The 143,602-nt window shown below is 50.3% G+C and overlaps 1 protein-coding gene and 2 non-coding genes across 5 annotated transcripts; all 3 read right to left on the bottom strand.

Moving 5' to 3' along the window:
- Positions 1-23,812: 23,812 nt before the first annotated feature.
- Positions 23,813-121,123, bottom strand: ACTN1 (actinin alpha 1). 3 transcript variants are annotated; one of them, XM_065941714.1, is made up of 22 exons: positions 120,717-121,123; positions 67,382-67,496; positions 62,953-63,072; positions 55,229-55,315; positions 53,315-53,402; positions 52,723-52,801; positions 49,240-49,321; positions 47,934-48,019; positions 40,547-40,639; positions 39,054-39,284; positions 37,213-37,360; positions 33,816-33,966; positions 33,220-33,328; positions 32,582-32,722; positions 31,590-31,772; positions 31,195-31,329; positions 29,969-30,148; positions 29,072-29,218; positions 28,043-28,123; positions 27,474-27,539; positions 26,135-26,293; positions 23,813-24,556 (listed from the first exon to the last, which is right to left on the bottom strand). In XM_065941714.1, the coding sequence occupies exons 1-22, from the start codon at positions 120,819-120,821 to the stop codon at positions 24,398-24,400; spliced, it is 2,745 nt and encodes a 914-aa protein (XP_065797786.1). In that variant the 5' UTR covers positions 120,822-121,123; the 3' UTR covers positions 23,813-24,397. The 3 variants fall into 3 exon arrangements, with proteins under 3 accessions (XP_065797786.1, XP_065797784.1, XP_065797785.1); XM_065941712.1 differs by lacking the exon at positions 27,474-27,539; XM_065941713.1 differs by lacking the exon at positions 28,043-28,123 and having other exon boundaries at positions 120,717-121,122.
- LOC136172745 (U6 spliceosomal RNA) lies at positions 97,857-97,963 on the bottom strand. The gene has a single exon (XR_010664093.1). It is a non-coding gene; the product is annotated as a U6 spliceosomal RNA (small nuclear RNA).
- Positions 121,124-141,424: 20,301 nt separating the features above from the next.
- On the bottom strand, positions 141,425-141,531 carry LOC136172731 (U6 spliceosomal RNA). The gene has a single exon (XR_010664081.1). It is a non-coding gene; the product is annotated as a U6 spliceosomal RNA (small nuclear RNA).
- Positions 141,532-143,602: the final 2,071 nt, after the last annotated feature.

A 143,602-nucleotide genomic window follows, 5' to 3' on the forward strand; every position in this document is an offset into this window, starting at 1 on the left:
CCCCAAAAGCTTTGCCCTCGGTCACTTAGAGCTTCCCTAATGGCTGGGTTCAGTGCCAAGACCGGTAACTGAGCTGTTCAGACACTCTCTGGATGAGAGGGTGAGTGGACAAAGGAGTGGACAAGTGGACAGTGGTCAGCATGAGTGAGGGCAGAAGTATGTCCACTTCCATCCCCACCGAGCCATTGAGCAAGTGGACAGGAAGGCAGGTGGACTAGGACACAAACAGACAGGAAGGCAGGTGGACTAGGACATAAATGATAGGAAGGCTGCAGGAGGGAAAAGTAACCACTGCTCCATCAAATGACTCCTAGAGGACAAGAAGGAACGAGGCTTCTGGGAAGCTGGGTGCCCATCTAGTGCTGGCTGACCATGAAGAATACCCTCTAGATTTCCCTCCTGAGACAGCAAGTCCCCAGAACAAGGGGCCCTGCCCGCCAGGTACACACGCTCCATGACCAAGTACCAGGCCGGCCTGGTCAGTCATCGACCGGCCATTACTTGATTGTGTAAGAGGACCCCAGGCCAGGTATTGAGCTGCCAACCCCTGCTGGGAGGAAAAGAGGAACAAGAGATCCATTGGTCCTTCCCGAGGTGGAGGTGGGGGTGGTGGCCGAGAGGGCCTTGCTGCTGCCTCCTGCAGGGAGGTAGGCCTGGCCAGGACAGCAGCTCTGCCCAGCAGCCGCCGGGCCCTGGGGTCAGTGCCCAGGCCTGTTCGCCTAAGGGATCGGGTGCAAGCTGGCATGGAAGTAGCTCACCAAGGGGTCTCTGCCAAGGGCTGGGGGGTAGGGGATGGGGGGAGACCTGAGGTCCAAGGAGGTGACAGGGCTGTGAAGGGTGGGGGTAGGGTGCGCAGAAACCCGTTCGGCAGCTTGGCTGCCTCCCCTGTGCCCACCAGCCTGCGTGAATCGCCTGAGCCAAGGAAATCTTTAAGGGGACAGAAACCAGCGCTGCCCTCCTTGGCCTTCCCATGCAGGGTTCCTCGGGCTTGTTAGCCCCTTATCCCCAAATGAGGACCTTCTAGAAACTATACTCCGTTGGAAAATGCCACCGAGGTCAGTTTGGACCCGTGAGCTGGGCAGCGGTGAGAGGCAGGGTTGGTTAGGGGCAGGGAACCCCCAGCCTCAACGCAAGCCCTGAAGAGGAGGCGTGCGCCCCCTGGTGGCTCTGTGTGGAACAGACGTGTGGAACCACACTCCCCAGACAGGACTCCTAGGAGAGCAGCCTCCACGCAGCCTCCTACAGGCTCTGCTGCTGCTAAGTCGCTTCAGTAGTGTCCGACTCTGTGCGACCCCGTAGACGGCAGCCCACCGGGCTCCCCCTGGGATTCTCCAGGCAAGAACACTGGAGTGGGTTGCCGTTTCCTTCTCCAAGGCATGAAAGTGAAAAGTGAAAGTGAAGTTGCTCAGTCGTGCCCGATTGTTAGCGACCCCATGGACTGCAGCCTACCAGGCTCCTCCGTCCATGGGATTTTCCAGGCAAGAGTACTGGAGTGGGGTGCCATTGCCTTCTCCGCCTACAGACTCTAGGAGCATCTAAATAACCCATAATTTCCTAAGTGGGGGGGGGGGGGTGGAAATTGATACAATTTACACAAAAGGTCATTGTGAGGATTGCACAATATGCTCTATCCTCTCAGCGTGACATTTTGCAAATAATAATAATGACGCAGTGACTCGGGAGGTAGGTGTTTATTGTTTCCAATTTTCATGAAATGGGGGCTTGCTCAGAAGCACGCAAATAGTAACTGGCAGAACCCAGATTTGAACCTACGTGGGATGCCAAGCTTCTGTCGTGTTTCAGGCACTATAACCACTCAGATCTTAATGAGAGACTGTTTCCAGCCAATGAGTAGCTTTTTCTCTCCTGTCTCCTGCTGCAGAGAGACTGCACTAATGGGGAGAAGAAAGAGAAATGAACCTTCCTCTTCGCATGTTCAAAGGGCCAGTGTTAAATCTTGGCATGTCCTGCACTTTACAAAGGACTTTCCCCTGTGTTATCTCACTTGCACTGCACACCAGCCCTGTGAGGGAGGGGGCTGTGGCCCCCAACAACACACAACCCTAAAGGTGATGGCTCACATAACTTCCAGCCCTGCACCCACATAAGCCCCACCTGGGGCCAAATCCAATACCCAATATTCCTGTAAAAATCCACTCACAGAAAATATTTGCAAATCATATGTGACGAGGGACCAGTATTCAGGATATAGAAAGAACTCATATAACTCAGTAGTAAAAAGACAACCCCACCTAAAGATAGAAGATTTGAACAAACACTTCTCAAAAGAAGACATGTGAATGGCCAATAAGCACATAAAAGAAGATAATCAACATCATTAGTCATCATTAGGAAGTATAAAATAACACATTATACACCCACCACCATGGCGGAAATTGAAAAGTCTGACAAAGCCACATGCTAATGAGATTGTTAACGGGAACACTCATACATTGTTGGTAAATGTATAAAATTGTACAACCACCCTGGAAAAAAGTCTAATGATTTCTTATAAAAACGAAACCTATACCTCCTTCATGACCCAGCAATTACACTTCTTAGGTATTTACCCAAGAGAAATGAGGATATATGTTCACAAAAAAGACTCACAGGGGAATGTTCCTAGTAACCTTATTCATAATAACCAAAAACCCAGAAACAGGCCAGCAGATGTACAGACCGTGGCGTACCTACATGAGAGCACACTCCTCAGCAATAAACAGGGACGAATTTCTAATACACACGACACAAAATCAAAATCATTATGTGAGTGACAAAAGTATTACATAAGATAACCTATTGTCTGATCCTATTTATATGGACTTCTAAAACTGGCAGAATAGACTATGGTGGGAAAATAATCAGAATGGCAGTTGCCTCTAGGGGCTAGGGTAGGGATTGACTGGGGAGACAACTTTCTAGTTGCCAGTAATGCTTTATATCTTGATTGGAGTCTAGTTTCATTATTAGATGCATTCATTGAAAATTCAAAGAGACAGTTGTTATGAACAATTCATGGTATATAACCCCCCCCCCCTTTTTTTTTGCTTTCCTGGTGGCTCAGCAGCAAGCAATCTGCCTGCCAGTGCAGGAGTTACAGTCTCGATCCCTGGGTCGGGAAGATTCCCTGGAGAAGGAAATGGCACCCATCTCCAGTATTTTTGCCTGAAAATCTCATGGACAGAGAAGCCTGGCAGGCTACAGTCCATGAGATCACAAAGAGTCAGACATGACTTAGTGACTAAACAACAATGACAACAACAAACCTTTATTTACCTCAAAGGGAAAAAAATTATAAACAAATACTGAATTCTAGTTAACAACTTGCACATGGAAACATTGAGGAGGAAGTGTGCCCCATCCCATCTCTCCAGTCTTCCTTCTACTTGCCCCACCAAACTGGTTACTGCTGAGAGCTGGGCTTCTCTAGCACCAGCAAGCAAGCAGATCACCAGGATAGCCTCATAAGAAACTCCTTCTGAGTGAGTGCACCTAGCCTGGGGCCCAAGCGTCTACATCTCTGACAAGTTCCAGGTGATGCTGCTGCCGGTCCTCGGACCACACCTTGAGTAGCAAAGACTTTGAATGTTACCTTCTGACAAAGATAATTCCTATATCGGGATCCACCAAATGAAGGTCGACCCAGTGGCCTGGCCCAAATCTAAACAAACCTCAGTCAGGCCTCAGTTATTGACACACCTCACTGAGGAAACCTATCATGCCCCGGTGGCAGCCCACGAAGACAGCGGGAGCTAGCTTAACTGGCCCTAGAAAACAGGATCCGCTGGCGTTATAAGGAAACCCTCACCTCATAGCCAGTCATCCTTGTTACTGCTTCTAATGCTCAATGAAACCCTTGCCCCAGAATCCTCAGTAAGGGTGCTCCACCCCTTGTGAGGCCATATACACCCCCAACCTATGGATTGTGTTCCCTTGAATAAAGGACACTAAAGCTCATTAGGAAATTGTTTTATTTTCATCACCTGACACTTCCTGCCTCTTCTCTTTTGCTCCCACTGTTCGCCTTCCTGGTTGCCTTGCCTCGACCACCCTGTGATTGGTCCTCTGAGTGCCCCTTTTCCCACCTTTCCCCACCTTCCTCTTCCAGTAGGTGACAACTACTACTAATGATGATGATGAATGATAGCGACAACAACCATTTGTGACACTTACCAGGTGCTTGGACTGTGCTGCACACTTTACAAGCATAGTTTTGTGATTAATCCTTTTAACAGCCCTACGAAGTTGATACTAATATTGTTCCCATTTTACAGATGAGGAAACTGAGGTACAGAGAGGTTACACATTTGCCCAAGGCCCCAAAGTCTTGGTCATCTGTATGGTTCCTCTGGCTCCAATTACTACCAGCCTCATGGTAACAACTGTTGTATCTGAATGTGCACACTCACACACTTGTTTTCTCTCTCCACTGACATCATGTTGTCTTTGAAAGTAAGGACAATTATGCTGTCTCTTTCCCTCCTCCCCAGCCCTTCACCCTTGTCAGCATTCAGGCATGCTAATCTGCTTCAGTCGTGCCTGACTCTTTGTGATCCCATGGACTGTAGCTCACCAGGCTCCTCTGTCCATGAGATTCTCCAGGCAGCAATACTGGAGTGGGTTGCCAAGCCCTCCTCCAGGAAATCTTCCCAACCCAGGGATCGAACCCACGTCTCTTATGTCTCCTGCGTTGGCAGGTGGGTTCTTTACCACCAGAGCCTTTGCCACATCAGGGCCTCTTGTTCAAAATGGGACATGATGCAAGTCTCAACCCCACCTGTCATGGGGGCCACGGATGCCCCACTAGCCCTCCCACAGGGTGCTGGCATGGGTGCCCCCCAGCTTGGAGCTCCCCCTGCTGAGTGAGCCCCCCAGACCACCCCTTCTGGTTCAGCCCATCTCTGCTCCCAGCTCCTTTCAGTCTTCCCTCCCATCCCAGTTGTCCAGAGCCTAAAGCAGCCAGCCTGGGCCCCCCTCCACCTGCCCCCTGAAGGAGACCCCACCAAAGTCTCCTCTGCTCCCACCCCACACACTACCCCCTGCACCACAGGCTCTGGGCGAGCAGGAGGGACCAGGACCCTCCATCACAGCTGTGTCCCCAGTGGCATTTAGTCACAGTAGGTAGAAGGGTCTCCGGAGCTGGCCCGAGGTGGGAACAGAGCTCAGGAGGGAGGTTCCCCCCCACCGAGTAACCTTGCCGGCTCGGTGTCTCCATCTCCTTCCAGCCTAGACCGGAGGCCTCTCCCACGTGGAGCCCTAACCCTGTCTGCACCCAGCCCTCCCCAGGACCCGCTCCATCCTCCCGCAAGCCCTATGCCTGGTTTCTCTCCTTCCCCCTAAGACCCAGGAGGGAGGAGACTTTACTTCCCCAGACAAGCTCCGCGATGCAGTGTCTCCTCCTAAGAGGTTAAGGCTAATTGCTCTTCCCAGAAGAAAATCCTCCGAGGTTTTCCTTGTGGTGGGGTAGGAGGTTTGAAAATTACATGTTCGGGGCAACATCGGATGACTATATTAAGTCCAGTTCGAGGTCGGACGGCTACTGGGCAGCACAAGCGCCACCTGCTGGCCCAAAGCAGAATACCGGCACGGTCCTGGGCGGGGAGGCCAGCACCGCTACTCCGCGGGGGCGGGGAGTCCTCACTAAGGCGCGACGCACACCCGGCCGGCCTTCCCTGACCTCATTTTAAAAGCCCCATCTCAACAGTGACGTCTAATTTACTGTGTCCACATGCACTAATTTTGTGATTTCCAGGGATGGAAAGACTTAAAAACTGCCAGTCTCGAGCACATCAAGTTGTATACATTAAATATCTACAGGTTTTTGTTTATCAATCAGACCTCAATAAAGCAGTTTCTTTTTTTAAAGGTACCAGACACATTGTATACATTAGGCAAGAAAAGACTGCATTTCTATACACGCACATACAAATACACTGAGACATCTAACTGATGGTGATCTCTAACACTTCCTATACCAAATTAGATTAGGCAGCCTTTATCCTATTGCGTTAGTTGCCCACTCTTTACGACCCCATGGGCTGTAGCCCACCAGGCTCCTCTGCCCATGGGATTCTCCAGACAAGAATATTGGAGTGGGTTACCATTTCCTTCTCCAGGGGATCTTCCTAATTCAGGGATCGAACCCAGGTCTCCTGCATTACAGGCAGCGTCTTTACTGTCTGAGCCACCAGAGGTGAAAAGGTGTGACCAAGACATCCAGTCCATGGTAGGTCCTGAGCTAAGACCTTGCAGACTGGATCCAGGGGATCTTCCTGACCCAGGGATCGAGCCCACATCTCTTGAGTCTCCTGCATTGGCAAGCAGATTCTTTACCACTGAGCCACCTGGGAAGCCCTTTTATGCTATTAGCTTGTCTCAAGTTCATCTTTCAACAAATGTCTCTCTCAAACATTACAGTGGAAACATAAATGAGAAATGATTTTCAGTCTATCAGATGATAAAAGTGCAAAGAGTGCAGGAGTCCCATTACTGGTAATGAACTATATGGACACATCCACATGCCCCAGACCTCCAAACATGAGCCCTGGGGGGGGGGGGGGGGGGCCAACACCTGAACTCGGAGAGCAGAGAGGCTAGAGGGTTAGAAGTGACCTCGCCAATGGAGGTGCTCAGACAGGGAGTGGTTACAGCGCCCTCCAGTACTCCAGAGACAGAAAAGTCCACAAGCATAAAACTGCAGAAGAGAAGCAAAGAAGAATCATTACATTTCATCGATGCTAAGATGTACTTTTTTTTCATATTTCATTTCCTCTGAAATCTCAGTGTGTTTCACATTCACTGGCAAGTCAATTTATCTGGCAGTGTTTTCTCCCTTCCTTCTTTTTTTTTGGCTGCACCACACAGCATGTGGGGATCTTCCAACCAGAGATGGAACCCGTGCCCCTGCAGTGGAAGCATAGAGTCCTAACCACTGGACCCCCCAGGAATTTCCTTTCTTTTTTTCTTTCTTTGAAGCCTCTTTTTTTAAAAAAAAATTTTATTGAGATGTAATTGATAAATAAAATTATAAGATATTTAAAGTATAATAAATATACATATACATTATGAAAGGATTCCCCTTGAAAGATGCTTCTTAAAACTGATGGCATGTTAGACTCAATGAAATACATTATCTATTGAGCCCTGAATATGTTGCAGGCACCATGTTAGTCAATTAGCATTCCTTATCATACAACTCATTACAGATGAGAAAAGCAACTCAGAGAAGTTAAGTAACTTTCCCAAGGTCACACAGCTAGCAAGTAGCTGAAGCAGGATTCAAACTCAGGCTTGCTGATCTCTGACGCCCCCGTGCTTCCCACCACATTGTCCTAACCTCCTTTCTTCTAGATGAAGTGATGGGGACAAAGTCAAAGCCTCAGGTCTGTAGGTCCTAGATGATTCTCCTGGGTGAGTTATTCCGGTCAGCTTTACTTGGATCCTCACTATTCCGCTCCAAGCCTAGATGCTTGGGAGGCCCTGGTTCACGGCTCACAACTCACCCCATTCTGGAGCATCTTCACAGACCTCCCTGGCCTGTCTCCACCTCCTGTCCTCCCCAACTCTAATTTTGGGTTTCCTGTTGCCTTCCCAGATTCACTGGGTGCTTTACTGGCCAAACCTACCCCCGCTCCTCCGCCCACCCCAGATTCTGGGGGGAAAGGCTAGAAGAAGTCCATGAGGTGGCAGTTTGGGGAAAGACACTAATTACAAGTTGTCTCATCAGACTGGGACTGACAGGATGACTAGACCAGGGCTCCCACTTTCAAAACAGCCCATGACAGAAGGGCCGCTGCGAAGGCCTGCCTGGGTTCCAGCCTTTGGGGAGCCAGTGGGATTGGAGCTCAAAGCAGGGTGAAGCAAGGGGACAAGCCCTAAAGAGTCTGAGGGGCCCTCCCCTTTCTCCTCCTCTATGCTGCAGCCACCCACTTGCCAAGGACCTGGCATAACCTCTCCCCACCCTTTTCCCCCCACCCCCCATCTCTGGGCTCTGACTTTGCCTGTGGGTTCTTTCCCCCCTGCCAGACCTTTAAGTTTATGTGGACTCGAAGTTGGTGCTTTGTCTCAAGGCTCAGCTGCCTCCAGGCAGCCTTCAGCCCTCCCAGACCCACTGGTCCCCCTTCCCCTCTGCCAGGACACACCTCCCTGAGGCATTCTCAATTATACTACCATGCGGCTTGGTTACTCTCCTTGGCTTGTGGGCCAGAAATGCTGCCTGCCATTTCAGTAAACATAACTGCCCACCACCAAGCCCTCAGTTCCTGCAGCTGCCCCCCAACAATGCACGCAGAGGGGAATTCAGGATGGAAACAAGATACTGGTCCTAGATGGTAAAGATGCTCATTAAAGGAATGGTTTCAATAAGCCCAGACTCTTGCATCTTCCCATACACAGAAAATCGTTAAAATAATGAAGTTGAAATGCCTGTTTTTGTGATGAGCAGTAATCTTGCGATGTTCAACTATGTGTTTGTTTATTTTCCAGCAAAAACTATACATCCTGGCTCCTCGCTTGTCTCTTCAGAACAGCCCCTCAGAGTCAGTTATCTGAGAGTCTGTCTCCCGGGCTATAGTTCTCACTAAGGTCCCCAAATAAAACATAATTCTCAAAAAAAAGGAATAGTAATAATTCTCAGCTTTTAGTTTGTGCATTTTTTCAGCTAACAAATAGTTGTACCTACAACAGATGGACTGTTCGTAGTGCTAGAGTGACAAGACCACAGACGGGACACGGAGCAGAATCAAACACGGCAGAGGGCAGCAAGTGTTATAGCAGGAGGCCCTCACGAGAGCTGGTTCCTGGGAAGGGCAGTGGGCATCTCCTCTCTATTCTGTGGTCTCAGTGACATCAACTTGGCCTTGGGAATTGGTCCTGCTGGGAAGATTTATACCACAGAAATCTGAAAAACGGGACTTTTCTTTTCCTACATAGTAAGTTGTTAAAGATGAACCAGTGGGCTTCTGTGGTGGCTCAGTGGTTAAAAAAAAAAAAAACCTGCCAAGGCAGGAGACACAGGTTCAATCTCTGGTCCGGGAAGATCCCACATGCTGCCGAACAGCTAAGGCCCCGTGCCACAACTATGGGGCCACGTGCCACAGCGACTGAAGCTGGGGTGCCCAAGAGCCCTGTGAGAACACAGGTGCAGAACACCAAGAGAAGCCGCTACAATGAGAAGCCCCCTCACTGCCAGAGAGTAGCCCCCCACCACCACTCCCTATAACTAGAGAGAAGTCCAAGCAGCAATGAAGACCCAGCACAGCCAAAACTAAATAAATAATCTTAAAAAAAGATGGACAGGCAGGCCAGTGTGGGAGGAGCATGATGAGGTCTGTGGGTCTGGGGAGAGCCGCTGGTTTGGGTTTCCCCTAAAAACAGATACTGAGACAAGGACTTAGGAACAAGTGGTTTCTTTGGAAGGTAATCTCAGAGGACAACAGCGGTGAGGCAGGGAAGGGAAGGAACTTATTTAAGGAGGTATTACATTTTCCAACATGGACAACCAGCACTCAACCCTGGAGATGGCAGTGAGGAGCAGAACTCAGTCAGCCGCTGAGTCAGGGAAGCCGGGGCATTTCTCCACCCCTGTGAGTCTTTGGAGGCCGTCACTCCCTGGCTCCTTGGACCCCACATGCTCCTGCCTCCCTGAGACTATAAATCCCCTGGGATCGAGACTCTTGCTAGTCTGTCTACTGAGGTCCTTGAGACCCTTTCAGGAAATCCATTAGATCAAAACTATTTCTACAACAGGCTTCCCTGATGGCTCAGATGGTAAAGAATCTGCCTGACAATGCAAGAGACCCAGGTTCAATCCCATTTCTTTTTCCAAGGGATCCCAGTCGGAAAGATCCCCTGGAGAAAGAAATGGCAACCCGCTCTGGAGAAAGAAATGGCAACCCGCTCCAGTATTCTCGCCTGGGAAATCTCATGGACAGAAGAACCTGGTGGATTAGAGGATCACAAAGAGCCGGACACAACTGAGCAACTAACACTTTCACTTTCATATTTCTACAACAACACTAAGACATTAGTATTTTGCCTTCTCCTTCTCTCATGAGTCTGCAGTACAATTTTCCAGAGGCTACATGGCATGTAATATTACAGTAGTTTGCATGCAGAAGCAAATACAAGAGTCCAAGCTATTCTTTTAAGCCAAACATTAAAGATTTGTAAAAATGTAGAAAAAAGTACTGATCTCACTTTTTTGTTTTGAAAGATACAAGGTTTTAAAGGTGAGGTTTTTATATTGGTATCTCACAACTGAAAGACAACATCAAATTAGACTTTAAATTTTCGAGTCGGAGTTTCTCAAACTGGGTCCTGGGAGGTTTTCTTTAAAATCTGTGAAAACGTGTTTCTTTTAAATGAAATTATTGCTCTCAGTGAGTTAGCCTGTTTTCCTGAAAACTGTCCAAACTGTAGTTTTCCCCAAATGAAAAGTGGTTTTTTTTATATATAATAATTGCAAGAGAAGCACTTGCTTCAGGTTAAAAAAAAAAATCAGATAATACAAATGGCATAAGGAGGAAGTTGTGAGGAGGGAAACACTAAGGAAAGAAGCAGAAGCACTACAGTGGGAGTGGGTGGGTGTGGGGAGCGAGGGGGGCCCCGGTGGTCCCAGGGTGGGTGAGGGTGGGATGGAAATCCTACTGGTTTATGGAAACAAAGCGGTGGGGGGTGTGGGGAGGGAACCCTCTTGCAGGCAGACCCCTACTTACAGCCCCAGAGCCTGGGCAGGAGTAGCTAGTTTGGCCACCCACACAGTCCCTTGTTCCCCCAAGGCCAGGTGGCCCCAGAATTCACCCTTGGCTCCCAGTGTTACCAAACCAAGCTCAGGTCACATGTAAATCACATACGCATTCTGGCAACTGCCGGAGGCCATTCAGGAGGTAAAGCAGAAGCTGAGACGGTCATGTTCCTGCTCTTGGCTCAGTCCTAACATAGGCCTCCCCACCCTGCACACAAGCTCGCAGAAACTCCTGGGCCCTCTCTGGCTGGAGGGCCTGAGCCCCTAGGGTGCCGGGGAAGGGTCTGTAGCACTCTGCCTTCTCAGCCCCTCAGGGCCCAGCCCCAAAGCCAACCCTTCCCCACACAGCCCTTGTCCACAGAGCCGAGTCGGAGGACTCACAGGGCCTGATTTCTGCCCAAATAACTGAAGGTCTAGGCAGAGACCCCCAGGCCCTGGAGGCCTTGAGCCTGGGAAGCCATCAGCCTCGTGGCCAGAGTACCTCAGAGGGCTGCTCTAGCCCCTGGGTTGAGGCCACCCTATGACGCCTAGGGCAGCTGCTCCACAGGCCCTCCAGACCCTTATACAAGCCTGCTCGCAACAGGTGAGGCAAGTCGGCCTAACAACACTGAAGCCCAGATTCTGTAAACCCCAGTTCCTCTGCTGAGTTTCCTATTAACCTCGCCATCCAAAACTTTATTCCCATTCTTGTCCCGCCCCTATTCCCCTCAGGAGTGAGGGGTATCAGCAAAGGGGATCGAAACTGAGCAGAACCCTGAGGGGCCCTCCCAGGTACAACAGCCCCTGTTTCTCATTTGTGGAAAAAGGCTTTCCTCTCCTAGACCTTCCCTGAGTTCCAAAGAACAGCTTCAACTAGTCACTAATTAGGGAAGTGAGGGAATGAAGAAGCCAAGGAAAAGCAGTCAAGAAACAATACTGCAGAAATAAAAGGGTCCTAGTTTCTTCTCAAGGGCTGTACATAACAATCTGATACAGATTTCTGAGCAGTACCCCAGAGGGCTGCTCCAACCCCAGGGCTGATGCCAACCTATGACTTCTAAGCTAAGAAACAAAGCTGAGCACCGAAGAATTGATGCTTTTGAACTGTGGTGTTGGAGAAGATTCTTGAGAGTCCCTTGGACTGCAAGGAGATCCAACCAGTCCATCCTAAATGAAGTCAGTTCTGAATATTCATTGGAAGGACTGATGCTGAAGCTGAAACTCCAATATTTTGGCCACCTGCTGTGAAGAACTAACTTACTGGAAAAGACCCTGATGCTGGGAAAGATTGAAGGCGGGAGGAGAAGGGGACAATGAAATGAAGGGGAGGATGAAATGGTTGAATGGCATCACCGACTATCTGGACATAAATTTAAGCAAGCTCCGGGAGTTGATGGACAGGGAAGCCTGGCGTGCTGCAGTCCATGGGGTCGCAAAGAATCAGACACGACTGAGCGACTGAACTGAACTGAACAGATTTCTGAGTTGATAGAACTACATGCTGAGGCCCTGGACTGGCTGGAACCAGAAGGCTGATGACTGAGATTTCTGGAACGCCGCCTTGTTACCTCACCACCACCCAATCAGAAGAGAGTCACACACTGCAGCCCTCACCCCAAATGTTGCCTTTAAAAACTTTACCCTGAAAATCCTCAGGGACTTTGGGTCTTTTGAACACTAGCTGCCCGTTCTCTTTACTTAGCCCTTGCACCCAAATTTTCTCTGCTCTAAATTCTGACATTTCAGTTTGTTTGGCCTTGAGGCAGGAGATAGGTAGACCCCAGGCTGAAGAGTTTTCCCCCTGTGGATAGAAAGTCGATAAAAGCAGGATGGTGGAGGAGGCTGGCTTCTGCCCAGGTAGATATGAGATAAAAGATCACACATTCTTCATTCTCGAAGTCAAGGAGACCTCATCAACTACACAGGTGCAGAAAGGTTCCTTGGAGGTCCAAAAGGGAGGGGACATCACCTCACAGTAAGTGGTGTCAACTACGCATAAGCCTCTTCACTAGGCTAAGAGATGACTAAGAGATGACTCCTGTGTACTCATGCACACAGGAGTACCCTGAGCTATGCCAAATATGGACTCAGAAGAGGCAAATCAGAATGACCTGTCAAAGGAAACCCCAAAGAAATGTCCTGTAAAGTGATTCAAACCACCACAAGGGTGCAACCCAGTCGCCCATGTGTCTATCCACGCGGCCTGTACTCTTTTTCCTCCGAACAAACATTTACTTGTTTCTCTACTTTCCATCTTTGTGGGAATTCTTTTCCATGCAAAGCCGAAGAACCAGGGTCTTGTCACTGACCACTGGTCTAGTGGCTATAGAATTTGGTGTTCTCACTGCCGCAACCCAGCCTCAGTCTCTGGCCGGGAACCAAAGCCGAGCTTCAAGCCCCTACAGGCCAAGATCAGCCTCACTGCGTGCTGGGCACATAAACTTGAGTTCGATAAGAATGCCGTGCATTCTAAGTCTCTTCAGTCATGTCTGACAAAAAGGATCTGCCTACCAATCCAGGAGACACAGGTTCAGGGGATACCTTCTCCAGGAAAATCACATAACGCGGAGCAACTAAGCCCTTGCATCATAACTACTGGGCCCATGCTCTAGAGCCCTTGAGCTGCAACTGCCGAAGCCTGTGTGCCTGGAGTCCACGCAACGAGAGAAGCCTGTGCACCTCAGTGAAGAGTCTCCCCCACTCACCACAATCAGGGAAAGCCTACATGCAACAATGAAGACCCAGCAGAGCCAATAAAAGTAAATAAACCTTTAAAAAAAAAAAAAGAGGAAAACAAACAGAAGTCTATTAACATGTGTACCCTGAATGTACATGGGAGCTCTCAGCATTAAGTAACTCTCAAGAGTGGTGAGAACTTGGGCTTGTATAGTATCTTAACAAAAGAACAATAAACTTTAGGAGATATGAAAAGACATAGGAAAAGGAACTTGGAGAATATAGGGTGGAAAATTATGGGAAGGCAAATATATGAGGAAGCCAGCGGAAGCTAAGGGCTAGTTTTAGCAAGATTTGTGTTTAGATTCCTCTGATGGTGTCTCTGGGCTGGAGAGGGTCTAGAGCTGTCGCCAGAGATTAATTTTTGGACTTCTTGGTAGAAAGCAGAATTTATAAATGATACATCAATTTATAAATTTATGTCCTGCTTTTAGGCAAATAGGAGAAAGGAAGAGAGCTTTTTTGTATCTGCTTCTCAATAGCCTTCAGTTCAAAATAATCCTTGTGCTGAAGTGGCATATTTTGGAGTGTCATCAGGGGCTACCCACCGTGATGGACTGCCAATGAAAGGAGCCTCAAGACAGAAGAAAGAAGAGGAGGAATTTCTTATCTCTTGGAGGTTCACACCCTGGCATCCTCATCTGTAAACTGGGGCCATCGGCCTCCAAGGGTCACCAAGGAGGGTAATGAGATTGTGGCACCTGCATGCTTGACGTGTAGACATTAGCCGAATCAGAATACAGGACTATTACGAAGTTCTTTCTTATGTCCCACAAACTCTTCCTCTTATTAATGATGCGGTCTTAATCTAATGCTTTCCGAAGTGTGGTCCGCCACCCTGCTTGGACTGCTTATTGGGTTCTACCCATACTGTGCTGGGGACAGATTCCCAGTTGTCTTTGGCCCTCTCAGACCCACTCAATCACAATCTTGGGGGACAGAACCCTAGACATCTTTGACAAGCTCCCTAAACAATTCTTGGGCATAACAGTTTGCCTTCCACTGGTAAAGTGAATGAAGCACTGCTTCTGGCGATTAGAGAGACCTGGGTTCAAATCTCAGCTTGGCCACTAACTTAAGGTTTCTATGCCTTGGTTTCCTGATTTTTAAAATGCAGATCATAATACTATATGTGACAGTTAAGTGCAAGGAAATTGCTTAAGACTGGGGCCAGCACAAAGTAAGTGTCAAGAGGTGTTAGCCTTTGTTTTTCTCCTGTTAAATGTTGCTTCTGCTGCCCCTCTGTGGCTCAGACCATGGCCCCCACCGTCCTGGGAGCAGCCCAGCTGGAACCTGTTGTGAGTGAGTGAAAGTTGCTCAGTCATGTCCGGCTCTTTGCGACCCTATGGACTATACAGTCCATGGAACTCTCCAGGCCTGAATACTAGAGTGGGTAGCCTTTCCCTTCTCCAGGGGATCTTCCCAACCCAGGGATCAAGCCCAGGTCTCTGGCATTGTGGGCGGATTGTTTACCAGCTGAACCACAAGGGAAGCCCGGAACCTGTTGGGAGCAGTGCAAACCAGAGCAAGGAGGATGGGGGCTTGGGTTTTCTTTGCTCCTTCTCCCTTCAAACTGGGAAACACTGTAAGGACACATCTGGCCACTGGAGGGCAGCATCCATCTAGTTAATTTAAACACTCGCCTTCTCAAAAAGCAGCTTTCTGGTGGGAGTGTGGGGAAGATGGTGGACTCTGGGTTAGATGCCTCACGGAAACTTGAATTTACCTGATCCTAGTCAGCCCGTGGATGTGTCCTAAAATAACCTACGGAGAGAAGTTTTGCGTAAAGAACGCTGCTTTCCCATTGCCTTGGATTATGAAGTGAGACTCTTGATCCTAAACCTGGGGTCGCTCACAGGCGCCCAGTGACAGTCTTCTGAGTGTCCACGTGCCTGACCGCCAGCACTCTGCACCCCACCCCCAGGCACACGAAAAGCTCCCTATTTCCCAAGCCTCAGCTGCTGCTCGTGAAGAAGCACAGAGGCGGCCCAGAGACTCTCGGTCTTCCCTTCTCACGGTGGCAGCGGGGTACCTTCTGCAATCAGCGGGTCGGAGTGTTCTAGTGTGGCGTGAGGACCGGGCATGGGGCCCCTGGGCACCCATCTCAAGGCTCTCAGAAGTCACTGTCCAAGCGTGTCCTTGAGAATGGTCTGGGTCTCACTTAGGGTTACCCCCAAAGCAAGCTCTAGATGATGGTGTGCTATGGACTTGCCAGGCTGAAGTGGGAGAGCCTGTCTGAGAATGAAGTCCATCCCGAGAAAGCAGGTCCTGATGGCAGCTTGCAAGGCCCTGCCTCAGGCATCACTTCCAGACACTTCAGTTATTCAGACCAGTTAATCACCCTCTGGCCTTACGCGCTTGAGCTGGGTTTTGTGGTTCTTGCCCTAGAAGGCTCCCAACCAAATATGCAACCTACTGAGCAGGTGGTGCTAGTGGTAAAGAACCCACCTGCCAATGCAGGAGATGTAAGGGATGCTGGTTTTATCCCTGGGTCAGGAAGATCCCCTGGAGGAGGGCACGGCAACCCACTCCAGTATTCTTGCCTGGAGAATCCCATGGACAGAGGAGCCTGGTGGGCTACAGTCCATGGGGTCTCCACGAGTCAGATACAACTCAAGCGACTTAGCACGCATGCATGAGCAACCCCCTCACATGACACGGGGTTGAGCACACACATGAGATATCACATCTAAACTTCTCAAGCTGACTGTGTGAAGCCAAAATATCCTTTCCTCTCTTTCCTTCCCACCCCCGCCCCCTTCTCCCACCCACCGGGGTTCCATGCGTGGCCGAGTTCTCACTCAAGCTCTACCTCAACTACCCCTGCGACCCTAGCGGTGCAACCAGTGCTCCCGGGCCTTGCTTCCCTCCTCTGTCAAATGAAAGGTTTTCCAACACTAACATTCTATGGATATTTTCCTCCATCCCTGTTTAGCCAGTCACTGAGGCCCATTTAAGTTCCCTCAGAAATCTCACCCACCCCTTCCGCGTTCCATTACCTTTGTAAGGAGAATGCCTTCTCCCTTTCTTCCTCAAACCGCTGCTTTCACCGTGGGGTCTAAATTTAGAACTAAAAAGAAATTTTGCAGTGAGGAGAGCCTGAGAGATACCCCTCCCTCTGAAAATTCTGGAAAGACAAGGGGACATTTCCACTAATTCTGATCCTCAGAATAAGTCCCAAATGATCCTCTGTCTGGGGGTTTCCTCAGAGACAACCTAGAGTCCTTGGTTGTGTCTTGCCCATCCCACTACCTCCAAATAAAGTGTACATCCTTTTGCATTGGTTAGGACTTTCACTGCAAATGTCCAAAGCCCATCTGAGCTAATTTGAATTAGAAAAGTAAAATGTGTCACTGCAGACAAGGATCCAGTTCATTTCACTCCCAGGCTTGGGGTTGGGTCTCTCCTCTGCAGAAGCAAGGCTTTATTTTGTCTTGTTAAAAGACCAGCTTTTCATGCTTCTCCTGCAATTGGCAGATGTGAGCATGAGCAACTTCTGAGTTTCCAAGTTATTGGTCCAACCCAAGATCAGATTAGCCCTTTGAAGCTGCTTCGCTACACTGTTCACTCATACTAAGCTGAGGACCTTCTTGGTCTCTTTTTCAGGGTATCTCCCACATCTTGTGTTTTTTTAGACCCACTTTCAGGGTTTTACATGCATTCTCATAAAACATAATCTTAGAAGATTACTCTCATTGCCTTTTGAGATCTTTTGTGATCCTAATTCTCTTGTTTACCTTATAGGTTTCATAACACCTGCGGGCTTGATGAGTCCAAGTCAGTAGGACCTGAACAAAACAGGACCAAGAACCAGTCCTTACAGCCTACGGCGGCCTCCCAGAAGTCGTCAGATTCGTAAGCCAGCACACTCTGGACACACTTTTTGTTTACACAGCCACTGAGCCCTGCAGTGGAACTCTCCCATCAGGAACAGAGGAGACGCTGCTTGTCTGAATTTTAACAAGGACTGAGACATCTCTATATTGCTCTATCCAGAGAGCCTGGTACCAACCCTGAAAGAAGATGTTAGTCAAGCAGCATCTGCTATTCATGGAACTGGGCTGTGCCCAGGGATGACTGTATCTTTTTACAAGTGTTCACAAACCGTCTTTCAAATATCTTGCTTTCAGAAGCCAGCTTCCCAGGTATTAAGTGTTTGCAAAATCTCTCCTGTACTTTCTGCTGGAAAAGTAGGACTCCTGAAGATGGCTAAGAAAAATATAATTAGAAATGGAAGATGCTAGAGAGGAGTGATAGGAAAGCAAATGTCAATCAGTGATAAGAATGGATGTTTTACATTGCCTGTGATCTCTTAGCTTGCCAAATTACAGAGAACAGGTTTAGGATGAATCTTTCTGAGACATCTCTATATATTGCTCTTTATGGAGAGCCTGGTACCAACCCCAGTTAATCTTTGAACCCCTGGTACCAATCTCCAATGAATCTTTCTTTTGTTGTCTCATCAAAAGTAGAATCCAGAAGGTTTGGGAGAGTTGACAGGTAATCGTTTTGTGGACCATATTTTATTGGATTTAAATACAATCAGATTAATAAGATGCTCCATTATTTTATAAACATCAAGAAAGAAAACATGTAACCAATTAAACTGTGACACAATGCTTTATCATTCTTTAATTATAAACTTATTTATGTTTAATATATGCAGTTACTGATGGGCTTCCTTGGTGGCTCAGTGGTACAGAATCTGCCTGCCGACTAGGTCAGATAGATATCTGAACGTGACATTGCAATGGCTGCCCAGAAAGAACCCCAAGTTCGTTCAAACTTGGTTGGTGATGGTGACACTGGGAAGACCACATCTGTGAAACGTCATCTGATTGATGAATCTGAGAAGTATGTAGCTACCTTGAGTGTTGAGTCCCATCCCTTGTGTTCCATACCAACAGAGGATCTACCTATTAAGTTCAATGTATGGGATACAGCTGGTCAGGAGAAATTTGGTTGACTAAGAGATGGCTGTGATAACCAAGATCAGTGCCTCATTAGAACAGCTGACGTAACATCAGGAGTTACTTACAAGAAGAACACGCCTAACAGGCACAGAGATCTGGTTCAAGTGTGTGAGAACAATCCCCATCATATTGTGTAGCAACAAAGTAGATAGTAAGGACAGAGAGATTTAGGCAAAGTCAATTGCCTTCCACCAAAAGGAGAATCTTAGGTACTGTGACATTTCTGCCAAAAGTAGGCAGAAAAGCTTTGAAAGGCCCTCCCTCTGGCTCGCTAGAAAGCTGATCGGAGGCCCTAACGTGGGGTTTGTCGCTGTGCCTGCTCCCAACCGCCAGAGGTGGTCATGGATCCAGCCTTGGCAGTGCAGTCTAGAAGTTGCTCAGACAACTCCTTTCCTGGATGAAAATGATGACCTGTGAGAAACCAAAGCTGAGCCCAGCGTCAGAAGTCTAGTTTTACAGGCAACGTCCTGTGATGTCAGTGGTGCGTGTTTGCCACTTTATTATATATCTAAGCAGAACATGCGCTTAATCTTTGGATGCTGAGGGAAATGAATGGGCTTTGGAGTGAATGTGGCAGTTAAAAAACACCTTCATTTTTCGGATCTGTACATTAGGTGTTTTTGGAATACAGCTGCTTCCTCCTTGAGTTTCAAATATAAGACTGCTATAGTCACAGGACAATACTGAGAGGTGGAATCTTGTGTTACTGTCACTCTCATTCCTTTTTGTTTAGAAGCAGGAAAAAGTTGTATTTCAAATATCTATTAAAAAAAAAAAAAAAAGAATTTGCCTGCCAATACAGGAGACGTGGGTTCCATCTCTGAGTCAGGAAGATCCCTGGAGAAGGAAATGACAACCCACTCCAGCCTGGGAAACCCCATGGACCGAGGAGCCTGGCGGGCTACAGTTCATGGGGTTGCAGAGTCAGACACGACTTAGAGACTAAACAACAACAATGTAGTTATCGAAAACGCTTTTAGAGACTAAACAACAACAATGTAGTTATCGAAAACGCTTTTAGTCTTTAAACGTTTTTATCATCTATCACTCTTGTGCAGAGATGAGCAAAACAAATTTGCTAAAACTTCCTCAAATGCAGAGTCCAGCTCCTCTGAATTCCTTGCCAGAGTCTTCAAGTGCATTTTCCACACACCATTTTAATCCATAGCATTTAATAGCACAGCTTTTGATGAGAGAGCTCTGCTAGAACCTCCAGATTGTCTTTCTGTATACCCATTCTGCAGGCTTTGATCCTGGTGCTTGATCTTACTAGAAGGTGTTAATGGATATCTGAGACGAAACCAGGACTCACTTTCCTACTTCTAAAGAGCAGACCGTGACCGGAGGTCATGACTGCCACCTGGCCAACAGTAGCTAGGACACCATTAATTCTGAAGTGAGATCGGTTATAAACTGCATCCCAATCTCAGAGATAAAGTTGATGATGAACTGAGGTATCCCTCACAAGGCCACTTTGGGGGTCATCTGTCCCACCCAGCCTGACCAGTGCCACAAGCCTCATCCACTGACTGGTAGGCATCACAGCGTCAGACCAGGCCAGGCTGGGCCAAGCAGGTCCTGCAAACGTGGAACAGGGACTGGCCTCTTGTTAGAGGAAAACACTGGGGCATGTGGAGCTGGCCTTTCCCACCATGGGGGTATGACCAGAGAAAGCTAGGCCCGGGAGAGGAATGAAGCCCCCATACAGAGGGGCTGAGATAGAGGGCAGGCTCTCTGCTTATCCAGGGCTTCCTGGGGCCTGTGGCCAGTCCCTACCTGAGGCTGGGCTGTCACCTGGGTCCTGGGTTCGGGAGACACACTGAAGTCTCATTTCCCTTCATCTCTAAGCTGGGAAGGTGTCCAATAACTAGCAAAAGGTCCCACAGCAGCACCTGAGCTGTGCTTGCTGACGGGGGCTCCCCCACCTCTCCTGGAGCTTCAAAAGCCTCGATGGTCGCCAAGTGGCCCCTAGAGCTTTCGTGTAGCTGAAGGACTCCATCCCACCACGTCTGAGTGTCCCGTAAACCCCGAACCATCTCGGCCTCGATGTGGGTTTCCAGCGCCAATATCCGTTTCCCTAGCATCGGGTGTGAAATCCCTCTCCAGTGCCACCCTGCAGGGCACGCATGTGGACCAGGCCCTTCAGTGGTCTTGCTGGCAGTGCTGCTGCTGTTACCTCTCTTCTGTCCCCCCAAGTTTGGCCTGGTCTGGGAGCGAGGGAACAGCCTGTGACCTTGGGGGACTCTTGTCCATGTGAGGTCACCTACCCCATTAGGGGTTATTAGGGGTTAAGCCCACAGCCTTCAGCCCCTCAGCCAGCGCCACTAACCAGCAACTCCCCCCACCCCCGAAACCACCCCCACTGGGCATAGTCATTCTGGCCCTTTGGGGGTTTCAGAGCTTTGAAGCCTCTGTCTCCCTCCGCTGCAGATCGGCAAGTTTTAGGGTTAGGGGTTCTGGTCAGCACCTGTGGCAGCCTTCCCAGGGCTGACATTTTGCAAGTTCAGGCTTCTGAAGCTGGGGTGGTTGAGCCAAAGCCTCAAGCCTACAACACAAGTCACTGACGTCGGGGTGGGGGGCTCGGGGTGGGGGCACCCAGCCTGTCCAGAGGCCTGGGTGATGAAGCAGCTTAGTTTCCTATTGCTGCAGTAACTACCACACATGTAGTGCCTTAAAATACGCATTTATTATCTTCCAGTTCAGAAACCTAAAATGGGTCAGCAGTGGGGCATTCCCACTGAGGCTCTAAGTGGGGCCTTCCATCTCCTTGCCTGTTCCAGCTTCTAGAAGACAGAGCGTTCCTTGGCTTTTGGCTTCATGTCATTCCAACTGCTACCTCCGCCGTCACATCTCTGACACTGCTGCTTCACTGTTCATCAAAGCCCACCCAGATAATCCAGAATAATGTCTCCACTAAGGACTTTAACTCAGTTACACCTGCAAAGTCCTGTTTGCCACGTAAAGTAACATAGTCACAGGATCCAAGGGATTAGGACACGGACATCTTGTGAGAACCATTATTCAGCCCATCACAGAGCTCAAAGACTGGAAGAGTGAAATCGCCCCTTTAGAAATACTTAAACAGATGATATATTCTTAAACTCTTTAGTACCAATACGTTGGCGGTGTTCAGCGGTTTTGTATGCATCATGACAACGAGTGGGTTAGGGTGACTGAACACATAGAAGAACCCAGCATATAATAGCTTTGTGATTTTTCATCTGAAATGTGTAACTGAAATGAGACGTGTAATTTCAATTTTTGAGGTCTAAGAGAATTGTTAGTAAACAGCTTTGAACTGCTCCAGGGGACCTGATTTACTGCATTTATAATATTTCAATTGCTTTGTGCTGAGTGAAACTCTGCAGCTTGGATTTGAATCTGCCTGGGTTGGGAGTCTGATGTCCTGAAAAGAGTGATTAAAACTTGCTAATATGTTTAAAATATTTAAAGGGATTTAACAAAGTTTGCAAATGGGGTTGTTCTGGAGGATTAAATCTGTTTAAATGTATGAATGATTAGGACACGGAAGAGTGTTTTTATTTTTACAGAAAAATTACATTATCAATAAAACAAGATGTCCATGATGAGCTTAAAAGCTTGAGAAATGAAATTTTAAGACTTTACCTCTTTAATGGATTGAAAATTATAGTCGTTTGCACACATATAAGCACCCTTGAATGTTGAGAAACGTTGAGAAACTCAAAACTCTTGAAGACTGTGGAATAACTCTGTAAACACACTTTGTTCAAATGACTTACACATTCTTTTAAAGATTGATCATACCTCTAGAAATTGAGGGAGCTTTTGTGGGGTTTTGTTTAATATTTTGGCCATGTTGCACAGCATGTAGAATCTTAGTTCCCTGACCAAGGGTTGAACTTACATCCCCTGCAGTGGAAGCTTGGAGTCTTAACTACCAGAGCACCAGGGAAGTCCCTGAAAATTGAGGCTTATTAATGCACTTACACCCTGAGTTTAAGAAACTCTCTGGTTGGAACAATTTCCTTCTCCTCAACTCTTAAACCACAGTCTTCCCCACCAACCTGCCGTCACAGCAGACCCACCTTGAGCAGGTACGGCTTTCTGCCAGCCAGTGGGAAAACCTGCAATTACGGTTCCCAGAGCAAAAGCCAACCTCTCCCCATGTCCATTCTCCTGAATAGCCTTGCCTCTTTCCCAGGGCAGTGGGTGTTCCAGAAACTCATGGAACTAATTCCTAAACAAATGGGGCTTACACTGAAAAACTCTTATCTCTGGCCCCAGTTCAATACGTTCCAATTTAGTCTTAGTCTTTTTATATGAGGGGACTTACATCATATCATGTTAAGGGTTCTCTTTTAAAGAGATCCTTCAAGCGAACCCCTTAAAACTTAAAGTAGGATTGACCACAACTAACATTTATATGCACTAATACTTTAGGAGTTCTATTTATTAGAGCATCAACTTTCCAGCAGCAATATTATTTCCTGTTAGTAGATGAGAGAACTGTAGTGTCCAAGTTTACCCATTTGGGAAATAAAAGTTGTAGGTTTGAACTCTGGCCATCAGACTCCACAGACTCAACTCCCTGTTATTGCCGCACCAAACTGCTTTACTCCTCAACACAGTTAGAACTGGGACACAGACCTGCAGCTTCCATTGCTAAATTATGTCTATAAATCACTGCACTGTTATGATACCGTTACTGGCAGTCCTCGCTGCCTGTAGTGTGAGTAAAAGCCTCCAGGAGGAGATAGGCAAGGAGGAACAAACATAAGAAACACAGATCCCCGGGGACCTTGCTTAAAGGCAGATTCTAATGAGAGGATCTGGGGTAGACCCGAGAGCCTGCATTTCTAACAGGCTCCTGGGTAAGGCTGGACAGCTGCTGCCTCTGGGACAGCCTGAAGAGTAGGGGATGAGATGACTTCCTGAGCGTCTCCTGCGGCAAAAATACAAGGAAATGGGGCATGTAGATGTCACAGAGCTGTTTGATGATGTGGGAAACAAAGGTGGGGTTTACTTTCAATGCACAGGAGCCTTGTGAGGAAACTATGTTTTCCTCTCGAAAACAAAACAGAAATAGAAGGTTGAACGTGCCAAGGTCAAAAGCATACTAGGGGTGGTACAGATGCCCCAACACCATCCTTGATCCCATGCGCTCTTTTGGAAAACAGTAAGCAAGAAGCAAAGAACTGCCATGGGAGTGTTGCTGCTTTAACAGTGTGTGCCAAATAGGACCAAAGTTGTCCACACTTGTCAATTTTGTCCTGACCATTTTTAATAGGCGGTATTTGGGGGGCAAAAAGTGTGTACTGATGAAGAGGGTAATTACATACACCTCTGGACTTCAAAAATGAGAAGACAAGCCACATAAATTCTCTTCCTTAAGAAAACAGCCATTTCAAAAGATTTTCTTTAATATCATAAAATATTTTCATGGACAAGTGAGCTTGCAAACACACATGCACCAATGTGCCTTTTGACAGGATTTTCCCCTACCCTCACCTCCCACTCCCACGTCAAGGTGGACAAGAGATTGGAGAAATGAATACAGCAGATGGTACAGATAGAAAGAAAAAAAAAATCGATAAAAAGGATGGATATAACATTGTGCTTGGTTATTTTCCTATGTCACAACAAAACAAAACATTTCGGTGCAAATAGTTAATTCTTCCTCTTTTCCATTTAAGTCTGGTGGAGAAAAAAATACTTTTTGTATAATAAAATATGTGGTTTTTTTGGTTGTTTTTTTTTTTTTTTACTTTTTTTTAAACGTAACTTTTTTTTCTTTTTTGCAGAAAATAATTTTGTAAACTGTCACTTCACGGGCAAGGAGGCTGGATGCCACACGGGTCCCAGCTCGCCCACTGGAGGCAGAGCGTGAAACCAAACCCGGGCGGGAGAAGAGGCAGAGCGGAGGCGCAGGGCGGGGCTCGCACAGCGGGCGGAGCGGGGCGAGGGTGCGGGCCGGCGGGGCGGGTTAGAGGTCACTCTCGCCGTACAGCGCCGTGGAGAAGGACATGTAGTCCAGAGCACCGGGCACAGCGTCGGGGCCGGTGTAGGGGGCCATTCGCGCGATGCAGTACTCGGCCTGGTCAGGCGGCAGCTCTCTGCGCAGCTCGTCCACCGTGATGTAGTTCTGCGGGAAGAGTGCGCTCAGGGCGGCCGCAAAGCCCGGAGGTGGGGACCCTCACTCGGGGAGGTGAGGTGCCCTGCCCCGCCCCCTTTCTGACGTGTACATTACACATACCTGTATCAGGCATATACGTAAATAAATTATATGATATAGACACACATATATATGCTATCTCTATATATACATATCTATTGGAGAAGGAAATGGTAACCCACTCCAGTATTCTTTCCTGGAAAATCCCAAGGTCGGAGAAGCCTGGTAGGCTACAGGCCATGGGGTCGCAAAGAGTCGGACACGACTGATTGATTTCACTTCACTTCTTCATGTACGTGTATATATATATTTAAATAACATATATTTCAATCCCCTTATGCTTTTCACTTCACTGCTTTAGCCTGTTCCCAAGTAATTCCAAGAGCTAACTGCACCTATAATCTTTTCAGGTATCTCTCTAGCCTGCACCAACCACAGGCTGGAAAAATATTAGCAACACCATAGTTGGTGAAACAGAGTAGGACTCCCACACCCACTCAGCTGGGCTCTGAGGAGGTCACACAATTCTTGCAAATTACAGGAACATCCAGTTTGGGGCATCACTGCCACAGACAGATATCTTAACCTTCCCCCAGCCCATCTGGTTCCCAGTCTGGGGTGTCTGCTTCCTCCCTGTCTTCGGCTTGATCATCAAAATCTACTTGGAACCTGCATCTTTGGGGAGTTTGAGGCTCCGCAAGCATTCAGGGACTCGCCCGACTTCTGCCAGAGTCTCCTAAGGAGCCAGTCTGAAGGAGACAGAGGTTGACCCTCAAGTCACCTCAAGAGTCAGGAGAACAGGGCCCCAGAGACCTCCTCGACTAAATGAGTCACTTCAAAGAGGTGGTTTCTGAGGGTCCTTCCAGCTCCAAAGTGCTATGACTCTAAGAAGGTGTCCTCGAATGTAAGTAAGAGCTTTAGGAACCTCTTTGTTGCTTCAGTCTTTACTTCAATGTAGACTGAGACATTTCAGAAACTATTCTCCCTACTGGCTAAGGAAGGATGCCCTAAGGATTAGCCTATGAATTTTACAGAAAGGAATCTGACCTCTAGACCCCTCTGCCCCCCAATCCCCCTGGATGCTCCTACTTTCCCACTGTCGGGCCTGGCAGTGCAGGGAACTTGGGAGATTTGGAGATCTGAAGCTGACTGCTGCTTAGGGTAGACAAATGAGAAACATGGTTCTTTCCTTCTTCCCATCTACATGCCATGGCTTGTGCCCAGAATGATGCAGGGCTGAAGTCTTAAGTTCCCAGATTGACCTTTCATCACCCACTCACATATTCCGTCTGATTGGACTGCCCTCCACCACCAGTCATTTCATCACCAGTATCTCATCATAAGTATGACATGCAGTGTCCATGGCAGGGGGCTCCCTTAAGCTAATGTTGTGTCCTAACCTCTTAGCTGATGCCCAAATGTTACAGAAATGGGTAGAGGTAGACAGCAATGAGGCTCAGGTGGGGAAGAAGGAACAGCGGAGCTGCTCACGACCTCCCCTCCAATTCAGTCCACCTGCGCATGATGCCCACATCGCAGCATACCCACCTTATCCCCGGCCAGGATCTTGAAGGAAGCCATGACTTGGTCTGCTGTATCTGTATCAGCTGTCTCACGAGACATAAAGTCGATGAAGGCCTGGAATGTCACCACCCCCAGGCGGTTGGGGTCCACGATGCTCATGATGCGGGCAAACTCTGCCTCTCCCTGGAGGGAAAAGCCAATCCCAGGCCTGTGAGCCACAGTCTCCTCTCTCTATGGACCTGAAGCCTCTGGGGCCTCCAAGTGCTTGAGGCTGTCAGAGCAGGCCCCTGACCTAACCTGAGCTGTCTCAGCTTCCCACCCTCTACGGATGCCTACACTCCTCTTGGAACAAAAATGATAATATGAACGATAACTAATGACAGCAATGGCTGTCTATATACTATACACCAGGCACCATATACTATATATCAGGTACTATTTTAGGTGCTGTATAAAATTCATTTAACCCTCCTCACAACCATGAAGTAGGTATTTATTTTATTATTTTCATCAGGTCTCCAGAGGAGAAACCTAAGGCCCAGGCAGGCTTAGTGACTCGCCAAATGTCACACAGCCAGCAGGTAGTAGAGCTGAGACATAAACTTGGGCCTCCACCACACTGTACATTCTATGTGTCAGACACAGCACAGCACTCACGTTGAGTTGCTTCGTTTAACTGTTATGATGGGTCTGGCAGTGTTCCCTCACCTTATCTGGGCCCCCAAGCAGGGGATGACAGAGCTGGGATTTATTCCCAGGTTCCTTGCTTCTAAAGCCCATGCCCTTGCTCCTCCGCTGGGTGGCCCAAGGGCTCTGGACTTTGCAAGGTAGGCCAGGAGTTGCCTGGCTGCCCAGCTGAGGCCCCTGCCCTGCTCAGAAGGCCTGCATGAGGGCAAGGCAGCTGAGAAGGTTGGGAAGGGGCTTGGGGCAATTAGCAAAGGGGCGGCAGGCCTGGCTGAAGCCATCACCAGGACAGAGGGGGAACTCTCCAGGCCTCAACGTGAGACGGAGCTGAACCAACCCCCACCCAGAGTGCCCAGCACCGTCCTGCCCAGCAGCCTCGGGGTCAGCGCCACCGTCCACGACGGGAGCAAAAAAAAAAGCCCACTTCCATTGTAAATATCAAAAGAGAAACCGGCAGAGAGAGGCGAGAAGGCCAGGTCTCCCAGACGCACACAGGCCCTGCATCTGGGGCCCAGCCCTTCCAGGACACCATCTTCCCCACGGATCAGAATCTTGAGGCCCCTCCAGGGAGGGAAGCCCCTGAGCCTGAGGGCCTGCAGCCCGCCATGGCCAGGACTCGGCCTCTCCGGTCAGCTGGCTGGCTGCCCCTCGCCAGGGCAGAGGGTGGGGTTTACATTACCATGTTGTAACCCATGGAGATAAGGCAGGCGCGGAAATCATCCGTGTCCATCATGCCTGTCTTCTTCTGTGGGGCCAGGGGCATCAAGACACAAGGAGAAGAAAGGGCCGGCCGAGGGCCAGGAAGAGGGCACAGATGGCCAGAGGGGAGGTCGAGGTATACGGTTTTGGGGGGCGGGGGGAGGGGGGCGGTCAGGAAGGGGAGAGGAACATAGGAGGAAGAGATGCAAATACACATCCGGGGAAGATTTCCACAGGAAGGAGGAAGACAGAGCAGGGAGATGCAAAAATCCGTCCACGGGATGGAGCGCGACGAGGAGAGAGGAAGGTGGGCACCGCGCAGGTTCCCACGAAAGATAACCGAGGGCAGAGGTCAGAGGTCGGAGTAGTGGGAGGAGGAGCCCGCCAGGGGCCAGGCAGGGACAGCAGAAGACGAGCCCCGCGGCCCACAGGAAAGGGGAGGCAAGGAGATCCAGACAGAGAGAAAAGAGAGAAAAGAGAAAAGGAGAAACGCGTTATTTCTCGCCCCGGACGCCACCCCTGAGCGTGCTCCATGCAGGAGGCAAGTACCTGGGGGTCGTTGCCAATATCATAACCCAAGCTGATGAGGCAGGCTTTGAACTCCTCGGGACCCAGCGTGCCGGAGTGATCCTGGGGCCGCCGTGCGCCAGCCAGCGAGCCATGCGGTGCCAGGGAGGTGGAGGCCGTGAGGGGGAAGGGGTGGGCCATGCCCCAGTGGAGGGTAGCGTGTGTGGGCAGAGACAAGGATGAAGGCATGCGGATGGGGAAGGTGGAGGGTGGAGGGGCGGGGGGAGGAGGGAAATAAAAGTGCACAAGGTTAGACACACGGACGTGGTCCAGAGGGTGACCCTCTCCCCGGTACACGCAGCTGTCCTGCCCCGGGGGAGCAGACCGGAGGGAAGCATGGTGAGCCATGGGGGTAAGAAGCTCCCCCAGAAGAGTGCCCAGCCCACCTCCAGCCCCGATGCCCTGAGCGGGGTTTCCAGGAGGACGCCACCCACCCAGGTGCCTGGAGGGCAGTGAAGCAGGCAGGGGTGGTGGGCAGCACCCAAACCCATGCTCCCACCCCCTATGGCCACCACAAAGCCCCAAGGCACCTGGAGGGGCAGCCCACGCAAAACTGGATGAGAATCCAGGAGGACTGGTAACTCTGACACCTCTATCAGGGGTCAGAAAGGCTACTCCTGGGGCTGCAGGGAGGAGGGAGGCTCTGCTCTGTCCCCAGGCGCAGGCAGGGGATGGTCCCCATAGCTAGGGACAGCAGGTCCTCCCTCGAGGCTATGGCAGCCTTGCCCCCAGGGGGTGACTCCTCATGGTAGGAGAGCAAGGATCACGGATCTGAGGGCTTCTCTTCACCTACAACACGAGCTCTCTCCAGGAAAGCAGGGATGCTCAGGGGACACCTGGACAGCTTCTAAGGCCAGCCTGGGGTGGTGGAGAGTCAGAGCAGGCTGACTGCAGTTCCTCCCTCCCCCTCCTCCTCTTCACTTGCCCAGGAAGTGGGCCCATGCCCTGGGCAGCGCCCTCCAGGGCCCTGGGGCCGGGGCTGCCCTCAGCGAGTGCAGGGGTGGAGCTCACCCGGTCAAAGTGGTTGAAGGAGGCCCGGAACTCATTCATCTGCTCCTGGCTGATGCCCTTGGCGTCCCTGGTCAGGATCTGGTTCTCCACCTCATTGATGGTCCTGGCGATGGTGGTGAGGAGCTGCTCCCAGCCCACACGGATGTGCTGCAGGCAGGCAAGGCGCGTCAGCAAAGGGGTCCCAGGGCTGGCCCGGGCCGCCCCTCCCTGGCCCTCCCCTGACCATCAAAATGACCAGTGCAATCAAACCAGGCCTGCTGCCCAGATTAACAGAGTCACCAGGCACAGGGAAACCAAGACAAGGACAGCAAACCAGGACAGAGGACCCAAATGATGAAGAGGGAAGCACAGAAGGGTGATGGTTTCTGCCTGGAACAGCAGAGACCAGAATGACCAGCACGGTCAGGTCAGGAAAAAGAGCAAAGTTGACAGTGGGGAAGAGCAAAGGACACAAAAGTGGGTAATTCCCTGAACATCCAACTCTATAACCTCACGCCCATGCCTTCATGGTCCAAATAAGTAGGTCACTTAAAAAGCAGAGGCTAAACCAGTGTCTGGTGACCAGCAGTCTCAGAATCACCAGGTACTTGTTAAAAAATTTAGATACCCGAGTCCCATCCTAGACCTAGTGAATCAAATTCTGGGACAGCGTCTGGAAATCTGCGTTCTCAGCAAGCTCCCTGGGAAATTCACAAGGCCCTGAGGACCAAAGACCCAGAGCCCCAGGAGGGAGGAGAAGTGAGTATCCTCTCACTTAAAAGCTAGGGTTTATCCTACTACACGACCAGTCTTCTTGGAATGATGGGTGACCCCCCACCACTTTCCCAGCCCAGGATGGGGAAGTAGAAGGGGGACCCGGGGCTCCCTTTCCAGGGGAGCAAGGCTGGTGGCGCCCACCTCCATGGTGTAGTTGGTGTGCTTGTTGTCGAAGATGAGCGCCTCCTGGATGAGCTGGTGGTCGCCCTCCAGCTGGTCGATCTTGGGCTTGTAGTTGACGATGCTCTTCTCATATTGCCGCAGGTGGTTGAGCTGGTCCTCCAGGGTCCCGTGCATCTCAATGGAGATCCTTCCTATCTCCTGCTCACCCAGAAAGGAGGCCCTTGTGAGACCTATGCACTCTGGGCCCCCAGGGTGGAGACTGGGGCCCCCAGGTCACTGGAAAACCCCTCTGATGGTTCTTGGCATGGAAATAGCATCATAAAGGAATCTGACCAGCACTGACTGATATCACCAGATGAATACCTCCCATCTCCTGGGTACCCCTCAGCCTCAGGAAGGGGATGCAAAGTCAGTTGCTAACTTAAAGGTTCACTCCTCTGCCTGCCATTCAAACTCCCATCCCAAGCCTGTTCTCAACTACCATCCATCTCAGGGAAGTTCTCCCACCGAGCTGGGTTCCTCACAGCCTCAGGGCACCTGGCTCACCTTCTCAATGAACATGCTCCTGCTGTTCTGTTCCTTGGAGGCCTGCCTTGCCCACCTCAATCCCACCTGTCTCCATGGTCCAAGCCTAATCCCCATCTCTGTCTTTCATCCATGTAAACACACCTAGCTTGTGAAAGCACTTTCTGGGAACTCAGTCCAACGTAGCAAGTATTTCTGGAGCACCTACTACTATGCATAATGTGCTAAGCAGGTGGAGATGGGGTCCAGAGAAGCACACAGGAACTTGACATGGTCTCTGCCCTCAAGGAATTTAGAGAGACACCACGCTTTAACCCAAGCAGTGTTCCTTCCTTATCTACATCACCCTGATACCTGGTCCAACAATACAGCAAAGAATTTCACGCTTGCCCAAAGCACAGTTCTCTATCTGGGGAGATCACCTCCTTCTGGCCAAGCTCATGACTCAGGAGGAAGGGAGACCAGCTCAACCACATATGCCACTGATTCGGGCAAGCCGAATCAGTCACCTAGGCACTGATCCTTCCATGGGACTGTCTCATGGGTGTCCCTGAGTGGGCACAGATTCCACACCCTCCATGGGGCAGCAGACCAGCTGTGGGTTCAGGACCCACAGTGCCCACAGGTCCCGTCCAGGAGGAGACAGGGCAAGCTTGACTGTCTGGGACGGTGTGGGGAAGGGTGGAAGTCCCTGCCCTGCCTCCCATGCTGGGACCCACCTCCATCTTGGTCTGAATCCAGGGCCCGATGACGTTGGCCTGGGCCCCAAACTGTTTGCGTAGCCTTTCGTTGTGCTGTTGGCGGGCGTGCTCCTCCGTCAGGGCCTGGTCCCTCCGTGGCACCAGCTGCCGCACCTGGGGCAGGAACAATCAGGGGACATTGGGATGAGCCGGCCATCTGCCTCCATGTCACGAGAAATGGAGGAGCCATGAAGGGAAGGGGCCAGGCAGTAACAGGAGTGAACACGGTGACCCGTTCTAGAAATTCATTCATTTACTTGACGGACAATGAGTACTTACTGAAATCAATGAAAATCAACAATACAGACAAAAATCCCTGCCCTTCTGAAACTTACAATGGCTCCGCCAGCACCCCACCCAGCCCTTGGACTCACATGGTCCCATTTGCCATTGATCTCCTGAGGCGTGATGGTTGTGTAGGGGTTGGTGCCTGCCATGTTGACGTGGTAGGTCTGGACAATCTTGGACACCTCGTTGTGGATGCCCAGGATGGCCAGGCGCTCCTTGTCGGCATCGGGGAGGGTGGCCTTGAACTGCTCATGGGCTGTGGTCAGTCCCTGGAGAGAGACGGGCATGCAGAAGCAGCACAATGACTGGGAGGAACTGGTGCCTCCCATGGGCAAGATAAGCCAAGGGAGACCTGCAGGTCCCAGAGCAGAAGTGGGTGAAGGGGCCACCGGAGGCCGGCCCCACAACAGCTGGGCGGCCTGGAGGCATCAACCCAGGATGCTTTCGGCTGAGAACCAGGATGGCTGGGCTGGCCACAGGAAGGTGTCACAGCTTCATGCTCAGGGCTGGTGAATTCTACAGCAATCTCCCTGGGGTGCTCACCACCCCATAGTTAGTTGGGGACAAGGGGTACCCTGGGTCTGCTCAAGTGACCTCTCCCAACACACATTTCTCATTATTCTGCAAAACCTTTTTCATCTAACACTTTGCAGCTGTACAAAAGAATGGCTTATTGCAGTGAAATGAGCTCCAAGATAATTATGAGGTTAGAAATAAAGGTTCGGGATACAGTATATAATAGAAGCTACTTTTTACGTGAAATGGGGGGGAAGAACATATTAATAAACAAATGTGCTCGCCTATGCAGAGACTGTGTCCCGCTCCCCTCTGGGGACAAAGGCTAGGAGGGAAACTCATTGCATAGTCTCTTTAGCTTGTAGATTTGATACCATTTGATAATATATATGCACATATTACAGAGTCAAAATAAATAAAATACAAAGCTTTCAAATCTAGAACATCCTTGGGGAGGCTACCCTCAGCCTTCTCCCTACAAGGGCAGTCCTGCAGGAAGGTGACTGGCGGAATGTGGGCTGTATGGAGCCAGCCTCTGGGGACAGGGGGGTCGGCAGCATACCTGGATCTCCTCGATGGTGTGCACGATGAAGGTGTCCTGCAGGTCCTCCATGGCCCCCTCCATCCAGTTGTTGAAGGGTGCGGCCCGCTTGGCGTACTCCAGGTATAGTTGGTCAATGGTCTCCAGCAGTTTCTCCGTGCGCTGGGAGTGCCAAATGGCATGGGATGGGAAGGTGCTTAGTAAAGTCATGTCCAGAATCACTAACCCCCAACCCAACCCAGTAGACTTCAAGATCCTCCTGACCAGCCCAGAGAGTTTCAGGTCTGGAAGGAGCAGACTAACTCAGAACAGATTCTCTAGAGTGCTGGTTCTTAATATGGGGTGTATGGACCACCCCACACTGGAGTTACTCGCCTAGCCCCCAGAGAGTCTGGTTTGGAGAACAGGAAGGTTCTCAAACAGCTGGGGCTTGGTCCAAATACACTAAATCAGGAGGAAGAGAAGATATGATCAGGGCATCTCCATCAGGGCAAAGGTCAAGTCTAGTGCCAATGTGAGCCTTCCATGGTTAGACCAGGCCTGGGGAAGGTCTGAGGAACCCAGTGGAGCCTCTTAGCCCAAAGCAAAGGGAGTCAGGGAGCAGGAAGGAGCACACAGGGCTGCCGGAGGCAGGTCTCCGTCTCCTCGGGGGCCCTCACCTCCAGAGCTTCCCTCCGCTTCTGGGTTAGGGCCCCTAGATTGTCCCACTGGTCACAGATCTTTTGGCACCGGGCGTTGACACTGGGTGAGTCGTAATAGTCCAGCTCACTGCGGGGGAGGAGAGAGGAAGAGTCGGGTGACCCAGGTTACCTCTGTGGCCTGCTCTCCTTTCCCTGGGGCTGGCCGCTCACGACACAGGAAGGCCAGGTGTGCGCGTTTCATCAAGACTTTCCAGGACCCCTACTCCCATCCTCAACCTCTGGGTTTTCAGGAGACTGCTGGGAGGGGACCAGCTCTCCTCTGCCCGGGCCCCCGCCCCAACCTGACCTGGAGGCCACGCCAGCCTTGACTGCAATGGCCAGTGACAGGAAGCCACTAAGATCAGGCAAGATCTCAGAGCCATACTCGGTCACCCTCTGGTCCCACACTGGTGTAGGTAAGGACCAAAGGCCTGTGACAGAACGGTCGCAGGCTATTCCCCACCTGTGAGGACACCCTTAGTCTTCTGTATCGATGACCTTCCTGCCCCAGGACCCGGCTCACTTTTCAGGCCACAGCCCACCTCCCACAGCGCTGCAGTGCCCGCTGAGCTTACTTGAGCTCCTGGGCAATGGCGGCAATCTGCTCCACGCGGTCCTGGTGGGCGGCCAGGTCACTCTCGAAGGCCTCGTGCTTCTTGAGCAGGGCCTTGATCTCCGAGAGGGTAGCCGTCTCGTAATCCTTCTGCCGCAGCATGGCCTCTTTGCCTGGGGGTCAGAGGTCAGGCACAAGGCTGAGCAGGAGCCAGGAGACCCACCTTCTTGATCTCAACCACCCCACCTCAGGGCCCGGGAGTTCTACTTCCAGTATATCCCAAGGAGATAGATGTGCCCCATATGATGATCAATTATCTGCAGTTCAAGAAAACAGATATATATGCAACCGGAACATGGGCGATGGGGCAGAGGTGGGAAAGTCACTCCTTTTCATGGAGCATGCCAGGGCCACCAGGAGTGGTGATGTACAGACCATGCAGGCTAAGTGGACAGTCAGGGTATACACGAACTTTATAAACAGCAGGAACAACGATCAACGCCTGTGGTATAACCTGGGGAAAAGAAGTTCCTCAGGGTACCCCATCTTTAGAGTTTTCTCCACTTACAGTTGCTGGCCCCCAGCAGCCCTGCAGGGACCCCACCCCTCAATTACACCCAGTGTGGGCAGCCTGTCCAGTGCACTCTGCACATTAGCTGTCAGTAGCCAGCACCTTCTCCAAGCATCAGGTGCCCTGTCCTCTCTTTTAAGGGTGAGGCAAGGCTTGCATTTCTTGGATTTTTGTTTCCAAAGGGAAGAGGATGAGAATCGACCTCTCAGATTGCTGTTAGATGACAGTCCCCAGCTGCCCTGTGAAGTGGCTGCTGCAGGACAGAGACTGACCTGGCCTTGCCTGCGTGCCCACCTCCGGTGTTTGCCCCATTGGGAGGCTCAGCAACTCTCAGGAAATGAGGGCTGGGCCAAAGAGGTGATGGCTTCTTTCCTTCTCTCTACTTCTTTTTGTCAGAATATTAATATGACAAGTTTAGCGGGGGGAAAAAAATCACAGATGAGCCTACTTATCTACTTCTTCCCAGTCTCGCCTTCTATGGATGTTGCGTTAAAACCACTGGGTGTATATAAATTATATATCCTGCTTTTAAAATACTCAGCAGCACATCACCAGTTTCTACACTGGCACCACGGCCATCACATGAGTCACTCCGATGGCCCCGTAACATTCTGTCGAGGGGCTGAACCCCCACTGGCGAAACCACACACTGCACTACCGTGGAGCATGCAGGCCCCTCAGCTGGCAGTACTGAAGATGAACTCATCGCAAACATCCCAGACATGTGATTTCAGCCATGTTTAGGGGTTTTAGACAACCTCAATAAATGCAATTCTTACGTAAGTGGGAAACAGCATTGTCAGCTGTGAGTACGTATAGCCAGACTGCTATGTCGGCGTCTATTGCAGGCACGCCGGCACTTCTCATGCCTTTGCTGGTGGCTGGCGGGGCCAGTCTCTGCTCTGTACCTTTTTGTGAGCTGTTCCTTGGCCCCAGAGAGAACATAATAGAAGCGTGTGGGTGAATCGGTGCAAACTCCACCATCCCCCTTCTCCTCCATCCACCCGTGCCTGGATAGATAGCTCACATAAGCACTGTGGAAGGCGCAGCAGCAACCGCGTATCATCATACATGCAGCCCAGCAAACCCCTCTGCTGAGTCATGAACACACCTATGCCCTCCTGCTCCAAGCCACTTGCAAAGGGCCCCAGGGTGCGGCCATCCCTACTCATCTCTAGCCTAATGTCTGAGGACCACTGCAGAGCTGAATGGGCCATCTCAGGGTACTGAGCTCTACCGGCCAATGGGTCTGCTCCGGGGGCTCCAGCTGAAATGACCGCAGGGCTCTAGGAGATGGGTAGCATGGCTCTCTCCAGCCCCGGCCCAGGTTCTGAGGAAAAGACCATTTTAGGTGTGATCTTCTCTCTTTGGAGAAGATCATCTGCCAATAAGCAGACACCAGACATGGCCAAGTGCCTCCAGGTCAGAGTGATGGAGACACACACACAGGTGCTAAGGCCAGAGCTCCAGGTTACCACAGTGGGAGAGAAGGCAGAGGAGGGAAGATATCAAGGGCTCCCATTTACCGCGTGTGTTCCATGTGCCAGGCACTTGGCTACACATAAAATGCACAACAAGTGCATGAGGAGGTATGCTGAGTTAATAGTGTCCCTCTAAAACTCATGGCAACCCAGAACCTCAGAGTCTGACCTTATTTGGAAATAGGGTCTTTGCCAATATAATTAGCTAAGATGAGGTCATACTGGATTAGTTGTTGTTTAGTCACTAAGATGTGTCTGACTCTTTGCAACCCCACGGACTCTAGTCCCCCAGGCTTCTCTGTCCATGGGATTTCCCAGGCAAGAATCCTGGAGCAGGTTGTCATTTCCTGCTCCAGGGGATAGTCCAGACTCAGGGATTGAACCTGTATCTCTTGCATCTCCTGCATTGGCAGGCAGATTCTTTACCACTCTCCCACCTGGGAAACCCTACTGGATTAGAGTGGGCCCTAAATCCAATGACTGGTGTCTTTAGTAAAAAAAAAAAATAACAGAGGCAGATTTGGTCACTGAGACCCAGAGAGAAGCAGCTGGTGATGATGGAGGCACAGATTAGAGTGATGCTGCTACAAGCCAAGGAATACCAAGAAGTGCCAGTAAAACTACCTGACACTACGAAGAAGCAGGGGATGCCTTCCCTCAGAGGCTCTAGAAGGAGCCAGTGCTGACGGCACTTTAATTCAGGACTTCTAGTCTCCTGAACTGTGACAGAATGCACTTATATCATGTAAAACCACCCAGTTTATGGTAATTTGAAGCCCTAAAAAACTAACACAGGAGGGCATATCATCACCTGCATATAACAGACAAGGACACAAGACCAGTGGTCCAAGATACATTGCTTCTAGGCTGTAGAATCAGCACGTGAACCCCAACCTGACTCAGGGGAGAGAAATCACTACAGTCACAAGAATAATTAACACATATATAGCACTGTACTAATGCCAGGAACTCTTCTCATTGCTTCTGATGTATTAGGCCATTTAATTCTCATAAACATATTAAGTCGGTACTATTATTGCCCCCACTTAGCAGAGGAGAAAACTGAAGCAACCAAAAGACTAATGAGGGACTTCTTTGACAATCCAGTGGTTAAGACTCTGCACATCCAGTGCAGAGGTGGCAGGTTCGATCCTTGGTCAGGGAACCAAGATCCCACGTGCCATGGGGAGGGGCCAATAAAAAAAGGGGGTAGGGTGGGTCATGAACTAGCCTAATGTTAAGGAACAAGTAAGAGACAAAACAGATAAAACCTAAGAGAAAAGGAGTTGTGGCTGGTGGTTTGGGTTGGGGAGCATGAAAGCTAGACCCAGGCTTGGGGTGGGGGGCAGGGGCTAAGCTGGTCTTACCGTCCGTCCAGGCCTCGTGGATGGAGGCCTTCTGCCGGAACTTTTCTGCCAGGTGGTCGAGCCGCTCCAGCCTCCGGATCTCGTTCAGCAGCCACTCCTCATAGCCCTTCTCCGCCTGCTCCAGGCAGCCCCAGGCGTTGTTGATGTCCTGCAGGGATGTATCAGGCACAGGGTCAGCCCGCCTGGCCCCCTAGACCCCAGGGCTCCTCCATGCCTTCCAGGAGGAGCCTCCTCCCCACCCAGCCCCCCACGGTATGACCTAGGGTTCCTGGGGAACCAGGCCTCCTGGGCAGGGAAGTGGGGCCATACTGCTAGGAGGCGTTAGCAGGGCATCCCAGTGGGCAGAGAGCCCAAGGCCCTCTGGGCTCCAAGGCTGGCTTCTGACAGGACTCTGAGGAACCACAGAGGTCACAGGGCCAGCCAGGGAGACAGGGCCACAGACCCAACGAGGCAGGCAGGGGTGGAAGCCTCCCAGCCTCCTCACGTGTCTGGGTTTACTCTTGGGCTCTGGACAATAGCCTGGAGCCTCCAAGGACCCTGGCCTGGCTGAGCCATCCCAGAGTCACCCAGAGATGGTGACAGGTAATGAGCACAAACCCACATGCGTTCAGACAGGGAGCTGCCCCCTACAGTTAGCACAAGGACACCCCCCAGGCAGTGATAGGCTGTCCGGCTCGCATGCCACCCAGGTCCTCGCCATGTGCCAGGGACCACATTGTCTCTGCCACAGGAGGACACGTTAAAGCACAGAGCACCCCCCGTTGAGCAGCAGCTCCAGCCATATAAAATCTGCTGACTCGGCCTGGAATCTGTAAAAGGACCAGTTTTCCAAACCACACGCACATCAGGCCTTTCTCTACTCCCCCAGGGTCCGCCCTTCTTCCAGTGTAGTTTACAAGTTTCTCCCAGCCCCTTCCACGCCTGCCTTATGTGCCCATGACTCCTTGTCAACTCTCCTCTGCAAAGTGCAAAAGCTCTATCCTGATCAATTTTTATTTATCTTTTTTTTTATTTTAAAATTTTTGTTTGCATGTTTCTCTGGCTCATATCTCAAGTCCTGGGAAAAGAGTAAACAGGGAGGAATAACAAAAAATGACAAAAATGAAAAAAAGTTATGACATGGAAAGCTGGTCACGATATAATTAGTTCTTGTTTTTTTTTGGTCACACCATGTAGCATGGGGGATTTTAGTTCTCCCACCAGAAACTGAACCTGTGCCCCCTGCAGTGGAAGCACGTAATCTTAACCACCAGAAAAATCCCTGAAAGTTCTTTTTTCTAAGCAGCTTATTAAATAAAAGATGCTTTCGGATTCCCTTTAAAATCACATTTACAGCGACTAAAAGAGTCTCTTCTCTCCAAAATCTTTTAAGTTGATCCTGGGTAGGAAGATTATGAAGAATTTCTATTTTTTATATTTTACTTATTTACATATTTGAAAATGTCCTACCAAAAAAAAAATCTATTATTTAAGATTAAAAAAAAAAAAAAGTTTTTAAGTGCTGAAACAAGATTCCATGGAAGTGAAAATTATCCTTCTAGCTCCTGAATTATGCCCTGTTTGGGTCAACATGTCAAGTGGGATTTTGTTGGCCGAGATGACTCTTTGATGGGTAGGGAGAAAAGTGCTGGGGCAGATCCAAGTGGATGTGCAGGGGTCTGGAAAGGACAATTATGACCCGGGGTGGTGAGGAGAGAAGGGGCTCTCTCTCTGGGGCGGGGGGGAGCCCCATCTGGCCAAGTGTGGGCAGATGGAGAGCACACGCCCCGCCCCCTGCCCCGCCCCCTGCCCCGCCCACAGCGCCTCGCTAGGCTCGGGCTCTGGGCAGTCCGGTTGCTCACCGAGACCATCCTGCCCTCGGAGGGCATGAAGGCGGGCCGGTTGCTGAGGCGCAGCTTGGTCTGCAGCGTGTTGAAGTTGATCTCCAGCTGGCACTTCTCCTGCACCTTGGGCGGCTTGTGCAGGCGGCGGTAGTCACGGAAGTCCTCCAGCTTCTGCTGCATGGCGTGCATGGTGTTCTCGGGGGCCCGGTTCTCCAGCCATGGGATGGTGCGGCGGATCCACTCCAGCAGCTGCGGGGGGAGCGGGGGAGGACGCTGGGAGGGGGCCCGGGGAGGCGGGGAGCATCTCTCCTGAGATGCTCTTTCCCAACCACCACCACCCCAGGCTGCTCCCAGGCCTCAGGGCCAGGCTCCTTCTGAGAATCAAAGGCTTCATGACGCCTGGCCACTAGGAGAAGTCAACTCAGCCAGCATCACTCAACCTCCCTGCTCCGCAAGGTGAAACCTGGGGGCAAGAAGGCTCAACCCAGCAGGAGACCCAAGCTCCAGTTCTCCCTCCACTACCTGGCTGGGCCTCAATTTCCCTATCTTACCATGGAGGGGTGAACGGTTGCTGGCCAGAGCCCCTGCCATCTGACCTTCTAGGATTCTAGAATGTGGGTCCCTGACTCAAAAGGGAAAAAGGCTGCAGAGGACAGCCTGAATTTTGTTTCCTCAATGGGATGATGGGGGTGGAGGAGTGGAAATGATAAAGAGGAAACTTGTGATCCCCTGCAACTGGATCACGTGGCCCAGACTAACTCATCTGAATAATGATGACAAGCTAAGTCATCATGGGATTAAGTGCTGTGACCCTCCCCGCCGGTGGCGGAGGACATAACCAAAGCACTGTAAGCTTCTGTGACTTGCCAAGGTGACCAGTTTAGGGCAGGGATTAAATCCAGGCACTGGGGTCCCAGAACCTGGGCTCTTACTATGCTGGGGGACGGCAAGTCCACCAAGAGGCCGGGCTAAGCTGTTCAGGGGCTGAATTAAGGAAGGAGCAACTGGTGCTCTAACCCAAATGCAGCCAGTGGCAGAACAGCAAATCCATCCTGTCCCCTCCTGTTCCCTGGGTGGGCCCAGCCGCTAACCTAGCCTGAGCCAGCCTGATTTATCCCTGGTTCACATCCTCTCAGAACTGCACACTCCTTTTAAGTTCAAACGAAACTCCCAGAGTAACAGTACGCTGGGCCCAAAAGGCCTCTGAGGTCTCTTGGCATAGCTTTCATTTGTCAAGTGAAAAAAAAACAAGAGTAGAGAGGTGATAGAAAAAGCCTGGAACTCAGCTCTCCAAAGTCCCGACTGGCCCCTAACCTACCCCCCACCCCCGATTTTTGGGGGAGCCCAAGCCGCCCTCGGTCAGCTGCTGGGATGAGGGGCAATGCCCAGTCTGGGACTGTGCCCAGGGATGGATTTGGAGGAATGGATGGGTTCTGGGGGCTGCCTGGTCTCTCTGGACAGGGTGGCAAGGCCTTGCCGGGGCCAGACCAGGAGAACCCAGGGGTACCCACATCGCTGGCCAGCTTCTCGTAGTCCTCCATGAGCTGCTCGTTCTCCTGGTTGACGGCCAGCACCTTGCAGATGCGATTAGCTGCTGTCTCAGCCTGGCAAGACAGAGAGGGTGGTGGTCAGCCTCGCAACAGCGGGAGCGCCTGGCACACGCCTGCGCCAATAAGGTCTCCTCCCACCCCTGCAGCATCACATGGCTGGAAGGCAGCTCCCAAGACTTTGAATTCACAGGCTCTTCACCATCCTCTTTACCAGCCCAGGCTGAGTCCCACAGAGCAAGTAAGCACAGACAGAGACCTAAGTGGCTAAACTGGGGGCCCCTGGAGAAGAGACTGAAAGTTTGAGATCCAATATATATGTTGGGAAGAAAGTAAGTCAATGATTGATATAATTGAGATGCTGCGCTCAGGTGGAAGGTGAAAAAAATCTATGCCCATCCTTGGAATTCCAAGTAGAGACTCTGGGATTCTGAAGGCTCAGGCTCTCAGACTGGCTCTGCCAGGATTTTGGAGATGCAGGAATTTAAATCTGAGAGTCCTAGAATAAGGTGCTGAGACTGAGTGGGGCCCCTCAGGATCTTTGCAGAATCCCTCAAGGCTCCTGGCCCAAAGAACTTTAGAGAAGACGCAGGAATTAAGGATCAACCCAGCATAGACAGAAAGCCAGCCTGGGCACCTCTGGGAAAGGTAAACACACACTGCATACTGAGTGCTGGGCCAGCAGACACCCGAGGGGAGTCAGGTGGCAAGAAGAATAAAAGAAGACTAAATGACAATCAGATACAAAGGCCCAGAAACCCAGGGGACACGGTTTCTCTGGCTTAGAGGGCACTCTGCACCTGACACCAGCAGGGCCAGGCGCTCCTAAACCCACTTTGCTCAGGTGATCTTTAAATACAATTCCCGTTCACAATCCTAACCCAGCTCCAAGCGGAGGGGAACTCGAAACCATTTGGGGTCCTGCGGTAGGAAGGAAGATGGCCTGAGGATGGCAGCAGGCAATCATGATGAATAGACAGATACACATTCTAGAGCCTGGGAGAAGGGTGACCCTGCAGAAGGCAAAGGTTGAAGAGGGAGAAGGATGGGACCTTGAACCTAGTTGATGAACAGTGGGTTTCAAACTGCAGCAAGATAAACTGAGTTTAGGCATCAAGAAGAAGTTCCTGAGAATGAGGGTGCTTTCATTTGGGAAGGAACGATTGAGAAGATATAAATGTTTTTTTTTTTTCCTTGTGGAATTCTTCAAATAGGACACACACCCACCAGATCACGTGATGTGTTGGTAACTGTGCTGGGAGGTATGTGTGCGAGGGCAGAATGAGATCACCATAAAGGACCTTTCAAGCTCAAAGTGAAGACACTGACCCTCCACGGTGGGGTGTCAGGGAGGGTAAGCCTCCAGCAGGGGAGCTTCGGCTTGGCCGGGGAGCAAGGAGCTGGGAGTCCCAGGTCTCAAGAAACGGAGACAAGCCATCACATCCTTAGACTCTCACCCCCAGCCCTGCAACCTAACTCTGTCCTGGGGATGCTAAAGCCACTTCTCAACAGGACAATCAGGAACCCCCGACTGATCATTCTTCCCTCTTAGGAACCAACAGGCAACCATGGGGAATCCCAAGAGGTGACAAGGAGGGAAATGCCTCCCTGGACCTGTCTCAGAAGATGTGAGGCCACAGAACAAGTAGGGTCCTGGGCGCTGGTTGACGTACCACACGAATCTGCCCAAAGTCACGAATCTGCCCAGAGCTGTTTCCCAAAGGCTGGGGAGGGGGACCTCAGGAGAGGTCAGTGTTCTCCTGTGTGCTGACATGTATGTAAGAATGTGCGGCAGCTGCAAAGTCCCCGACGCAAAGTGCTGACCGAGTGGGTAAGAATCTCAGGCAAGAGTCAACATCACTGAGACGGATAATGGATCAACCCCACCTTCACCTTGTTATCCTCTGATTCATTTTGAGCTCCTGAGCTTGGAAGCAATAAACTTTGATTTGCGGGTCAATTTGTTAACTTGATGGACTGAATGAGGCCTGCATGCTCATAGGATTCTGGAAGACATGCCTTCTGGGCCTCAAGAGCCTCACCCGCCCCTCAGAGCCAACTGACTGATCCAGGGTCAAAGGGGGCTCCTCTTGGATAAAGTCTGGGGAGTTTCCGGGTGGGCCTTCTTGGGACTTTTTACAAAGATCATCAATGGGCTGAGAAAATATTTTATGGAAACAGGCAAAAGGGTGACTTCCAAGTACCAAAGGAAAAAATTCCTGACCCTTCCATGGACTCTACTTTTATGTTTTTTCATGACCCACTATTTGTATTACCAAACAGTGTAATACAAAACAATGTGCTTAGTTTTACATTAGTTGTTTCCAAGTTAGGGCTTCCCTGGCGACTCAGGTAAAGAATCTGCCTGCAATGAGGGAGGCCTGGGTTCAATCCCTGGGTCAGGAAGATCCCCTGGAGAAGGGACTGGCCACCCACTCCAGTATTCTTGGGGCTTCCCTGGTGGCTCAGACGGTAAAGAATTCTGCCTGCAATGTTGGAGACCTGGGTTTTTAAGTTATGGATTATTATCCCAGTGCACTTAGCTATCCCCAAATGAAACCCTTGCTATCCCAGGTCAAACTGAGAGGAAGCAGCCTCAATGCTGGTGACATCAAACTGCCAAATGTGGCCAAATGACACCCCATGACTCTGCCACCCACCGCCCACAGAGTCATGCGAGTGCCACGAGGATCTCATCTGCGAGACTTTTAGTCAAAAAATTCCCAAATCTAGCTAGAATTGCCCATTTCCTCCCTCCCACAGCTTCCTTCGGCTCAGCCTTCTTTCACGTCCCAAGTGAGCTCCCTGCCCTGGTGTTCCCGCCAGCAAGGCCCCCAGACAAAAGGGAGTGGACCCCATGGTCCCCAGTCGCCAATTCTGGCTTCACCCCTACAGCTCCAGGTTGCAGGATGAGACCCAGACCAGTGCTAACTTGCTCTCCCTTTGAGGCTGCATGGTCATATCACAAAGCTTTCCACAAACCATGGCCACCTTCCTCAACCTCCCCAAACCTTTCATTTGCAGGACCCCCCGCCCCCACCACTCAACCCTTAAGAGTCTCAGGCTCAAGTGTCTCCTACTCAGGAAAGCCTCTGTGGAAATCGCCTAGTGGCTCAGCGGAAAGACTCCACCTGCCAGTGCAGAAGACACGGGTTCCATCCTGGTCTGGTCAGATCTCACATGCCGCGGGGCAACTAAGTCCATGTGCCACAACTTCTCAGCCCATGTTCTAACTCTGAGCCTGGGAGCCACAACTACTGATCCTTGAGCTGCACCTACTGAAGCCCTCACACCTAGAGCCCGTGCTCTGCAACAAGAGAAGCCACCACAATAAGAAACCCTCACTGCAACTAGACTGTAGCCCCCACTGCAACTAGAGTGTAGGCCCCGCTTGCTGCAACTAGAAAAAAAGCCTAAGCAGCAATGAAGACCCAGCACAGCCAAAACTGAAAAAATAAAATAAAAGAAGAAGAAAGCAAGCAAACAAGCAAGGCTCCGTGTCCCAGAGCCCTGCCGCACCCCCTCCCCTGCTCAGGTCTGAAGCAGAGCAGAGATTAGACCGCAGCATCATGAGCTTCTTTTACTAGAAGTTTTCCCAGATGGACTATGAATCCCCTGAGGGCAGGTACAGGATTTCTTTCCCTTAGAAGATTCACAACAGACAGATGACAAATGGAAGGATGCAAACAGTATCATCTACTTCTAGGAGCACCCAGAACCCCACAGCAGATCCAGTTCACACCCTAAAGGGCTGTTTCTCAGAAACAGTTCACAGGCCATGAACACTGAAGCAACAAACAAAACAAAATCTGGTTGTTCACAACACCTTCTAAATCCCTACAGAGAAGAGGAAGAGAGAGGAGAGGCTGAGGAAGAATTAGAACCAAAACCAATGCATCAGACAGAAGCTGGTCCTCATCTGACTAGGAACGGCAATCACACACACACACACACACACACACACACACACACACACACTCGTATCCACACAGGCACACAAACACATGTACACACGCGTGCACACATGTCTGATGCACACATGCATCAGACTCAGCTGCCTTTCTAGTTCCGCTGCCCAAGGCTTGACAAGAGAAAGACAGTGGAGAGGACGCAGGGCGCCATACATGGGTTTCAGGAGACTCCCACACTGGCTTCAGACACAAGACAGTCAAGACAAGAAGAGGGTAGGAGAGACTCCTCCTTCTTCCACAGGGGAGGGGGAAGAGTCCTCGCCCGCCGGCCTGCTCAGCTCTAAGCAGTTGCCTGAATCCTTCGAAGTGGGTTGGGAGGGGCAGCTCTGGGTGAGGCCCCCAAGCCAGGACACGAAAGGAACACCACCCACACCCCCAGCCCCATACCCCCCAAGCTGATGACCCTGTCCTCAGATATGGACCAGAGTAGCATGAAATGATTGCAACAGGGATGAGTGAGAGGGAAGAGGGCATGGGAGGAGGTGGTATGAGATTTGGGAGGGAGAATAGCAGGCTGCTACACACGTGTGCACACACACACACATGCACACGCGCGCACACCCACACAGGCACATGCTCCCTCCCAAGCATCATCAGCCAGGACACAGGGAAGGCTCCAGAGACAGGGAAGGCCAGTGTTAGCAGGCATGAAGCCCAGGACAGAATCCTGCAAGCACAGGAGAGGAGGAGGAGTTGGCGGAAGGAGAGTTGGAAAGACCATGGCAGGGAGCTCAGCCTAGCTCTGGGTGCGGGCAGGACTTCATGCGGTTCTTGGGGCTGGAGGTCCCCCGAGGCAAGTAGATAGATGGTGCTCACATCCTGCCTAAAAGGTGGGGTGCAAGAGGGGCCAGAAGAAGTTGACAAGAACAGCAGCAGAGATGGGACAAAGAGAAAGAAGAAGCAAGATGCAGACCAGAGAAGAGGCTGGAAGGGTCTGGGCCTCCTGGGCGGGGCAGAGACACCCAGAATAGGGAGCCTCCAAGCAGGGCTGTTTCCTGCCAGGCAGCGCCCATGAGACCCGGAAGGAAAGCGAAGAAGGTCATGGGTGCCCATCCAGGCAGAGGATGGGGTTGCTGCTAGCTCACCTCATGCTTTTATGCATTTTTTTTTTTTAAGGCACCTTTTCCCCCAAGGCACTTCTATTAGAAAACTGTCATACTCATTCTGTTAGAAAACATTTGTAGTGCCATTTCCAGGATTATTTTAGTAAAAAATATTCAAATCTTCATGGTCTATGATGTACACATGGCACCCTTGTATAGCGTGCAACCTGCACCACTGTCCCTGGCAGACATGGGTGGGAAGGATTAGGCAGGACTCTAAGCCCGGGGCCTGGACACCAGGAGGAAGGTAAAAGAATTCTCCCTGCCCTGACTGCTGGGTAATTTGAGAGGGTGGTCTTGCTCAAGTAGATGGAGGGAGAGAGAGAAGTGACAGGGTCCTCTGTATTTATGAGAACAAGCAGAGCCCCAAACTGCACTGCTTGGGATAAGGGCTTTCAACTCAGTCCAGCTGAGACCACAGACTTCTTTTCTGTTTGTGGCACCCATCATGCCCAGTGTGTGGGGACAGAGATGCCCGAGGCCATCCAGAGGCGGGCGTTCCCCAGCATCTTTAAGTGCCCTGGCCAAAGTTCAGAGAGCATCCTGCCTTCCTGCAGGAGGTCGGGGTTGTATGTGGGGGGGATCTTTTCTAATCCCTCCTTTCATTCCAGGGCCGCAGTTCCAAGGGGTATCCGGAGAGGATGGAAGAGGCGGGCAGAAGGGCGCTGGGAGAGTGGGCGAGGCCGAGGGAGAGCTCACCTTCTGCGCACCGAGAAGGCGAGGCAGTGACATGAAACATTAGGTCACATGGCCTTCCCATCCGGCCTTAGCGTGCCTACACATCTGCACAGAGAAGGAGAAGAGGTTGAGAGGAGAAAGGAGGCGGCGGCACAGCACAGAATCAACCCAAACAGCCGTGGTGGGCAGAGGGCACACAGGACAGACGGACAGAGCGCGCACAGGACAGACAGACACTGAGGGAATGGACAGGAAGAGAAAATGAGATGCTGGCGGGAGAAAGGGGGCGGGGTTTGAGAGAGCCCAGGCTAAAAGAGCAAAGAGGGGAGGGGGGCTGGGGAAGGCTTGGGGTGGGGGGGGATCACCCCATCATGCATTTCAAAACAGGTCACTCAAACTCCATGCAGAGGACAGGAAATTTGCCCGAGTGTGAGGCAGGTCCAAGGCCCAGAGCTGATAAGGCCAAGCCTGCTGCTTGTGGCCATAGCAACCTGCATGCTGTGCTTCTGGGGTCCTGCCTGTGAGGGAGGTCTAGGGGAGGGGCATCAGCTGCCTGCTAACAGAAATAGTTAGATCTTCAGTGTCAACGGTTTGAGTGCGGAACCTGCACCACTGGACTTGAACCTCAGACCTCCCTGAGCAAAACTGGGTCAGGACACTGGCAGGGTCCATAGCTGCCCACCCTTTCCCTCCCTCCCCACCAAGAAGTTGTGTACTGACCCCGCATGGGGGGCCCGGGCAAGATATAGAAGATGTTAAGGCCCAAGGGCAGAGAAGGCAATGGCACCCCACTCCAGTACTCTTGCCTGGAAAATCCCATGGACGGAGGAGCCTGGTAGGCTGCAGTCCACGGGGTCGCTAAGAGTCAGACACAACTGAGCGACTTCACTTTCACTTTTCACTTTCATGCATTGGAGAAGGAAATGGCAACCCACTCCAGTATTCTTGCCTGGAAAATCCCAGGGACAGGGGAGCCTGGTGGGATGCCGTCTATGGGGTCGCACAGAGTCGGACACGACTGAAGCGACTTAGCAGCAGCAGCAGCAGCAGCAGCAAGGCCCAAGGGGGCTGTGGACAGATTGGCTAAACCACGGCCGTGAGCGGGAGAAAGGTAGAGGCTTCGTGTCACCGCTGCAGGACGAGTCAGTGAAGACAGGAGGTGCCTCTATCAGATCTGCTCCCTAAGGACCACCCTGCTGCTCTGCTAAAGCCATAGCTTCAGCAGAGGTGGGCAAGGAGGGCTACTGCCCACGGTGCCTTCCAGGCGCCTCCTGGTTAATTTCACCCATGCCGCCCCCTTCCTGCTGAAGTCTGCCTTCTGGGTCCCAGAAGGTGAGCTCTTTCCCAGTGTTCTCTGAGACAGCAGATAGAGGAAGATGAGAGAAAGCAGAGAGGCTGGGGTGGGGTGGCGGGGTGGGTGGGAGAGGAACTGAGCAAGAATGACATGCCGCGTTGGCACCGGGGACTGACACTACTGAAGGGACAGACCATCCAGACCCTGTCGCCGAGGAGAGGCGGGGAGAGGAGGGGCGGGAGGGCATGGATTGGGGTCAGGCATGAGGTGCGCTGGGCAAAGAAGGAGCAAGGGGCCCCAGGTACCTTCTGGGCTCCAGAGAAGGCGTGGTAGAAGCTGGACACGTAAGTCATGATGGCTTTCTCATCCGGGCGGGCGGTTCCGACGATGTCTGTCAAGAAAAAGCTGGAGTTAAAGCCAGCTGGTGAACACATGATACACTCCCTGATGTGATGGGAAAAGCAGCTCTCAGAACCGTAAGTCTTCTTGCCAAGATGCTGAGCCTAGATCTAACCAGCATCTGGCATCAACTTCCACTTACAGGAACACAAGAGGTAGAGGAAGGAGTGAAATGGTACCTGAGAAAGGGAACAAGACAAACCAGAGTAATGGCTGCTCGGGACAGCTGGTCATCAGTTTACAAGTTCAATGCCAGGAACCAAAGGCATTGGAGGGAAGAGGGAAATGCTACAGATTAGAAAAGATACAAGAACTAGAACAATGAAATGCCACACGCACACTCAGATCAAAACAAACCAGCTAAAGAGAAATAATGGGGAGATTTGATTTTGAACCAAGTGGCAGATGTATCCAAGAATTACCATCAATTTGCTTGGTGTGAAAATTACTTTATGATTGAAAAACAGAATGAAAATATTTCTATTGTTAAGGTATGTATTCTGAAGTATGTAGTAGTGCCATGCTATGACATCTGGGATTTGTTTTAAAATACTTCAACAAAAAAGACAAAAAGAAAAAAAAAATGTGGCAAAATCTCAATAATTGTTCTATCTGGATGGTGGGTATATGGAAGTTCCTTACATTATTCTCCCTGTTTTTGCACATTTGAAAATGGCCCCACAACTTGACAGACATGGTCAGAAACTGTATCTTCCATCTCTTCTCCTAAGGGTCTACTCATCTTTCCAAAAAGTCATTAGCATTCCCTTAAGTGTTCTTTCTCTCCCTCCCTTTCCACCATGAAGTTAGATACGCATATAGACCTCAAACACAAATCATCTCTTTGAATTACCCATCACTGCAAGCTTCCATGTGTGTACATGAAGCACATGTAAATAAACTTTTTCTCTCCCCTAAACAACAAAGGACCACTGTGCTCCACCCTGACACCCACCACCCCAACTCCAAGACCAAGATGAGCATCACCCTCGGGACGCCCTTTTCAGCACCAGCCACCACCTCTGCCTCCAGATCTCAAGGTATATGTCTGTCTGTGGAATCCCTGAGAGGCTAGTGATTCCCAGGCTCCCCAAAAGAGATCCCAGGAACCAGGCCTTCTCCCGTCTGGCCTCAGAGTGCCAAGGCCCAGCTCCTGAGCTGCTAGATGCAGCTGGGAGAAAAGCTGAAGGCTCAGAGGAAAGGACCTCTCACCTTCCGCATCCAACATCTTGGGAATGTCCAGGTACTTCTCTGCCACATCGAAAGCTGTGTTCAGGTTTGTCAGCGGGTCGTCCTAGGGGAGAAGAGGCGGGTGAGAAGCACGAGAAGTCTCTGGATACCCCACCCCTGCATGATCATCAAGACTGGGGGGCAAGGGGGTACTGCTGCGGCCCCCCCTGGTTCAGTCCTCTGGGGCCAGCTTTGAGTACAGAAGTCTGGCCTTATGGCCAGGATTTGCTAGCTAGGGGGCTTAAAATGCCATCTTTCTCTTCAAGTTGCAGTTTCTTTGTCAAAGAAATAGAGTGAAGGATACTAGTCTGCAGCCCAAGAAAGAATTGCTAAGAAATGCAAGCTGAGACAGGAGCACTGGCCTGGGAGCCATCAGTCTTGACTTCTGGTTTCAGCTCTGCCATCAGCCAGCTGGAGTGGCAAATAACCTAACCTCAGTCTCCCGATCTGTTACTCAAAAGTTGGGACTAGGAGCTCTCAAGCCCCTTTGGTGCTCACATTCCACGAAATCTGGGGACTCCTTCAAATAGTCACAGTCTTCTGACTACATTCTGGCTTCTGCTACCTTCTCAAGAAAACTTATCGGGGACTGGTGAGGAGGAGGAAAAATCACTGTTTGGTGGGATTGTAAAATGGTACAGCTGCTATGGAAAAACACTATGGAAGTTCCTCAAAAGTTAAACATGGAACTATATGACATAGCAATTCCACTTCTGGGTCTATATCTCAAAGAACTGAAAGCAGGAACTCAAATAATTGTATATCCATGTTCATAACTGCATTATACACAATAGCCAAAAGGTGGAAATAACACAAACGTTCATGGACAGATAAATAGACATGGGATACTATTCTGTGATAAAAAGAGAAGAGATCCTGATATGTGCTACAACATAGGTGAACCTTAAAAACATTAAGCAAGAGTGGAGAGTGATGGTGTGATGGCTTCAGAATTTCAATTTTGCAAGATGAAGAGTTCTGGAGATGGATGGTGGTGGTGTGAATATACTTCATATCACTGAACTGGACACTTAAAAATGCTTTAAGTGGTACTTTAAAAAAAAATGTGGAGTATAATTGCTTTCCAATGTTGTATTAGCTTCTGTGTACAGCAAAGTGGATCGGCTGTATGTATACAAACATCCCCTCCCTCCCACCCCTTTAAAAGTGGTACTTTTGATATTATGTATATTGTACCAAATTAAAAAATATATATATATAATGTGGGAAAAAAGCCACAACTTGGTAGAGTTCCTGGCTGGACCTCCCTCTCTCTTCTGGGTTCCTGAGACAAACCTAAAGCAAACTGGCTTTGTCAGCCTGCAACTCAGCTTCTGCATCTGCCAGGGTGAGAATCAAAGGGGACGAAAGGATACATCCATTCATTTGGGACACTTTCAGGAAGAAACTGCTCAAAATAGAGAAGGTGGAGGCCTTCTGGGAAAGTTTCTGACAGTTTCCAGAATGGTAAAAACCCCTGCCAAGAGGCAGCGGTCATATCCGTCCAAGGCCTTAGGCCATCCTCAGGCCCCGGTACACACCCCCCTGCCCTGCCGGATTCCCAGGGACCACCAGGCCCCCACGCCCACCGAGAGCCGGTGCGGGAAGGAAGAGCCCCCTGGTCAGAGCCCTTGGCCCCCCCCCCCCGTTCCCAAGCACCAGAGCCTCTGGCAACCTCTGTGCTTTCTGGAAAGAGTCCACAGTTCAGTGGGAACAGGTCTGTGCTAGGATTCTAGTATTACTGTTGCTACTGAATTGAAGAGACGAGACAGACGCAGAGAAACACAGAGAAATGAGCTGGGAGAAATGAAAAGACAGAGAGGACAGAGGGTGGGGAGAGAGCTGGCCGGGGATGAGACAAAGGCCCCTGGACTCCCCCTCCCCGAGTGGCTGAGGCTCCTGGGGTCAGGGCGGGGTGTGTGGGGTGAGACTGAAGAGCCACAGTCAGCACAGGCTCCGCATTGCACAGGGCTGGGGAACAGCTGTGCATTAACTGGGTGCTGCCTCCCCAGCCCCCCACGCAGGGACCCAGGCACACGCACTCCTGTTGCCACAGTGCATCAGCTGACCGCCGGGAGGACCATGATGATGACGCCTTTAAAAAAGTCTCCATCTCCAGGATTCCCCCACCTTGGCCCCTGTTTGGTTTGGCCGCACAGTTTTCAGCTGGGGTGGTGAGGGGCAGTGGGAGGGGTCTTGAATTGCCTTTTTTTTGTTTGCAAAGTGGCTGAATTAGAGTGGGATCCCCCACCCCCCAAGAGGTAAGCCGGCCCCCGTCCACATACACCGGGACACAGCTACCACAGGGCCAGTCAGCGGGCTCCCCTCCTTTGGCAGGTGGTAGGCCACTCCAGGCGGGCAGGGGGCCCAGCCTCAAGCTTCAGGCCCAGCTTAGAGTTTCTGGAAGGGGTGGGAAACTCCACCCGACTCCTTTCCTCCCTCACAAATCCGTTTCGGCAGTCCCCAACGCATACACTCCCCAAACAGAGGGTCTGATGCCACAGAGCAGCTCCTCTACCTGCAACATCAAGCCTGCTGTGGCCACGGGGGGCAGAGGCAAGGTGGGGGAATTGGCTGAACACCAAACCCTCCAAGTATCGAGGTCAAGGAGACAAAAACCAGAACGGTTATTCCTAGAAGCCTTTTTTGTCAAGAGATCCAAGCACCGACAGGGGACATTCCAACCCAAGCTCCAGACCATCTACTGGGGTGGGGAGGGTGGGGAGGGTACCACCGTGGTCTCTTCCCAGGATGCCTGCTCCATGAGGCCTCTCGTGCCAGGATGGGCTGAGAAGGAGGGTGGTGAGTCCAGAGTGTCCCGGACGGCCCTCTCCAAGGTCAGGCCAGTGTCCTTTAACCAGCCCGGATGCTAAGAACCACCGCGAGGCTAGACACACAGCTCCCACCTCCCGGTCTGCTCCTCAACACAGGCGCTCAAGAAAATCCCCCAGCAGCTTCACGCCAAAAGCACAAATGAAATCAAGCGGCAACAAAATCCCCTCCAACTTTCGGGCAGGAGGGAAAGCAGATCCCTGGCGGGGACCTGCCCAAGACTGTGCAGCAAGTCTCCCGACAGTATCTAAAGTTACAAAAGTAACGCATGCACCTTGGGAAACCCAGAAAATCAGAACGGGGAAACGCCACTTAGGATCTCAGGACAGGGAAATGCCACTTATGATCTCAGCATCCTAACAGAATTACTGTGGTGCTTTTGATACTTTTCCTGGCAGGTTGGGCATTTCGGTAAGCACATATAAACTCAAGCGGCCCTGGGGGAAGGTGTTTTCCTCTTATTTCCAGAGGGGCGGTCTCCTCGGCTGGTCTAAGAAGACTGCCACGCTCTCACGCTGGGCTGTGGGCTCTCAGAGCAGGGGGCCCAGTCCCGCCCTTCCCCCACAGCCCAGGGGGACCAGCTGGGTGGGAGCCGGCGGGGGAGGGGTGGGAGGGTCAGGCAAGCACACCAACCTTCCGCAGCTTCCCGTAGTCGATCAGCTCGGGCCGGTGTCGGTGGATCAAGGCACAGAAGCCGAGGCCGTCCTTCCAGCTGCCCGGGGGAGAGGTGGTGGGGGGTGGCCAGAGGGTGAGTGGGGCCAAGCACTAAGGGCAAAGTGCCAAGCAGGGGTCTCCTTTTTTCCAAAGATGAACCCACAATTCCTCTGAGCAGGAGTTGGGAGAACACAGGAGGGAAGGAACCTGCTTCCTGCCACAATCCCAGGCACCGCGCTAAGGCTCCACGGGGCTCAGCAAGTTGTCACGTCCCACCCAAGCCCCCCACCGAGGTCGGGGGCCCCCGTCTGCTCTGTTTCAGAGCCCCAGGCTGGAACTCTCTGGACACTCTCCTAAGGGGGCTCCAAGAGCATCAGCCCAAGATGTATCAGGCAGAGGCCAGAACGGAGCAGGCCTCGAAGGGTGATGCTCCCTTTCCAGAAAAGCGACTCCTTCCCCAAGGCTCTGTGTTCTGATCCAGAGCAGAGACTGACCCAGCCCAGGGGGCCCCAGGGGCCTTGGGGGAAGCAGCTCAGGTTCTGCAAGAGCCCCTCAGCCCCCAGCCACGCACCTTATGTGGAAGTTCTGGATGTTGACGTTCTTGTAAGGGGCTGTCTTTCTCTGACACCACAAGAGAAGCCCTTCCTTCGCCGAAGTCTCTGTGGGGAAGGGGATGACAGGCAGAGAGGTCAGAGGTTGGCTTGGTGGAAGGAGGGTGTGGGCTCCTGAAGGCCCCCCTGTGACCACAGGGTCCATGCTCTTTCACATGGGGGTCCACACACAGACTCCTAGATTTCAACCCTGCTGCTACTAGGCCATCAAATCTATTTCCTGGACAAAGTTTGAGATGTTATTTGAGACACAGAGAAGCCAGGGATCATTTCAGAACTGGCCACCTGATACATTAAAATAATGAGAAAATGGCCTTTCAAACTTTCAGACTCTCTCCCCCTCACTCCCTTTTATGCAGAAATGGCAACACAAAATTAAGTCGGCAACCTCTGTCGGGCAGCCACTTTGGGGAGGAAGGGTTGACTGGTCTGTGAAATCTGAAATCCAGGACTCTTCAGACAGGGAGGGCCCATGTGGCCTATGGACCACACAGTCACGTAAGAAGAAAGCATTAGGACTCCTAGTCACACTTACTGTTCATCTAAAAAGAAAAAACAAGGTCTCCTTATACTTAACGCATGAATCGACACTGCCGCTGCGTGTAAAGCAGACAGGTGTCAGTAAGTAAGGCAGGTATCTAAGGGGGCCCCAGGAGCTTCCAGCCCAGGAGGGCCGCAAACCACACTGCTCCCATGCGTTCACATCTGTGAACAGCAGCTCATGGTACTCAGAAAAGTGGGTTTCAGTTCACAAAATGGACTTTAAAATGACGCCAAACACTTCCTGCAAAGATAATATAGTAATTCAAGCACAAGAAAACGATTTTAAAAAAATCTTCAAAGCTAATGCTTCCACTTTTAGTTCAAGTTCTTTGTCAGTTACAAGCTGAAAACAACAATTTACTCAGAGCTGACAAGAAGTCTACCCAAAAGAATAAACTCATCAAGAAAGCTATTTGAAAACCAGATTTGTATCTATTATCACTAACAAGAACCCTAAGCAACTACTGTGGGTATCTTTTTAGTCACTTCAGCCCTAAATACCAAGTACCTATAAACCAAACTTAAGACCTTCACATTGCTATATCACTAAGTGTCAAACCAAGATTCCCATAACAGCAATTTAATCCACACTGCTCTCATTAAAAACTAATTTCTAGGCCATTAAAATGAATTCTAAAACTACCTCCATCTCATTTTTAAAAATTTGGTTTGATGTGTTTGATATAGCAATGGTGGTGGTGGGGGTTTAGTTGCTAAGTCATGTTTGACTCTTGCGACCCCACGAACTGTACCCTGCCAGACTCCCCTGTACTTGGGAATTTACCCAGGCAAGAATACCGGATTGGGATGCTATTTCCTTTTCCAGGATATAGAAATACAGGAATATAATTTACTGAAAAATAAATATACACCTATCAGACATAAACTGCAGGAGTGTAAAACCAAAAGTTTAGACAGACCACGGCCCCAGACCATGGTGGCCCCTTGCAGATCTGCAAGGTGGCCGCCAGAGGGTGCTATAGGAGCAAAGTGGAGGCCCTGTCTCTCTCAGGGCTCTCCTGACTGCTATTCCCTACTCTTTGGGATTTAACAACCCAAGAGCCAGGTGGGGTGGTTCCAATACACTTCCCCACAGCCATCTTGGGCTTTCTCAAACTGAGGAGGCCAACGCAACTATAGGGGCCAGCACTCCAGTTTTTACTTGTCTGTAGACTAGAAGAAAGCAAGGATGCCACCGATGGATAAACGGCCCAGGATGCAGCTTGTGATGAAGGACCTCTTGCCTCATGGATCAGGGAGGAAGATGTGATGGTGAAGGCCTGGGAGAGGTGGAAGCCTGGGGACAGCATGGAGCAGAGCAGAAGACCTACCTTCCACGGAGATGTCCTGGATGGCAAAGCGGAGGATGATGGTCCAGATCATGCCCAGGGTCATTTTCACATTCCCATCCACGATTTCTACAGAAACAGCAGGGACAAAGGTCACATTTCCTGAGTGCTCATGTCACTCTGTGCACCACTTAGGAGGTCAAAGGCCACACACTCCATTTTTAGAGGGAAGTCAAAAAATCAGCACAGTTACATATCACAGGTCCCAGGACGGAAGTCTATTTGGGGGTGTCTTGGGGAACCCGCAGAGTGTGGTCAGTTCAACTGGGTACAACATGATAGGCAACAGAGAAGGGGGCATCTTAAACCTGGGCAGTGTCCACAAGCCTAACACAGAAGAGGAAAAGGACTTCTATGCCATTGCAAATGTCCTGGTGCCTCCATGAGCGGAGGACATCTGGGCAAGCACAGATCTCAGAACAGCCATCCACCTACCTGGGAAGTCAGTGCAGGCAACAGAAATTAACCAACCTGACAAAGGTTTATAAACTGCTACTAGAAGGATCTACTAACTCACAAATCAAGTTCATGATGCCATAACTTGGGTATTTTTTCATAAAAAAACAAGCTTCAAGATCAAAATTAAGAGATATCCCACTAAATTTAGTCTAAGCAGTACCTTCTAGGTTTTTTTAAAAATGCTATAAATTCTATGAAGTTTTTTTTTCCCCCTGTCCCAGGCTTAGAGGCAGGACAAACAAAGATAAAAAAGCCCTGTCTTTAAGGAGCCTAAAAGACGTAGTCATTTATAGGCTTGGAGACTGTGAAGGTAACAAACACAGACTCCTTACTTTTCCTGTTCCCAGGTCAGGAGACGGTAACCTGGCCCCATGATGAGCTACTCTCAGTTAAAACTCAGGCATTGAAAGAATATCTCATTTTTCCCTTCTGACAACAGTAGATTTGGGGGACACCCGAAAAGACCATGAGAAGAGACAACTTCCAAGGATCCCTGATCCCCTGAGCCAAAGTCCACTTGGGTTTGCTTCCCACAAACCTTTTAAACAAGAGTGGATTCCTGTAAGGAAATTAACTCTAACACCTCATCCCCTTCCACAAAAGAGAGGGCAAAACTGCATGCTGCTCTCTGACCGACAAGGTACAGGCGCTGAGCAGTGACGCCTGGCCCACAGCTGCTCCGGGGGGGCAGCATGGGGACAAACCTGCTGAGCCTGCACCAGGGTTCTCAGCAAAGGAAGAACAGTGTCCACTTTGGGCATGGGACAGGATGTGATTCTTCCTGCTAAGAGGGGGGCTGAAATGCCCCTCCTAGAATTCTAGGCATCAGCAGAGCAATGACCCAAGTTTGAGAAACTCGGTTAGAGAGACAGGGAGCTGCAGCAGCATGCAACCATCCTCCTCAACAACTAAGACAGCTGTCACACACTCTGCAGGGCGTGCTGAGGGGGAAGTGGAGTCAGTCAGTCAAGAATCAGTTCCTAAAAGTTTAATATTTTTTATTTTATTTTTTGGCCACATCTCATGGAATGCAGGATCTTAGTTCCCTGAACAGGGCTCCCTGCAGTGGAAGCGTGGGGTCTTAACCATGGGACCACCGGGGAAGCCCCTCCTAAAGGTTTGCTATGTTTAAAATGCCCTTTCACTTGTGACTCCCAACAGTTTTGCATCTGTAACATTCAAAGTGCTTACATAAATTGATAAGATAAAAAAGTCTAAATTCATAATACAAGAGTCGGCAAAAAACATGAATAGACACTTCACAAAACACAAAACACAAACAACCAACTTATAAGAATGTCAAACTCACTTGTAATCAGAGATATACCATTTTCCCAGCTATTAAGTGAACAAAGCAAATACACATAACGATGGTGATGATGGTATCGATATAGCGATAGATAGCCATGTGGCTATCTATCACCCTGTGGCTAGAAGTATAAATTCATTTTAAAGAAACACCTCTTGGGGAAATAATTTGTCAACGGGGAGCAAGGCATCTTGAAGTTGCTCAACTTTTTGAGAGTAAAATTCTCTCTCTAGCCCCAGTCAGCCAGAGGTGTGAAACGTAGAGTAAGGTTGGTGTGTAAAGGCACTTGCTGCCAGGTTACTTATCATGGCCCCACCCTGGAAACTCTGTGAAGGTACAAAATACAAGGCGTGACCAAATAAACCCCAGACCCTGTCACTCCCTCTGCTCAAAAGGTACAGGGCTTCCACCCCACTCAGAGTCAAAGGCAGTGGCTGGTGGGGCCTCTGGGACCCCCTCACCTCCCTCCTGTCTCCTCCCTCCTTCATCTTCTCACCAAGCCCTCCCTGGATCTCCCTATTTACTCCAACTGATACGTGTATTTTCTTTCTCCCTCCTCTAGAACATAAGCTCCCTGAGGACAAAGATGTACTCTGTTTTACAGCATTGCTTAGAGCCCAGCACTGTGCCTCGCACAGAAAAAGCCCTCCATCAACATCTGTTGAACGAATGAATGAATGGAGGACACTAACCACGGGTGTGTGAATGGGCAGAGAACACAACAGTATTCAGGCCTCTCTAGGACCGGGCGCAGATCTGGAACACAGCACACTTGTGCTCAACAAACAGGTAAATAGCACAGCCATTCAAAATCATAATTACAATTTTTTGATGATTTGGAAAAAATCTTTGTAATTACAGAAGAAGACAAAAATCAGGTATTAAATTTTATGGACACCATCTCAAATCAAGGAGAAATTTTTTTTTAACATCGAGTAAAAACTCCAGGTGGTAATGCCTTTCTAGGAGTAGAGGCTGCAATGCAAGTCCCTCTTGACCTGGGGGATGGAGGGGTGTGTGTGTGTACCCACCCACCCCCATTTCTTGTTCAGTCACTCAGTCGTGTCTGACTCTTTGTGACCCCATGGACTGCAGCTCACCAGGCTTCCCTGTCCTTCACCATCTCCTGGAGCTTGCTCAAACTCATGTCCATTGAGTCAGTGATGCCATCCAACCATCTCATTCTCTGTCATCCCCCTTCTCCTCCTGCCTTCGGTCTTTGCCAGCATAAAGGCTAAATAACCCAGCTTCCTGCTGGCCTTGAGCTCAGGGTCCTCCCAATACCAAGGAAGACAAGACAGCTTCCTCTCTGGGTCTTGCCAACTTACTTCTCTTCTCTTCCAGAAATACCCAACCCCTGGGGAGTCTGCTTACTGAATTCTCAACTCCTACCAAGGAAGCAGTTTCATGCCAGAAAACAGAGGAGCCGAGTACAGGCAAAGAGAGCGGTGTGTGTTCAGTTAAAAGTCCATGCACCACCCCATATCCCATGTCCACCTGAGCCCCCTTGACCCTCAAAAACCCTCCCCAGAATGGATCCTTTCATTAGGCATCTCTATGTTTGGAGTAAGGTTGTCCACCTCACAGGCATCTTTATGGCCTGACACACTGTGTCCAAAAGGAGGGTGCCATGGCTGCAACCGGGCCCCTAAGGAAAAAGTCATGATGACAGATTAACAAATGTCTGCTGTGGGTGTGGGAAGATGCCATTCCTAGACCACAGCTACCTATGAAGCAGTTCATATCCTGCTTTTACTCAGAATCTGACTCTCTCTTGGCCCCACTCCAGGCAGGCGGTATTCAGATAGTGGAATCAATGATGCTGAAGAAACTCCATGTGGAGGAAAACTAGACTCTCCACCCCGGGGGGTCACCACTGTCCAGACCAGTGGCCACCATCCAACCTAAGGACAGATGCTAAATCATCAAGCCCACTCCCAGGCTCTGGCACTCAAAGCTATCAGGCTTTCCCTGCCTCTAGATTTTAAAATGAAAATTCCTTCTCAGGTGCTCTCTCATCTGGTTAAACCCCAACCACTCACCCAGGTCAAGTCCCAATCCCATGAAGTCTAGACATTCTAGAATCAAGTATCACACAAGAAATGGATCTATTCTAACCTCTCCTGTGGCATGGATGCTCCTTGCCTCCGGCCTCCATCTGAACATCTTCGGGGTCAGGGAACCGATGCCTTTCCCAAAGCACCCACTCCATCCCCTAAGGTTCTGTATGTTATTCACAGTCAGCCTGCCCACAGGCTCTCCCTTCCAGGCCTGGTTCTTCCCACCAGGATCGGCCAGAGTCAAGACCTTGCCCCACATGATCATCCTTCAAAGGTCCGGGATCTTCCACTGGGGCCCAAATCTGGTCCCCAAGGCTCCCCTGCCAGGATAAATGGCTATGTCTCCTCCCACCCCGAGCCCCAGGCGAGCTCCTTCTGGGTGATCCACTCCACTGTCTTTGATAGTCTACAGCAGCAAACTTCAATTCATTAAAATAAACAAAACCCTTTCTGGGCCTCATCCGGTTTCCTGGCTCAGCAGCGTGGCCGTCCTGGCATGATCTTGGTGCTCGACCTCTTTTTAATCGCAGTATAGTTGATTTACAATGTGTTAATTTCAGGGGTACAGCAAAGCAATTCAGTTATACACATAGACATTCATTCTTTTCCAGATTCTTTTCCCATATAGGTTATTATTAATGCACTGGCTTAAAATGGGAGAGAAGATTTCAAAGAGGGAAGTCTTGGTCTAAAGGTAGCAGGAAGGCTCGGAATGCCTCATCTTAAAGGCAGCTTTAGAAATCTTTCGAGAAGCAAGGTCTGTGTCAAGGGAACCGGAAAACTCCAGTCAGCTAGGTTAAGTGACCTCCTGGGAGAACAGAGGTGATGGTTAGAGTCTATGCCCCTGTCTGGCTGTGCTTGTTACCCCTCTGTTGAGACCACACAGCCAGTGTGACCCACCACTTCACAGCTGAGGAAAACCAGACGTGAAAGTTCTGTCCTGGACCCCTGCAGAGGAGGCAGCAGTGCCCTGGTGATTGGAGAGCTTTAGACCTCAGCTCTGGAGTCTAAACCCCCGGGGTTTAATCTGCATTCTGCCAAATGGAAGCCATCTGGCCCAGAGCCTGTGGTCAACATACTACATACACACTTCCATTCGAGCATCTCCTCTGAGCCTTTGTTTCCTTGACTGTAAAATATGGGTGGTGATACTACAAGCCTGTTCAACCATTCTGCTCTGTCTGGCCAGCCACAGATCTGGACCTCAGCAAGTGCTATTCTTGCCCATCTTCTCCTTCCTTCCTCCCCTTTGGTATTCAGTCACACACACACACACACACACACACACACACACGGGCTAACCCTTTGGTATTCAGTGACACACACACACACACACACACACACACACACACACACACGGGCTAACCCTTTGGTATTCAGTGACACACACACACACACACACACACACACACACACACACACACACACACACACACACACACACACACACTTCCCTGGTGGTTCAGATGGTAAAGAATCTGCCTGCAATGCAGCAAGTAATACTACTACTATATATACATATAGGTGTGTGTGTGTGCTAAGTCGCTTCAGTTGTGTCTGACCCTTTGCAACCCCAGGGACTGTAGCTCGCTGGGCTCCTCTGTCCACAGGATTCTCCAGGCAAGAATACTGGAGTGGGAAGCCATTCCCTTCTCCAGAGGATCTTCCAGACCTAGGGATTGAGTCCAGTCTCTTATGTCTCCTGCATTGGTAGGCAGGTTCTTTACCTCTAGTACCACCTGGGACTCTCTCTCTCTCCCCGCCGATATACATATATATAGATTATGGTAGTTGCTACATTCTCCCTTCTAAAAAATCTGGATTTCTGGCTTCTTTTGAAAAATCAAGAGCATCTGGCAACACTGGATATGTATTCCCACTCAGCAACAATTGGTTAGATCCACACGGCAGCTGACCCGCTTAGAAGGACATGTTTTTCCCCCTTCTCCACACTCCCCACTCATCCCTACTGTCACATACCTCGCACATCTGGCCCACCTCACACATCTTCTACTTCCCTGCCCCAGGGAACATCTGAGCTTGTAGCAGACCACCAGAGTGGTAATTTCTTTAGCTTCCCATCCCTGCTTGGCTGAAACTTGTTCTGCCAAGTCTTGATTGCTCCCTAAGAGAACAAACAATTCTTTTCTTTATCTGTACCCTGCTGTACACAAGCCCTTCAAACATTTACTGAGCACTGACTGTATGCATCATGCCGCTGGGAGCTGGGGCCACAAGGACGTAGGAGACATGATGTGATCTCTGCCTCCCAGCTCAGGGGATGGGACACATAAGGCACCACCCACAATGACCTCAAGTACTAGCCTGAGTCCCTGATAAGGCAAGGGTCAGCAAGCTTTTCCTGTAAAGGGCCTGATAGGAAATATTTTCAGCTTTGCAGGAATATGGTCTCTGACCCAACTATTCAATTCTGCCTGCAGCAGGAAAGCAGCCAATAATATGTAAACAAAGGGGTGTGGCCGTGTTCCAATATTTACAAAAGCCCGGGTCAGCCAGGTTTGACCCCACGGACCGTAGTTTGCCAGCCCCTGTGCTCAAGTTTCTCAGTTTGATTTTGCTACATCAAATCCCTCAATTTTCAGAAAAAAAGAAGGACTTTCAGATCATCAACCAGAGAAAAAGATCAGCTGCTATGGATTTACTGGAACAACACCCCGCACCCTCTGTAAGGAAAAGTCACCCTCTGGGGCATTTCTCTGGTGTCACTCTGACTTGGATTTGAGTTCCAGCTTTACCACTTGCTGAAGATGGGGCTTTGGACAAGTTAATTTTCATTAGGCACATGTTTTCTTTTTGTAAAATGGGGATAACAATTAGAGCCACCTCATAGGGCTACGGCGAGGATGAAATGAGATCACTCGTACAAAGGGCTTTAGCAGAGTGCCTGCTGCAGAACAAGTGATCAGTAATCACAGTCAAGGTTATGTCTACAATGAATGAATGAATGGATGAATGAATGGAGACTGTGTACTGTTCACCTTTTAATCTCTGGCACCACAGAGGTGCCCAATCCATTGATGAATCCATGGGACGCAGTCCTCATGGGGCCTGGTAATGGTACTCTAATCACCTTGACCCTCTCCAAGTCCTTCAGAAACGCACACAAGAAACTGCCACCTCCTTCTAACTATTAAGAAGATGCTAATAATGGTTGAAACTGGACATTAAACAATTTTTAAAGATTGAAGTATAGCTGATTTACAATCTGGTGTTAGTTTCAGGTGTATAAACAATTTTTTTTTCTTATGTAAAAGGGAAAAAAATCAAGAAGCTGCTCTGCAGGGAAATGTTATTAAGAATATTCCTGGGACTTCCCTGACAGTCCAGCAGTTAAGACTCTATGCTTCCAATGCAGGGCACACGGGTTCGATCCCTGGTCCGGGAACTAAGATCTCTCATGCCTTGCAGTGTAGCCAAAAAAAAAAAGCTCCTAAAGCCTTCTGGACAGCCATCCTGCAGGGGCTCCCTCTACACACCAGCGTCCACACACTCTCCCCAGACCACAGACCTCTGTGCTTGGGACAGAAGAGCAGAGCCAGGCCTGCAGAAGGGGGAGGTGGCATTCCACACACACAGATCCCACAGCGCTAGGATTCAGCGGTTGCGGGAGTAGGGTGGGAGTAGGGGTCACAGTCACCAAGGTGCAGAGACTAGATAGAAAGTGCTGTCTTTACATGAAGGATCCACTGGCCATCCAGATGCTGGAAGCCCTACTTCCAAATGCCCCCATGGATGTGTGGGTCTAGGAGTCAGACTAGAACAGGCCAAGAGAACCAAGAGGTGGGGGCAGAAAATCTGGCTGGATGCAGAGGGGTAGGATGGGGGTAGGGGTCAGCCAGGGGGCAGGCCTTACTCACCTTCAGCTCCTATGGACACCAGCTTGACCCCCTTGCTGGCTATGAAGTCCAGGGCCTTGTTGACATTGGAGATCTTGTGTACCCTCATTTTGCCTCTCTCCGGCTTGGCCAAACGTTCACCTGAACAGACGGAGAGAGAGCAATGCGAAGTGAAACACAGAAGTGTTCTCCTACTTCTCAGCTCTAAATTGCTTGCAGCCACTCAACAAGTCTGTATTAAGCTCTGAGTATGTGTCAAGGGACTTGGTGGTGTGCTAGAAATATAGGGGTGAACAAAACAGCTTGCTGCCTTCATGGACTTACGGTCCAGGAGGAGAGACAGGACCTTCCACATACATCAACATACACAAATGAACAAAAAGCCAAAAAGGAGAAATGCTTAAAACAAAGGCTTTAAAAGAGATTGCAGAGGAAGGAGGGCAGGTAGGAGGGTGAAAGAGTTATGAGGTGGTCAGGGGAGGCCTCTGAATGGGAGGCCGGCAGACCCAGGCTACAGGGAACGGCGATCAAGGCAGAAGGAACAGCATTTGCAAAGGCCCTGAACTCCTAGCCTAGACTGTTTCAATCCAGGAGAGTGTGTGAGTCACGCTAGGGTATTTTGGGAAAGTTCCCTGTGTGTTGCCCACAGAGCCCCTCGCTCATTTGGGAACCACAGCTCTTGTCCATGTACTGCTGCCCAGGGGCACCCTCGGCTCAGCTCCAAGTCAACCCTCCACCCTCACTCAGCGGCCATTTCTCCGACCCCCACTTCCCACAGTGGGGGCTTCTGCTGTTCAGTGTTTATGATCAGAAGCTTCGGAGAAGCAGGGGTTGATGAACTGGTTCTCCAAATACCCTGCTCAGAGCACAGGAAGGAGGTATCCAGGGATCCCCTGAAGCCATCTGAAAAATATATATGTGCAATGTGTGCCCAGACCTGGGGAAGGGGAGCACAGCTTTCAGTCTCCAAGAGGTCTGAGAACCACCATCCTAGAACTCAGGATCTTCTACCTACCGCAGTCTCCAGCCCAGCCCAGCAGCACGCTCTCCACCCCACTTCTGAGCACATCAACAGCCTGGCTGAGAGATCCCAAGGGGCGGGGTGGCCCTGATGCTGGGCCATGCTCATCCTATCAAGAGCAGCACTTCTCCAGGGGGCCCCCCTGCCCAGGGCCCCCCACCCGACTTCCACAGAACAGACTTCCTGCTACAGATGTCACTTGGCCTGGCAGCATCCAGGGAAGCCCAGCTGGGTTTTTATTATTAAATCAAGACTTCCCAAGTGCGGCTTTCCCAAGGCTGTGGCCACAGCCCACCCTCTCTGGGAAGGTACCCTACTGCCCCCCTGGGCAGATGAGACGCCCCAGGGCTCCCTTCCAATTGGAGGGATGGAGGCAGCACCTTGTGCCCCCCCCCACACACACACACACAAGGGCTGCTCCCACTAGAGCCCCAGTTTAGGTCCTGCTAAGCCTGAGCTCGCCAGCCTGACTGCCAGCTACACGCACTGGCTGGAACAGGGCTCCTCCAAGACAAGGGAGGTAGCAAAGTCCTGGGACTTCGGTCCACACAAAATCACCTGGAGAACCTGCTGACCATAGGTGTCTGGCCCCCTCCCCCTTCCTCCTGAGTTTCTGACTTTGGAGGTCTGGGGTGAGGTCTGGGAACCCACATGTGGCCAAGCAGTCCTGCTGATCCTGCTGGGTGGTCCAGGGACCACACTCAGAGGACCTCTGCAGGCGGCAGCCCCCTTCCTTTTCCTGTCATCCTAACCATCTCCAGAGACACCCAGGGAGGAAAAGGCATCATCTCAATGACTCAATCTCTCCCCACCCCAGGAAACAGAAGAGCCACCTCACAGACATGCACAGGCCTGTTCAGTGCAAGCACCTGGCAGGTATTTGGAAAAGCCCAGCTGGGCATTCGGTCACTCCAGTATTTGCTGAGCATCACCTAGCTGCCAAGTATATAGGTCTGAGCACCTGGGACACAGACAAGTTTGTCTCTGCCCTCCAGGGCCAGGTGTGAAGTGGGGAGAAAACACAAGAGCCAAAAATGATCCTGCTGTGTGGCAAATGACATGCTAGAGGAATCAACGGTGTGTTCCAGGAGCCCAGAGGAGGGCAGGCACTCAAAGCAGGAACAGAAGGAGTGATGGTCAAGGAAGCCTTCCTGGAGGAGATGCCTAAACTGAGTTTTAAAAAATGAAAAAGAACAATGCCAGATTTGCTTAAACTAAGAAATGTTAGAGGAAGAGGTAAGAAGGACACTCTAAAAGGCATTTAGAGTTCTGTAACAACCTAGAGGGGTGGGATGGGGAGGGAGATGGGAGGAAGGTTCAAGGAGGGGACATATGTATACATATGGCTGATTCATGTTGATGCTTGGCAAAAACCAACACAATTCTGTAAAGCAATTATCCTTCAATTAAAAAAATAAATTTAAAATTTTAAAAAATAAATAAAAGGCAGTTAGAGGAAAACATATGGCCATTCCTGAAAAAATTCAACACAGAATTACCCTAGGATCCAACAATTCCACTTCTGGGTACATACCCAAGAGAACTGAAAGCACAGACTTACACAGAATCTGTATAGCCATGTTCTTCGCGGTATTACTCACAATAGCGAAAATGTGGAAACGACTCAAGTGTGAATGACAGACGACTGAATAAACAAAATGTGGAACATATGTACACAATGGAATATTGCCTGGTCTTTAAAAGGAAGGAGATTTTGATACATGCTACTTCATGGAGGAACCATGAGCACCTTATGCTAAATGAAATAAGTCAGTCACAAAAGGACAATTACTACAGGATTACACTCATATGAGAAACCTAGAACAGCCAAGTTCACAGAGATAGAATGTAGAATGGTGGTGGGCAGGGGCTGGGGGGAGAAGGAGACGGCAAGTTGGCATTGAATGATGGCATGGCATCTTGGTGTGGAATGATGAAAAAGTCTGGGGATGAGGATTGGTGATGACGGTTGCACAACAATGTGAATGTACTCAATGCCTCTGTGCACATTGAAAAATGGCCCAAACGGTAAATTTTAAGTTAGGTATATTTGAACACACACACACCCCCTACCCCCACCTCCAGTGGAAATATTTTAAAGCACCGAGGGGCAGAGAAGCCAGCCAGAGTTTGTGTAAAAGCAGTGAAAACACAAAGCAGGGACACACGTATGGGGAGGGCTGCATGTCTTCCTGCGGCAGAGTCTGAAGTCTGACACCTTTTGGGGAATAGTTAGTCGAAAACAAAGCAGGTGCCAGCTCATGAAGGATTCTGCTAGCTATGTTAAGAAAAGTGAGCTGCAGGTACAAAGCCCCAGGGAGGCACTGAAAAGTTTCAAGCAGGGAACAGTGCAACCATATTTGGGCTATTAGATGGACCCTCTGGCTACGTGTGGGTGATGGAGGGCAGTGAGAGGGGGGCGCTGGGAGGAGGGGTCAAAGGCCTCTGGACATCATCTAGGTGAGAGCTGATGCAGGCACAATGATGTCTGCGTAGCAGAGGTCAAAGAAGGCGAACAGAAGAAGAAAACAGAATGAATGAAACTTGAATGCCAAAGGAAGAGCCGTCTAAGATACCTGAATGAGGCTGAGAAGAACAAGATGAAGACTGCAGGAGCAAAAAGAGGTTTGCAAGGGCCAGGCGTGGCACACAGAATGGAAGCCTGGGGCACAAATGGGTGGAGATGCCCAGTGCAATTCAGGATTTAAGAGGAGGCTCCAAGGAGAAGGCTGGACCAACCCTAGTCTAGGACTCACTGGCATCAAGATGGAAGATAAAGTGAAGAAAGCAGCTAGGATTGCCCAGTGAGTAAGCCAAGGCTAGAATCTCAAGGACCTCCAACCCTTAAGGGATGGTGGAGGAATGGTGGAGGAAAGGTATTTATAAGAAAGTGGAAATAGGCACTGGAGAGAGGAGCTGTCCCTCCAGACATCTGGACATACAAATGCCAAACTAGGGGCCAGATAAGAAACTAGAATCACCTTGATAAAGGTGAAGAAGTAGCAGAGGAGCCAGCATTTGGAGATGGCCAGATGTGGTTGCTTTCCTGACCAAAGACTTCTAGCCTTGGAGGAGAAGAAACGCCAGAGACCAACCTTCAGACTGCTCTTTATGCAAATGAGGATGCTGAGACAGAAAGGCAGTGACTTGTCCAAAGATACACAGATGGTCAGGAGCAGAGCCAAGCCCAAACTCAGTCTCGGGGTCCCCCAAATTCAGTCTCGGGGTCCAAAATCACATACCATCTCCCACTTTTTCAAAAGCTCCAAAGCTAGCCCCAACCAAAGATGGGGCAGAAGCAGAGGTGTCGGGGCAGCATTCCCAAAGTGGCAGAACCCAGTGGGCAGTGTCTGATCCTGGGCCACGGTGACCCCGCCCGTCTGGCATCGCCTTTGCCCTGGCACTCCCAAGACCAGTGGTCCAGCTCACCTGAGATGACCTCCAGCAGTAGCATCAGCTTCAGGCCGTCCCGGAAGTCCTCCTCGATGTTCTCGATCTGTGTTCCTGCCTTCCGGAGGTGGGAGTTGCACCATGCTGTAAACGTCTGCAGGAAGGAAAGAAGAGCAAGTGGTCAGGCTCTCCCACAAGCCACAAGGTCTCTGAGGCTCTCAGAGCGCCTCACTGTGTCCCCGGGACCCGGCTGCCTCATGTCATTTTCCCGGTTGTTTTGTGCGAGGTGCCGCGTGGGCTGGTATTGTCATCCTTGTTGGTTAAGACATCTGACGGAGGCAAAGAGGGCAAGAAATCCACTCAGTAGAGCCCCAAAAAGCTCGCAGCATCATTCTCCTTCACCTCAATCAATCTTCACACAATCTCCTTCCCCTCATCGCAGGGCAATAGCTGAGGGGTCACCCTGCAGGGCCAGCAGCCCGGGTGGGCACGGTGGGATGGACAAAGCAGCACCCTCCTTTTAAAGTCCACCCTCACGACCTTCTTCCAAAGCCATTATCCCCACCTCCATTTAGAAGTTGTACGATTCTATTCTTGGCAGTTTACCTCTTAGATTTTAAAGCTTAGTATCGATCGTCACAGTTACAAGGTGGAGTATCCCAGAGGTAAAATATTAAGCCTCATTAACACCTTAGGGTAAATAAATTTATTAAATCCTTGCCCACCTGACAGCTAGCTAATGGAGAGCATTAATCAGATTTACTGGGGGCAGAGTCCAGAGGAACAGTGTCCGGATAAGGAGAGAGAAAGGTAAGTACCCCATGGTGTATGTGTGTATACTGGGGGTGGGAGGTGGAGGCACCTTAAACTGCAAAAGTATGAGCAAGAACTTTTAAAACAGACTGTAAGGAGACTAAATGAAAGATCATCATCATTGTGATTTTCTAATCTGTGGGGAGAGAACAGCAACCTTGAAGCTTCTGTATTCTGTCTTAACCAGATGATCACGCAGGTCACCAACCGAGCTGTCCCTGGCCAAAAGCACCTCCTGGTCGCTCACTCAAGGAACAGGTGACTCAACAAATATAAGAAATAAAAAGTGTGAGCTTCAGTTTCACTCTCCCATCCAAACAAAGCCTGGGCAAGTGCCTCTCCCCAGCTCACAAACAGAGAGATGAGCTCTCCTGCTTTAGATCCAAACTATTCCTTGCCGACTCAAGACCTCTCTGCACCAAATGGAACTGTCAATTATATAGGGGCTCAAGAGCCAACATTCAGTCACCCCCAGCAGGGCCAGCCAGGTCTCTCCCCATCCACACTGCCAAGTGGCAATGGTGAGAGTGAGCTTCATTAAAACAGCAGCATCCACGCTAGAAATACTCCTCCTCTTCAGAAAGGTCACCAGACTCATGACCCCCACCACCACTTCCTCTTGCCCTGGGGAGCCCCAAGATGAACTGGCAAAAATGGGCAGGAGGAGGGCCGGATGCCACACCAGTGAGGACCAGGGAGAAGAAATGGCTGAGCAGGTGTATAAGCAAGAATTGAAGAGCCTGGAGCAAGAGGAGACAGCAGTCACACAAGGAGGGGAGAGGAGGCTGTGTTACGACATTCCCCCCACACTGGGCCTCATTTCTTTTTTGTTATTTTTTTATTTATTTATGGCTCTGCTAGGTCTTTGCTGCTGTGCACGGGCTTTCTCTAGTTGTGATGAGCGGGGGCTACTCCCTAATTGAGGGGTTCGGGCTTCTCACTGCCAGCTCTAGGGCACACAGGCTTTAGTAATTGCAGTAGTTGTAGTTGTGTAGTTGTGGCACATGGGACTTAGTTGCCTCGAGTCATGTGAGATCTTCCGATTCCGAGACCGGGGATCGAACTCAGGTCTCCTGCAGTGGCAGGTGGATTCTTATCCACTGGGCCACAAGGAAAGTCCAGGCCTCATTCTTAAATCATATTTCACTAGGCACTTACCAACACAGGATACTCTTTTCTCCCTGCAAACACATCTCCACTCTGTAGGCAAGCCCACTCCCATGACAGGCAAGAGGGATGTGTGGGCTGTCCCAGAGTTTGATGAACCTGATACACAGACTGAAGGTGGACAGGAGACACACACTGACCCCTCAGCCTGGAGTGTCCTCTATATCAGGCTTGGCCAACTCACTCTCTTCTTCTAAGACGGGGCTAAGAGATCGCCTCCTCCAGAAAGCCTTCCGGACAGCCACCCACCACATGGGGTGATGTGTCAGCCCTTGACACCCTGCATCTCCTGCATCACTGCTCTAATCCCACTGCAAGGTGGCCACTGGCCAGCTTCACACCTGGACTCAAGTGTTCACCCTAGAGTCTCAGCGCACAGAGTCACAGATGCAGCACGGAGCAAAATAGCAAAAATCCTTGCTCTGTGCAACAGACACTCTGGTGGATGTGAAAATGAGACAACTGAGTGAAGGAGCAAGTGAGGAACCGACACAAAGTGGGAGGATCCAGGAAGGTCCAACCACACCTGAGAGGTATCAGGGCAAGGGACTGACAGCTCTCAGGGGCCCCCAGGAACCCTCTGGCTCAGAGGAAAGAAGACACAGCAGGACAGGAAAGAGTAGTTACAGGACGTTCCTGGTGGTCCAGCGGCTAAGACTCCACACTCCCAATTTGGGAGCCCCAAGTTCAATCCCTGTTTGGGGAACGAGATCCCACATGCTACAGTGAAGATCAAAGATCCTGCAACTAAGACTTAGCACAGCCAAATAATTAATTTTAATAAAGGAAAAAAAAAAAAAAAGAGTATTCACTGGGTCCCCTTCCTCTCATGCTGGCATTGCAAACCTAGGAGGGAATGGGAGGCTACTTAGTTTTTCTTTTCATTTTGCTGTAAATTTTTTGATGCAAAAAAATAATAAAGAATTTTTAAATCTTTACAATAAGTATAACTTTGTTTGTGGTTCCTTGTTCTCTTCCAGCTGCCATGTGTCCATATATGCACTTCTGCTTGGGTGTCACCATACTCTACGTTGACAAGGGCGGGTCATTTACCACCATTTAGCATTTCCACCGGAGAAGGTAATGGCACCCCACTCCAGTACTCTTGCCTGGAGAATCCCATTGGTGGAGGAGCCTGGTAGGCTGCAGACCATGGGGTCGCTAAGAGTTGGACAAGACTGAGCTACTTCACTTTCACTTTTCACTTTCACACACTGGAGAAGGAAATGGCAACCCACTCCAGTGTTCTTGCCTGGAGAATCCTGGGGACAGGGGAGTCTGGTGGGCTGCCGTCTATGGGGTCACACAGAGTCGGATACGACTGAAGCGACTTAGCAGCAGCAGCATTTCCACAGTACCTTCCCCTCATCTCCCTCCCAGGCCCACCCTCAGCTTCTGCCTGGGGTTTTCTGCAAGAAGTAGATCACCCCGGCAGCTCAGAGTTTCCAGGACCCCGGTGGGAATGACCAGCACCCTCACAGTTAGGGGGACCATGAAATCTCACTGTTTACCACCCAGTTGTAGAGAGGGGATGGGGTGCGAGGAAGGAGAAAGAGATAAAAAGATACTGCTTTTGCAAGAGGAAAAATGCTGTTGAAAGCAGCCAGCCCCATTTCCTGGAGAAGCCAGTCCCGGAGGCCTGAAGGCTGAGACGCACCTGTGTTTGCCCAGACTCCCTCCCACAAAGGCCTGCCTCTGAGGCCGCGGGGGACCACACTTGGCTAAGACGGCAAGGCCCCGTCCTGACCCAAACAGGGTGGCTGCCAGGAAGGGGCCTCTGAGCGCCTCCCCAACAAGTAGCACCCACCTCGAAGCTTGGGTCACAGAGGAAACAGTAACTCAGTGATCAAGAACGTGCACTTGGGGGGAATCAGATATGGTTTAGCACTCAGATCCACTCTTTACCAGCCGTGTGAGCTGCAGACTCGCCTCCCTAAATCTCAGGTGCCTTAGCCACAAAATAGGGGCAGTGTCGGCACTTTATAAATATCAGGCGGATTAACTGGAAAACATCTACAAAGTGCTTGCCACTTAGAACATGCTCAATAAATGATTAGAGGAAGGAGAAAACTAGCTCTTCCAGAACCTCCCCGGGGGACAGGCCTTGAAGGACTCAGCCCTGTGTGCCCCCAGCCCACACCCTCCTCCAGCCACCCAGCTCGGTCCTGGGTTCCATCCGTGCAAGCGATGCACCATGTCCGCAAGGTGACACCTTGTGTCTGAGAACTCTTTTATTGAACTGGCCCCAATGTGTTATGGGAAGAGGGCTAAAAGTGCGCTGTGGGGGCAGAAAGCCTATGACTTTGACCATGGCCTTGTGGATCCCCCAGCAGAGGAGGCTGACGAGGCCCCAGGAGAGGAGACAACAGTCAGGAGCGAGGTCCTCCCTGCACACCGCACAGACACTCTCCTCTGGCACGGGCAGGCCCTGGTCCCGAAGCCCCAGCTCCCGCATGACGACAGAGGGAGGCACCCACCCCTGGGCAGGAGGAAAAGCCACCAGCCACAGGGGACGCCCATGCTAGAGACCCTGGCCCCACGGCCTCCAGCCCAGATGCCCCAGCGTGGCAGACAGGGCTGCCCCAGTAGGGTTACAATCCAGCCTGACTTCAAATAAACGCAGATGGCATCTTGCTGCCTCACTGCCAACCAGGCCCTGCCCCATCTGAGTGTCCCCTTGCTCCAAGAGCTCTGTCAGGGGGTTCATGCTTTGTCTCGGACAAAGGAGATAGGAGCTGATAGGCTTTACCGGGACCCGCTTTGCTGTAGAATGAGTTTGGGTGTGCGGACAGGTCTTAGGGAAAGGGCCTGGGCTTCATGCTGGAAGGGCGGCCGGAGCTGCAGTGGGGCTCACTCCCTTCTCATCCTTCACCCACCTCCACTGCACTGCACAGCCTCGGAGGACGCTGGGCAGAGAGGGAGGGGCTGGCAGAGGACCCCTGCTCAGCCTCTCACTGACCTGGAAGCATCTGCCCACGTGTAATCCGGCATGAAGGGGATTTGAGGAGACAAAGAGAGTAACTATCCAGCCCTGTAGCTCAAGGTTGCGAACGGTCCTGGCCCAGCTCCAACAGGGGGTGGGGGAGTATGGGACACCGGAGCTGAGTCAAGGACCATGGAGATGATGGAGAGAGAAGCAACTCTGTCTACACTCTCTGTGGGTCTCACAATCCTGCTTTCACATGAGATCCTCTAAGGGCTTTCCATTACATCTTTAATAAGTATCCTGTCCATACATCCCTTTTTTTGCGGCGGGGGGGGGAATGGGGGAGGGGGCCAAGTCATGTGGCTGGTGGGATTTTAATTCCTCAATTAGAGATCAAACCCAGGCCCCTGGCAATGAAAGCACAGAGTCCTAACCACTGGACTACCAGGACATTTCCTATATTTCCTTAAAATGTACTGAAAAGGCAAATGGCTTTTGAGAACATGCTTTCCCTACTTCCCAGTTCAGATGCACTAGCATGTGACTATAGCCCCACAGGCCTTTTTGAGCCTCAGTTTTCACATCTGTAAATGGGGGACAATAGCATCTACCAGATAGCAATGAAGATTAAACAATACAGTGTATCTTACCACACACACACACACAAATCAGGAAAAGCTAATATTAACATGCTAAGTTGTTAATTTTTATTAATTATGATAACATAATACTAATGTGGTTTGAAATAAATTAAGTATGCACGTAGTAGTCACTACCATCATTACTGACTAAATTTTAGATTCTAAAAGGTGTCTGAATAATCACACCCAGCTGGGATCTGGGGTACAGAGGATTACCCCATAAGCATGAGTCAGAGGCTGAGCTTTTGAAGTCAAGCGGTATTTAGGGTCGTGACCTTGGTGGGAGGAGGGAAACACAAGGAATAAAACACAAGATGCTGAGCACAGGAAGGTCACAGGACTTGCTTAAGATCACTCCAACAGAAGGAATCCGTGGAGGGACTCCACTCTTTCACGGCTGGGGGCATGGGTTCAATCTCTCTCTGGTTGGGAAACTAAGATCCCATAAGCCACGCAGTGCGGCCAAAAATTTTTTTTTAAGTTGAAAATAAAAATCACTCCACAGAGCAGGAATCCAAGCGACTGGAAGGATTCAATCACTCTGAAGAAGACAAGATAAATCCCAGCTCATCCATATCTAGCCAGGTGATAACCTCAGGCAAGCGGCTCTGCCTCAAGGCACTTGTCTGTAAAATGGAGTCATAATAGCACAGGGTTGGTGGAGAATTTCCTGAGACAATCCTCTTAAAACACTGAAAAGAAGGTCTGGAACACAGGGGCTGCTCCATAATTACCTCTCATTACTGTTACCACAATAATTAGAGATAATTATTACAAGTTCATGCTATTCAACACCTGTCATCAAAGAATGTCAGAGCTGGAAGAAATGCTTGGCACATCAGAGCCAAACCCTCACTTTACAACTGGGGCACGTGGACCAGAGAGGGTGAGTGAATTTTCCTAAGCCACACAGCTGGGGGATGTTCACAACCTGGCCTCCTGACTCCCAGCCCCACATACTTTCTGCTCCACCACGACAATGGGGATCTCAGGTGCAGGTGTGGGTGGGGTGCTGGATGGGAACAGCAGAACCAAGGGCAGACAGGTGAACTGAATCTTGTGGCATGTCATGGGAAACTGGTCACTGTGAAGTGAAAACACCACCCAGAGCGCCTCCGGTCAGCACTGGCAGAGCGCGTCTTGAGTTGACGGACCATCAGTAGAGCTGGCGTGAGGTGGGCTACCTCTCTGGGGGCAGCATGATGGAGAGTCCTGAGGCAGGCAGCTGCTTGTCCAGAGATGGAAGAACATCCTGGATGGTGAGCAGATCAGAAACATGTCTTTGAGGAGAACTCTTGAGAACTGGGGCTCCCTGACCAGGAAGAGAGAAGAGTGGACTCAGGGGCTCATCCAAATATTTGAAAGACCCTCCCATGGACAAGCAAATAAACATGGTGGGTGCAGCCCTGGGCAGGCAGCTATGGTGAGGAACGTGTACTCTACAGCAAGACTGACCTAGTTCTAATCCCACCTCTGACCCTGAATAACCTTGGGCAAATGACTTTAATTCTCCAACCCTCAATCTCCACATCTGTAAAATGGGTATAATAATGGAATATGCCTAGAAGGGTGCTGTGGATCAGTGTGGCAACATGCAAGTGCTAAGCACAATCACCCACACATAAGGCTCGATAAATGGGAGCTACTATTTCTAGAATGAAGGACAGGGAGACTAGAGTTCAATGTAATAAAGGACAGACCAAGCACTGGATGCGTTACCCAACAAAGACATGTGCTTGGTGAGGGTGCTGAGAGAGGACTCAACCAAGCACCCCCTCATAGCTGAACTAAGTAGGTCCCTTATAATATTGATTCTTCAAGAGTGCAAAGCAGCCCTTGAAAAGTTGCTTCAGAGATGTGTTTGAAGAGTTCAACTGGACCAAGGATCACAGCTTCAATGCCTAAGCAGAGTTTCTCAAGCTCAAAACCATTGATATTTTGGATCGACTACTACTTTGTTCAGGGTTTGGGGCCTATCTCATGCATTATGGGATGTTTAGCAGCATTCCTAGACCTTCCCACTACACGCATGTAACATCCCTCACCTCAAGCTATGATAACCAAAAAGCACCCCCTGGCTGAGAATCTAGTCTAGAGGAAATAGACACATATGCCATTAATAATAATAATAACAGCAGCATCTAACATCTGTTGAGCACTCACTCTGTGCTGGATCCCCTTCTGCAGGCTTTAGCCCTTTTAACTCAATCTTCATGACAACATTATGAGGCAGGTGCTATTACTCTCCTCATTTTACAGATGAGGAGACCAAGGCACAAAGAGGTTTAATAAAAGAGCACAATGGGCAAGCGTAAGAAAAGTGGGACTGGGGAGACCTCGCCTCCATGTGTACTCAAGGATTTTTCTTGAAACAAAGGCTCTCTTGGGCTCTCTGCTGGGTTCCTACTCAGGAGAGCAACATGGGCACAAAGAATTGGTTGCAAGCTGCTAAGTGGCAATCAGAACACAGCCTCAGTACCGGGGCAGGCGTGGTGAGGAGACAGGAGGCTTCCCTCCTTGGCTCCACCAGGGAAGGGTCCTCAGGTGGCAGACCTCGAATGAAGAGGAGCCAGAAATCTGGACTTTTTATATTTTTTAACGCTAGGACAATATAAAAGTAAGACACTCCACAGACCCCTCAAAAGATACAGGCAGGCTAAATCTGGATGAAGACTGACAGGGTCCCTGGTTCCACCGTGGGAAAACGTGAAAGCTTTCTAAGTCTCCTGACAACAGAGTCACCACACGTGTTAACACACGCGCTCAGCAGACAGCTGTGCCCAGCAGGGTTAGCATTCCCCGCAGACCACTGCCGGCACCAGCCATCTGGGAATCTGGAATCAAAAACTCAAGGTCCATCCCGTGAGAGGCCACAGGGGCTCTTCTCATTTGGGCTTGATCAAGGACCCACACCTGTCACCAGGCACAGCAACAGATGTGTCCCACACACTCATGTACACACACCACCAAGCTGTGTGAACTCAAACCAAGGTACCAATCTTCATTTATAACATCTGCAAAAGGAACTTTCTGCTAATCCCCATTAAAGGGGAGGTACAGTGGCAAAGCCACAACACGTCACAGTGGGCAGGCTGATGCGGGGTACATCTCTGGTGGCAGGAAACTCACCAAGGGAGCTAAAATGGGCAAGACTCTGAGCCCAATGCTGGGATGCTCTCCTGGGTAAATATCACTCAAGAAAGAGGAGGGCCGTGGGGACAAAAACACCCTTGCCAGCATTACATAAGAGGAAAAAAATTAGAAATAGCCCCAAATTCTATTAATAAAATATTAGTTAAGTAAATTATGGTTTATCCACTTAATGGAACATTAGATGGCCAAAATGATGGGTTCTGAAACTATATATTACAGGAAAAGGCTGACATGTAATTAACAAAAAAGCAGGATACAAAACTGTATGCACCATAGGCTTAAAACTATGCGAGCGATCACATGAATGAGGAAAAAACGATGGAAACAAAAATCCCAATGCCAGCAGAGCTCGTGCTCCTGGAGCTGAATTGCCAACACCTTTTCTTTTTCCTTGCCCATCCATCTGCAAATGTGGTTGGCGGTCCCAATCTCCTCCCTGGCCTTCTGCCTGCCAGCACTCACTCCCCTCAGTCCAGGCCGTCCACTCCTGGCTGACCTCTGCACTGGTCCTGCAGCAGGGTAAACAAGATACCCCACCTGCAGACAAATGAGACTGGCTCAGCGAGTGGGAGACAGCAGGACCACCTCACCGGCCGCTAGGCCCCAGACTCACGTGCTGACCACACCTCTCCCGGGCATATCCTCCTGCTCCCCTAGGATCCTGACACTCGACACCAGCCCCCAGTTCACTCCAGGGGGAGTTACTGTTCCAGGCACAGTGGTTAGGAAACCTGCACTCTGCCCTGGTTCAGCCAGGCATGAGTGTGACCTCATATAAGTCACCCCAACCCTTTCCATCTATGTAACCTCAAAAGCATCCCTCAGACCCTGCAGGTCGGAGCCCGGCAACTTGTCCCATCGTAACACGCAAGCGTAAAAACCACAGCCAAGGAGAGCACGCCGGACGGCTTCTGTTCCCGTGTAAGGCTGATCACAATGGATGGGCTCTGCTCCGTGTCAGAGAGGCCAATGAGTCCATGGGGCAGATTCACCTCAGTGACGCAACTCAGGACCAGTGCTTCGCTCTCAAGATTGCCCACCCCTCACAACAAGAGTTATTAGTTTACTGGATAGTCCCTAAAAGCTTTCTGCCAGAATATCCCTGGAAGGACACACAAGGACCTGCCTGGCACTGAAGCTGCCTCCAGGGAGGGGAGGCAGGAGGCTCCTGGCAGGGGAGGGCGTGGCGTTTGCTTTGCACAGAACACTCTTTTGTTTCCTTTGAATTTTATACCGTGTGCAGTCATCTGTTTGTTTTCTTTAAACTATGCAAATATAAGAAAAGCTTGTCTGGAAGTGTGTACATTTATCTGGTACATCAGACCTCTGGGATGGGACAGAGGGAGTTTCTCTAGGAGGACGTGGAGTGGCAGTCGGGTGGGGTCAGTGTTCCTGAATGATCAGAGAGAAAACACACACTTTCAAATAAAAAAAGAATTGATAAATGAAAAATTATTCCACCTATTTAAAAGAATTAGTGAGTAAAATAGAGAGAAAGGGTTGTGAAAAACTCTAACGTGCCTTATCAGTGTACAGTATTATAAGGAACGTCATAATTAGGGCCAGGACATGAAGATGAAGCAGGAATCATGCCCACACGTCCACCTCAATAGTCAGACAGCAAACTGTCAGGAAATTAAGAGGAGAAACCCCTGGCCCAGCAGCCCAGAAAAGCCCAAACAAGCTGGCTTCTCATCGGATGGTTTTCCCCTCTCTGGAGGAGGGCACCAGGACCCTGGTCTAGGCTGTAGGGCTCATCACCTGAGATAATCAGTTCAGCAGCCTCCCAACCCACCGCACCCCTCTGGGTGGGGGCCCTGCCACGGCTGCCAGGCAGAGCCCAACTCCTCTGCCACTCCTGGCCACCATGTTCAAGCATCAGGCCAGGGCACCTTGAGAACTCAGGGCCGAGGTCTCTGCAGCATCTGCTGGCCCCAGGGGAGGTCACTGGGGACCAGCCAGGGAAGAGTTCTCTCTCCCTCTGACCCCCACACACGGCCAGTCTGGCCAGGGCATGGGCACTGGGTGGGCTGTCCAAGCAAAGGCCTGCCAGCAGTGATCTCAATGCCCACTGTTCTGGTAACATAAACAGGAGTATCTGGTTAACTTATCAAGGGCTGGACGCCAGCCTTTCAAAGCAAGCTGTCAGCTGCTTCACTCACAGATGAAAAGCAGAGTCCCCAAGAACATCTCCACCCAGATCTGTTTACTTTCCACCCACCTGGGAGTGGTGCTGAGCCACCAGGCGGTTTCCTCTGCTCTGAGAGGGCACCTCCCTACCCGCTTTCCCCCCGAGGCGGGTGAATGCTGGGGTACCGGAAATTCAGAGGCAGGTGGCTGGAGGCTCCCAGCGGAGCTGGACTCTGTAACTGGACTGAGCCGGGTCTCCACCTACATCTTTCATTAGCTGTGTCTCTCTGGACAAAATTCTCAGTCCCAGCCTCAGTCTGCCCATCTGTAAGATGGGTATAACAAGACCTATGACAGCCTAGCACAGTATGAAAAAGGACCACATTAGTTTTTCTGTACTTAAAGACAGTCTGGTGCCCTGTTCACAACAGACGCTTTAAAAAATGTTAAACCAGCCGGCCTTTGTTCCTCAGTGGCTGTGTGGCTTTAAAGAGCCGGTCGTGGCCTCAGTTGCTTTGTCTGACATATGGGGATTCAGACCATCACAACGTGCAGGCCTGTTGTCAGGTGAGGGCCATGGAGGCAGAACAGCCAGGCATGAGGACAGGACGGGAGCCCCATCAGTGTCTGCTCCCTACGGCTCTTGCTTCCCATTCCCTTTCTATTTAATCAAAGTTAATCATTCACAGAGCTCTACAAGTTAGGAAGAAAGAGGTCTGTAATCTCTCTCCTGCTAATGAGGAAACCCCGAGACCAACCTCTGGCCAGGGTGAGGAGAACAGGAGGCGGAGGATCAGGAACCCGCGTTTCTGGTTTTTGTCCACCTGCAGCCCATCCGGGGAGACACATCAGCAGATGACCGGAGGGTGGGCAAGGCCACAAGGCCACGGCACAGGGGGCCAAACGGCTCATTCTAGGAGGTGATCTGACCTAATAACCGTGTCCTGGTTGGAGAGAGGAGAGCTCCCAGCCCCTCCAAGTGTTCCAGGCCCCTCTCCCCGCCAAGGCCCCCGGAAGAGAGCCCAGGGCCTTCCTGCAGGCGCCGGCTGAACCTGCGGCTGCTGAGAAATCTCAGGGCCATTTTAAGTAATTGGCGTGTGATCCCAGTGAAGCAACAAGGGCTTCCCTCTCAGCTCCCGGCCAATGAATGTCAGCTGCCCCCATCAGTCCACTGCCATCCACAGCTGGCCTCTCCCAGGAGGAAAGAGACTCAGCAATGGTCCAGCCACCGGCAGGCTCTGTCACTACCGGCTCTGAGATCCTGGACTCACAGAGCCTCAGTCTCCACATCAGTAAGACAAAGACCCCCCAGAAAAAGAACTTATTCTGTGCAGCTGTTCTAAAAGAGGGTTGTGTGAGCTAACACAGAAGGCTTAGCCCAGTGTCTGACGCAGACTAAGTGCTCTCTGGATGTTAAAAAAACAAAAATGTATCTACAAGAGGCAGACATAGAGTAGTGGTAGCTTAGGGCTGGGGATCGGTGATAGCTAAGGGGGATGGGGTTTCATTTAGAGGTGATGAAAATGATCTAAAATTGACGGCAGTAATGGTTGCACATATCTGAATATGCTAAAAAAAAATTGCATTGTACATTTTAAATGGGTGAATTGTATGGTATGTGAATTATATACATCAGTAAAACTATTCTTTTTAATGAAAATATTCCAAGACCCCACTAAGTCTTTTAAAATCCCATTTGGCCCACTGGCAAGAAACCAGTCTCAAAGGCAGGCCCCAGACCCTCACCTTCCCTAGGTATTGAAGTAACTGAGGCCAAGATTCCAAGGGGGGAGGCCTGGGCTGGTCTTGGGCCCACGTGCAGCACTTGGGCCAGGCCTGAGCTGTGGGCTTTAGGCGCCACTGGTCTTGTGCTTCCCCAGAGAGTGGTGACTCTGAAGAGCAGGTCACACTTCAGGGCACCCGCTTAGCCATGAAAGGGCTGTTGGCTCTTCCTGGGCACACTTCACATCAGCTGGGGAGCCCAAGTGGAGAACAGCCTGCTCCCCACTGCCAAGCCAAGGGTGGGCCGGCCTGGGACACCTCCCCCACGTCTGGAGTCCGAGTCTGGCCCTTGCAGGTCTGACAGCACACAGGCCACGTGGGCTGCAACTCACAGGAATGGTCTGCACATTCCTTCCCCAAAGAAGGAAAAGCCATTCACATGTGAGGTCATTTGGTTTTCCTGGCACGAGGCTGAGAGCCACGGGCCACTCAATTCCATAGAGAACTTCCCCACATGACAAGGATCAGGCCCTGCCTGGTATTCATAAAATATAGGAATCTGTGGTCTGGCCACCTCAAGTATCTAAGCTGACTCCTCTGTGTGGTTGAGCTGTGACTCTCGACTTTACAGCCTAAAACCTTGAAGGTTGCATCCGTGCAATGGGAATAATCAATCCACCCCGCCCTAGGGCTGTGATAAGAATTAAACAGCACAGTATCGGACTGATGGTGGGGGCACAAAAAGTAACATACAGTACAGTTAGCTTCCCCTCTCTCGCCAGCGTCATTTCTACTGAGTGTGCTAGCTTTGCTGACTGGGAACAAGGATTCTGCCCGGGCTCCAAGTCCCCCATGGGGGAGCCTCTGGAGAGGCCAAACCACTTATTACAAATTTGCAGAAAAGAAATAGACACTGCTTGAATCAAGCAGTTTCCCAAGTCTCTTCTCTGTGTCCCAGAATAACCCACTGGACTGGAGCTTCTGTTCTGCCTGTCCCACAGTCCCTGCCCCGAGACCCCTGCCCTCTCGAGGCATCTCCTTTGGCACAGGGTCAGGAACTCTGACCTCCAGAGGCGGGGGCATCAGCTCTACGCAATGCTCTCAGGGACTTGGGAGGGAACCCAGAGGCCCCAGACCCAATAGAGATAGCCACTGTACCTCTTCTAGTGGGCAGGAAACCCCCGAAGAGAGGCCAAGGCCCAAAGCCTGAGCTTACACTGATCGGCCCAATGACACAAGAGCAGGGCAGAAAACAAATAAAAACGTAGATCAGAGTAGCTCCATGTGGTGGTTCTCAAACTTGAACATGCATTAGAATCACCTGGAGGGCTCGCTAGAACAGATTTACAGATCCCTCCAGACTTCTGCTCCCATAGTTAACGGACAGGTAGAGAAACTGCATTTCCCACAACACTCCACCTGGTGCTGATGCTGCTGGCCTGGAAACCACACTAAGGACCATGCGCTTCATGCTTAAGAGGATGCATCTGGCGGCAGAAGACCTGGATTTGCTCTGGGTCTGCCACTTACTAACGCTGAGACCTGAGCAAATTCTTGCCCTTTTTGAGCATCAGCCTTTCTCCCTGGGCTGTTAAGGGGTTTCCATGAGCTAACATTAGCAAAAAGCTTGTGTTAGTTTACTCAGTCGTGTCCATCTCTTTGTGACCCTACAGACTGTAGCCCACCAGTTTCCTCCGCCCATGGGATTCTCAGGGCAAGAATACTAGAGTGAGTTGCCATGCCCTCCTCCAGGGGATCTTCCCAACCCAGGGACTGAACCCATATCTCTTGTGCCTCCTACACTGGCAGGCGGATTCTTTACCACTGTGCACTTGGGAAGCCCTTGCAAAAACCCTAGCACATGATAAGTTGTTAGTAATATCTAGAGTTCCCTATTTAAATACAAGAAATAAAAGACAGATCTCACAGAAAGGAGTGAGATAACAGAAAATGCTCAGAGTTCATGGAATTGCCTGTGTGTTCTAGATGGTCACCTGGACCATCCAAGGGTTACAGAGGTTGCCGGGGTGCCCGGTGTGTGCCTGAGCCTGGGCCAGCATGCACCAGCCAGCACTGTGCCCCAGGCTCCTTGACCCAATCAAGGACATAAGGTCAGTAAGACAACCTCAACCCAGAACCCACACCAATGCTACGATGCCGCCCACACCTCCCTCCCGAGGGACCGTCACATGCCCTCACACCAAAATCAAGTAGAAACACAGCCTCCCAAGAGGAAGTTCAAAGCTGCAGGGAACCCAGAGCCTTCAGGGTACCAGAGATGCCCGAAGCAGAAAGCAGGCGGCAGGGGGCACAGGCTGAGAACCCAGCAGCCGAGCAAGCATCGCAAGCCACAAGGAACCAAGGCAGGGACTGCACCCTGGGCGGGGGTGGGGAGGATGAAGAACAAACAGACTGTCTATAAACCGCCACTCCCTGGGGAGTCGGGGCTTTCTGCAATCACTCCATGCTGAAGGGGAAGTTTCTGCTTTCAGGAACACTGAATGCAGGAAGGGAACAGGACTTGGCACTTTAAGAATTCCTCCTCAGTTGCAGATAAAACAATAATTCACCCTTTACCCCCAAGAGACTGGCAAACAATTACAGAGGTGATTACCCCAAATACCACTGTGGTCAAGGAATCTGGGAGCCCTCGTGCCTGGCTGGAAAGGTGGGCTGTGCAGCCAGGCTGGAGAGCAAGCCACTGCTGCATTATGCGCTGCAACACATACCTGCCCAACAATCCACCCAGGAAATCTCTCAAAGAAATTCTCACGCAGCGAACTCTGGGGTCCTTGGGAGAACACGCATCATTCTGTCATCTGTGTTGGCAGGGGAGGGGTGGGGGGTTAACGGCATGACCATCGCAGGGAGACTTTAAGGTAAAACATGATAGATATGCAGTGGCCTTGCATGGATGGACCCACAAGTGGTCCATGAGTCAAGGGGCCTAATGAAGTCAATCTCTTCACCCGATGTCCAGGAAAATAAAGTTTCTTCTCCCCAAATACAGACACAGCACATTATAAAGCCGCACATGCGTGCAAGCGAAGTCACTTTAGTTGTGTCTGACTCCTTGCAACCCCATGGACTGTAGCCCACCAGGGTCCTCTGTCCATGGGATTCTCCAGGCAAGAATTACTGGAGTGGGTTGCCATGCCCTCCTCAAGGGGATCTTCCTGACCCAGGGGGCAAACTTACATCTCTTATGTCTCTTGCATTGGCAAGAGGGCTCTTTACCACTAGTACCATCTGGGAAGACCCTCTATAAAGCAGCACAGAAACCCCCAAACCCCTCTATTAAATCATGGGCAACTTGTGGGCCATGAAAAACGCCACCCAGGTCTAGGTGGATGCAGCCCAGAGCCATCCCCACTCTCCCAGTCTCCACTGAGACCCAGCCGTGACCCAGCACGTGGGCAGCCCAGCACAGCAGGCTTGCTGGCCAGGCAGCCGGCCAACACCTCAGCGTGGCCAGCCCGACCCGAGGGACAGGGCAGCAGGGGAATCGGGAACGGAAAGGGGAGACTGAGGAACTGAAATGTCTGTGGAAACTTCCACATCTCTGGAAGGATGGGAAGAAGAGCAGCTGTAGGCAGATCTGGCCAGGCCCACCCAACCGACTGCTGGGAGGAGGTGGGACCCGGGGCTTCTGTCTGTGGGTGAGTGTGTGCACAGCCTCCAGGGAGCTGGGAGATCCACACCCACTGTGTCTCCCAGCTCCGGACTTCAGCTCAGAAAGTGTGCAGGGCATGAGAGAGGCAACCTCCCTCAAACCTTGTTCCAGAGGAAGGGACAGCTTAAGCCCTCAAATTCAAGGAGAGGATGACGGAGGCAGAGTGGACCTCTGGGAGCCCCTAGAGAAGGGGAGGAGAAAGGGAATAAGGTCTCGGAGTTGCTCAAAGATATGGACTATTATTACCACTCAGTGAGGCATGGGCTATCTCAGCAAATCTACTCAACAACCCCGTGCTAGGGGAGAAAAGTGAGGGTCAGCGGCATTCAACAACCTTCCCTGTCACACAGCTAGTGAGAGGCAGCGCTGAGATCTGAACTGGGCTCCGTAGGATGCCAGTGTCTGAGCCTCTTCCATTCTGCGGGGGACAGAGGCCCTTCCAGGTTCTCTGCTCAGGCTGGAGAACAACGAGGACTCAGCCAGCACCAGTCTCAGGGCTGCCGAGAACCACACAAGCATGTAAAAGGCTGTCCCCAGGCAGTCCCTGGGCCCGTCCCGGGGAGGGCAGCCCAGGACACTGGATGAGAATCATGCCAGCACTCACATCCAGCCGCGAGAGAAGGTCCTGGATCTCGGCTCCCTAGAGATGCAGAATGGGCCGGGCAGCTCTTTCTCCTAGGTCTCAGTTTTGCAGAGGTGGGAAGAGGGTTTGAACTCTTGTCACTTTTGGCTTTCTGAACACAAAGCCCATTGAGAAAGGCCATGAATAATTATAGGGGCAGCCAAGTCAGGGGATGTGTATGCCAGGGTGTGGGCAACCGGCTTGTTTAGGCTTGGACTGGCCCAATGTCAGCAGCCTCCCTCAAGGCAGGCCCTTGCAGGTGCTCCTGAACCATCCAGGCCCCAGGCTCCCTCTGCCAGTCAGCTGGAGCCAGGTTCATTCATTCACCCATCCATTCACTCACTCATTCAATAAATTCTCACTGAGCACGATCAGGAACTGGGGGTCCCACTATGGACCAAGTAAAGACACAATCCCTAAATCAAGGAGACTCTGGTCTAAGAAGGATGACAAATGTTAATCAAAGACTCATATAAATGAATATATATTTGCAAACTGAGCTTCAATGCATAGAGAAAAAGTTATGGAAGATACGAGGCTAAAATGAGCCCTTAAGTCCAGGGGTTCCCCAGTGGTTCAGCAGTAAAGAGTCCACCTGCAATGCAGGAGACACGGGTTCGATCCCTGGGTTGGGAAGATTCTCTGGAGAAGGGAATGGCTACCCACTCCAGTATTCTGGCCTGGGAAATGCCATGAGCAGGAGAGCCTGGAGGGCTACAGTCCATGGGGTCGCAAGAGTCAGACATGACTGAGCAACTAAACAACAACAACAACCTGGTCCAGGGTGTGTCTATCTGTCTGTCTGTCTGTGTGTCTCTGACCACTGCACTGAGGAAGTAAGTGAATTTTTAAAGCTGAGGAATTTTAATTAGATGAAGAGACTGTAAATGTGGAGGAGGACCATAAAGTTTATCAGCAAAACCAGGGCACTTGAAAGCAAAGGGAGGGGCTGTTAATAATTACATCTGGACAACAGGTGCAAACGGAGATGCATGGTACCCAGCGCACGTGTGGGGTCAGGGGTGGCCAGGGAAGTGGTGTTGCCCAAGCAGGGGAAAGAAAATATCAGAGGCCCCAGGGGGAAGGGACGAAGGCTGCTGAAGCCACTGGGAAATGGACACGCAGACTGATGCAGGAAGAGAGGAGCAGGGAGCCAGGAGCCAGCAGACCGCAGGAGCATGGAGCTCCCCAGGACCCTGGATGGGTGTCTCCTGAGAACAAGGGAGAGGTTTTATTTGATTTCAGCTGAGGGTTGTGCTTAGTCACTCAGTCTGTCTGACTCCTGCGGCCCCATAGACTGTAGCCCGCCAGGCTCTATGGGATTCTCCAGGCAAGAATACTGGAGTGGGTTGCCATTTCCTTCTCCAGGGGATCTTCCCGACCCAGGAATCGAACCCAGGTCTCCTGCATTGCAGGCAGATTCTTTACCAACTGAGCTACAAGGGAAGCGTAGGGTAAGGTGGATGTGCAGGAATCAGGTCCTAGTTTATACATACTTACTGTTGCATCTTAGAAAGAGACACCTAATCACAGTGTGAAGAACAGACGAGAGGAGGGCCAGAATGGCAGGAGAGACCAGTCAGGGGACCATGGCAAGAGAGGTCCAGGCAAGAGGCAAAGGTGACTTAGACCAGGGTGGTGGTGGCAGGGGCAGAGAAGTGGGTGGGTATCAGAGATACATCCCAGGAGGAGAGCGAGGGAGGGAAGGAGGGCTCAGAGGTCACACCAAGGTTTTGGATCCAAGCCAACAGAGGAAGGCGGAATGGGAGAAGGTGCCAGACATCCACAACACTCACCACAGTCCACCATCCTCAGCCTGACAGTCTAACCTGAAATCAGCACAGAAGGACTTCAGAGAGCAGGCTGCCCTCCGCAGCCCAGTTCCCCAAGTGCTCCATCAGTAGACAGCCAGCCCTCAGTACTGCCACCCTATGAGGCTGGTACTGTCATTCATCCCATTCTACAGAGGAGAAAACCAAGACAGAGATGCTCACAAGGTCACATCAAACAGCCAGTCGGAGGAGTGCACAGCTCATGCTTCTAACCCAGGCTCGCTCAGCGTGGCCCTCCTCCCTCCTGCTCCTCCCGCGGGCCCAGCAGCCCGTCACATGCACCAGCCCGGGCAGGGCTCCTTCTCTCTTGTTGCCCACAGCGCAGCTCACTGCAGCCCAATCGGACTGCCCTCGGGGGTGAGTCCAGACAGAGGCAGCTCCCGAAGCGCCCCCCCCACGCCCATCCAGGTAGAGGTAACCCTGCTGTGCAGTCAGGGTGGGCCATCCCGCCCTGGAACACCTTAAAAGAGCAATTCCAATGCCACCCGCCACACCCCCTTCCCCAAACCTCTCCACCAACACAGGGAGAAAAATCAAGCTGAAATCATCATTAGGAGGTTCTCAGGGGGAACCTGGAAGGGGACGTGGTACACAGACGACCTAAATCAGTTTCCCTTTAATGGACACCAGGCCAACCCCGGGAATAAGGAAGAAGGGAGGCCGTGGGCCCCTGCATCTGGCATGGCCAGCTGACCTTGGCCAAGTCCATTCCTCTCTCCCACACACTCTGACTTCTCCATCTGAGCAGGGGAGGCAGCCCTGCCTGTGCTTCTAGAAGGCTTTCCAGACCTAATCATAAAAAGGGGGAAGGGAGAGAGATGGAGACCTACCTGCCCAGGACTCTGCCAATGGCCCTGGGAAGATCCCACTTTGGGCCAAGTAAAGACACAGCCCCTAAGTCAAGGAGACTTTGGTCTAAGAAGAATGACAAATGTTAATCAATGACTCATATAAATAAATATATATTTGCAAACTAAACTTCAGTGCATACAGAAAAATTTATGGAAGATATGAGGCTAAAATGGGCCCCTAAGTCCAGGGACCTCCCTAGTGGCTCAGCAGTAAAGAATCTGACTGCAATGCAGGAGACACATTTTAATCCCTGGGCCCAGAAGAACTCCTGGAGAAGGAAATGGCAACCCACTCCAGTATTCTGGCCTGGAAAATGCCATGAACAGGAGAACCTGGCAGGCTATAGTCCATGGGGTCGCAAGAGTCAGACACGACTGAGTAACTAAACTTGATCCAGGGTGTGTGTATGTGTGTGTCTTATTTGGGCCCTGCCCACCGGCCCCAGCCACGCTGAAACTCCTCACACCTGCTGACTCCCAGCGGCCCTGGGACAAAGCCCTTGCTCGTCAAGCTCACCTGGGCCCTGGTTTTCAGAAGGCATACCCGGGAAGTGTCCTAGCGTGCCTACCACCTGTTTCCTGTGCTGGCCTCTGCAGGCTTCCCTCGAGGGGGTCAGAAGGCGCCACGGGTCTCCCTCTGCCAACACTGCGGCCGTGTTACTCACCTCCTTCCAGTTGCCCCATTTTTCTCCATCCCCCACCTTTTCCATGCTTTACTAGAATGTCTGCAGCCACAATGGACACACAGCACCGGGAGATCTGAGTTCTAATTCTGGTTCCACCACCAGGGAACCAGCCATCTGTTCAGACCACCACCACCTCTGACCCTTCCACTCCACCGTCTCACCTGTAAAGCCCCCCTCACCTTACGTGGGGCCTTACTGCCTCAGACCTGCCCCAGAGGGCTCTTGTGAAGAACAAGCGATACAGCCACTGGGAAAGCAATCTAAGGGAGGTGAGGTTTCCCAAGTTGGCCGAATCATACAATATGATGAAAATGCGGACCCCACCCCGACAACTGCCCTTCTGGTTCAGGAATTCTGGGGTAAGAATCGGTAATTTTAACAAGTAACAAGTACACCAGGTAAATCCTAGTATCAGACCTGTTGCGGCAACTCTGGATTTGAAAACATACCGGACGTCTTTATCACCTTGCCTTCTGGGCAGAGTTTGTGTAAGTGGTCCGGGCACACTTACAAAATAACAACCCAAAAAAAAAAAAAAAAAAACAAAATAACAAGCCCTGCTTAGAGAGCCCACAGGTGCAGGACGCCATCATCTCGTCTAGTCCTGGCCGTGATCCTGCAAGCAAGATCGCCTTCTTTCTACAGATGAGAAAACCGCGGCTCAGAGGGAGGACGTGTTGGAGGACACAGGCTAGTAAGTCAGCAGAGCTCCCCTCCAGCCCAGAACTGGAGGCTCCAAAGGCTGTTCTCAGTACCTGGAAACCTCTGCAGGATGGACTTTCCTGCAGGGAGGGGCAGAAAGGAGCCAGCAGCCCCAAGCTGGACTCGCTCTCCTGTTCCCTCCCCAGAGCCTGGACAGGCCCTGTGCACAGGTGGTCCCAAGCATCCTATCCTGCGGAGAAAGGCGCATTCTACTGCATGGAGACAGAGGCTGCTGCCTCCTATGCCCACATGTGAGGGAGACAGGATCCTGGAGCCTGCTGTCTACAAAGGTAGGTCACTTCAGTCATGTCTGACTCTTGTGGCCCCACAGAACAGAGCCTGCCAGGCTCCTGTGTCCATGGGATTCTCCAGGTAAGAATACTGGAGTGGATTGCCATGCCCTCCTCCAGGGGATCTTCCCAACCCAGTGATCCAACCTGCATCTCTTACATTGCCTGCATTGGCAGGCGGGTTATTTACCACTAGCACCACCTTGGAAGTCCACAAAGGTAGGTAGGACCCACGGAAGAAACAATCGGGACAGGGGGCAGTCAGCCCAGGGCAGGGGCACTTCTGAGCCAGAATTCCTGGTGCCGGGGAGAAGGGCTCCCAGTAGGTTTAACAGGATAGGGTGCCAAGATCAGAAGACATACCACATCTGGAATGAAGCCCAAGGTACCCTGGACTCCTCCTTCCCCACAACACACAATCACCACTCGGCAAGCAGCAACCGGCTGCATGGAGAGTTTCACACAACTCCGGACTCGTGGAGAGGAAGTAATTTCCTCCTGCAGAGGAAATTGCCGCCACCCAGCCAGGCGGCATCACACAGCTTCTAGCTCCTCTCCCAGCCTCTCCAGGGACCAGACAGCTGAGAAGCAGAGGGAAAACACCATGGCCCTCCTAAAACCTCACCTTCCCCCAGACTCCTCACCCAGACCCGGCAGCGGGTGACTTTTCTCCCACTTGGAGGGCACAATAATGACACAGCTGACATTTAGTGACACTCACTAAGCACTTTGTCCTGATCATCACATTCACTCTTCACAACAAGTTTTAAGAGGGAGATTTTGATCCCTGTTTTAGAGAGAGAAAAACTGAGGCTCTGGAAGATTAATTAACCCAACTGGCAAAAAGCAGGCCCCAAACCCCAAACCAGGCATTTCCTAACCAGATCCCAAACTCTTTTTACTTTCTCTTTTCTCTCACAGAGCATCTCTAAGTACAGGGTCCTAGACCAGTGACTGCCACAAAAGAGAAAGCCCAGCTCCCAGGGAGCCACGGCCAAGCCGATAGGTAACTACACACCCCACCAGTGACACATGGACTGAGCATCGGGAAATGACAACACAGATCCTGGCCAGGGGCCAGTACGCGGCACGTGGTGGAGGTCCACTCCAGAGAGCAGGCAGAAACCAGTTCGCTTTGCAGGGTGAGCATGTTTGGGAGCCCGACTCCAGACAGTGGTGGACCATGAGCAGAGCAGGAAGCGGAGGCGAGAGCTCGCTCTATGAGCAAGAAATAGACCTTTTCTCCACAGGAATTTAGGAAGTGTGCCATTAGTCTCTGGAACTCCCTGGAAGACAAGGGATCACACAGTAACCGTCTAGGAGAGAAACAGCCTGGGGCAGGAAGAACTGTGGGGAAAAAAAGTCAGTGGGGAAAATGGGGCCAGTTGGCTCTGGGGTCCCTGTTCCACCCCAGGGTGCCCAGGAGACTGCACCCCGCTTCACCAGATTTACAGAAAAGAGGGATGGGGATCTGGCCGCCAAAGGCCCTCCTCCATCAGGAGATTTGGAGCTTCACACTAGCTCTGCAGCGCCAGGTCTCCCCAGAGCTGTGCTGCAGCCAGCCTTGGACACAGAACACCAAGGAGACCCAGCTGGCCAGCCCACCCACGGAGCCAGCCCTGGGGGAAGAGCAATAGGACGTGGGAAAGGGCCCAGGGCGCTGTGCTGACCTAACACCACTGACATGGGGGCTCAAAGTGCCTGAGAGGTGCAAACAGTAAATAGTCAATACATAAAATATTGCAATTCCATTTCTGGACATAGACAGAAAAGAACTGAAAGCAAGGCCACGTTCCTAGCAGCATTATTCACAATAGTCAAAAGGTGGAAGCAACCCAAATGTCCATCAACAAATGCACAGACAAATAAAATGGTGTGCACATGCAATGGAATATTAGTCAACCTTAAAGAGGAAGGAAATGCTGACACACCACAGCGGGGATGAACATTAAGGACACTATGCGGAGTGAAATAAGCCAGACAGGAAAGGACAAATGCTGCTGGATTCCACTTTAATGAGGTTCCTAAAGCAGTCAAGTTCACTGAGAAGAAAGAATGGTGGTGGCCAGGGGCTGGGGGAGGACTAAAGGGGAGCTGCTGTCCCATGGGTGCAGAGTTTCAGGTTTATGAGATGGTGGTGATGGCAGCACGACAACGTGAATGTACCTGTTGCCATTAAAATGCCCACTTTAAAAATGGTCAAAATGTAAAAAAAATAAATAAATAAAAATGGTCAAAATGGTAAATTTCAGTTATATATATTTACCACAATTAAGTAAACATATATATATATATATAAATTAAATATGAAATATTGTGTGTGGCATAGAAAAATAACCATGTTACCTGTAGGGAATTGTTTTGTTTTGTTTTTACCATGAGCATGTCATACTTTCATAATAAAACCAAAAAAGACAGTTAGACCTATAAGGCAAACAGATTTCAAACTACAACCCACGATGGGATTTAAGAACTCCCGGTTCTTAGAATGGCACAAAGATATCGCCTGACTCCTCCTCTGGCTACCACCACCGGCCTGGCCTGCAGTGGACCATGAGAAATACCCCCTCCAAAAGCAGTAAGTCAGGCTTTGGGTGCTGGCCAGGTGTACCGCATGTGTCCCTGGCCCTCCTCTGCCCCCATGAAATCAGCAGGAGGGAAGTACCCCACCAAGCCAGAGGTGATGGGGAGGGTGGAGGGCCCCTCCCGGGGCTCTGACTCCGGGATGACTGCAGTTATGGTTTCCCTGGGAGGAAATGAGCCCAAGCACCCTTTTTCCCCTTCTAGGACAGCACAAGGGAATGACTTGGCCCATCCCTGCATGCCCTGCCTCTCCCGAGATGGCACTGGTGAAACCACCCCACCATCCTCCTCCACAGTGGGGAGGAAGCTAGACTGAAGAGGGAGGCAGAGGAAATGGCTCATCTGCCCAATTGAGGAAGACATAGGATGAGGGAGGTACAGAGAACCCTCAGCTCCCTCCATAACACACCAAGCTCTGCCTTCAGTCCTGTGTTCCCACTGACTAGTCCCTGCTGATTCATCCGGGACCTGCAGACCGCAGACAACTGGCCTTGCCTCAGTTTCCTGATCTGTAACTCGAAGGGGATGGACCCTTTGCTTTGATAAGGCTCCTTTTAGCTCTGAAACCCTAGCCTTCCCTGGAAACTGGGTGATGGGCCAGAACCAAGAATGGGCTGGAGAAGACAAGACCCAGCCTTGGAACAGGGCAGCTTCAGAAGGAAACACAATGCTTCTAACTGGAACACCAGCACCTCCACCCTCAGGCCAAGCCACCCACTCATCCATTCATTTCATTTTTTCTGAGCTCTTACCCTGTGCCAGGGACCGAGGCAGTGCGGGAAGACGGCAGTGAGTCAGCCAGCCTTGGAGGTGCTCACAGCCTCATGAATGTTGCCACCAAGTTTCAAGACCTGCCATCACAACCCCTATCCCCAAGGCCAGCCCTCTGAGGAAGCAGAACCTGAAGAGTGACACAAACAGCAGGCAGAAGGGGAAGCCCGATTGCACCCCAAAGACAGCACCAAACCAAACTTGAGAGTCAGGAAAGTCTGGTTCAATCCTGAGTCCACTGCTGATTCGCTGTGTGACCCTGGACAAGCTTCTTCGGCCCTCTGGGCCTCAGTTTCCTCATCTGTCAAGAATGAGACCAGATCCAATCCTGGATCTGGTCTGTGCAGGACCTTCCAGCTCTGACAGCCTGGGCCTCCTGGACACAAGCCCTCAAGCCTGGGATCATGGCCGCGATGCCTGCGGGAACCAGCAGCACGGCTGACCCATGCGGGACCCTCAGATCCAGACAAGCCGAGCTGACAGCCAGCCAACTCCGGGCACTCCACAGCTTGGCGTGCAAAGCCCAGCTGCTGGAGGCAAGCGCCTGCTTCAACCTCAGGGATAAAATGGATGTCCAAGTTGTCTCGGAGTTGGAACCTTTTATCTTGGGATGGGGGTCAGAGGACCAGAAGGAAGCTCTGTGCATTTCTTGTGCCTCACTGTCTAGCACGGGAGAGTGGAGCCCTGCTCGCACCATCTCTGCCGGATTTGAACCATAAACACAGCCCTTTTCTGAAGGGAAGGACTTAACACAAACCAGATGCAGCAGGGACTTTCCCCCACCCCCTCCTGGCCCTAAAATTAAATGTTCAGTGTCCCCTCTGCCAAAATTCACTTGAAGGCCAAGCCTTAAAGAGCCAGCACCTCCGGTTCTCACCCTCACACACTCTCAATCACATCCCCTCTTAAACAAAATGTCAAGGTCCCCAAATGGAAAGTGTGGATGGGCGGCCTCCCAGGAGTGCCCAGCAGCCCTGCAGGCCAGGGACAGATTTAAAAGGAGAGATCACTGGGAAGGAAGGCAGACACCCCCGACCCCCTCCACCAGCCCAACAGGGGCCAAAGTGCAGCCTCACAGGCATGGATCGTCAACAGGGGATTTGCCCCCGGGGAGGGCACTGGAGGGGCTGGCAGATGAGCACAGTCATCCCACAGGGAGCAGGCCTGAGCAGCAGCCTGGTCCCGGGGGGCACACTGGAGATTCCTGGAAGAGTTCATTTCCTGGACTTCAGTTTCCAGTCTCAAGAAAATGGAGTGAATCACAGGCATTTGTTTAACTCTGATCTCATTCAAAGCAGTGATGACTCGGATAAAACCCATCTTAGGAGAACTGGACTCTTGCTGGGCTTTGAGGGCTTCCCAGCTGCCAGGCAGGTGACTCTCTGGTCCTGAAAGTTCTCCTGGTCCTAGTTGTTGTTGTTTCTCAGTTGCTCAGCCGTGTCCAACTCTTTGTGACCCCATGGACTACAGCACAGCACCAGGCTTCCCTGTCCTTCACCATCTCCCAGAGTTTACAAGTTCACGTCCACTGAATCAGTGATGCCATCCAACCATCTCGTCCTCTGGTCCTATATATCTTTCCAATTCTGGCTGAAGGCCCTGACCATCCACCTACCTGCCTCCTCACCTCCCCATGGCCCCTGGCCATGCTAGGACCACGCCCCAGCAACCAGCACTAATCAGCTTGCTCAGCACATCTAGTCTCCCCAGTAAGCGGACAAATACCCTGTTCTCAAGCTCAGGGGGCCATGTCTTACCCACACTGTGTGCTCAGAACAGACAGTTAAATCTCACTGAGCTGCCATTTCTCAAGAAAAAGGGCAGGTGATGGCAGAAAAATATTTGGAGAGAGATGTTGCTGCAGACAGCAATTCTCTGACCTCCAAAAAAAAAAAAAAGATTTGAGTACTAATTTTTTTTAAGTATTTAATCCTACAACTTCAACACAGTCATTTTCACTTTTGTATGCTATCTTCCTGTTTACACAGATTTTTACAGTTGCAACCGATCACAATGTACATACTAGATAAAGTTCTCCTGCTTTCAACATTCTGTTGAACATTTTATTCCTGTGTGATCATCCTAAATGTCACTTAAAGGCTGAAAAAATGTTCCACCAAGATCATGTGTCAGGACGGTTCGTTAAATTCCTCCCCTGACGTGAGAGAGACACAGGAGACTTCCCTTCTGCTCCTACGGACAGCATAGAGAATATTCTTAAGTATTTCTTTGTTTTAGTTGGACACTTTCCTCAGGACACAATCCTGGGGGTGGAATTACCCGGCCCAAGGGTAAGAACATTTCCATAGTTCTGCTACATAAACAAGCCCCAGATACTAACCCACAGGCTGCACCAATCCTCAAGGCCTTCAAAAAAGACCACAAGCATGCATTCAATTGGAAGCTTGCCCTGATCGGTTTCTCTTCTTACCTTTTTAAAGTTCAGTTCATCTTGTCTGGGCCTTCAGGTTCAGTGCTCCGGACATCCTTTTTCTTAAATCTTACCTCCAAGTCCCACCTCCTCTATACCCATCCTTCTTGTAACCCCAGTCCACTCTGACATCAGTAGACCTTGTAGCTCCCCTAAAGCTTTCCCTACCAGACTCAGGCCCCCCATTTCTGAGGCCCCTGACCCCCTTCTACACTGTGACACCCACAGTGCCATATCTCCCCTGCAAAACTCTTAGCCCCTCTGCTAGGCAGAAGGCTGCCAGAGGGTTTCTTGACCTAGAACCTCCAAGATGACCCCTAAAGGTGTGGAGTCATTAGGGAATTGCCTGTTAAGCTGAGTCCTACAGGCCTGCGAGCTTCCTGCTGCCTGCGCCCCTGTCTCGAGGGGGCAGTTTGAGTCTGGGCCAGCAAACACACTGCTCCTGGCAGACCCCCAGGCATAAATGATCCAGGGCCATAACAATGAGGAGGCGTTTTACACAGTCTAGGGCCAACCCAAACCCCTCCTGTCACGCTGTCTGGAGGAAAGCTAGAACCCAGACAACAGCCCACAGTCAGAATTTGGCTCAGCTGAGAGGAGAGGACCAGAGGTCACTAAGGTGGACAGGGAGGGGAGGCGGGCAAAGCAGGATACACAACGCTGAAAAGCCCTCCCTCCACAGGAAACCAAACAACAGGGCTGGCAGGTCACTGCAGGACACAGATGTTTGTGCTTAGTGGCCAGGACAGGGTGGACCGCCTGTCTGGTACAGACACCCCCTCTGCAAGCCCAGGAGGAGAAAAGCTGCGTCCACCCACCATGATCCCCGCAACAGCGCTTTCACGCAGCCTTGCAGATAGCCCAGTGGCCCGTCTGCTCCAAAACCAAAAACCATCACAAGAGAAAACAAGAGATTTTCTTTCCTTTCCTCTATAAAGCCTTCCCCTCTGGGCTTGGGGTCCAGAGGAGATGCCTGACTCACATTTGGGGGGGTGCAGCTAGTGAATTTGCAGTATATGAGGTGACAAAGCATCACCAAGATATCCTAGGGGAAGTGAAAGAGTTGAGCTTGTTGAGCTAAACACCTATCGTTCAGCCTGAAGTAACAACATTCCCAGGCCATCCTTCACAGAGGTCTCTAGCGTTGTCTAAAACTTAAGGCAAGAGCTTGCTAGAAATGCAGATCCCATGGCTCTGAGCCTAGAGTAGTTGGTTCAGCAGGTCTAGGCAAGGTCCAGGAAGCTACAATTTTTACATGAATGCTAGGTGGCCCACAGACCACTCTTTAGGGAATACAGCCTTGGCATGAAACTCTCCACTTGGATGGCAGAGGGTGGACATGCCTGCAGGAACCAGAATTCTACAGGGAACTCATGGCCACCTGGAGTAGTAGATGATCATTTAATAAGGTGTAAGTAGGAGGCCCTTAATTGCTACCTGCCTCCACTCCTCACAGCATAGATCCTCTCTCTTCACAGAGCAAAGCACAAGCCACGGTCTCCTCAGGAGTCCCTCTCCTCCTCCCGATTACCATGCGTTGTAACTAGACCAGCCTTGACAGTTCACTGTGGTTTTCTGGGTGGGGAGAAGCAGAGGGTAGAGTGTCTAACCAACCAGACAGAATAAATCAATCCCAGCCTCTCCACGTGGCCACAAGCTAGAGCCTTACAAGGCCCCAGCAGGGAGCTCTTTACCCAAACAAATACAACAGCAGCTGAGACGTTCTGGCGGCATCCCCCTTCAGGGCCCCCCAAGGAAATGTCCCAACACCAAGATCCTCTGTGGTGGATCCCATGGTTCCAAAGTTCTGATCATCCACAGCCCCCAGACATTGGAAAACTCGCCAACCATGTCAGATGAGCTGACCATAGGACAAACAGCACAAGGAACATCAAGCCTCCTCTAAGTGCACTTCCTCAAGGGCCTGGCAATCCCACAGGTGGGTGACTCTAAGAAGCCATCATTTCAGCATCAGCTCTTCTTCTCATAAAAGGGGTAGCTATGGTCCTGCCCAAGTCCCCCCCCAACTCAAAGGCAAGGCCAAAGTTGCAGGAAAAAGGAAGCTTCTGTGCACCACCTCCTCCACACCAAAAATAACAAAACCATCCAGGTTTGAGTCCTACTCTGGGCACAGTACCAAGCGCTCCCAGTAGATGCACCCATTTTGGCATCTGAAGCCATCTAAGAAACTGAACAGAGTCAGACACGATTGAAGCGACTTCGCATAAGAAAGTGTTAATTCTTGGAGTTCCAGGGACGGGGGCCTCCATTCCTATTTGAGGTTAAGTCATTCCATGGACAGACCTTCTTCTTCCTCCTACCCCAGTATTCAGAGCGGATGCGTAACTGCTTGAGTCACAGACGTCTCACTGTGGGTTGGAGGTGTCGACCACCCTCAGCCCAGCACCAGCACCCCGGCCAAGAGGTCAACAAGGGCCAATCCAGATCAGGAAGCAGCCTCTCCTGCCGCCGGGAGGCCCCCTCCTAAAGACGAGCTGTAGAGGAGAGGGTCACCTGGACCACAGGAAGCGAGCAGGGAAGTGAGAGCCCGCACAGAGACGGCAGGCATAGGTTCTCATTGACGACTCGTCCCACTTCCCTTCAATTTCACCAAACACCCTGGCTCTTCTGACGAGCCTCACAGGAGCTTGGGGAATGCGGTCACGAGCCAGGACCGGGCAGAATCTTCGCAGACACAGATTCCACTTCTTGATCGCTTGTCCCACCGGCACTCAGCAGCCATACCCCTGGCCCTTAGGCCTCGCCTGGCAAGGGGCAGCTACTGCTAAGCTGCCAACAGGTGATAATATTTCACATGTTCCTCCCAAATGTTTAAATCCTGAGAGTTTCCTAGTCACCTTCTTATGTATCTAGCACTAGATAAAAATGTTAGTGAAGCCTTGAGAACCTTAGAAATGCAAGTCTATAGCCAGATGGGCCAAAGCCCGAGAAGATACTTTGGGTCCAAGGAAAACCAGGCACCCCCACCTCTGCCAGGTAGGGGTCCCCTAAGGATGGCCATTAAGGGGGGACTGTCACAGATCAAATCCTTGCCTGACAAGAGGTAACAGATTCACCGCAGCAGCCCATCAAACCACATACCTCCATGCTCTCAGGTGAGGGAATTCTAGGCGATCCTTATTTTCTTCTTTGTATTTTGCTGTATTTTTTAAATTTGCCACAGTAAATATTACTTTCCATCTCAATTAGTTTTAAAAAGTAGGTTGAGTATAACCTATAAAAGTACTAAACCACTTTGTTGTACACCTAAAATTGTACTTCAACAAAAAATAGCTTGTATATGACGGATGGCACATTAAGCTAGCCTGTCTTTTCTATTTTTCTTATTATTATTTTTTAAATTTTATTTATTTTTAACTGAAGGATAGTTGCTTTACAATATCGTGTTGGTTTCTGCCATACATCAACATAAATCAGCCGTAGGTATACATATGTCTCCTCCTTCTTGAGCCTCCCTCCCACCTCCTGCCCCATCCCAACCCTCTAGTTTGTCAGAGCACAGAAATACAGACTGCGTCACAAATCTATACGTCACCCTTGCACAGTGGCCATGCAAATCTTCTCTGTATCGTTCTAATTTTAGTATACATGTTGCCAAAGCGAGCACCATTTTTTTATTAGTCTGCCTTTTAAAGGCAACTGATTAGTATGTAAGAGCACTTATAGAAATGATCATCTCTTTTGACTGATTTACTCAGCTCCTAGATATTATCCTAAAATGCAGAAAAAGGTCCACAGTGAAAGGAGTATTTATAGAGGAATTATCTATGAGAGCTCAAAACTGGACACTAGGAAAATGCCCAGGGACGGGAGAATTAAGAGGAGCAGTCTGTCACCTGGTGGAACAGTCGGGCAGCCAGTCGAGGTCCAGGCCCAGGCCTGACTGGACAGCCCCATCCCCGCTCCGCATCAAGAGCCAGGCGCCAGGAGCACCTTGTTGAGCAGACCACCAAGTGCTTCCAGAAGACAGCTTCGGCCTCAATGGCTCTCCTTCTAAAGAGGTGGTGTGAGCCAAACTCTTGTTCTCCTAATGAAATAGCAGTTTTGGCCTCAGACGCCCAGCACTTGCAAGCACAAGTTCTCATCTCAGAAAAGCCTCCGAAAACCTCTGAACACAGCCCAGGAGTCCACACTGACCGCCCTCTAGCCCCTGTCAGACAAGTGCGAGTGAGTTTCCAGGAAACGCTGACGAGCGTCTCCAAGGACCGGGGCCTCGCTCAGGCTGCAGCTCTAGAAACAGCGGAGCCAGCTTTCATTTCTCAGCTCCCCACAGAAGTGCCTTCACAGCAGTGTGATTTAACATCATGCCTTTGACTCTATCGCGCTGATTTAAGAACCAATATACAGAAAGGTCTCTCTGTGCTCCATGAAACTAACGCTGGTGGCATCACCCAGCACACTGCTCTCCTAAAAGGGAAAAGCCCTCAGTGTTCTGTGCTCATGCTGAGAGACAAGGTGTCTCTTTCCCACGAACTAGCGCACTTCCCTTTATTAGGAAAGAGATGATAATTCCAATTTCTTCTTTTGTTTTAGCTACCGGGAAGCTCAAAACTAGGGTCAGTGCTGACTTACAAAAACTAAGTTCTTTTAACATTATTTTCTCAATTACCTCACCCACCCACCACCACCCTAACAAAGCTCTGGATCTTCTAACTTTTTTTTTATTGGAGTATGGTTGATTTAAAATGTTGTGTTAATTTCAGGTAGACGACAAAGTGAATCAGTTATACATGTACATATATCTACTCTTTTTTAGATTCTTTTCCCTATAGGTCATTACAGAATACGGAGTAGAGTCCCCTGTGCTACACTTCCATTAAGTTTTTGGTTTTTTAATTGGAGGATAATTACAATATTGTGCTGGTTTCTGCCATACATCTTCATGAATCAGCCACAGGCGTACATATATCCCTTTCCTCTTGAACCTCCCTCCCATCTCCCACTCCATCCCTAGCCCTCTAGGATGTCACAGAGCATTGGGTTCAAGCTTTCCTCAGCTGCTTTTTGGAAAGAGGCAGGAAAGTACATATGCATTCATGAAGTAATCTGTATACCTGGATCTCACTTGCTCCAGGGAAGGAAGATCAAGGCTGTGTGGCTATAGAAGAAAAAGTATCTTTGATAAAAATGCCAAGTGGGGAAATATAAAACTAAACTAAATCGCAGATCCACCACGACTACCGTTATCAAAATAACACAAGCATGAGGCTAAAAACAAAAATGGGCTCTCAAAATTTAAGTAGTTGTGTTTAGGTGAAAGGGTTAAAGTGGTCATTCACCACTCCCCCAAAGTCATTTACCTTCTCAGACGGAAACCGAGGCCCATGGAGGTGAAGCAAGCAGGCAAGTGAGAAACTAGGAAAGCCAAGCTCCCCTGGCCTTTTCAGTGTTATCCCCAGACTGCCCCAAGGAGGGAGGGAACAGGCCCCGGCCCCCATCTGGATTCTGAGGGACTGGAACCCAGCGGATGATGGTCTGCATTTAGTACGGCCTTGAGGAAGATGCCTCACACTCTGAAATCACAGTTGTCTGAGATGCTAGTCCTCACCTGGCAGTCAGTGGAGAAGTTCTGCACACTCCCCCATAAGAACGATGAATTGCACACTTGGGCAGTAGGGAGGCAAGGGCCATGAGTCACAAGCCCAGACCTCCAAATATATATCTAGGACTCAATCGGCAAACTAGGGACCCCTCATCCTCCCAGTGTGCAATCAAATCCCAGAAGGTTTCCTCATCCACCCTCGGAAACCACCCCTACACCTGAACTTCCTCAAAGCCCTCAGCACACAGCATCCATCTAGCCTACATGCCGGGACTACAAGGTCCCAGGTGTAGCTGGTGCCCTGTCAATGTGAGGTGAGCGGCCTGAAGACAGGACAGTTCAGCCCTGCTGAGCACCGTGGTTTGGCCAAGTGGAATAGAGGTTTTCTCCTGCCTCTACTGAAGTCAGGATCTAGAAGGCTTACCAGAATGGCATGTGGCTGCCTTTTCTGCCTCCATTTCCTGTCTAATGACAACAGCCCACATCAGGCAGAGAAGTATCAGTGGTCCATGAGGGGCAGAAGCAGGGTCTTGCTCAGCCCTGGATGGCAAGCAGGACTTCGGAGCAGGCTGACTCATCACCTTGCAGGTGGAGTGAGCTCATTCCTTCCAGGGCATCCTTGGAATTGGAAACCCACAGCAGAGATGGTTCCCATGGCAACAGGCCAGCACCTCCTCCATAGCCGCCTTCCTTGAAGCACCGTTCGTCTGTGCCCACGGGTCACTTAACCACCTCTCTCCCAGCTTATATTCTTGGAACACAGAGCAAGAAGAGACCTTGAGGGGCCAGTGCCCTCCTTCCTCCGTGTCCTTCCCATCTCATTTCTTTTAGGGTTAGCTGAATACCTCAACTAGAAGGTTTTTGTTTTGTATTGTTTTTTGGCCACGCCACATGGCTTGTGGGATTCATTCCCCAAACAGGGACTGAACGCTGGCCCTCAAGAGCGAAAGAACGAAGTCCTAATCGCTGGACCACCAGGGAACTCCCCCATTTCCATTTCAGCAAACCTAAACATATTTAAGACAAGGTAACTCCCAACCTAACAGTTCATTCCTTCTTTGGAAAGTAGGACTACTAGAAATTCTGAGCTTGACTCCCTCTCCATTCAACTCCCCCCAAGTCCAGCTCCCCCAAGCCCTGGGGCCCACTCAACACGCCAAGTCCAGCACAGCCTCTTCCAGCCTGGCGACTTCTCTAAACAGCCAGCTTCCTTCAATACTCCTCTGACGCAGTTCCCCCACCTCCCCCGCCCTGTTCCCGAACCTCCACTGGAGATTACATTGGTCTCGAACCCTCTCAGCATACACCGTCCAGTTCAGACAGGCCCAGAGCCCGCTACTGCCCGCACAGGCCCTCGGGGCTCACTGTCAGCCACCCCCAGGCCTCCTCCCCTCCAGCTGCTCCCGCCCCACCTCACACTCATTCCCTGGCCTTCCCTTCCCAGAACTTGACACTCACTGTCTCGTGTCTCTGGTCACACTCTGCCTGGTCCACCTCCCCCACTCTCTGCCACCACCCCCCTCGCCTGACTCACTCTTACATACTCTAGATTTAAATTTTAGCTCACAGTATCACCTCCTCCAGGAGGTCTTACTGGTCTCCTCAAACGTGGCCTGGGGCCTTCCTTGCGCTCCCTTCACTGTACAGGCTGTGACATCCTTGAACGTGACAGGGAAACGCTAGGTGGTAGGTCTCTCACTCAAATGGCCTCTTCAGAGGCACACATCTTGCATCATCTGGCCCTGATCTGAAAACAGCGCGTGCTTAATATCTCTTAAATCCAGGTGGCAAGCACCTGGGTATCTGTTTTACTATTCTGTACTTTAAAAGTATTTGAACGCCATTTAAAATAAGAGAGACCCCATAATAAATAGAATTGAGTGAACTATTGTTGGTTGCACTGCCTTTAGCCACAGTGTATGCGTCTGAGCATCTCATAGATCTGCTGAACTCATCCTCAGAAACTTTTCTTCCCACTCTGGGGCTGGAGCCCAATGCCACATGGTCCACTGCAGTCAGGTCAAACCTTCAAAGAAGCACCTGCAGCAAGCCTGTCACAGCAGCGACACGAGAGCAAGTTCTTATTAGTACCATAGCAGCATCTCATCTCCATGTGTCCTTCTCCTCTGGAGAAGTTCTTAGCCGTTCATCCTAGCATGCTAATCTCACTGTAAAGTGTCCCAGGTGGCTACACACGACCAGCAGGTTCCGCAGCTAATTGTTGAAGCTGGGTAATGGGTACATGGGGATTCATTATACTCCTCTCTATTCCTGTGCTTGAATTTTCCATAAGAAGATTCTATTTTAATTCATTCATTCACACAACTAACATTACTTAAGTGCTCTCCACATGCCAGGAAACATGGATAAGGAGAGGAATAAGAAACAACCCTGCCCCTATGAATTGATAACTTTATTAAATTCTGAATTGTTTGCTATCTTATCCCTTCCTGGCAGTTAAATGCCTAATGGCACTTATAACATGAAGAGAGGGGAGATCTCCCCACAGCAACAAGTAGCTAATGAGGGGCTTTCTGGGCCCTGTGTCTCCTGGGCTTATCTTCCCAGCCCTGCCAACTCTATCCATCTGCACTTGAAGTCTTCCCCATTAAGATTCCCCTCATTGGAGAAGGAAATGGCAACCCACTCCAGTATTCTTGCCTGGAAAAGTCCATGGACAGAGGAGTCTGGCGGGCTGAAGTCCATGGGATTACATGACTGAGCATGTGTGCACGAGGGTGGAGGGAAATGGATTGGTAGCAATAAAATGGTAGAACTAAAAAAAAAAAAAAAAAAAAAGGTTCCCCTCATTAAGGGACTCCCCTCATTAAGAAAGTGACTTCAGGAGACCAAGCATGGGCCTCAGGGTCTCACTCCTCAACAGAAAGTCATGCCAGCCATGCCAGGATCCCTGCAACTTAAAGGCAACTTCCCCTTAAAGGGCAGGATGCCAACACCTTTCATTCTATCATTATGACTCTTCCTAGAGTCCACTTGGTATCAGGTGCTAGGCCAACTTTAGGGACAGAAATAAAAGCCATGGGGAGGTCCCTGACCTCAGGGAATCATGTATGGTCTTACTGACTGGAAATCCTTGGATTCAATTCCCAGCTCTGCCACCTGCTAGCTGTAGGACCTTGGATGAACAACTAAACCTCTCTGGGCCTCAGTTTTCCCATCTGTAAAATGGGGGTATTAGTGCCCACCTCACAAAGTTGTTGTGAGGAATATATGGGTTAGTACATGGAAAATCCTTGTCCCGGTGCTTACATGTAAAAAGCTAAGGACAGTGTGAGGCACACAGCATTAGAAGAGTTAGTGCATATAGTGCTCACAGTATTATTGCCATCACATTACTATTATTATTCATCAGGCTCCACAGCCCCTATTAACAAGTCCCAATGACAATGGGCACTGAAACTCTGAAAAGAAGGAATCACAGAACCAGGCCAGATGCAAGGGACAGGCTCTGACTGGCTTCTGGCTGCCTGTGCATCACGTGTTCTCCTGCCTGAGTTTTTCTGAGCAATGCCCCGGCCACAGCCTCATGAGTAAGAGGTGCCCATGAGCCTGTAAATGCTTTCCACCTGGCCTCTTCTCTCAGAGGAGACCAGCAAGGCTCCTTCATGAGGGAGACACCCAGCCCACCCAGACCCAGGATACTTTAGCCCGGCTGGGAAGTGTTTTATTGTTGTCGCTGTGTGGCAGGGGTTCTGTTCGGCTGCCACTCTCTGCTCATGCTGGGCTTCAGTGGACATGGGCACTTGGGTGCACAGACCTGGGCATTAACCCCCATCTGCCGTAAGTTAGCCTCAGTGCAATCTCTGACTTTGTGGGCTTTTGATTCCTCGCCTGTGAACAGGGCTGATACCTCCTACCTTGTTGTTAGGATGAAATTAGATTCAGGATGTGTAACAGCCAGCACAGCAGCTGCGACAAAGACGGGGAGACATGACTATCGCTGTCAGGGGGTGGGAGCCTGGAGCCCCCCTACGGACACAGGAGCACCCCAACCCTGAAACAGCCCGGCTCCAGGGCAGCCCGCAAAGGCAACCAGCACCTTGCACCCCGAGAAAGGCAAAGTAAGCCATCCCTCTGGAGAAGCCTACCTCCCAAGGCCATCCCCAGGCACGGCCAGTGACTAGGGTGCCACTGCGGGGCAGGAGGGAGACACAACAGACGCAGAGAAGAAAAGAGGGCGGCAAAGAGAAGTGTGGAGGGGCTGAGCCGCCCCCTCCCCTGCTGCCTCAGCGCTGGGACCTGCAGGGACCAGAGAGACAGCCACTTCCTGGTTGCTCAGGAATGCGCAGGAATGTGTGTGTCAGGAGAGAGCTATTTGGGGCCTGGGGAGGGGGGAGACCCAGCTCCTTCTCTAGCAAGGGGTTTCCCTTCTCCAGTCAGGCCGACTTGCCATCAAGCAGCGTGCCCTGGCAGAGAGGAGAGGAGACGGTCAACGTGGTGGTTAGGAGCTCAGGCTGTGGCTGGGCAACTCTGGCTTCACAGGCCAGAATGCCACTCAAGAACTGGGGTGCACGCTGTGTGCGCAGTCATGTCTGCTTCTTTGCGACCCCACGAACTGTAGCCCGCCAGGCCCCTCTCTGTCTGTGGCTTGGGCAAATTATTTAATCTCAGTAATGCTCAGGTGCTTCTGTAAAGTGGAGATGAAAACATATTAGCACCTAGATTTTACGGGGTCGTTATGATGATTCAGTGATACGATGCATGTAACGGGTTCAGTCACTGGGCTGGGCATGTGGTGCCAAGTGCTAATATCAGGACCACTGGTCCCTCTGACTCATTTCTGGCTCCCTCCTCAACTGCAAAATCAGAACCCAGTGCCAGGAAGCTCTGAGCTAAGGGCAACCATGCAAAGGGCCCACCTGTCTGTCCATCACCACCTCCCCCCCGTAGAGCACAGCTGCCAGCAGGTGTGAAATTCACCTGAACGTGACCACCCACACAGATCCCCAGCAGCCCCACCTGCCTTCAGAGCACAGAGGCTCACCCCCCCGTCGGCAGGTGTTCTGAAGCCCACCGGCAAGGATGACTTCAGGAGATGATTTACATGTCCCCAGAATAAATTCTTTACTTCAACCAGCCCCACAAGAAATGACCTCAGAGCAGTGTGTCCTTGGCCAAGACAGATCACCACCACGGACCTCAGTCTCTTTATTATGTGGAGAAGGTCAGGGGACAGTATGGGTTCCCTTCTGGTCAGGCCTTCTGTGATTTGATTTCTTCAGACTGCTCCAAGGGAAAGGATAGAGCTGGGTTCTGGGAGTAAACAAAGTGAAAAACAAGGCTGCCCATTGACACCAGTCCCTTGGGCAGATTCCAGGCTGAAACCCTTGTTCCCTGGCTCCAGCAGGAGTTTCTTCTACCCACAGAACCCACGGGCAGGCCGCCTCCCTCGCACCAGGCCGTGGGTCAGCCTAGCCTACACAGAGGGCTGATTATGAGTGGTCCACCTTGCAGAGGGCAGAGATGCCCTCTCCACCCGTCCAGAGCCACCCCTAGCATTTCCACCCCCGGACCACACCTGGAGCATCCTTAGGCAAAGCTAAGGAACTCATCACCACCCCAAACAAGGCTCTCCACTCTCCTCCCCAGGCACCTGGGCTTCCCACTCGGCCACACCCCAAGCAGGCATTTCCGGAGTAAGAGAGTCCATGCAGGGCCCAAGACACAGAGCACTGCGGGTCCCTAAGGGAAGTTCATTCACCTGGCCCCACCCATACCCTCCCTAGAGGGTGGGAACAAATTCCTGAAGGGTGAGGACACAGAGGACTCCTAAAGATATGAGACAGTGTTTTAGCTGTCTCATTTTACATTTTAGTGTTTTAGGCTATTTCAGGGCCAGACTGGAAGCCTAGGGATCAAGCTCAAGGTCATCTCAAGAAGTGTTAGACTGCAGAGTAACCCGTCCCCACAAAGAGGACAAGAACACAGGGTATTGCTATTGACCCAGACCCTAAAGATCATCTCCACGTGATAATCTAAGCAAGACATTTACAACAGAGCCCCACTGTCACCCTATAACCCAGTCCCCTCATTTTATGATCCCTGGGTCGAGAAGATCCCCTGGAGAAGAAAGTGGCAACCCACTCCAGTGTTCTTGCCTGGAAAATTCCATGGACGGAGGAGCCTCGCAGGCTACAGTTCATGGGGCTGCAAAGAGTCGGACACAACTGAATGACTAACACAACTCATTTTGTAGGTAACAATCGGCTGTGACTTGTCCAGAGTCACACAGTGGCCATAGGAAGCTCTAAGAGGAGACCTCGGGTCTCCCACAGCCCTGGAACCTAACGCACAACTGTTCTCTCTGCTCCGAGGAAAGAGGACAGGGTCTCTCGAAGCAGCTCTCTGGCCTAACAATGCAAAAAACAGAGCCGTGTCTCCATACCGATTCTTCTCCTAAATGACACCCCCCACGGTCCCAGTTGAAAGGGAGGAGAAGGCAGGCAGACCAAGGTCCTACTGGACCCCACATCCTGATGAGATGTAGAGCCCCGGGTTCTGTCTGGTTCCACACCCCCAGGAGGCTGAGCCTAAAGACAGCAGAGCAGGCCACCCATGTCCAATACTGGAGAGAACCCTCGGCTCTGGGACTGGAAAGAGAAGGAAAACCGAGGGCCAAGTTTACTTCCTTTGAGGCCCCAAACCCTCACAAGAGGACCAGAAACTCCCTAAGAATTTCTGAAGTAGAGGCCTCAGCCAAATGCAATAGGGCAGGGAGTGGAGAGACGTGTCAGCTGGGCCAGCACCTTGGGAGAGGAATGTGAAGTGGGCCGCTGGCCAAAAGAGGAAGAAATGCAGCTGGACTACCTAATAGGGAGCTGGAGGCCTGCGCTGGCTCCCACCAGCCCGCAACAGGACACGCAGGGAAGGGTGTCAGGTGGCGTGGCAGGCTCAGAGCCCATCCCAAGCTACAGGCTGGCTTCCCCAGCCTCCGGCCTCCTCCTGACCCCAGGGCACCCTTCTGAGTCCCAGGAGCCTCCCCGGCCCTGCTCTGGACCCCGGATTCAGCCCCATCACTAGAATGACCCTTGGTGACTCGAGGGGCCATCACCTCCAGAACCTTCTCATCTGCAGATGTCTCCTGCTGGACTGTGGCTACCACACCCCCTCGAATGGCATCCAGTCACTGTCCGTCCAACATCTGGTGACCACCGACTACCACGTGCCCACCGGAGCTCCCTGAGGAGTCACCTTTTCTTGGCGTGCAAGAGCACACCTCCCTCCCTGAGCTTGGGCCTCCCAAAGAGAGGAAGAATGTGGTCTTTATTCTGGGGGAGAGAGAGGAGGTACTAGACAGAAATTACCAGCAATGTCACAGTCTGGTTCAAGATCTCCATAGCAGACTGCAAAAACAGCCCCAGTTCCTCATCCCTGCTTACATCTACCCCCCTCTGCAAGTCACTATAAAGTGTCATCTCACTTACTAAAAATGCAATTTCTCAGGCCCCACCCCAGACCCAGTGAATGATCAACACTGAGGATGAGGCTCCACAACCAGTGTTGTAACAAATCCTCCAGGTGACTGATGCACATCCAAGTGAGAACCACTGTTAAACCACCCCTGTCCTGCTAGGCTTCAAGGCTCTGGGATGAGGTGGCATGCGTGTAAAGATGCCAGTGCCGCAGCCTTCAGGAGCCTCAGGCAATGGACCCCTTACTAGGAAGCCCCAGGAGACCCTACAGATTCACCTTCACTCATCCAAGGAGTCCCCAGTCAGTCATAGATGAGTGACATCCCCTGAGAACCTTCCAAATGTCCTCAGAGCTGAGTCTCACAACAGCGCCCTAAGCAAGTGCGGTGAAGGCTGCCGAGAGGCTGCCAACATGTGTGTCCTCTCCAGCTCTCTCCAACCCATCTTCTACCCAGGCGCTAAGTGAGCAAAGGCAAGGGGCTGAGTGGCCCAGAGCCAGGGCAGAAGGAAGAAAGGGCCAGAGCCAGGAAACCAAGCGTGCACAGACAGACATAACTGGAATCCCACTGGCTGCCCCTGGGACCCAGCCAAGATGGACTCAGCCAGCCACGGCTTCCCACCTCCCGCCTCTTCCAAAACTATGTGCAAAGAACAACTAACTTCCAAATGTTGCAAGAAGCCACTGTGAGACATACAATACAAATTCATTTAGAAGCATGCCTTAATTCACAGTAGCTTTTCTGTCATTGCATATGTACTTCATCAAGGAACAATAAAAGTAGAAAGGCTCCCTCCTGGGAAGAGAAAAAAACAGCAAAGTAGTGTGAGTCCCTAAGAACCTGACTCCTGGTGCCCCAGGAAGAAGGCAGCAGGCAAAGGAGCACATGCCCCAGGGGAGAACCAGGTGTCAAAAACACACGTGGGAGGGAAGAAAATAAAAAACAGACTCTCTGCCCCTGCCCTCCCTCACCAAATAGCAGTGAGTCTTTGAACTCCGATGTGGCGGGAACAGCAGGTGAACACAAAGAGCCACCCGCAGAGGCAGGAAGCCCGGCTTCTGGCCCCACCTGCCACCTGTAAACATCCCCCAAGTCCTCCAGCCCCTCCAGGCCTCAGTTGTCTCATCCATGGAATGGGGGTCAGAGCTCCTGCCAAGTGGGGTTTGGGACAGGGAAGGACAGAAAGAGCGGTGTGCACGGTGATACGCTGGGTGTGACACCATCTGTCTTGCACACAACCAGACAGGTAGGAACTGTATAAGTGGACACTTAGGAATGAAAACCACCGAACTGGATAGTGATCAGTTCCACTGGGGGACAGGAATGGGACTGGGGAGAAGAACGCCAGGGTCTCCAATCTGCAATGTTCATCTTCTTTGCAAACTGGCCTCAGAGCAGAAAATATAGAAATAACAGCTGTAACCGCCTGAGCCTTTGCAGGTCTAAATTTCCTTACTCCCCCAGCCAAATCATTTCACACGGGTGTTCTGAGGATTAAATGAATTAATATCTGTGAAACACTCAGAGACGTGCCTGGTGCATAGCCTAGCCCGGGCTTGGCTCCTTCTCAGGGGAGGGGTCGTGGGTGCTCAGCTCCGTAACTCCAACCACACTCCCTGAGTCATACGGTGGACCTAAGCTGGCCTTGTCCTGAGCCAACAACTTCCAAGGAAAGGGACCGGGAGCAGGTGCCCTAACTGGACACCCTTGGGTCCCAAAACAGCCTTGCTGCCTGCTCCAAGCAGACCATTAAGGGGGGAAGGCAGGTGGGTGGTTATCCAGACAGGCCCAGGGAATTAAAACCCCAATGTGGAATTCTTTCAATTTTAAAAAGCTGAAAGCTGATTATATACAATGAATCTCTAAGTTTACCACTGCTTAACTTACCAAAAAAAAAAGATAGGTGACTTTCTTTGAGGCTAGAGTTTGGAAGATTATCCAGATTTCTAAAGCGAGTCCTCAGGACTTCATGCATGAAAGACACCTCCAAAGAGCCCCAGCCAGCAAAGTATCCAGGATGAAGGGCAGGAAACCAGGGGTCTGGGCCCCCACCCCCATCCCCGCTTCCCCTGCTCCACCTCCTCCAGCTCCCAGCTCCCAGGGCCAAGTCTGGAAAAGCACTCTGGGTTCCTGGAAAGAAAGGCCTTTCCGAATATCGGGAACTCTACTGGAAAGTGCCATTAGACATTATCTGGAGGATGTCTGCGGTGTTTGAAAGGGAGCCACTCCCCTGCCGAAGTCAAGGCAGTAGCCAAAAACAACAGAGGGAGAGCCAGACACACACCACACACGTGTATACACACACACACACATATGCACACATACATACACATGCACATGCACATACACACACGTGCGTGTGAACAATACACAAATATACATATATACACACTCACATACACTCATTATATACACACATATATACATGTACACAGACATACAAATACACATACCCACTCATGTATACACAAACATACACATATACATATGCACATTCACATACACACATACACAAACATATACAGAGACACACACACATATATACACACAACCACATACACACCTCCATTCACACCGACACACACATCCTCGCTCACAGACCTGGAGGTCAAAAACAGATCTGGGACCTCAAAGCTACTGGCCCTGCGCCCAGCACAGCCTCACACTGGGGAGGCAGGGGTTCCATTTTCTGGTCTGGGGACTTAGAAGAATTAAAAGTCCCACTTCTCTCTCCATCCTCAAACCACAGGCTGTGACATGCGCACACTTCCACATGGGACAGAAGGAGAAAGAGCCTGACAGTAACAAGCCCCCTCCCACCCACAGGCAGGACGTGCGCCTCTCTCCCAAGATGGAAAGCCAAGTTCCACCAGGAGACCTGCCTGAAGGGGGCCACCCACGTCGCCGCACCCTCCCCTCCGGTCATTTCACCTACAGACTGATTTGAAAACGAGCCCGGCAACACTCTGTTCTATTCCCCTTGGTTACAATCAGCTTTGCAGATGACTTTTAAAAAATAAATCTTCAGGCCCATAAAAATGCTCCCCTGTAAGCCCTGGCCTCAAATCACAGGCCTGCAACCACACTCCGCAGCCCCCAAGTACCAACCATCACAGAACAAGAAAAACAAGGTCGAGACCAGGCTCCTTTCCCTCCCCACCCCCATCACTCTTCCACCATCATGGCTTTGATTTAGGCCCTCATGGTCTTTGATTTAGACCCTCAGCTGCAAGGTGATGGGATGGGACAGGTCTTCCCCCCCAAAGCTGTCCCCTGGCCCGGCCTGCAGCACTGAAAGCCAAAACAGCTCACCCCAACCTAAGCCCTCAGACTCACCCTCACCCCCTTTCTTAACAGCCTCAAGGCTCAAATCAGAACCTGCAACTTTGTGTTTACAGGCACAGGCTTCTAAAGTCAAAATAAACACGGAGCATCAGCTACCTGGTTCAAAGGGTGCTAGGTGTCCCTGAAGACCAAAAGGAGTGACCAGCAGGAGCAGGTGAAGCTGAAGGGTCCCAAGGAGGCGAGAAGGAGGGGGCATGGATGACTCTCATAGCAGGGAAGCCAGCCCCCCACAGCTGGGGTCAGCTCCAGGAGAGGCCACCAGGCTCTGGAGTCACTTCCCCGCAGTTACTCCTACTGAAAAGTAGGGAGAAATACAACCAGAATCCTCCACTACCTTTTCAACCCAGAAAAGGAACTTCAGAAAGGCCTGCACCTACCCCTTTAGCATCACAGACCCTCTAGTCAAAGACCTGGATTCAAAACCAACTCTACCCCAATCAGGCTTCAAGAGACCCTGGTAAAACCACTCCCCCTTTCTGAGCCTTACTTGTTCTGTCTATAAAATGGGAATAAGACCTCACAAGTCTTTTTATCACAATGAATGGAGAGAACACAGGTGAAAGCATAAATGTTAAAAATCATGAACCATCTAATGAGTACTCGGTTATATTCCATCTTAAAGTGAAGTCACTCAGTCATGTCCGACTCTTTGCGACCCTATGGACTGCAACCCACCAGGCTCCTCCATCCATGGGATTTTCCCAGCAAGAATACTGGAGTGGGTTGCCCTTTCCTTCTCCAGGGGATCTTCCCAGCCCAGAGATCAAACCTGGGTTTCCCACATTGCAGGCAGACTCTTTACTGCCTAAGCCACCAGGGAATTACTATATTTCATCTTAAGCTATTCCTTATTATTTTATTTATGTAAGCCTTGTCTCAATTAAAACATAAACTCCAAGATAGCAATGGGTGCATCTGTACTTCTGGTGAAGGGTGGCATTTCGAGGTCAGTCTGCCTGGGTTCATTCATAAACTCATTTATTAGCTGGTCAATCTTTGGAAACCTACTTAAACCCTCTGAGCCTCAATCTCCCCATCTGTAGTAACATGGGAAGTTAACAGTATCTTTCTCAAAGGGTTTTTTTTTTTAAAAGATTGAGATAATCCAAACCATACAAACTTCAATCAGTGTAAGCTACAGTCTTTTTACTTATTTGGAGAACCAAGACATCTTAATAAATATTATAGATTGATTGTTGGATATAAAACAGACAACTCGTCTTTCTAGCTTTCCTTTCTCTCATCTTCTCTTCCCTTCCCTGAAAGTGGATAGTGTTTACATTGCCTCCCAGATCTTGGGCACGTGTAATGCTTTAAGCCAAAATGAAATGTTTAAGGATCAAGGGTACCAGCCCCTTCTCACTGTGAGCCTTTGGGTGTGAGTCTGCTTTCTATATCTCTAAGCTCAGCATCTTCATCTATCAAGTGTGATCATCCGACATTCCTTACAAGGCTGTTGTGAATGTTAAATGAGGCTGCAGAGAACATATCCCCCACAGAGGCCATGTGCAAGAGGTTTCTCTACATTCCCTTCCCCTGCCCCAACCCTGTGGGTGACGGGCCTGGAGAGGACCCCTCAATCTCTCAATGAAGAATAGATCCCAGCCCAGAAGTAGCCCACTGCAGCCAAGGACCAAGCAGGCGGTTTCCAGGGTAACAGCATCCTCTGCATCTTCTCCCGATTTCCATCCCAGCTGCCTTTTATTCTCCTCCCACCTCTGTAGTGGGCTAAGTCACCTGTTCCCACTATTGCTAGGCAACCTCTGAGAATGGGCAGCTGTCTCCTGGGGGAGGACCCTGGCCCTGCCCTCCCCTCTTCATGCCTCAGGACTTAGGGAAATATGCCCCACTTAGACCCTCCCTGTTAACCGTGGGATGGCAGAAGGTGGGAAGTAATCCCAGGCCAAGGAGGCCAGTCCCATGGGACTGGCTCAGCCTTTGATCAATGAGGAAGGAACACACCTCCACCCCCAGACCAGGCTTCCGTTTGCCTGTGTTTATCTGAGATTTAGTCTTAAGCAGTTTTCAAGAAAAGGGCCACATCAGGCTTTTTATGAAAGCTATCCTTCTTGATTATTTTCCTCTTCTGTTCTCCCACTCATTCGCAATGAACCAGGATCCCTGACCTTTTCATAAAGAGTGAGCAAGAGAGAAAAGGTGGACTCACAAGTGAGAGAAAAAGGGGCGAGGATGGAGAGAGCTCAACTCTGGGAGGTGGGATGACAGGCAACTGTCATTTTCTTCCTAAATTAGCATTATCTGAGGGTTTTTAAAGTTGAGATATAATTCTTAAACCGTCAGAGTCACCCAGTTTAAAGCCTACAGTTCAGCGGTTTTTAGTATATTCACAAGGTTGTGCAACCGCCACCGCTATCTAATTTCAGAACGCTTTCATCACCGGGTTTTGTTTTGTATATGTTTTGGCTTTGGTTAAATGTTGCTAGAAATGCAAGCATTTGCTTTATAAGCAGCAGAGCAAAATCTGAGAAGGTAACGCAGCCCGGCTTCAGACCCCAGCTCTACCTCTCATCAGCTGTGGGTTCTTGGATAAGTTACGTGACTGCTCTGAGCCGGTTCTCTCCTCTGTAAAACAGGGTCAGAGTATCCCCCTCGCAGGATTAGATGTGTTAAGGCATGTGGAGTCCTTAGCACAGGGCGCAATGCTTAGCACATGCTCAGAAAGGGTTAGCCACTGTAATTATCAAAAGAAAAAGAATTTTTTCAACTTAAAAAAAAAATCCAGTCCTGGTCCTGGCTCTGCTAGCAGGTGGCTGGGACGGCCAGTTTCTGTCTGGGAGGGGTTAGAGGCCTTGCTACCCCCACCCAACCCCTTTGCAAGTAATGGCACCACCTGGGGTGGCTGAATAGGGCACGAGGAGGGGGCAGGGTGAGGCTGTGACTGTCGCCTACGTATCTTTGTGGCCAAGTGTGACTACTCCAGACTCACAAGGTGCCCTGCACGGCAAGATCCTGCCAGTAACCCCCAGCCAGGATGGGGGTGATGGGGGTGAAGGAAGACCAGGAGGGACAAGCAGGAGAGCGAAGGACTAGCCCTCTCCCCAGGGTTACCCTCTACCCACTGAGGAGGGAGGGTTCCCCGACCTGATGCTCAGCCCAAGAGCCATCAGGCCCTGTGTTAGGGGCGCCCAGGATGGCTCTGAGTCCTGCCTTGCTGGACCCCCTGCCCCGGCCACTCCCCAGCTGTCTTGCCTCAGATTGGGCAATTAGGACTTAGGATACTGTGCCGTTGCCAAAGGAGACAGCACACCCTGGGCTAAATCCCCAGTCCCAGCAGGGTGACCCAGTGTGACCAGGACTATGGAACCAGGTAACAGGGTCCCTCTGCCTGCCACCTCTTAGCTGTGACCCCTCTGGGGAGCTGCAGCCTGGACTGTCCAAACCATATCCAGCTGCTGGTGGGCTCTGGGACCCTTCCAGCATCCCAGGTGAGTAACTCAGCCCAGCTCCCCGGACCTTTCCTGCAGAGACATGGGCCCTTTGACCACACTCAGCGGATAAAAGCAGGGTCCCAGGAACATGCCCTAACGCTTCAACCCTGAGCCGCACACCAGTCCCCAGGAAAAGTGGGGGTGGGTCACACATGGGGGCAGCTCAGGTGCTGGATAGTCCCGACAACACCTGCACGACAACACCTGTGCAGAGGTGTGGGGTTCCAGAGCCCAACCTATGAGCTGTACAAACAGCCTGGCCTCTTAGCAAGGTGAGAGGTCAGCTCTGGGAGGGGCAGAGAGAATGGGGAAGGAGGACCAGGAGGGAAAACAATGGCAGGTGGACTCACTGGCGCCCCTGCTCCTCCCACCCTCCAGGAGGGGAAGTCCTACCCCCCTGTGTACACACACACACCCCCCCCACCACCACCACCCCCGATTATATGCCAGGGAAAGGAAAGGCTTCCCAGCAGAGCCTTCCCTGTCCCCTCTCCTGCCCCGTACTGGTCAGTGCATGCCCCTGCTGTGACTGGTATGGCCTGGTGGGATTTTCTGCCTTTCTGCATGGAATCTGTCATTGTCACAGCCCCACCTGGGTGGAGCATCTGCTACCTAACAGGGGTTTCAATGAGCACTCAGACCGACTCCACAAGGAGAAATCGCCGCTGTTCTACATTCTGCAGGGACTAGAAGGTGAGAAGCAGGCACACACAGTGGCAGGCCTGTGGACAGGTCATGTCTCAGGTTGCCCCACCCTGGCAGGGCAGGAGGCGCCAGGTCTCATGTGACAAGTCCTCGAGCCAAGTTTATGGTTTGCGGCCACTGGCCAGGTGCCCAGCCCCAGGCCTTCCTCGAGAAGCTGGAAAGAGGAGCCCCAAATCCCAACCACAAATCCCAAGTGACAGGACGCCCATTTGGTGTGACCTCCTCACACAGAACCGCTCATCGTCCCCCAGGGAAGGTCCCAGGGGTGAGGGCCTCTCCCAGGCCCCGACCCACTGAGCAAGGAGGCCTTGGCAGCCCTCCTTAAGAAGTCAGACTTTAAGAAGTGAGTTTCCTCCTTTTGAAGAGGCTGAATCCTACAAGCCCATCTCAGCAGCCCCTCAAGGTCTCATCATTGCTCAGAACTGGAAAGTCCGGCCCGTCCTGTGCCCCAGGCCCTCTCACATCTCTCTCTCCAGGGCAGCCCTGAGGCTCCCAGCCCATCCATCTCTCCCATCTCTCTTCCAGGTTCTGTCCACCACTTCACCAACCAGCAGGGCACCTGCACTCAGCACCCACGTGGGCCAAGTTTCAGGGAGGAAGCAGCTGCAATCTGGGGCCAAGCGGGGCTGGGCGAGCTGCTGGGGGTGTGAGCAGGGCCTGCGGAATGTGCTCAGTTAATTATCAGAGGGGCCTGAAGACCTCTGAGATCATTTTACCAGCATTACCACTAGAAGACAATGTTTTTAAGCATTTTGGCATTCATCGGTTAATTATCAGAGGGGCCTGAAGACACTCTGAGGTATTTTACCTGTATTACAACCAATTGACATGTTTTTAAGCACTTCGGCATCCATCTCTTCATCCTGGATACCCAGGAAGTAGGAAAAGGGTAGGCAAGGGATTCTATACCATTCTATAGGTCAAGGGGTTGAGCAAACGGAAAGGTCAGGTGACACCCAATGAACCAGCGCTGACGTTGGTCAAAGGTCAAGGACAATACAACCCACTCCTGGTTTCCTTTGGAAACAGATTTTAATACTACATCTTATCTCAAAGCATCATGGTAAAAAAGTCATAGCAGCTCTGGTTCCTCAAAATAGTTAACATTTACTGAGCACTCACTATACCCCATGTGCTATGCTAAATTCCCTACACACCTTACTTGGTTTGTAAGCTTCTACGCAGCTATTTCAGGCAGGAACAATTATTATCCCCATTTCCCTCTTGGCATCATCAGGCACAGAGCAGGTAAGTGACTCACCCTGGATCACACTGCTAGCCAGTGGCGGGGTGAAGACTTGAACCAGGGTGCCCAAAGCATGTCCATCTGTGGAGGCCAGAGCCAGAATCCAGTCCCAGAAAGGGATGGTTTATCTGGAATGTGAAGCATTTCATCTGAATCTCTACCAACCTGGCCTGGAGTTAGGAGCCAGGCATGATGTTTATCCAATTATTTCATCGTCATTTCTGGACCACGTGCAATAGGTCTGACTCTGTGCTAGGCACTAGGGATTCTGCACAGCACAGGACAGGCTGCATCCTGCCTCCATGGACACTGACGAGGAGTGAATCAGGAAGGAGTGAACACTAGGAGTATGAGGATGGAGATGAGGGCAAATTCTCTCCTCTTTCAGGCTTTATCGCTACCAGGCATCACTCACTCCTAACCTCCTGCCTTCAGGGTAGGCAGACGTCCTGATCCTCCCCAGATAAACCCACCTACGGCAGACTCTCCCCTCTTTGCAATCCTCCACCTTGGTGGGTAACCTTGGTAGCTCCTCTGATGATCGCAGTCCAGGACATAGATGCATGCATGCTCAGTCTGACTCTTTGTGACCCCATGGACTATAGCCCGCCAGACTCCTCTCTCCATGGGGATTCTCCAGGCAAGTACACTGGAGTGGGCTGCTGTGCCCTCCTTCAGGGGATCTTTCCTGACTCAGTGATCGAACCCACGTCTCCGGTGGCTCCTGCATCGCAGGCAGACACTTTACCGCTGAGCCACCAGGAAGCCCCTTGAAGTCCAGAAGCAAATGTAAATAAAGCAGCCTCTCTGTCACATAGCTTGACAACCTGGCTTTATGTGGATACAGAATCAGGATCTGGCCTATTTACAACTACCTTCTTTCACCTGCCAGGGCTGTCTCTCTGTTTGAACATCCATCAGCTCAACAAATATTAATTACGGTCCTACATGTGAAAAACAGAATAAAAACCCAGGACTGGCACCTGTGGAAAAACACAGGACACTAGAGTCTCCAGGATTTAAGAGGGAAGAGAGAGAAAAAAAATTGAACAGCAGAAGAGGCCCTTTTACATATCCTCTGCTGTCGACCTGGCGGTAAAGGGGGTGGGGGCGGGGAAGGTATTAGCTTCTTTTTATAAACAAGAAATTGGAGGCTGAGAAAGGATAAGTAACTTGCCCAGGGTCGCAAGCATATAAGTGTAGAGCCAGAATTTTACTCAAAATCTATGCTCCCTCTAGCCGACCTGACTCCAGGCACATGTGAGCACACACACAAGGACGTGGGTGAGAGTCACCCACGGACTCTGAGGACGCTGGTCATTCCCAAAAGATGGGCGTTCAGAGCTGGGGCCTCTAGAAAAGATGGCTTCAGTTCTCAGCCTCCAACATCAGAAAGACTGTAAAGTCCAGTAAACTTGCCCAAGCCACAGCATTTTGTGTCTTGAGGCAAGGAGCCTAGCAGGATGAACTCTGCACTGAAGCACTCTTTGAAGGGACAAGCTGTGGCCAACCCAAGGCAGGTTCTTGAGTCATGCCTGCTACCTGCACAGACTTCTACCAGCATCTGCATCAGCCTTGGCGTCACCCAAGAAGTCATTTAATCTGATGCCTGTAAGGAGCCCTGAGGGGTGGGCAGGGCAGGCAGGAGGAGGAAACAGAACGGAAGGGCCACGGGGACAGAGACCTGGCCTGTCTAGCTCATGGCTGCACCCTCTGCACCGGGATCCCAGCCTGGCCCAGAGGAGGGACTCCAAAAGTACTTGCTGAACAAACTAATAAAGGCTCAGAGAAGCGAAATGACTGGCCCAAAGTCTCACCCACAGTCCAGGCTGTCTGGTCTAGGACAAAACACAGGGGTCTTCAGCCCCCTACCCAGTGGCCTCTGCATCTCACAGCACCATGACCTCCTTCTGCCCCTCCTCACCCCCACCCTCACTCTCCTGCCTCCATCTGGAACAGTCGGCCTCTGTCCTACTCCTTGGCTCTGGTCCCACTCAACCCTCACCTCCCAGGGTCAGCAGGGAGACTGTTAAAAGCACCAAGTTACTTTAAGTCTGATCCTTCTGTTGTAATGCCAATTTAGATCCCCACCAGCCTGCTGAGAACTAGGGGAAATGTGCAGAAACTGAGGTTACAGAGACTTAATGGCCCGGGAAAAAAAAAAGCTGTGGACCAGATTCAATCAAGGCCCAGAGCTTGTGGGCCTTCTCCATCAACCCCACCAAAGCAGGTGTTGGCTCCCCTTGGTCCGAGATCTTTGCAGGCTCTGGGTGCCAGAGCCAGCTTTCCGGCCTCCTTCACCAACTAAGGAACGAGTGAGGGGAAGCTGCCTGGGGGAGCACGGCTGCAACCCAGCCCCGCCATGCAACTGTCTGGACGCTAGGCTGGTTACTTCCACCTCTGCCCCTCATTTCCTCATCCTCCTGCTGCCCGGCTCCCAGAGCTGCTGGGAGTAACAACTGAAACAATATATACGATTAGAACAGTGCCCAGCATCCTCAGCCCACGCCAGCTCTTGGAACTGTGGAGTTTGTCCCTGGGTAACCAACCTTCCCAGGTGACCCTGTTCCCACCTGGCTGCCCAAAAGCCTGGTGCACACCCACTACCACCCAGGTCAGAGTTCTGAGTGTATGTGTATGTGTGTAGGGAGAGAAAGAGAGACACTAATTTTTCTCTCCCATTGCTTTTAATATATTCACTCATTCATTCGATAATAATGAATACCATGTGCAGGTTCAATGCTTAGTCCCACAATCCTTAAAAGGACCTGATTCCTAATTCTTGGGCAGTCCTGTCACTCCACCTGGCCAGGCACACAGTAGGTGCTAGGCAAACAGAAATTTTTACTCTTCTCCCCCCCCCCCCACAGAAGACCCCCCAAATAGCCACCACACACTAATCCCACTCCTCCTGTCCAACTTAAAATCTATTCCCAAGGAAGGTGCACCTTGAAACTCCCCAACCTTTACCCCCATGAGAATCTCCAGATTATTCCATTCTCAACTCCCCAACAGTCCAACTGACCCAGGAGATAAACCAGGTGAGGGAGGGACTCACCTCTCCCCCAGGCCTCCCCGAGGGGCCCGACAGGTAGAGGGGGAGGAGTGTTTAAGTAACTGCGGCAAGGAAAAGAAGTCGGCTAGAAGCAGGGCAACCTTCTGGTGCGGCTGCAGAGGGCTGGGCCCAGCAGAAGCCAAGACCCTGGGGCTCAGGTCGCCCTGCTTTGGGAAGCCCTTTGTGCGCTGTTTTAAATTACCTCTGCTTGTCTGATGAAGTGAGTAAAAGGGCGCCAGTTTCAGGGCTTAGGATTCCTGAGTGAGCTAATACAGGATGCCTTTGGCTGAAAAAAAACTTCAGTCGGCTCCCTAAACTCCCCCCCCTTTTAAGTTTAAAAAAGGGAATGAATGTTACCATTTTTGGACATAAGCGTTCTCCCTCAAGCCCAGCCCTAACCGCACTATCCAGGGGGACGCGCCATCCTGTGTGTCCCCCGCCCCCCCATTCCCAGATCAGCCGAGGGGTGGATGTGGGGGTGGGGGTTAAGAAGGGACCGGATGGGAGCGGGCCGCGAGGGAGGAGGGAAAAGGGTGTTCAGGGTACGTGGCCGCCTGGGGCAAGAGCTCACCGCGCAGGCAGGAAGCAAAGGCACGGTTGGGGCGCCCTCCCCCCAACAAGAGTGGTTTCTGACCTCTTCCTGCCACCGGCCACTGTGCCCGGGTCCCCTCGCCAGCTTTGAGCCCAGCGCCCGTGGGAGAGCGCGCACCCGGCACGCGGCCTGGGACGCGCCTCGGTGGCTAAGCATGGAGCCCCAAGGACTGACCCCAAATATCCCCAGAGACAATGCCTTGCCCTACCGAGCCCCTCAACTCAGATCAAGTTGCCCAAATTCGCCGTCTCCCAGGAACGAGCGGGGATCGGAGAGGCAGGACGCAGACGCAAGCTCATTTCGGTTCGCAGCTACCAAGCACTGAATTAAGCAATAAAACGGTTTGCCGCCCTGACCCCGCCTCCACAGGGCCCGTTGGGGAGCCCGCTTTGGCCCGGGTTCTCTCGGCCCTAACCCCATTCCGGCAGGTCCACCTCCACACAGACCCGGAGGGGGGTGCCAATCCCTCCGCGCCCGCTGCCCCCTCGGCCGGCGGATTGGGGCTGGGAGGACCCATGCAGCTTGTCCCCTTCAGGTACCAAGGCGACCCAGGAAGCGCGTTGCCACCACACGCCATATGGAAAGGCGGTCAAGGGGCGGGGAAGGGAAGGGAAAATCGATCCGGAGCTAACTGCCACCGAGCCCGGGGCTGAGCCCGGGGCTCAGCCCCAGCCTCCGGAGCACCGCCCCCGCGCCTTGCCCTCGCGGGGCCGGTGCGACTGCAGCCGGGCGGCCTGGGTAGCCCGCCCCAAGGCGACCTGCCCGCGGGCGGCCCCACCTCCCAGCGCTCAGCCTAGGCGTTCGCGGGCTCTGGGGCCGGGGCGCTCCCCCTTCCGCCCCGCGCCTGTAACCCAACACCCCACCTCGCGGCGGCCGCGCATCCCCCGCCCCCGCTCGTGCGCGCCTGGAACCGGTTCGCAACCCAGAACCCCGGAGCCCCGCGAGCCGAGCTGCCCCGGGCGGGGGGCTGCGACGGGCCGGGGAGGTTGCTGACCTTTCTCTGCTGCTTCTCCCACGCTGGGTCCAGGAGCAGGTCTCGATCCCAGTCCTCTTCGGGCTGCATGTAGTCATTGGTTTGCTGGGAATCATAATGGTCCATGATGGATGGTGCACGCGTGCTAGGGGCTGGATTTCTTCCTCCACCTTCTCTCCGGGCGGCGGCGGCTGCGGCTTGCTGCCCCGGCGTAGGGAGAGAGTCGGGACGATCTGGGCTGGGGCTGGGTTGGGCTGGGCTGGGGCTGGGCTGGGCTGGGCTGGCGGGGCCGGGCTAGCTCCCCTGCACCCGGTTCCGCCGCGGCGCTGCTGGGGAAGGCGGCGGCTGGGGGCGGCGGCGGCTGGAGCTCGCGGACTGCCTGCCTCGCGCCGGCGCTCAGACCTAATCTCCACGCACACTGAGCGAGGCGGACACACTTGCGCTGCGGGCGCAGAGGCGGGCGGGGGCGAGGGGCAGGGGCAGAGCCCTCCGGAGGCTCTCCATTGGCCAGGCCGAGTTGCCCAAACTTCCCCCCTTCGCCTCTCATTGGGAATTCCTGGCATCCGTCAGCCAGGCCGCGGCGCATATAGGTGGACTGGGCGGCCCCCTCCCGGCGCGCACGCCCCCGCCCACTCCCCGGGTTCCCACTCCCCCGCGCGGCTCATGTGACACCAGCTTAAGCTGAACGGGACCGAAGCCGGGGGACGCCTCGCCGAGCTCGGGGACCGAGCGGCCGCGCGCTCGGGAGCCCCAGGAGGAAGGGCCGGGGCATTGGACACGCTCCCAGCCCGCAGGAAGGCCCGGTACTCCGTTGCCGCGGCGTCCTGCGCTCCCACGAGCGCTCCAAAGCCCACAACTGCCAGGGGGTGGAGGACCGACGCGAGGAAACCCGAAAAGCATTTCATTTTCTGTTTCCCAGGGTCCGGAGAGATCGGCACCCGGAGAAGGGGGGCGGGGAGTGCCGGAATGGAAAGGAATTTACTGGGAATTTCCTGATTCCGCCCCCGGCCCCGCCCCGCGCGGCACGACCCGGCGGACCCCTGCCCGGCCGGAGCCAGCTTTCTGGCCAGCCGTCGGCGCTCCGAAGCCGCACAGCTTTCCCGCCTCGCCGCGGGCTCCTTTGCCGCCCTCCCTTGGGCTCAGGGCCTCAGTCGCTCAGCTCCCCGGGTTCCGCTGAGGGTTCCCGCGGGCTGGCAGGGCCGAGCTATCCTTATACACACCTGGGCAGCACCCTAATAGCTCTGAGCGATCTACCTATTCTACGCCCCCTCAACACACACCGCTGACCCGATGGAGAAACTGAACTTCCGAGAGATGAGCGTAAAAGGGGGAACTTATCGGGTTCTCAGAGCTCCACCAGCCAACCCTGTAACCTTATGCCTGACAAACAAAGCCTTATTGTTATTGGAGGAAGGAGGGCGAGACCGAAGAAACACCTTTGGGTTGGTGGAGCCTGCATGCTCCTCCTCCCTCAGGCCTAGAAAGAGGCGGATCCCCGCAGTGGGCTCCCCCGAGAGCTCCAGGGCTGAAGAACAGGAGCCAGGGGCCTCCAGGAGCATCTGCACAGAAAAGTGTTTGATCCGTGTGTGCCCCTGAAGGATGGCTGGGTGTACTGGGAAAATTCAACTGACAGTTCAGAGGTGACTGAAGGACTTAGAAAGGGCCATGAATTAGGTTACCTGAAAGGCCAACAGATGGGAAAGTTGAAAAAAGTGCCTGTGACTCCCAGGGGAGCCAGCTGATGCTGTGGGAAGCAGATATGGGTGACGTGTCACTCCCCGCACCAGCAGTCCATCTCGCACATTTATACAAGTGTCCTCGGTCAGCACTGTGCCCTCCACAAGCCCCTGGCTGAGGAGGCACTGCTTCTGAGCCACGGAGACAGCAGATTTATAGACTGTTTTATATCCACTTGTACACTATGGCTCTAAACCTGATATTGAGGGTAATGATGGTGCTGTAGCCATTCATTCTCTCAATAAATATTTGTGGAGCCCCATCCATGTGTCAGGAGATGTGCTAGATGTGATGTATCTAGAGATGAAGAAGACACACTCCTTGCCCCTGGCAGTCCAGCAGAGACACACAGAAATAAAAATATACTGCAAGGAGATAGATAGTTCCCCAGCCAGGGGACTGTAGGGTAGAGAGGATGAATTTTGAACCCAGCATAGGAAAGGAAGCTCCAGGTATCACTTTTTGGAGGAGGGGAAATTCAAGTGAGTCTTTAAGAACAAGAGTCAGCCAGACAAAGAGAAGAGTGTGAGATTATTCCAGGCAGAAGGAACAGTGCGAGCTAATACATGGGGGCAGGAAGCTGTACGGTATTAAAGGAATGCTAGCATTTCAACATGGCTAGACTAGAGATTCAAGGCCAGGAGGGGCAAGAGACAGGGCTGGAGAGGTGGAGAGCAGCCAGACAGTGAAGGCCTTCTCTGCCACATGATGTGAGGGTCTGAGGGGAGTAAGGCTGGCTGGAAGCTGTGACAACCAGTTGCAAAGGAGTTGTAATAATCCAGGTAGTGCTGGAACTGGAAGTGCTCTAAGAATGTCCAGAGGCAGCCGTCCAGGAAGCAGGTGATGGCACAGCCCTGACTTGAGGGGAACCAAAATCTGAGAGTCATCTGACTATGGGTAGCATGGACACCATGAGGGACTCCAGGGAGAATGCCTCAGTGGAGCTAAGAGTGCCCAGCTGAGCCCAGAGGAGCAGGACTTAGAAAGGAACTGGGAAGAACAAGGACCCCTGGGGGAGACAGGAAATGGGCCACAGAAGCACAGGAGGCCTGGACAAAATGGTGTCATGAAAATCCAGAAGGAAACACCCAAGTGAGGGGCATCAGCAACATCAGATATGGCAGAAAAGCCTGGAAAGTAAGGCCTGAAGAGTTGTCTCTGAAATCATGCAGTATGCGTACTTTGGTTTCTGAATTTTTCACTAAGTTTAATGTCTGTGAGATTTGTTTGTTGCGGCTTGTATCAGCAGTTGATTTTTTTGTTTGTTTTCTTCCTCTGTAGTGTTGCATTGTATAAGTATATGCTGAGTAATTTACCTACTCTCCTGTCATTTGTATTGTATACAGTTTGAATCTATGAATAAAACTGCTATAAACAGTTTTACATTTTTATGTGTGCTTTTGGTGAACATGGGAAATTATTTCTTGGAGAAATAATTTCTCTTGGAGATATCACATATATATCACATCCAAGAGAAATTATATATACATATATACCTAGGAAGAGAATTATGTCATACTATTGTATAGGTATATGTTTCATTTTAGTGGATATTGCTAATTTTTCAAACTGACTAACAATTTACTTTCCAAGCAGCAGAATGTGAGAATTTCAGTTGCTCCATGTTCTTCCACCACTCAGTGTTATTTTTTTTTAATTTTAGTCTTAAAGATTGGTGAGTAGTGGTCTGTTTTTATGGGTTTAATCTGTCATATACTTACTGGCCATTTGAATCAATAACTCTCATTCCCACTGCCATTGATAATAGCAGCTTATTTTTTTAGCTGCTTGAGATAACATATGCATATTTTATTAATTTCCCCAAATTTAATTAATTATTTCCTTCAACAAATATTTATCAAGCAATTGCTCTATAAAGATATAAAAGCAAAGAAGAAAGATGTGTTCCTCTCTTAGAGGAGGTAGGAGATGCTGAGCAAATATTCCACAAATGCTTGTTTGGGGAGGCTGTTCCGCCCCTTGTGGGAGCTGTTTTGTTTTGTGTTAGAGCAGGTCCATTATGACTTTTCAATAAAAATGTTTAAGAAAAGCAGCTCCTTTAAAAGAAATAGGGACTTCCCATTAGTCCAGCAGATAAGACTCCATGTTCCCAATGCAGGGAACCCAGATTTGATCCCTGGTCAAGGAACTGGATTCCACATGCCACAATTAAGAATTCACATGCCACAACTGAAAGAAGAAAAAAAAAATTCACATGCTGCACAAAGATCAAAGAAGGCCTGGCACAGCCAAATAAATAATTTTTTTTTCATTTATTTTTATTAGTTGGAGGCTAATTACTTTACAATATTGTAGTGGTTTTTGCCATACATTGACATGAATGAGCCATGGATTTACATGTGTTCCCCATCCCAATCCCTCCTCCCTAAATTTTTTTTTTAATAAGGAAAAAGAAATAATCCCCAGGGTCACATGGGAAACCTACGTAGAGTAAGGGAAGATCATGAAGGAAAATGGGAGGGCTCATCTGGAACAGCACTGATTCCTTTCTCCCCAGAGGCTCAGCCTTTCCAGCCCCTTTTCCGTCCTTTTGGATTTCTCTGGATGAGATGACTGTGATTGTGGGCAGAGGTCTTGCCATTCTATAGGCCAGTGGGTGTGAATCGAGACTGAAGGAGTCTCGAGTCAGTGGCCGGGAAAACACTCGGGTCCTTTCCACGGGAAAACACTCGGGTCCTTTCTACCACCTGGGGCTTTCTCTCCCCGGCTCCTCGAAGAATGGAACTCCCGGCTCAGCAGCAGCTCTGAGAGGCTAGCTTAGTCCATTACCAGCACTGCAGGCAGCCCCACTCCAGCCAGTGATGAGTCACCCGGAAAGCCACAAGTTCTTTGCAGCTGGAAGAACCTAGCTCTGGCGTCGATGATCCAACTTCCTTTGGAAAGAGGGAGGAATGGTGTGTCTATGAGTTCTGGGAGTACTTATCAAGCCCCCACTTTGTGTCAGGCAGAGTGCTAAGAGACTCAAGAGGGGTCCTGGTGTTCCCAAGCCTCCTGGTCTAGCTGGGACCGAACCACAGGTTTTCTCCCCTAAAACGCATCCACCCAACAGATAGTCACCCATGACACAGTCTGCAGATAAAAATTAACTGGATTAAAAAAAAAAAAAATGAACTGGATTGACATCTGCCAGGAATGTAAAGAACGCAGAGCTCCAGCCGGGAGCCTGTCCTGCCACAGCCACTCCAGTGCTCCTTAGGCCCATCTTCTTCTGAGTCTGGAACTGACCACACAAGGCCCTGTGGGAAAACATGCAAGTAGGATCTGTAAGATTCTGGAAACCAAAAGCACCACAGACCTCGAAAGCCCAGAGATCTGGGGGTTTCCTTCACTGTGTCCTGAACCTCTGACTTACAGGCTAAGGTTCCTTATGGGCTTCTCATAAGGAATGACTGTATTTGTAGAAGGCTAGAGGAGAGGGGAAATCTCTCACCAGCAAATGAATGCATTAAGTCACTCTCCCCTGAGCTTCTACAGCACATCATTTGTAACTGAAAAGAGCTTTTTTCTTTTTTGCTTTGCTTTGCTTTATTGTAGTCCGTTGCCCACATTTTATCTCCTACTGCCCTTATGCAGTCTTACCCTTCTACTTCCCCCCAACAGCCTACCACAGGGCCTAGGACACAAAAGGTCCAACGCAGTCTTTGTTGAATGAAAAATGACCTGAGTCAAATTTCATCTCTGGGCCTCGCTTTCCCCCTTCAACCTGTGGGAGGCTTTGCCATCGTCCACATAAGCATTTCGTCAGTCCTGGAACTCCCCCAGAAACCAGCGCTGGAGAAAATGACGAGGCCATCATCCTTCTCATCCCTGCAGGCAGCTCTCAGCCCTCAGGCCCAAGTCCTCAGCCACCAGCAGCCAGATCCTGCCCCCCCCCCCCCCCAACAGGCTCATCAGGGGAGGAAAGAAGATGATGGGCAGAGTCCCTCTGGCAGAATCTTGCTGGAACAGGCAGAAATGTTTCTTTGGTTCTTATGCTCTGCCCAGCTCTCAGGTTTTAGATCTTGGGTGATGGAACATCTAGCTGGTTTGGTGCCCTTGTTTTCATCCTTTTTTTTGCATATATCTCTTCCCCAAAATCCAGGTGGTGGTAGTTTAGTTGCTAAGTCATGTCCGACTCTTGGGATACCATGGACTGTAGCCCGCCAAGCTCCTCTACCCATGGGATTCTCCAGGCAAGAATACTGGAGTGGGTTGCCATTTCCTTCTCCAGGGAATCTTCTCAACCCAGGAATCGAACCTGGGTCTCCTGCATTGCAGGCAGACTCTTTACCGACTGAGCTACATGGAAGCTACCCTAAAGTCCAGGGTCAATCCAAATAGAAACCTCAGAAATCTCCCCCTCAGAGAGCCACCCTGAGGTCAGCTCCAATCAGGGGACAGTCATGCCTGGTGGGTTCCCCAACCTGAGCCCTCTGAAGAGGGTGGGGGTCTCTCCCCAGCTGCCTCTAGTTCCCAGCAAATACCAGAGCGAAACACTCAAGTCACAACTGGGGAATTCCTGGTGACTAGTACCCCCACCCCACCCCCACCCCCTTGGGAGGGGTAAGCTGACCTCAGGCTAGGGGAGTGAGTTCCTCAGGAGTTTTATCAATCCCAGCTTACCCCACTGGTCTTCCACAGAGGCTGATCCTTAGAGGCCTGCTCCAGTCACTCCATGGAAATAATGGTATAGCTTTTGGGAGCAGGTGTCCTTAACTGAGCACAAGATAACATCAGAGGAAGAGACCCGGGGTGGGGGTTGGGTGTCAAAAGACCTGAGCTCCTCAGTTTATTCACCTGCAGACTGAGAGAGCTGGACTTTGTCTTTAAGTTCTTTAAGGTCTTTAAGTTCTGAGCCCGGTTCTAAGAGCATCCTTAGGCTCCTCCTTCAGATCTTCAATGACAAAAGGGTTTGAGCCTGGAGAAACAGTGTTTCACAATCTGGAATACAAAGTAAGTCCCTTTATAAAGGATACAAATTCTCACAAATTTACTTAATTTTTGTTTTAATGGTCCTTAAATGTGCACAAATATAAAACTAGGCACAATCTTCTTAAGGTTTACCATCAAGATAAAATCAAAACAATGTTCAGTTCAGTTCAGTCACTCAGTCGTGTCTGACTCAGATTCTATTTAACAGAAACAGCAAAACCAATAAGATTTAAACGAACCATTTTCATTTAAATGTGACTGTTGCTATTTGCTGAAATTAAACTACGACTCCCAGCATGATGTAAGTTCTGACTGTGATACAGCAGGTGTTTCTTTTGCTTTCAGGAAGCCTGTATCACCACAGTGCCAGACGATGACTCAGTTCTCCTACTAGTTTCTCTATTTGAACCACTGATCAGGGCATCATTTAACCTTCATTTGGTGAGAACACACTGCAATGCACTAAGTTCCCCTCTGCTGTTTTCTCATTAGCACTCTGCAATTAAAGTTTTTTAAAAAATTCTTTTTGCCAACAGGAGCCATCTCTCAAGTTTCAATGTCCTTACCTCTAACAGAAGAAGAATCACCTTCATCCCACCTATTTCCCAGGATGGCTGTGAACATCCATTTGCTGTGCTTTTTGCTCAGTCATATCTGACTTTGCGACCCCATAGACTGTAGTCTGCCAGGCTCCTCTGGACATGGGATTTTCCAGGCAAGTATACTGAAGTAGGTTACCATGCCCTCCTCCAGGGGATCTTCCCAACCCAGGGATCGAACCCAGGTCTCCCACATTACAGACCAATTCTTTACCGTCTGAGCCACAGGGAAAGCCCAAGAATCCCTGCTCCAGGGGAACTTCTCGACTCAGGAATTGAACCTGAGTCTCCTGCATCACAGATGGATTCTTTACCAGCTGAGCTACCAGGGAACTCCATTCATTCATTTATCCAACCATTATGTACTGAGTACCCACTCTGGACCAGATACTGTTCTAGACACATAGGATATAGCAGGAACCAGAATGGACAATATCTCTGCCCTATGAAACTCACACTCCAAAGGGAGAGACTGAGAGTAAGATAAATGAGGAAAATAATATGATATTATTTGGGGGGGGGGGGTAATTAAGGAGAGAAGGGGAATAGAGAGTGTAGGGATCTGATATATGGGTGTCCCAACACTATCAGACACTTCTCCAACACCAGCTAGATGTCCTCCACATAATTTACCTCAATTCTGACACTATCTACCTGGAAACAGCATCGTATCCCACAAGTCAAGGCTGAATCCTACGGGACTTCAGATGCCAAACAAAAGTCTGGGTTGCCACCTGTGTTTCTGGCACACTGGCTATGAATTCTGAGCTTGTCACAACCCCCTCTGAGTTCGAGTGGCTCAGAGAGAACATTTTACTTACTAGATTACCAGTGTATTACACTGCTACTGCTGCTGCTATTTAGTCACTAGGTCATGGCTGACTCTGCGACCCTGTGGATATAATTCAGGAAGAACTAGATGGAAGAGGTGCATAGGGCAAGGTATGCAAGAATGGGTACAGTTTTTAAAGTCCTCTTTGGGGAACGTCGTTCTCCCCAAATCTCTATGTGCCCGCCAGCCCAGAAATCGTCCAGAAACATACCCCGACACCCTGTCCTTATTGGGATTTTGTGGAGGCTTCATTACATAGGCATGATTGATTAGATCATTGGCCACTGGTGATTGATTCAACCTCCAACAGCTCCCACTTCCCTGGAGGTCACGGGAATGGGGCTGAAAGTTCCAACCCTACAATAACACAGTTGGTTCCCCTGGCAACCAGCCCCCATCCTTAGGTGCTTTCCAAAAGTCATACAATTAACATAAACTCCAGTGTGGTTGAAAGGGGTTTGTTATGAATATCAAGACATCTTTATTGCTCTTACCACTTAGGAAATTTTGAGGGGTTTAGGAGCTCTGTGCCAAAAACAGGACAAAGAGCAAATATATATTTCTTATTATAAATCACAACATCAGAGGGGTGATGTAGAGAGCAGTTACTCTTTTAAATGGGGTGTTTGGGGAAGGTTTCATTGAGTAGGGAATATTTAAGACCTAAATAACATGAAAAAGGAAAAGCATTTGAGGAACAGCCAGGAGGCTGGCATGGAATAATGTGTGTGAGACTCATGAGGAAAAGTACAGGGCAAGTGTGGGTATAATAGATATTCATTGTTTCTCTGCCCAGAAACCATTTCCTCTCCTGGCAACTGTACCTTGACTTTCCTCTAGGGAGGCACCGCCTCTACCGCAGGCCCTGTGCTGCAGGTAGAGTTGACCACACCCCTAACCACCAGGGCTGAGCAACAAAGGGCCAATCAGAGCACACCGATTGGTGCTGATTGGGTGTGAGAGCCAATCAGAATGCATGACTGGCAATGAGCCTGTTGCCGGCACTGCTGGGAAAGAGGCACACAGTCTTTTCCCCTGGAGATCCCAGCAATGAGGATGATAGCAGCCTGGAGCTTTCAGGAGCTACATGGAACCTAAGGGGAAAAGCCAGTGCAGAGGATGGCAGTTCTAAGGAGTGAAGAAAAGCTGAGTCCTGGTGACGTCTTTTGATTCCCTGTATGAAGTTGTACTACTACTGGACTTCTCAGTTGTGTATGCTAATTAATTAATTTCCTTTTTTTGCTTGAGTTGGCATATCAGATTATTTATTGATGCATAATAAAGAACTGCAAAACTGACTGAAAACCATAAACATTAACTATCTCACAGTTTCTATAGATCAAGGATTGGGAGTGGTATAAGCTGGATGGTTCTGGCTCAGGGTCTCTCACTGGATTTCAGTCTGGATGTTAGCAAAGACTCTGAAGGCCTGACTGGGCTTTCACCCATGTGGCTGTTGGCAGGAGGCCTCAGTTCTTTGTCATTGAGCTCTCCTTAGGCTGATTGCCTGTCCTTACAACATGGTAGCTGACTTCCTCCAGAATGAGTTATTCAAAAGAGCAAGTGAGAAGGGCCTTTTATGACCTCAATTCTGAAGTACACATTGTCACTCCCACTTATTCCCTTTGTTAGCAGTGAGTTACTAAGTCCCATCCAGTTAGAATCATTACTGTTACTGATTCCCTCCCACTCAAAGGGAAAGTATCAGTCTTTACCTCTTGAAGGAAGGAGGACCACCAAAGAATTTGTGGACCTATTTTAAAACCACCACACCTAGTTCGAGTTTGGTTTTCTGTCACTTGCAACCAACATGGTTCTGATAGATATTCAGAAGTTTAACACTATTGTATTAGTGTTAGCTGTTGTATTAGCTGTTGTAACATGGCTTGTGGCAAAACAAACGAACAAAAAGCATATCTTATAACAACTTATAACAACTAAGCATATCTTATAAATGCCAATTTGATCCTGTCCTACCTAGGCTCAAAAATCTCCAAAGGCCCTCGTTGTCCTAAAGTCCAAATTTCTTTACATTAGGCATAAAGTCCACAAAAACCTGTCCCTGTGTCCTCACTCCCACCAACTCCCTGCCGCAGAATCTCCAGGCTGCTTGCTCTCTTTTGAATAAGCCATATTTCCATGTCTCTATGCCCTTGTCTATGCTGCTCTAACTTCTTCCTGTAGAACTCTACTCACCTCTCAAACCCAACTCAAACATCACCTCCTCTGTGAAGATTTCTTTGACTTTACTCCCCAAAAGGATAATATTATTTTATTGACGTCAGTGTTAATCGCTCAATCGTTTACAACTCTGTGATCCCGTGGACTGTAGCCCACCAGGTTCCTCTGTCCATGGAGTTCTCCAGGTAAGTGTCAGGTGCTTCATATTTGTTATATCCAGTTCTTAAATCCATAACCCTGAATGTATGTGCTGTTTCAATATTCCCATATTACGCATAAGAAGTTCAGTCACCTCCAGAGAGGTTGAGAAATGTGTTTATGGTCATCTAACTGATAAGTAGTAAGACAGACATTGGTACACTCTAGTTAGTTAGTTATTCCTTCCCCTGCTCCTAAACCACCACGTTCATATACACTGAGTACAATTACAGGTGACTCTGGCTCTCCTGAGACACCATGAACTTCTTTGGGGACCTGGACCCCCCATCTTGTACAGTGATCCTTCATGGAGCATTTCACTTTATGTGTTAGACACACTGATTAATGTTGTCCATTTTCCAGATAAGGAAACAAAGCCTCAGAGGAATTAAATGATCAAGGTTTGACTCTAGACTTCATGCCCTTATAGATAACAGTGCATTAGGCATAGCTCCTGGTGTGTGTTCATTGGAAGGCATGGCTGAAAACTGGGCAGCCCCCAGGCACCCCACCCCCCCACCATCTCCAGCTGGGGGCTGGGAGGCTGCTGTTTTCCTGCCTCTGGTTGAGCAGGAGTTGGAGGAGTCGGGGGCTTACAGACACGAAAAGTGGAAATACTCCAATGGGAAGCCAAGGGCCAGATTCTGGTGCTGACTCAGTTTCCATCCAACCAAGTGATCTTGGGTGGGTCTTTCCATCCCATGGGGCCTCCTTTCCTAATGTCAATTGAAGGGAAAGTGGTAAGATCCCAGCAAGCCATGTCAGGTGGGATTTGAGATGACCCCACACAGAAACGGGCAGTCCAGACCCCTGTGGGGCCCAGGACTCCTCTACAACTGGCGTGATGCTTGCTCTGGTTACCAAGGCGGGCCTCTGCCCTAGACTGAGTGAGTATCCACCACCTGTGGGCCAGCCCAGCTTCTCGGGGCACCACTCATAGTCGTCCATCTCATATAAGAAGCTGAGATGAGCTTTCAACCCATATGCCTCACCTTAATTGTATTCAAGTTAAATTCTAGCTGCCATTCTTGTCCTTGTCTGGGAACCCAGAGGAGATGAAGTCCATCTGGAGTTTCTCACAGGGCTCCGCCGCCTTGGCCAGCCAAACTGTGTTTGGATCAACAACAATTTCATCAACTTATTTCCGCCTCCAACCCTTACTAAATGCATTAACCCAACAGGAGCCCCAGGGCTGACCTTTGTGGCATCCATTGTTATGGCTATTATTAAAGACACAAACAAATAAGGATAATAATTCACAGTGAAATGGTTCTTTAACCAGAGGGCTGGAGGACTCTGAAACCATGACCTCATGGCCCTCCTGGCGCCTTCCCACCAGTCTTTTCTTCAGGTCTCTCGTCCACATTCTGCCTTCTGGGAAGCCGTTCTCCACATTCCCTCTCACTCTATTTTGGCTCTAGCTTCAGACCGTGTTCCCAGGTTCCAGTCTGGAGGAGAAGCCTCATAAAGGACACTATCCAGGACTCAAAAATCTTCCTGGCTCCCATTTGCCTTATCATTCCACATAAATCTCTTACTGACCTGTTTCTTTAGATGCTCCAAAGAAAGAAGAATTATTAACAGTAAATGTGTAGAAGTGTTTTCAAGCTAAAGATAGGGACTTCCAAGGCAGCCCAGTGGTTAAGACTCCATACTTCCTCTACAGGGAGCACAGGTTCAATCTCTGGTTGGGGAACTAAGATCCCCACAAGCCACTCAAGGGTGGGCAGGTGGGGGCAAATGAAGGACAGAAAAAGAACCTAGGGTAAACGTAATCTTGAAGCTAGTATATTCCTCACTGTGACTGTTGGTTTCACCTGCTCCTGACTGAAAGTGAAAGTCATTCAATCATGTCTGACTCTTTGAGACTCCATGGACCATACAGTCCATGGAAATCTCCAGGTCAGAATACTGGAGTGGGTAGCCTTTCCCTTCTCTAGAGGATCTTCCCAACCCAGAGATCGATCCCAGGTCTCCTGCACTGCAGGTGGATTCTTTACCAACTGAGCTATCAGGGGCCCAAGGTCAAGTACAAGCTATCCTTAGAGAATTATTCATGTAAACTTAGTTGCTGGGCACTGCTATTGATACCTTTATTTTCTTTCATTTCTTTTATTCTTCCTTCCTTTCCTTTCTTTCTACCATCTGCAAGTCAGAATACATTCACTGTCACATCAAAACTACCCAGTCTAGGGCAAAGAAGAGGTTAACCTACCCCCTAGATCTCTCCAAAATATTTTGGAAACTACAGCAGGTCAAAATGTGTGAACCAAACAGCTTTCCCTGGATTATCTTGAACATAAACCTGCAGGAGAAGATTATCTGAAGTGAGAAAGGAACATACAAAGTGGTAGGAAAAGAAATGGAGATTAGAGTCTCCAGGAAATACAGCCTTCTCTACAAAACCATGGTGTGGCTTGACAACCAGCTGAAATAATGTGGGTTCTGAGATATTTTCAAGTGTTTAAAAAAAGAAGTGACTGCAGAATCAGGGAAGGCCAGCATGTGTGTTTAACTCCCCCATAAATATCGATTTGCTCAACTCCCTGTGAAAGAACCAGTGAAAGAATCACAGCTCCTAGGATCGAGGTACCTGCTGGCCCAGATGGGGATGGGGTTAGAGACAGAGCTGCCTCCTGGACAAGGTAAGCTGCAGAAGGGAGAATGACATGGGGAGGAAGGGAGAAAAGGAAGTGAGCCAGAAGGGAGCGTGACATGGGGAGAAAGGGAGAAAGGAGGTGAGCAGAGCTAGTATGATCAAGATTCAGAGAGGGCAGTGTACCCAGAGTGGCTGGTGGTGGCCCTGACTGACACCTGTTCTCCATCTGCAAAATGGGGATATTGACAATATCTCTGAGGCAAGGTGGTGATGAGTCAGGGTTCTCCAGGGAAACAGAACCAGTAGGATGTATATATAGAGAGAAAGAGTTTTGTTACAAGGAATTGGTTCATGTGATTAAGGAGGTGAGCAAGTCCCAAGATCTACAGAGTGAGTTGGAAAGCTGGAGAGATGATGGTGTAGTTCCAGTCTGAAGGCCAGCAGCTCAAGACCCAGGAAGGGCTGATGCTTTGGTGTGAGTCCAAGAGCAGAAAAAAAAAAAAGGCCAACATTGCTGTTTGAAGGCCATCAGGCAGGAAGAATTCTCACTCAGAGGAGGTAAGGTTTTTCTACTCTATTTGGCCTTCAACTCACTGGATGAGGCCTACTCACACTAAGGAGGGCAATCTGCTTCACTTGTCAACTCATTTAAATGTTAATCTCATCTAAAAACACGGTTACGGACATCTCCAGACTAATGCTTGACAAAATGTCTGGGCACTTGTGGCCCACTCAAGTTGACCCATAAAATTAACCATCATACAAGGTTACGTTGAAGCTGGAACAAATGAACTTGTATCTGTGAATCAATATATTTGTATTCAGGAGCATAGATGGTAGCCAATTGAGTTAATCATTGCAACTGTGCCTTGTTCTTGACCTGAAGTTCTCTCCTGTTGTTTCCTAAGTAAAAGTATGTCCCGGAGCTGAAGGAAATGGGTGGAGACAGTCATGGAAGTGAAAGGTAAGGGGAACAGCAGTCAGGGAAGTGTTTCTGTTAGTGGCAGAAAGGCAACAGAGCTGGGACCACAGCATCTGGGAGACAGCTTGACACTTTCCTGGCTATCCAGTGGCTAATACTCTGTGCTCCCAAAGCAAGGGGCTGGGGTTCAATCCCCGATCAAAGAACTAGATCCCACATGGCGCAGCTAAGAGTTAGCACGCTGCAACTAAAGATCCCACATGCGGCAACTAAGACCCGGTGCAACCAAATAAACATTTAAAAACAGAAAAAGAGACAACTAGAGAAGCTGAAATATATGGCTCCTAGGGAGGGGGGCTGAGGCCAGTCCTTGGCAAGTTGGTGGACTCTCCCCCAGGGAGTCCCAGCGGAGACAACCCCTGCCTTGGTTCCTTGAGGCCAGCTTGTTCTATCAGTCTCAGTTCCAGGGCCAGCCAGGAGGGAAGCTATGCTCATATCCCCAGCTATAGGTTATACAAAGCATCAGTACCATACATACACAGTCCCTTTAAGATTATATAAAACATGAGCATCATACACACACAGTTCTATAAGGTTTTATATATATATATATATATATAATTTTAATTTTTTTTAACACCAAAGACATTTTGTGTTGGGGTCTAGCCCATTAACAATGTAGTGATAGTTTCAGGTGAACAGTCAAGGAACTCAGTCATACATATACATGTGTCTGTTCCCCCCCAAACCCCCACTCCCATTCAGGCTGGCATGTAACATTGAGCAGAGTTCCATGTGCTATACAATAGGTTTTCGTTGGTTATCCTTTTAAATATAGCATGTACTAAATATAGTGTGTATATGACATTCCCAAAGTCCTTAAGTATCCCTTCCCCACCACCACCACCCCCCAGCAACCATGAGTTCATTTTGTAAGTCTGTGAGTCTCTTTCTGTTTTGCAAGTTCATTTATATCTTTTTTTTTTAGATTCCACATATAAGGGATGTCATATGGTCTTCCTCCTCTGTCTGACTGACTTCGCTCAGTATGACACTCTCTAGGCCCATCTATGTTGCTGCAAATGACCTTATCGCATTCTGTTCAATGGCTGAGTAATATTCATATGTGTGTGTGTATATGTGTGTGTGTGTGTGTGAATGGGTAAAGAAGATATGGTATGATCTATACACCACATCTTCTTTACCCATTCATCTGTCGAAGGACATTTAGGTTGTTTCCATATCTAGGCTCTTGTAAACGGTATTGCAATGAATACTGGGGTGCATGTATCTTTTCAGGCCATATTTTTCTCTGGATATATGCCCAGGAGTGGGATTTCAGAGTCATATGATAGCTCTATTTTTAGTTTTTTAAAGAACCTCCATACTGTTCCCATAAAACATCATCATCGTACATACACAGTCCCTGTGAGGTTAGATTATAAGGTTAGATTAAATTAAATTAGATGAGGATACAAAATCCTTATCAGAAGCTAGCCAGCCACAGAGGCAGCCTCACTCCACAAACTTCCTCAAAATTCTGGAGGAGGTGCGCAGGGCACCTGTCTCAATCCCTGGGAGGCCGGATCTCCTGGAAGGTTGGATTTCCCACTCCATTAGAGTAGGGCTGGGGTCATGGTTCCAGAAGCACGTACTTCGGACAATGTAAGTCCATGTTGAGAGAAATGTTCACAAACATGGACAGACCTCTCCTGGTGCTGGACCAGACTCCACAGCCCCAAGGCCACATCCTCATGTGGAGCTGAGCAGAGCCAGCACCCAGGAGTCCCCAGGCATCACCTGTGCCCGGCTTGCCAGCATTCTTTTTGTCACAAGAAATAAAACATTATTGTGGGTGGAGACTTCCCTGGTGGTCCAGTGGTTAAGAATCTGCCTTCAGCGCGGGGGGCTGCAGCGGGGACAGAGGTTGGATCCCTGATCAGGAACTAGGACCCCACATGCCCCAGGGCAACTAAGTCTGTGCACCACAACTAGAAAAGCCCCTGCTTACTGCAACTAGAGAAAAGCACCTGCAAACTGCAACAAAGACCCAGTGCAGCCAAAAAAAACCAAAAAACAAATTTACTGTGGGCGATGAGCAACGCTTTGAGAACTGGGCAGAATGCAAAGACTGTCATTTCCCTGCTGGACCCGACACTCAGGAAAGCCATCTGGGTGAGGTCAATTGAGCATGACCAGAGGAAGCAAGGGGCAGGTGGGCAGGGGCTTAACGCTCAGCTCTAGAATGTGGTTCCTGTGCCACCCTGGGCTAGTTACCCAACCTCTCTGGGTCTAATTTATCCTCTCTTCTGAAGACAACCCTTCTCATCCTTGGCTAAAATCACTTGATGAACTTCAAAAAGAAAACCACACCTGCACCCCGAGCCAGATGGACAAAATTAGACTCTCTGGGGGTAGAACCCAGGAACCGGTAAGTTAGAAACATTCCAGGTGATTCTAATGTGCACGCCCATCTTTTCTCTTTCCCAGTTTCTAACCCACTGGTTTGGCAATCAGATAGCCAATCTTCTAGGATGGAGTGGCATGGGGACGGGTAGTGATGAGACCAGTTTACGTGGCTCCAGAATTCAAATTGGAGTCACAGGAGCAAATTACAAAGAGGCAGATTTAGGATGAGACCAGTAGAAATTTCTGACCATTCCTGAAATGCCTTTTCTGGAATTGGCTTCATAATGATCAGTCTATGAACCACATAAGATGATCCACTGTGTGTAAATTTATATTGAACATGCCTGATTTTGCATAGATAGATAAATTACCTAGCTTAGCAGATTTTACTCCAAATAGCTTTTGATTGTTTCAAAAAATCAAACCCACCCCCAAGAGCAATCACAGAGTCACTTCCCACAAGTTTCTTAACCTCTGAGTGTCTGGGTCTTCCTGCCCTAAGAGGACTGGGAGGCTCACCCACTTGCCTCACTTGGGTGAGATTACAGTGAAATAAGAAAGGAATGTGAATGCTCCAGTTTCTGCTGATTGAAACTAAATGAAGGTGAATCCTCATGCCATCGGCAAGGATCTGGAAAACAAGGATCTGAAAACCAGGAATTCATTCCTGGTTCTGAAAGTAGTTCTAAGCCTGGACTGGAGAGGTCTGGGGCTGGGTTGGACTCCAGCATCATTGCCCAATAGTGACCTGACTTGACCTCCCTGGATCACAGTTTCCTCATCTATTAATGGAATTGGGAGGGTCAACTGGAAAATACTTACACAGATCTTAGCACAAAATCTGACATTTGGCAAATGCTCCATACACATTGATACCTTGTTAATCATTAACACCCTTGAAGTATAGCCCTACATTTTGACTGTTTTGAAGATGACCAGGCTTATGTGGATGTGTAAGTCTTGAAATGTTTGTTAGAAAACCTGCCCCACCTCTCTGTGGTCACAGCTCCCGGAAAGTGTGTTGATTTCCATTCAAGTCCCAGGCCTTTGGCTCAGGAGCTCCACTCCTGTATATCTTGTCTGAGCATGAGAACAGAAGCCAAGGCAAGTGTTTGCTTTGGAACAAAGAAGGAACAAGGATGCATTTCTGGAGGTACTCGCCATTTCCGAGGAAGGAGCCATTAGTTTCTCGTAAGATGAAGTGGTGCAGCGGAGTCCATTTTCCCCAACCTTTTTTGCACAGCTCCTGTGGGTCAGGAGAGGGGCTGAGGGAGAAATACTGCTAGGGAAGGTGTCCAGGTGAGGAATCCTGAGTCACTGGCTCTGGAAAATACCACCAGAGCCCAGATATAACTTTCTAAAGGCTCCTCTCCCTCACTGTGGGATTCAAGAAACTGTTTTCCTGATGGAGCTAAAAGTATCAGCCTGGTTGCAGAAACCCCCACCCAGAACCACCCCCCAAACATACCCAGCCAACAGTGAGAAGGGAAAGGCGATTTTCCACAGGCGTGTTGTTTCTCCTCCTTCAGCACTCAGATTCATGTTTTGCTTCTAGAACCACCATTATTTAATTAAACTTCTCTCAAAAAAAGGTGTGGGGGAGGCACCCACAGTTCAGATTTTTGTTTTGAATTTGTTTTCTTGTTTTGCTGTTGTTAAAGTCAAAGCACAGACCAAGTGAGGTTCAGAGGTGCTACTGCATGTTGATGTTCCCAAAGGTTTCTTTGATGCTGCTTGGCACTGAGAGGCGAGGGTTGTTTCCTCCCAGCACCCCCACCGCAACCCGCATCTCTCCCCTTCTCCCTGCTTTGGATGGAGGCTGCTGGTGGCAATGGTTCAGGGGAAGTGGAGTTGTCACAGCTTGTTGTAAACAGAAGGCGGATGCCAGGGGCTGTCAGTGCCATATCTCTCAACAAACCCAAGTTACTGCCCTAGGATTTCCATGGAAAGAACTGGGAAGTGTGGAGAGATAGAACTCATAATACTTAATACCTGCTGCTTGATAAGGATTGTGTGTTTCCATGAGAAACTACGGACATTCAGAGGTCCATGGGAAGGTCTAGTCAGGCAGCCTTGTGTGATTTTGCCAAGAATAACCATCTTGCTAGGGGTGGGCAAGAATCGAACATTTAGAGAGTCCCTTCCAGGAGCCAACTTTGAGCTAACAACTTGACATAAGTTCTTTCATTAAATCTTCTCCACAGCCATGTGAAACGGGAGGGGAAACTGAGACTCATGTTGTGTGTCAGTCAGGAGAGGCGAGGTTGTGCTTCAGGAACAAACAGTCCTAAGAATCTCAGTGGTTCTATGCAATCAGAGTGCAATTGCCCCTCACAGAAGCCTTCCATGCAGTTACTCCAAAACGCTGACTACTTTGATCTTTGTCAACTGATGTCAACTGATGTCAACTCAAGGCCTCCAATGCAATTGCCACAGCAGGGGAAGAGAGAGACTGGAAGATGGTGCATGAGTTTCTCCGTCAGCCCAGAAGTTCACTTCTGCTGTCCTTTCATTTGCCAGATTAGTACTATGTCCCCACCCGCCGACTGAGTCTTCCATGTGCCAGGAAGGGCAGGGGCACATGATATTGGTGAGCGTAGGCGATACTGACCACAGGGACGTTTAATACCTAGCAGGAAGTAGTGGGGCTGCCCTGGTGTCTCAACGGATGAAGAATTTGCCTGCAGTGCAGAAGACACAGGAGATGAGGGTTTGATCCCTGGGTCAGGAAGATCCCCTGGAGGAGGAAATGGCAACCCACTCCAGTATTCTTGCCTGGGAAATCCTATGAACAGAAGAGCTTGGTGGCTACAGTCAAAAGGGTCACAAAGAGTTGGACATGACTGAGCAACTGAGCACAAAGTAGGAGCTGGCAGAACTAAGGTATAAAGTGAGCTCTGCCTGGAATCAAAGTTCAAACTCTGTCCATGACACTTGGAGCCAGCAAGAGGACTCCTTCCCTCCAGGCTCAGTTATTTAGCAAGCAGGCCTGTGTGAGCATCCTTGCGTAACCTGCTGGGGACAAAAGTGAAAGTGAAAATCACTCAGTCGACTCCAACTCTTTATGACCCCATGGACTGTATAGTCCATGGAATTTTCCAGGCCAGAATACTGGAGTGGGAAAGCCTTTCCCTTCTCCCAACTCAGGGATTGAACCCAGGTCTCCCGCATTGCGGGCAGATTCTTTACCAGCTGAGCCACAAGGGATGCCCAAAGGCCATCAATAAATAGCAGTTATAGGTCCTTGTATTTGTACAAAGCCTCCCCAGTTTTCAAGGCTTCTTAAAGTATGTTGGTTCACCAAATCCTAAAAACAACATAACCAAACAAAAAGGGAAAACTTGGTATCCCCACCTCTCAAGATACTGAAACCAGAAAGAGACTGGACATGCTCAGAGCTAGTCATTGAAAAACCCAGACTAGAACTTAATTTATATAAAACCTCATTTGAAGCTCTCTTCCCAACCCATCCTACTCTCTGTAACTTCAGTCTGGAAAGACCCCCCCTTTCCACCCACATTATCTCCTCTCCTCTAAAATGCCACTCTCAGAACACCACACCTTCACTGGACCCTCTTCTGGGAAATGTCATCGTTAATGCACGCAAAACAATTAATGTGTCACACTGTATAGACTTAGGTTTAGGAACATTTGAGAGAGAATTAACTCTTTAATTTTTATTGGAGTATAGTTGCTTTAGAATGTTGTGTTAGCTTCTGCTGCACAGAAGGTGAATCAGCTGTATGTATGCACGTCCCCTGTTTTGGACTCCCTTCCCATTTAGGTCACCGCAGAGCATTGAGTAGAGTGCCCTGTGCTACATAGCATGTTCTCATTAATCATCTATTTTATACATAGCATCAACAGTATATGTATGTCGACCCCAATTGCCCAATTCCTCCCACTCCTCTCTTCCCTCTTTTTTAAAAAAAAATTTATTTATTTAAATTGGAAAAATAAAAAAATAAAAATAAAAATTGGAGGCTAATTACTTTACAATTTTGTAGTGGTTTTTTGCCATACATTGACATGAATCAGCCATGGGTGTACATGTGTTCCCCATCCTGAACCCCCCTCCCACCTCCCTCCCCATCCCATCCCTCAGGGTCATCCCAGTGCACCAGCCCTGAGCACCCTGTCTCATGCATCAAACCTGGACTGGCGATCTGTTTCACATATGATAATATACATGATTCAATGCTATTCTCTCAAATCATCCCACCCTCGCCTTCTCCAACAGAGTCCAAAAGACTGTTCTTTATATCTGTGTCTCTTTTGCTGTCTCACATATAGGGCCCCACTTCCCTCTTGATGCCTATAAAAATCATGGAACACTTGACAAACTTGCACGTCATCCTTGTGCAGGGGCCATGCTAATCTTCTCTATGTTATTCCAATTTTAGTATATGTGCTGCCAAAGCGAGCAACATTTGAGATAAAATATAGATAACAGGCAGAGCAGGGTGAATGAGAGAGTCTAGAAAATCTGTCTTGAGAAGCCACTAGCTTGTTGAGATGTGGATAAAGAGGGAATTCATTTCAGATGGAAATTCTTTTAGTTCTCATTCCTTTGTTCTAATCCATTGCATTTTTGTTTTGTTTTCTGGACGAGTTGCACAGCTTGTGGGATCTTGGTTCCCTGACCAGAGATCGAACACAGGCCCTCAGCAGTGAATCTATGAAGTCTTAACCACTGGACCACCAGGGAATTCACTAGTCTATTACATTTAAAAATCTGCTAAGTGCCTTTCCATGTACCATTTCAATTAACTTCCTGAACAATTCTGTTAGGGAGTTGAGAACTTAGTCGGATCTTTCTTCTCATTGGACAAAAAACTGAAACTTACAGAGGATGAAGTGACTTGTCAAACATCAGAGCATGCCAGAGCCTGAACTCAAACAAAGAGGCAAAAATGTTAAAGAGGAAGAATGGTCGATATTTGTGCAACAGTGGTGAAACTATCACATTTAGAGCTAGCTGGCAGTGTATAAATTAATACATTTTATAAAAATCAGGTCTTTAGTATGAAATACTTCATACATATAATGGAGCTTAAATACATATATATGATATTTAGAATAATAAAACACTGTATCTACCACCCTGCTTATGTCCAGTGTTCTAGAACAATAGGTTGCTTCAAGCTATAAAAATGACATATTCTTGGCTCAAAATTCAAATCACTCAGAAAATGGAAACTTATTTTTTTGAAGATGGAAACTTTTAAGTCTCTTTTCTCATCCTGTCAACCTCTGAATCCCACTCTCCAAGGATAACTGCTGTCAACAATAGGACACAAAATCTTAATTACATTCATTCTGGAAACAATCCAGCTATATATATTTTATATATATATATGTGTATATATATATATATATATATATATATATATATACACATATATATATATATCAAGAGTCATAAAAATGTCTAACTTTTGGTTCATCAACCCACTGTAGGCATTTATCTCAGAAAAAGACCTCCCAGGATGCCCTTCTTGCTTAGAAATGGCCAAGCTCATTCCCACACAAGCCCTTGCCCTTGTTATTTCTCTGTGTGGAAGCCCATCCCTCCAAATTTGCTCATAGTTGGAAGCCCTTCAAGTCTCAGCTCAGATGTCAACACCTCTGACAGGTTGCTGGTGGTCACCTCTCTAGACTGGCTCCATCACTTCACAGAATCAAGTGGCACAGAGTGGGAACATACATTTTGAGTTGAGAGGATAAATGTCCACTCACGAAACCACCACTGGACTACTTAGATAAGGAGTATTACTTGACTCACTTTGGAACTCAGGAAGCTATTTCTGCAAAGAAACAGTCCTTGCCGGGGGTTTCAAGACTTTTAAGTAACTGGCAGTGTGGGAAGCACCAGCCAGGGGCCATCCTGTCCTTTCTTCCAGCATCAGAAAGGCTGCCTTTCAGATGTAGATAGTGCCTGGTGGGCCATCTGCCCTCGCTCTCAACCCTGCTCATTCTTGGCTTCTAAAACAAACAAGTGGTAAAGAAAATCTGCTGGGTGAGAGTCTCCATCAAAACAACACCTAGTTCTACTTAATTAAGATGAATAATTTGAACACTCTCAAATCAGACAATGGAAACATTAAGAGTTTCCAGCAAAACAGAAACTTGGCCAAGTGGGAGGGATCCCCAGAAGCCTCCACAGCTTTCTGAGTTGGGGGTGGGGGGTGGAATTTCTTGCTTAGCCTGAGGGTAGGGAGGTAGGGAGAAAAGGTGAGAAAGGGAAGCCTAGATCTTAATCTAGCACCACAAACCCTCTTCTTTTCTCACAGCAAAGTAAAACATATTTACTACAGAGGAGTCAAAAGAAAAATCAAACCTCACATAATCGGGCCATCCAGAAAGGTAACATTTTGTAGTGTGTCCTTGCGGTGTTTTGTTTTTTTTAACATAATTATATTTTAAAAAAACTAAAATGTGGTTATGTTACATACTTACTGCCTTATAAACTGCTTTTTTTACTTAATAAATATATTG

Source organism: Muntiacus reevesi, chromosome 7, assembly GCF_963930625.1.
Source record: "Muntiacus reevesi chromosome 7, mMunRee1.1, whole genome shotgun sequence".
Lineage (NCBI taxonomy): Eukaryota > Metazoa > Chordata > Mammalia > Artiodactyla > Cervidae > Muntiacus > Muntiacus reevesi.

Coding starts and splice junctions, on each gene's coding strand:
- ACTN1 (XM_065941714.1), bottom strand. CDS start 120,821: ATGGACCATTATGATTCCCAGCAAACCAATGACTACATGCAGCCCGAA. Junction 63,073..67,381: donor ACTGCTGGAGGTCATCTCAG/GTGAGCTGGACC, acceptor CCGTCTGTTCAG/GTGAACGTTTGGCCAAGCCG. Junction 26,294..27,473: donor TCTCCATGGGTTACAACATG/GTAATGTAAACC, acceptor TTTTCCCTCCAG/GGAGAGGCAGAGTTTGCCCG.